We start from the raw sequence: 135,499 nt of genomic DNA, 5'->3' as shown, positions 1-135,499 counted from the left end.
ATTGCTGGTCGCCTGGATGCCAACGGCGTACTTCATCCCCAAGGTCAAGCCGATTGGAGCCAGAAAACGAACATTCCGATCGTCAAGCAAGAGCCAGAATAGCATTTCGGTTCCAACTAAGGCAATGAGCCTGGAGGTCTGAGAGAGGATGAGTGCGACGGGATTGGCTGAGATTTGATCACGAATGATAACATGATGACAGGTGGAATGCAATGAGCAGGAGGAAAAGTTTTGATTGCATGTTCGATAACGCTCATAGAGCATTGGGATGGGCGGAGCGGAATGCATGCTCTGGGTATATGGTAAATGGATGGACTACTTACAGGTGGCGGCGGGTGTCTGGCTACCCGGACGAGGAAACTCGCTAGAACACGTAAGAGGTCGACATGAATAAAAATTGGAACACGGACAGCACTCAGTCATGCATGTCACGAACCTTGTGTCTGTCGTAGATGAGTCGCGATCGGAATCGAGATGAGGGTGAATGTTCACGTCAGAGGCGCGTCCGAGCGAAGCCATTTCCGCGGCTAGCGCCGAACGCGTCTCGGGCATCCTCGATACCACACGCATACGAGCTGTGCAAGCATCCGCACCCACGCATGCCAATTGCCCTTCTGCCATACTCTTTATTTTAATCACGTCTTCTATTATTCGCCCCGCAAATGCAGAGCATACCATAAGCTTCACGCCGCCCCACCAGCCCCTCTCAAATCCTCCCGACGCGTCTCGCAGCGCGTTTTCTCGACACCCGCACGCAGGGCAAACCACTCTACCGCCGCCGCCATGTACCTTCCGCGAAACCTCATAGCCCACCTATACCAGAACCTCATTAAACGCACACATGCCGCTGCACCGCCCGTTTTACTCCTCGTCGCCCTCGAACCCGACGCGCTTTGTGCCTGCCGAATCCTTACCGCGTTATTGAAGCGTGACTACATACAACACAAGATCCAACCGATAGCTGGATATGGCGACCTATCACGAGCGGCAGAAGAACTGGTACGGCCCATGCGGACAACAGACGGTGGAAGTGGAGGCGTCGTAATATGTCTGGGCGTCGGAGGCATGGTGGACATGGAAGAGATACTAGGCCTCGATGTGGATGAGGATGGCGAGGGTGGCACTGGCGATGTCGAGGTCTGGCTTTTGGACGCGAGACGGCCGTGGAATTTGACGAACGTTTTTGCCGCCCCCATAAGTCAGGACCCCGCAACGGGAGAGTTCGTGCGGAGACAAGCGGGGGTGGACAAGGGCAAGATCACGCAGTCATATCAGTCGTCAAGAGGTGGAATCATAGTCTTTGATGATGGTGACATCGACGAAGAACTACAGGCAGAACGTGAAGCATACGCTGGCCTTGAGGAGATGCCCGAGGTGGGGGACGAAGACGACATCAGCGACGACTCGGACGAGCAGGATGACGAGGAGCCGCCATCCGGACAAGCACCGAAGAAAAGGAAGTCGTGGGGCGAGGAAGACGATTCTGAGGATGACATGACAGATGACGAGCGGCCAGCACAAAGACGGAGGAGCAATTCGGTATGTATAGTCAATGTCCACATGAAGGCCATGCTAACATTGCCCAGGGAGGCTCAATACCGTCGTCACCCGAACCGAGACGGCGAAGAGGCCTGCTAGCAGCGCAACAACTAGGCGGCTCCTCCGACTTTTCTCGTTCAGACTCCCGCAGCCGATCCGCATCCCCATCAGTAGCCGCACCGAAAGAGAAGTCGTTGAAGAGCCTACGAAGGCAGCTGATCAAGAAGCGGGACAAGTACGCATCTACACTCGACAAATACTACGGACTCGGCACTTCCTACTCAGACCCCGTCTCTTCTCTCGTGTACAATCTAGCATCGGAACTCGGCCGCGAAGACAATGACCTGCTATGGAATGCCATCGTTGGTGTCAGCAGTCTGGAACTATATGGGCGGACAGGGAGCGGTGTTGGTCTCAACCCCCTCTCAGCACAAGGTGGCTCAGCAGGCTGGAATGGCAATCGCGGAGAGAACATACGCTCTGTTCTGCGGGACGAAGTACGTCGACTGAATCCCGTCACAGACGCCTCGAGTGTGTCCCGCAATGCAACAATGGGCGAAGTGTGGGGTGTCATCCCAACAAGCGCTCTCTCAGCAACCGACAAGTCAATCCGCCTCTCGCCCGAACCGCGTTTCCTTCTCCTTCGGCACTGGTCTCTCTACGAAAGTATGCTCCACTCGCCCTACCTCTCCGCCAAACTACACATCTGGAGCGACGCAGGGCAAAAGCGACTTGCCAAACTCCTCGCCAAGATGGGTGTTTCACTCACTGAGTGCAAGCAAAGATACACGCACATGGATATGGAACTCAAGCGAGGCCTCCGAGAACGCCTTCTGAAGTTCGCTCCACAATACGGTCTCGATGGTCTCGTCCCACCAAAGTCAGGTACAGGCGACCCCAAAGACGGATGGGGTTTCGTACGCTGCTGGGGCTGGAAAGCATGTCTCTCCGCCATCGACGCCGGTGTAATCCTCGGAGCCATCCTCGAAGTCGGCGACGCAAAGAACCTCAACCAATCCGCCCTCGACAGCTCCAACTTCGTCGGAGCCAACGAACACACCGAGATGCCCTCCTCCACGCAAGAACAACAAGATCTCGCCCAAGAACACATCACCAGCCGCTTCTGGACCGCCTACGACGCCCTTGGTGACATCGACCGCCTCGTCGAACACATCAGCACAGCCCAACACCTCCACCGCGCCATCCTCCGTACCGGAACCGCCCTAATCGAGAAGAAACAAATCCGCCACCTCCGCGCCTTCCGCATGGCCGTCGTAAAAGAAGGCCCCGACGTCCAACTCTTCACCCACCCAGGCGCCCTCACCAAACTCGCCCTCTGGATCGCCGAAGCCATCGTCGAACTCAACGGCACAAAAGGCAAAAACAAAGGCAGCGAGCTCGTCATGGCCGGTCTCGACGACTCCCGCGGCCTCTACGTTGTCGTTGGTCTCGGCGGCGGCGGCGCAACCGAATCTGCTAAATCCCGTCTTCAGAAACGAGAAGCTAAACTTAAAGCTAAAGAGGCGCGTCAAGCGCAGAAAGCCGAAGCGCGAGAGTCCCGCCGTAAAGCGCGTGTCGCGCGGAATTTAGCCGCGGGGCTTGAAGAAGATGAGGTTGCTGATGAATCGGAGTCCGAAGCCGAAGAATCTGATTCCTCGGATAACGACTCTGAGGATAGCGAAGATGAGGATGAGGAGAGGGGCTCCGGCAGGAATCGCTTCGGTAATGCCTTCCAAGAGGTTGTCAGGGAGACAGGAGCCCGCGTACGAATGGACAGCTTCGAGGCGTGTGTGATTGAGATTAAGAAGGAGGATCTTAGTGGATTTTTGGAGAAACTGAGTCAGAAGGCTGTTGTTGGGTAGATGGATGGATACTGTACTCCAGGTATGGGGGTTTTTCTATGTGTCACGTACTGGTTTGGGGGTGAGATAGCGATGATTTGGATTCGGTAAGAAAGGAAAGGCAAGATACCACTTTTGCAGGAGGAAAGGTTGGATTTTAGGTACAGCGCTTTTGCATGATTTGGCATTTTTGGATATGGGGATATCCGTAACTTCTTTCTTCTATTGATTCAAGCATATTTGTAGGCAGGGCGAACGATGTACAAGCGATGATATTACAAGAGTACTTAGCATAGCACAACACAACCACAACACAGCATAGCATTACAAGTAAGCATAGCAAGCAAATCGTATTTCATGCATAACATATCCAATTTTCAACCGCTGAGGAGAAGAAAGGAAAGTGGTATCTTTAGTACTAACGCACAAGCAAAACCGACACACCGCTCGTCCAAACCACCATCGCGACCAAAAACTACTTGGTATACGAGCGCTCTTTCCTTCCTCCCATTGTTAGGCCCTCACCATCTTCGCCGTCGTCCCAGCTTCCTTCTCCGCTACTCCTTCTTTTTCGCGTCCGCTGCTTGACACCGTCTGTCAATCTCCTCTTTACTTCATCCAGGTTGCCGTCGATAGTACTGAAGGGCTTGAGCTGGAAGCCGCCCAGATTCGCACTGCTGCTATTCCGGCTGCGGCTCTTCTTCGGCGTCTGCGGTCGACTAGAGAAGAAGTCTTGGTTGGCGAGGTCGTGGAACGACTCGTTGCGTGGTATCTCGTTGATGGACCCGGGTGACGCGGGGTAGTCGTAGGTTTCGATGTCCTGGCCTGCTTCTCTTTCCGCATCTTCGTCGGACTTTTGCGGTGGTGTGTTGGGACGCTCTTGCTTGATGAAGGGATCCTCGACGATGCGTTTGGAATGGAAGTCCTCGTACATCTCCGGACCGAGTTCGTTGATGATGTCGTTCACACGCTGGGCGAGGTTTTCACGGCGCTCTTGTAGTTTGACGAGTTCGTTGTTGGAGAAGGGGTTCATCATCTTCCAAAGGGGACCGAGGGACTTGAGGATATCCATAGCGACTTCGCCGAATCGGAGAGCGCCGTATGTGAGGGTGACGTAGACAACGAGTTGGGGGATGATAAGCCAGCGCTTCTGAATGCCAGCAGGAAGGTATCCGTTGCATTGGTTGTAGGAGTACCAGTAGAGTCCCAAGCAAACATACCAGGCGTAAGCTGTTGGGGCGGCGGCCATGGCAACGAGAAGCTTCCATGTAGCCATGACATCTCTGGCTTGAACCTTAACGTTCGATGCAGCGAGTGCCTCTCTGGCCTTCTTGATCGAGACAACCTTAGTGACAATGAAGACCAAGCTGAAGAGCAGAGTTCCGGGAAGGACGAGCATGCTCAGGAAGAGCAGCTTTCCAAGACGGTAGAAGAAAAGCCCAAATGCCGTAATAGGATGCATCTTGGCGTATTGCACCTGATGATCCCGGAGGCCGAGCGCCTTAAGCTTGCCATTGTAAGTGGTGACTTCCTTCTTGAGTTCGACGATGCGAGGGTCGTCTTTGTAGCGTTCGTAACCCTGGACGAGGCGGCGATTAAGCTCCACGATCCTGGGAAGAGGAAGCTTCGTGCCTTTGGAGTTGTAGAGGCGGCGCACAGCTTGGATGACCTAGAAGGGTCAGCAATGAGAAAGACTTTGCGTGTGTATTGCACATACCATGAGTGTGTCGTAGTCGGGTGTTGTGACCGTGACGGAGATAAGACCCTGACGAATGGTTTCCAGCATCTCACCGATGGCCTCACGTCTTCCAGGGCCGTCGAACTTCTGCGCTAACTCAGGTGGGACGTGGATGGGCGTGCCGAACTCGATGACTGCCCTTGATCGGAACTTGTGGGCGTGGAAGTAGTTCATGCCGACGGGGATAATGTTCAGATTGCAGTCAGGCTTCGTTTGCACCGTACCGAGCGCCATAATAGCAACACCAGCTGGAAGGTGTTAGTACATGAGAAGTTCAAGTTATGCGAAAACTCACCTTTCAGAGGAAGAAGATCAGTTCTGTCGTGGCTACCACCCTCAGGGAAAATACCGATGCTTCCACCGTGGTGGAGGACCGCGTGTACCGCATCGTAAACTTCTGTCTGATCGAGCTTGGGCGCTACCTGGAAGGGTGTTCCCTCGTAACCATCAGCGATACCCTTCTTCGCATTGGCTCCGTCCACGAATGTGCCGTCCTTGGTCATGTCGTTTCGCCCAGTCATCTGCTGCATGGCAACGCCCCCCTTGAAGCCACGCTTCAGCCTGATCTCTTCCGGGCCCTTGATCTCGAGTATCTCAGCGGTCGCCGCCTTGTTGTCCACTTTAGGCAGTACGAGGGAGCCGCCGACCTGAAATTTCTTATCTTCAAAGTTGGTGCCCACACCCCGAACAAGCGTCGGGTCGTTGATGGGATCGGGGAGGTATATCTTGCCCTCTGCAGGCTTCGTCATGTCCATGGCCCTTCCTACAGGCACGACACCCGTCAAGCCAGCCATTGCGCCTACGAATTTGCGCTTCATCGATTTATCGGCGATTAGGAATTGGATTCGGCGGTCGGATTCTTTCTTTACGACTCTCATCAACATGAGAGGGTCGACAAACTGGCATCTGTCAGTATGCATGCTGACGAGGTATTGTCGCAGCATGTCCTACCTGGTTCGCATGCGGGGCGCACACGAAGATGACTGGGCCTTCCTTTGGCACCTTCCAACTACTCCTAGGATGCACTTCTCGGAAGAAGAGCTCCACCAGGATCGAGAACGTCCACAAGAAGGCATCGTAGACGTATTTGTTCATGACAGCGAGCTTCTTGCCCTTCGCGTCTCTCTTCTGGGTCGCCATGGCGGCTACCTAAACCACGATTATGCTGCCGGCGGATGTAAAGAATAAAGTATGCGCCGCCAGGAGGGCGAGGTTGGTGTAGCCTCCTATGGCTGGTGGTGCGTATCCGTCCGCGGACGCGATGGCGAATGCGACAGGACACGAGGGGTGACGAGGCACGAAATGCGCGCACGGCGGAACAGGGTCGCTGACGATGAAGCTGCGTTGGAAGCTACAGTTATGTCCCTCGTTAGCATCAGAGCGCAGACTCAGACATGTTGTCACGCACCTTCACGTTCTAGCACTTTCTCTATGTAGGTCGCGTGCAGAAGAGAACATCAGGCCACAGTAAATGGAAGTTCCGAATCCGCGCGGACCTGGATAGCCGATACCCGACGGGCGCTGGCTCTGGTGAGGAAATCAAGCTTTCAGCAGCGCATATCCGCAGCGCTATTTTCGTTGTTGAGCTCGGATATGTGGAGGGTTGCAGATAGGGCCGGGGAAGTGGGATGGTTGCTATGTCATCGCACATTAATTGTTGGCGGCCCTTTTCTAGTGGGGTAGGAGCCAGCTGAGCCCGCTCCACTAAAGTCACAGCTGAGGATGCACCACACCGATGAAGGTATCTGACAGTAGTTTACCTACATTGTTAGCTATTGGAATCACACGTTAATGACTGAGTCATAATCATAATCACAGATGCGGATAGTTCAGATGGAAGGACCATTATACATTCCAATCTATCAGAGGGTGCCGTCAAGCGGCCCGGGAATATGGTGGTCTATAAAGCAAGAAGGGTATATATGTACAGTAAAGAAGATGAAGACAAGATGCAATGTGCAGATTGAGGCTTACACCATAGCAAAGACCACCGCTGCCACCAACACGGTGACAACAGAGGTGCTGACGGTGAGGGCGGAGCCAGCGCCGAGGAACTGCTCTGGAGATGTCGGGTTGGGCAAGCTGGTATTAGCAGCTGGCGCCGACATCAACGTGGTAGTAACAGGAGGTACGACCGGAGCTGGCGAAGAGTCTACCACGAGACCCGTAGTCGCCGATGCTGCCGGTACGTATACAGTCTCAGTCACGCTGGGCGTGCAGCTGGTGGTGGCAGAGGAGCGCGCGAGTGTCACCGTCCGAGTTACGCTGCGGGCACAGCTGCTGGATGAGCCTCCGCTGGGTTGACCAGCAGGCTTGCCTGATGCAGAGGCTTGAGAGCTTGAGACTGATGTGCTTGTTACGACGACGACTGATGAAACAACCTGTGTGGAGACAGGAGCTTCATCAGCCTCCGGGAACTTGGGAACGATGTTGTGGTTGTCGTTCGAAGGCGCCTCGGTGGATGGGGCCTTGCTGGGTGCAGGGGTCTCGCTGGTGACGCTTGATGAGAGAGTAGCTTCGCTGGCAGCTGGGACTTGGCTAGACACAGAGGTGGCTGAAGAAACGGCATCGCTTGTCGCAGGAGCAGATGATGGGGCTGGCGAAGAGCTAGGCTTGGGGGAAGGGCTGCTCGATGGCTTCGGCGCGCTGTTGCCCTTTGCAGGCAGGGTACCCTTTTCGATCATCAATAGTGCCTGGGTAACCTCCAAGGCCGACAGCTGCTGGCCGACGCCAGAGGTGCCGTCCCAGCTTCCAGTGTACCACTTGCTGCCGCATGTGACGCCGTCAGTACCTCCAGAGCAGGCCTTGGCGGCACCGACAGCGGAAGCCTTCAGCAACGGCACAATCTTGTCCTTGGTGAAAGGAGCGACCATGGCAGTCTTAGCAATGAAGCGGGAAAGGTATGCCTTGAACGATTGCTGATCGAGGTTGCAGTGTCGGCCAGATTCGCCCGTCTCGCAAGCCCACTCGTACATGATGTCTGTGGCGTTCTCGTAAGGGCTGAAGAACAGCACTTCAGCGTGATCCAGGAAGCCGGAAGTACGATCCTTCCAGGTGCTCTCGCCGTTGGTGTAGTCGTACATGAAGGCCGATCCATGGAGATACATGGCATTGTTGTAGCTCCACTGGGTCTTGTCGGCGACTGTGGCGCAGTTGGTCTTGTCGTCTGTACCATCGAACACCTCGTACTGGTCGCTGATGAGTCCAACCTTCTTGGTCCAGTCGTAGATCTTGACAGCCCAGTCCGCGTACTTCTGCTCGCCGGTGTAGCGAGCGAGGCGTGCACCGAGGGCGAAAGCGCAGCCGTTGGAGATGGAGTTCTTGTAGTTGTAGCCATAGGCGTTCTCAGGGTACACCTGCCACTTCAGTCCTCCACCGCAGCTTGTCTCGTCCCAGCGTCCGACAATATTCTCGAAAGCGTTGGTCACGACCTCGAGGTAGCTCGCAGGCGCATCTGCGGGATCGGGGAACTGGTATTCGACCGCGCTCATGACGGCAAGCGCCCAGAAAGCCTGATCATCATTGCCAGTCTCTCCTTTGCGGTAAGACAGGATGAAGTCGTTGTCGGGGCCGTAGTTGGCAGTCAATGCCTGTTGGAGCGTCTTGACATGTGAGTCGTCGCCGGTGAACTGGCTGTACTCGATCATGCCACCCCACGCGGCGCCACCCTCCCACCAGTAGTGGGGCTTGGGCCAGACTCCGACGCCCTCGATGGCCGTGCCTGTCGCGTTGCCCTGGTACATCGACATCAGTCCGTACGCATACTGTCGAGTGACGGCGAGGATTGACGCTTTTGAAGGTTAGCTTTGTAGCGCGGTTGCTGCGAATATCCTCACCTTCATCCTCGGGGTCGAACTTGATACCGCCGGCGGTCGCTGTAAGGGCACTGAGGAGCACTGCTCCAGTAGTGGTAAAGTACTTCATATTGGTTGAGAAACGAATGAGTAGAGTTCAAAAGAAGGTAACGACAAAAAGTCGGGAGAGAGAAAGGGAAGAAAAGAACGACTGTATAGCGCCGAGGCTGCAGAATGTGAAGGAGAGCAAAGCACGCATGGTGAATGCCGGGAGTAGGGCTTATCTAAGATCGAACTCGCGTGGACCCATATTTCTTCGGTGAGGGCAGTCGGGGAAGGAGCGCGCGGGTGCAGCAGGGATTGGGCAAGCGGGCGTTTCGAAACGCAGGAACGGATTTGGTGTCGGCCAATGGCTAACTAGCACGCATGTTTCAGGTCCGGCGGCTGCGCTGCTTTTGGGCCTCCATTTTGGCGCCACTGTACGGTCGTCCGGGCGGCTTGTCCTTCATTATTTGGCCTCCTCAAATCCCTTGTGTTCACTGGCCGTGCCGATGTGCTGTTACTTTGCTATTGTTTGGCTGCTAAGAAAAGATCGTCGCGTGTCGCAGTGCTCTCACGACCAACACCAGGACCGACTGCACGACCATCTCCTACGCTACGGATGATCAGCCAGAGGTACACTACCCGCACGAATGAGGGGCGATCGGGGCCGTCGTAGTGCTAAGAGCGCGGGGATCATCACAACCATAAGCAACAGGAAAGAATGTTGAATAATGAAAGTCAGCTTACGGACCCATGGCTCGTTCACGAGGCGGAGTTTAATCAAAATCCCCCAACTCATGCCTCGGTCCGTCTGCGATCATGCGCTGAGGCGTCTCGTCGCAGGTCTACCCAGAACGCCCCCATATATGTTTAGTACGCGAAAGTAACACAGCCACTCAGTTGACCCCCACAAGTCTCTTCTCCTTCTTCTCCTTCTCTGATTCGCGCAGTGCTGCGATCTCTTCTCTGGTCATGTTGTACGATGCGTTGACTTGGTTGAACGGGTTTTCGGGGTGCTTCTCGAACTCCTTGCGAATTTGGTCGATCTTCTGCTGTCGTCGCAGACCCTTCTCGTCCTTCATCTCGTCCAGTCTTCGCTCCTCAAACGCAGCGTATGCGGCCTTGAAGCGCCTCTCGGGATGGCGGTCCACCTTATCCTGGCTGTTGCCTGTGATATCCAGAGCGTCGAGCGCGTTGTCGATACCGGTGGCGTTGAGCGCGCCAGGCTTCGCGTCGAAGGAGCCGAGCGCTGAGTCGATGCCGCCCCCGCGGGGCTTCTTCTCGGCTTTGGGGTTCTTGCCCTTGGGCTTGGAGGGCAGGGAAGCCTCCTCTTCACGGAGCAGGGCTTCCTTCTCAGCCTTCTTACGGGCTGCCTCAGCGGCCTTTTCTGCTGCGGCCTCGCTATGATATATTAGCTACTGCGTAAGTAGGGGCGAAGATGCACGTACGCCTTTGCATTTGACTTTGCGCCCTTGTTCCATTCCTCTGCCTCTGCCTTCTCAGCTTGTTGGTTCTTTGCAGCCTGCTTCGATGCAGCGGCGTCTGCCTTGCGGGCTTGTCCTTGTGCCTTCTTCGAGCCCCCTCCATCGCCGCCGGCCGCGCCCTTTTTCGCCATTGTGTTGTGAGGTATGCGAGATCGTGTTTGTTTCCGAAGTGGATGGACGTGGTGCGCGAGTATTTCGATGTGTGGTGTGCAGTTGCGAGTGAGTCAAAGTTTGGTATGCGGCGCCTGACAGCGGCTTGCGGGCATCAGCGGGGCACAATGGCGTCAGACAACACCGACACGCGTGAATGACTAAGCAAGACTGAAGGCTCTTTCCACGCGTACTCGCAAACGTCTTCGCTCTTGTTGAATATATGAGATGCTATTCATTTCGGCTTACAACCGCCTGTATACATATATCAGGAACAAAGAATATCTCAACAAAGAGAAGTTGGCAGTTTCAGAGCTGCATTTCTTTCCGTTGAATCATCTATATCACGAAGCTTCCTGGCCGGATACAGAAAGGGAACCATCACACAATCCCCTCTTCTTTCTCTCTCCTTATGTGCTCTCTCCTCGCTCGCATCGCGTTACCTGGAGTCAGCTGCTTCAACCCGAGCCATGGCGAGTTAATGGGACTGGGACCCGTGTAAATGAAGATGTCGTAGAGGAAGCCTCCAAACGCGCAACCAAGGAATGGTGCCACCATCGGGATCTAGACATGGTCAGCAAGAGCTATCAGCGCCATCAGAAGACATACCCAGAAGTAGTAGCCCCCAGCCGACCACACCTCATGGCCATATCCAACAGCATACGACATCAATCTTGGGCTGAAGTCACGAGCGATGTTGATCGCATAACCAGTCTGCCAGCCGAAGCAAGACCCCAAGCCGAAGATGAGGAAGAACAGGCAAAGTGGGAACCATTTGTCGGACTATAGCAAAGTCAGTACTATCCCTCAATGATGCCTATAGGCCATACCTTCGGAACTCCGTTATTGCTCGGGTCCTTCAACGCGAAGATGACGAACATCAATAGTGTACTTGCGATGAACTCCGAGAAGAATTGGTTCGTCTTGGTAAGGAATGGCTGCGGATAGGTGCAGAAGATGTTTGCAGTAGCTTTCTCGGCAGGGGGCACTGTTCGCATCTTCCCACCCTCGAACCAGTCGATGGAGCTGATGTAGTTCGCGTATACGATCCCGGACCCGACGAAACCACCAAGCATCTGTGCAGCGAAGTACATCGGAAATCGCCGCCACGGCAACTGACGGAAGATGCAATTGCTGAGAGTAATCGCCGGGTTTAGGTATGCACCAGAGTCGCCCGCTACGTACAAACCGAGCATGACACCCAGGCCCCAACTTCTCGGTGTTAGCATATCTTGCGATATTCCAATACTTCGATGTTCGACTCACCCCCAATTGATCGACTGATACTGTCCGGACCCGTTACCGCCTGGCGCAGTCGTCTGTCCAGTCGAAAGCAATACCTGCGCAACCGCCCCATCACCGAACATCACCATTATAGCGGTGCCCCAGAACTCCGCAAACGGCTCCCTCATTACCGTCCGTATACGCGACCAAAGCAACTCCGACGCCGCACCGTGGTCATGCTCTTCGTCGATGGGTGCTTGAGGATGCAAGCCAAGTACCGATCGCTTCCGTTGAGCGCTCGACGACGTTCGATGGGCCGAGAGTTCAGAATTGGTAGAATGCGCCGAATGCTGTGTTTGCGCTTGGGTCAGAGGTGTAGTACTCGTACCAGAAGTAACGCTGTGCAGACGATCATCAGAGCGGTCGTCTGCCCAGTCCCGTGTAATCGACGGCCCTGGGGCCATAGGCCCTTGAGATGTCATGCCGTACGCACGTCGAAACAACACTAAACGAAGAAGAGGGACAGTCTAATCCAAAGCCTGTTGAGCCTCAACACCAGTGCCAGAGCGAGAAGGGTACTAGCAAATGCACAACAAACAGCCTACTCAGCGGACCTCGACTGCTTAAGCATGTCTCGTCCTATGCCCTCGGCTCCGTATACCCCGTATACTTGAAGACGTCACAGCATGATCTCCCATCACGATGCCAACGCCATTGGAAGCCGATCTCGTACTTCCCCTCATTTCTACTAGTCAGATCTCCCGGATTAGGGGGAGGGTGCCCGCGCCATAAGCTTGGGACGTGACTGTTGCGCGCTAGGCATGACGTCTGTCAAGGCTGGGGGCGTTATTTCCGTGGGATGGGCTGGAGGATGGGGATCTTCTTGAGAACGTAGGAAAGTGTGGTTAGCCCATGGCCGAATCAATAAATTTTTGGGCATGTAGCATTGTGGTAGGTAAAATCGAATGGAGATGATGCCCCGTTATTCCCGAAGAAAGAAGTGGGCTCTGAATCTGGGGTGCAGATGCGTCCGGCGATCGCGATACCCTTTAGCGCGAAGTTTGTCAACCACCACCTAGTCACTGTTCGCCCATTAACCGCCAGTGTCACACTCCTACTCTAACGTCTTCTACATAGTTCTTTTAAAAAGTCACTCACTTAGAATGCATCTTCCGTTTCGTTGATTGGTCCACCCATAAGCCTAAAAATTCAGATAAGCACGCATGATGTCATCAGGCTGCGCATGAGGTGGCAGCTGCCTTGTCACACTCCGCACCCACCTTCATCCTGCTCACCAAACCCTCAATCTTTCATTTGATCTACACTCTAGTTACATCTATTATCATGGCCTCGCGACCCATACTCTTCCAAGCCAGCATCGTCTACATGTCTGGGGATTCCTAAACCCGTGTCAGTATATACGCGTGGTCACACATAGAATCATTTCCATCTGTTACGCCATCGAAGAGATGGTGCAGTGCGCACTTTGCAAATCAGTCGCGGACGCGATGGAGAAGAAGAAAAAGTACCCCGGAGAGTACGTGTGGAAATGTCGCGATGTCCAGCAAAACGCTGGGTGCGTTATATGCCAAAACATAGCGCTGAAGATTGAAAAGCATATATGGGCCGATGATATAGGAGAATGTACCGGCTCTATCTTCTACTTGGAGTACAGTAACGATTGGCAGTTATGGATTAGCGGTGAAACTGTCACGGGCATGGGAATATCTTCTCAATTATTGTTGGTGATTAAGACCGACTCAAATGCGCTCGCGTCTTCTCTTTTCGACCAAGAAATCAACATCGAGGCTGTTAAGACGTGGATCAGTAGATGCGAAAAGGACCACGTGGGCAGATGTCATACCATTACGAACCCAACGACTAAGATGCCGGATGCCACAAACTTACGGTTTATTGACGTTGAAAAACTCTGTCTCGTGAGGCAATTCGAGCATGGTGGCAACGATCGATATATCGCCTTGAGTTATGTCTGGGGGCTGTCTGCCGATCCTTTCCAGACGATGAAGGCCAACGTTGAGGCTTTGAGTCAGGAGTATGCGTTCGGCCTGCCCTGCAACCGCATTCGACTTCCCAATACCATCGTTGACAGCATGACCTTCACACGCGCTCTAGGTCTTCGCTATCTGTGGGTGGACAGATTCTCCATTGTACAGGATGATCAAGTCACGAAACCTCATCAACTGGCGTCCATGGCATCTATTTACTCCAACGCGTACGTCACTATAGCTGCTACGGAAGGAGGAGACAGTAGCTATGGGATACCTGGAGTCAACAAATCGCGACCAAGGAAACCACCCGCTGAAGTTTATCATCTTAGTCCCACCTGCCGCGTCCAGGTGCAGGTGCCCGTATACCAAGCACAAGATACGATTTATCATACCCGCGGCTGGACCTTTCAAGAATGGACGTTCTCGCGTCGGACAATCGTCTTTCACGATCAATCAGTGTCTTGGATTTGCGAAGAAGCCAACGAAACGGAAAATCCTCAGTACAGGCTTATGGTTCCCAAAAAGTTGTCGCGCGGGACTTGGGATACGTACCCTAATTTCAGGGGATATTGTAATGCTGTTCAAGTCTACACCAAACGAAACTTGAGATATTCCGAAGATATTCTAGCTGCATTCAACGCGTTTATGACTGTACAAGGACGTGCTATGAAAAGCGGCTTCATATCTGGTGTACCAGAACTCTTTCTCCCCAATATGCTTGGTTGGCATCATGGTGAAGGCCGTCTCAGTCAGGGTAAAGGATGTCTTCAGCAGAGACGAACAGATCGTCATGGCGACATATTGAAAGCTTTCCCCTCCTGGTCGTGGGTGGGCTGGATTGGGCCTATCAGCATGCGTTCTGTCGCCCAAGAGTGCCAACTGGCAATAAGAGGACATCAAAGCTCCACTCTTGACTATCCTCACCTTATTGACTTTTTCAAGGTTACAAGCCAACCGCACGGCGAGCGCAGGGAACACGTCAAAGACCTACACTACTGTGACACTCATGGGCTAACTAATGTGGTGGAGGTAGAATATTGTACTACGGGCTTACCTATCAAATCATTTGATAAATATCCCGTGGCCCGAGAAGATGATATACAAAGCTTGGTAGCCGACTGCGTTCTGTCTTCTGTCTTAGAATTCAGGACTCGGCGACTTATTGCCTCTCTTTCCGAACACGATCGCGACGACCTGAACAAAGAAACGCCTTTGATAACGGGCCCTGGGGGTCAAATGATTGGTATATTGGACATCGACATCTCACTTAATGCTCTTCAGTTACCTCAACACGAGGTCGAGCTTATCTGCATTAGTATGGGTAGGCCTGCGTGCGCGTACCATGCTCAGCTGCGCCATATTAAGCAAGGAGATGTTTTTCAGCAAACATGTCCTGGGGAGTGTTTTCCAGACAATTACCATCGGGCCTTCGAGATTTATACGCCAGCGTCCAAATGGCAGTTCCTGGCTTACCATGTTCTCTGGATCGAGTGGGAAGACGGGATAGCATACCGCAAAGCTATAGGACATGTGTGGAAGGATGAATGGGATGCTGCAGACACGGAAGAGGTCGACATTCGACTAGGATAATCGACTCATGGTGATACTGTACTGTATTGGTATCTGCCTGGCTGCCCTTTCACAGCGCGAAGTCCAACGTCATCAGGATGCGAGACGACGACAACGACTCACCCCGCCGCAACTATCTACTCCATGCGCTCTCCAGGAGCCAACATCTCCTCCTCGGAGTCAGACTCGACCTTGTCAGGAAGCCTTGTCTTCCTCAACTTCTTCTCAACCCTCTCCATCGCCTCACCCCCAACCGGCATATCGGTGTCTACGGCCAGCTCGGTGGCCTTCATGTTCTTCCGCTCGGACTGGCGGCGGTCGTTGAAGCCGGCCTTCCGCTTCCTTGCCGGAAGGGCGCCTTCCTTGTACTCCTGGACATAATTAGCATAGTTCCTAATTCGTCAAAATGGCTTCAAAGAAAACTTACATCTTCATTGAGAGGATGCAGCAGATCCCGAATCACCCTCACCACATCCACCGCAATCACCACACCAAGATTCTTCTTCGTCCTCTTGTCAATGTTCCTCAATTCTACCGCCGAATTGATCTGGCCGCCCATGTAGTCGCCCTGGCCCTGCGTGAACTCCGACAGAACCGCCAGAGTCGCCAACAGGCGCAAGTCCCAAGTCGCCGCGTCGCCAGCGGGGCGGAAGGTGCGGCCGCCGTACATAGGCGGAGGAGGAGGGAAGGAGGTCATGTCGACGCCCCAGTTGTCGTCGATAAGCCCGAGGGACTCGGAGGCCGGGTGCGTAGTCGCCAACTTGTTGTTGGGGATGCTCGCGAGGGTGTCGACGAGGTCGCGAATGCTCTTGGGTGCCATGGTGACTTGTACACCGTCGAAGGGTTCGTCGCGAATGATATCGCGCTTCTCTTTGCGCGTGAGCTCGGAAAATGTAGACATGATGTAGGCAAAAAAGCTTTAAAGTGATGATAGCTTGATTGTACGTGGATAGTCAAAGGAAGCAGAATTAAGGCTACAAGAAAGTTTTATATGGGCCTACGCTCAGTGCTCAGTGAAGGAGCGAAGAGAACTTATATTCACCTTCTCATTCACTTTCAGTTCTCACTAATTTTCCGCACTCACTGCGACTACAAACGGCGTATACTCACGCACTAGTACTGAAACAAGCAGGAGCAAAAATGACGCAATCTGCCAGTCTGAGTGAAGGCGAGTGAAAGACCTTAGAGAGCGCAAAAAAGAGCAAAAATAAATAATCACAACACTGCGGTAGACTATGAGGATCGAACTCACTCACCGAAATGGCTGTTATCGACGGTATTACCAAGGTCAACCCAAGGTACACATCCAGGGATTATTAGGCCATTCGGAGTCGTGTTGTGATAGAATATCGCTCAATTAGATATAATATATAGACATATTGCAAGTCGTGGGCGGGTTTGTTGTGGGGAGATATGGGTCAAAGTGAGAGCAAACGCAGTGTTGTGGGATGTGAGTGAGGCCGCGAGAGTATGACGCACCGGCGAACACGGACCTCAGCCAGGAGGCTGTCGGTACATCATAGATTGACGGACAAGAAATGTCGATAGAGCGGGGAGTATCTCATCTCAGTCCCAGGCGGTGGAGGTGAGTAGACAACAGAGCGAGGAGGATGTCAGTGCGACCCCCAGCAGTGGAGAGTTAGGACATAAAGGACATTGAGAATGACATGGTGATGTAGCATACTCACTTGCCCATGCAGAATGTGTCGAAGGACACTAGGCTTCATCATGCGCGGCCCCCAGCAATGGAGACTCATGAAACACAGAGCGTTGAAGAGGACATGACAATGGGACATACTCACTTCGCTATGCAGAATCTGTTAAGAGACACCAGGCTACGTCACGCACCAGCTAATTTGATATTGTTGAGACGCGCCTTACAAATGAGGTACCTTGAGACTCGCCAGCAACAAGTTCACGATACTGAACAGTCCCTCGCCGAGAATTAACCCACTCGCAAGCACAATGATTGGCGTCTCGCTTCGACCTTTCCAGCGCCGCCACCATAGACTGAGCAGGCCGCCAATCGTACGCGCCAACGTGAAAGAAGGCGTGTTGTACATGCCTACGCGATGAGTTAGTTTATGGAATATGAGAAGTAGAAGGGCGACAAGCATACCGACAGCGACAGCGATACCACCAGGCACAAAGTCAATCCACCACCCACTAAGACCTCTCTGCTTTCTGTTGTTACCCCAGACTCTGACCATCGTACCCACGGCGAAGATGATAGCGGCCCCGCTAGCCCATTCCTTGACCATGGGCGGTAAGCCCTTCCCTGTCACTAACCGCGCAGTGAAGACCCATACGTATCCCGTAGGCACCTCGAACAGGCCACCAGGAATGGTGTATACGTTAGTGTAGAGCTTGTATACGACAGCAGACAACACTGCGCCAACCGCAGACCCAATCATCTGACCCCAGAATTGCGCATTCGGTGCAGCACCGAGAAGATGGCCGCACTTGAGATCCTGCAATAGATCGCCTGCTTGTAGCGCCGCAGACTCAGAGATAGCGCCCGCGACAAGGTTGATGATGACTGCGTTCTTGGCGCCAGGACCCGTAGTCGGAGTGACGAGCGCGAAGACGAGTTGTGTGAGCTTCGAGATGCCAGAGACGGGGTTGAGATCGGTTTCGCCAAGTGCGCGAACACCCATGACGGACAGGAGGAGCGCAAGTACCAGCGATAATAACGTAAGGCGGAAGGGGATGAGGTGGGGGAACGATACGTGGACTGCGATAACGCAAAGGACTAGTGACGCGATAAGACCGATGATGGTGGTGCGGTTCGAGACGAGATGCTCCGGCGGCGCGTCAGGCTCGTTGCCTTCAGCCAGGTGCTGCTTGATCGCTTCCAATGGATTGACGGATGTGCCATCGTTGAGCTGAGTATACTGTGGCCTGGACGTAATGTTGAGCGTGAAAATCTCCTTCCAGGTATGCGATTGGAAGTTCTCTTTCGCGGTCGGGTAGTAAGCTCTGGCAATCGTGACGACTGGGCGTAGAAGAAGCCATCCCAGACTGACGAGGGAGTCTGCTAACATGATGGCGAGAGAGATCCAGACAATCCAGCCTTTTGAACCATTCGTCCAGTCCGACACTGGCCCTGGAGCCCACTCCTTGTGCTTCGCGAGAGGCGAGAGGATGCCCCAGCCTATGATAGCACCAAGAAGCATGTGTAGTGTCGTAGCCGGTCCCATAATGATACCCTGGCCGACGTATGCAGGTGATGGATTCAGGGTCCAGAGCCAGTTCTGCGCCAAAGAAAGACCGAATACGGGTATGTCGTGAAGCTGCGGGAGGAAGTACGATACGACAGTATATAGCGCGGATCCTCCGAACGAGATCAGCAATAGCCTAATCTTCGATCTCCAGTCTCCGTCTTCTCCGAGCTCTTGATCTGGGTCCTTCATGCTGTCGTCCATGGATGGCCTGAGGTCACGCTCTTCTCGCTGTGCGCTTGAGCCTTGCAACAAGCCCTGTGTTTCTCCGTCGCCGGACCGATCGTCCGCGTCCTGGACTCCTTCACGGGCCATCATCGTCTTCGATTTCTCATCCCCGTGTAGCACTCTGATTAGAAGAGCAGTCGCAGTACCACTAGGGAACTTCAGCTTCTCTCTGATGATCATCTCTTTCCGCAGAGGCACTGCAAAAACTACTCCAAAGAAGCAGATGCCAACGGACCACACTATCAGTTTCCACAGACTAATGTCCAGTGGTCCATTCTCTTCTGGCGTCAACAGATAGTTCAGTGCAGGGATTACGCCAACAAATCCACATCCGAGAGGCATGGTGCCGACCGATCCAGCGACTGATTGAACCAAAACATTCTCCACCGGCGTGAACGGCAATTTGAGCGTCCTGGCAACGACCTTGAAGTAGGCGAATCCGATCAGAGCAGAGGGCATCGCCATGCCAGAAACCCAACCCGTCTGCAGCCCAAAATACATGTTGGAAAAACATATCACAACACCAATCGCCAAGCCCACCAAAACACCCCTCAGCGTGAAGTTTTGCGGCTGATCTGCCTGCTCAGCCAGGTACCTGCGGGCACCCGTCGTACTGCGGCCGAGCGCATGACCATCCACCTCTTCACCATGTCCTGCTCTTTCGTTTTCCAGCGATGCGGATCCCCGGTCTGGAGCCATCCTCGAGATATCCTGGAGCTGAATCGACTCAGCCAGCGTGAAGACGAGGAAGCAGCATGCGAGTAGAGAAGAAAGAGGTCAGAAGGCCCTGATAGGAAGATAACGGAGTCTTGACAGGGAATGGCGTGCTTGGGCATGTGCACGCGATGATGCAAGGCGATCTGCTAGCGTGCGCGGATCCACACGTGACAGCCGGCTGTTATTGGCGGAGTGAATTGCTTATCTCCGATTTGTCAGATTGCCCCAACACCCCAACGTGCATCGCGAACTGCTAGACAGGGGCGCGTCGCGGGTCCGCATACGACATCGAGGACCCTCCAAATCTGCCCTCAGATCTACAATCGATACCTTCTTCGCGATGAAGTTCTCCGCCGCCCTCCTGCCTTTACTGGCAGCACCCTTCGTCGCCAGCGAACACACATCCAACTGGGCGGTCCTCGTCTCAACATCACGCTTCTGGTTCAACTACCGCCACCTCGCCAATGTCCTCTCGCTATACCGCACCGTCAAGCGTCTCGGGATCCCCGATTCGCAAATCATCCTCATGCTGCCCGACGACATGGCATGCAACCCGCGCAACGCCTTCCCCGGAACCGTCTACAACAACGCCGACCGAGCCCTAGATCTCTACGGCGACAACATCGAGGTGGACTACCGGGGCTACGAAGTCACAGTCGAGAACTTCATCCGATTGATGACAGACAGAGTGGGCGAGGACATGCCACGAAGCAAGAGGTTGATGACGGACGAGCGGAGCAACATCCTCGTATACATGACCGGGCATGGCGGGAACGAATTCCTCAAGTTCCAAGACGCGGAGGAAATCAGTGCTTTCGACCTCGCCGATGCGTTTGGCCAGATGTGGGAGAAGAAACGGTACGCCCACCCCTTCATCACCTCCACTCCTTCCACCCAAGACCATCTACTAACATGATCATTTCAGCTACCACGAAATCCTCTTCATGATAGACACCTGCCAAGCCAACACCATGTACTCCAAATTCTACACCCCCAACATCCTCGCGACCGGCTCCTCAGAAATCGACCAATCCTCCTACTCCCACCACGCCGACAACGACGTCGGCGTCGCCGTCATCGACCGCTACACATACTACAACCTCGAGTTTCTGGAAAACCAGGTCAAAGACCCCACTTCCAAACTTACCATGGGTGACCTCTTTGATAGCTATGACGAGGAGAAGATACATAGCCACCCCGGTATACGGTATGATCTTTTTGAGGGAGGGGAGAGGGCGGCGAGGGAGAGGAGGGTGATGGATTTCTTTGGGAATGTGCAGAATGTGGAGGTGGAGGGGAGGAATGAGACGGGATGGGTTAGGGAGGCGGGGACGGCGGTCAAGCTGGCGAAGTCGCATGATCAGAGTGTGGGGAATGTGAGTGCGGAAGAGGTACCGCATAGAGCGCGTACGGAGGGGGCTTGGAAGGTGGATGAAGAGCAAGGGTGGACGAAGCAGGCGTATGGAGCTGCGGCTTTGGTGGGTTGTGCGAGTGTTTGGCTTGTGGGGAGTTGGATCGAGTCTATGTAGTGTCACAGAGACTTGTGGTCTTCCGTATTTTCTTTTTGACGTCAATGATACCCAACCTCACAAAAGCTTTCTGTTCTGAACTATACTACTGGGCGCTAGGGTTTATTCTGGATGGGATTGTTCGGTTTGGGCTCATGCTTACGTTGAGATGAACTACAGTGGATAACTCCGAAATGCGTGGCAAGGACAAGCCGTGAAGACGAATCCTCACGATCATTTCACGACGTTATATCACATCCTGTAAGAAACCGTGATGAAGCGTTCGATTGCTACTTTTCTACTATGCGTAGAGCCCGCGAAAAGGAAACCCCATAAGGTATCGTATGCCGTTCTCCGTGATCCATGCTATGCACCGAAACTCCTCTAAAGAACCTGAAATCATTCTCAATTCATTGCGATCTCGTAGCATCGTGTATCGCTTCGTGTCGCGTGAACTCCACATGTATTGCTCGACAATCAAACCCCTGCAGTCTGCATTGGCAGCGAAAACGAAAGTTAGCAGATCCTTGACACAGTACAGACTTCTGGATCGTTTTCGTCCGTTACCCGCTGAGTCGGTATTCGGTTCTCCCTCGCATAAATCGATCAACGGAGAGATGCGCTTAGCCCCATCTCCTAGTACATGGCAGACGCGTTCTCCGCACCACCATAAGCCGTCTCCTTGAAGCCAGCGGGAACAGTCCATCCATGTACCTGGCACGCACGTATGTACGCGTCGACCGCCTCCATGACACCGTAGTCTCCAGGAGGGCCTTGTTGTAGACGAGCAGGCTTGGGGTCTAAACTGGAGATGGCCATGCGTACTTGGAGGAGAATAGACTCGATGGAAGAAACGGCGCTCCAGCCATCGTTGGTGAGAAGCTCCATGCACATGGCACCACCACCGGTGACGTGACCTCCTCCACCCATAGTGAAGGGCAGGAATCGAGGCCGGATCACACGGACGAATGGTGGGCTCATGGGATAGTCCTTGCCAAATCGTAGCTCCAGTACGACGCTCTTGACCTTCTTTGACTTCATGTCTTTTGCAAGTGGCAGAGTGGGGTCGAATGAGTGCAATTCTACGATCCACTGGTAGATGTTCTCAGTCTTCTCCTCGTCAATGTGCCAACCTAGCTCATGCATCGGTTCCTTGTTCTGGATCTTGACAAGGTCCTTGAAGTCCTTCATAAGGCGCCTGGTAGCAGCAGTTGTCGCCCATGCAGGTTCTTGAAGTTTAGGAAGCTTATCGTAGTCAAGCTTGCCGGGCTCGTAGTCGGTCAGAGGTTCACTGGATGATGACTTGCCAAAGATCTTGGACGAAAACGACGCGATCGAGGCCGCCACCTTTGACTTACCCTTGTCGCTGATAGAGTTTGGCGTGGGAAGAGGGTCCGTCTCTTGGAAAGACTTGTGCTCATCTTCACCGTCAAAGATGATGCGATCTTCTTCAAGGGTTGCGACACTGGCGGCGTCGTCATCATCATCGTCAATCTCGATGGGATCGTACTGTGTCTTCCCAGAAGCCTTCTGCCGCTTGTGACCCTGTGCGTCTGTCAGCAAATGCGCAGTAGCATGTGGGGCACAACTCACTCCAGTAGACTTCGCCTTGGGACGCCGAGAAGCAGCAATAGCGTGGATAGGGATAACGAGGTCGCCTGTCACACCACGAGGCGTGCGGATCGGATCCTGATCAACGCAAAGAAGTGGCTTGCTACCCGGATCTATGGCTGTTACGTTATCCGCGCGTGTCTTTATAAAGAGGTAGCGGGTCTGGATCCAATCAAGCTGAGCGACGACGAGATGTGGAGTCTGGCTCACATATTCCTGTGGAGCGTTGACAATCTCGTTTAGAGCCAAGGTCTGTTGAACCTTCAGCTCGCTCATTGACCAAGCCGCGCCGTAGGACATCGAAGAATAGCCCAAGCTAGTATTGACATCAGGAGCGTGGTAAACGCCATTTCCGAAAGCGCGTCCGTGAGCGGTCTCCTTGAAGTGAAGACCCTCTCGGATGATGGTGTGCCAGTTGTGGATAGGGCTGCCATGCCACGCGAACAAAGTTGGGAATTTGAGGCTGAGGCGGTTAGTAGTGTCTCGTACTGCCTGGATAAACATTCGCTCCTTATCAGGAGCACCCATGGCGAACCGGAACTGCGCCCAGCCCGCCATGCCATACAGACGCTCCTCCGATTTGCGACCGTTGGACGCATCCTCTTCGTTATCAACCTGCAGAATGCAAGCTCGATTCGAAGCGATGACCCAGCGCAGTATTCCAAGAACGGCAGGGGATAGACGGTCAACCCAAGCGCTCAGAGAAGACTGCGATTTCCGCAAAAGGTACTTCCTCATTTCTTGCACAGGCGGTAGGAGATCGAGAAGTGATGCAATGACTCGCGGCTTCTCGACGTCGGCCAAATCGTCGAAGTTGGTGTTGTAGATGTAGAAGCTTGCGGACTTAAACTCGTTCTCTGGGACTGGTCGCGGGGCTGACACCTTCGGTTTTGTCGGAGCTGGCTGTGCCATGCCGTATGCATCCGTCGGTCCCTCGATGGACGGGACGACAGGATGTGAAACCTTGACTGATGGATATAGAGATGCATCGACTACGCGGCAATGCAGAGCTTTGGTCGGCTCATCATCTGTCCGCATAACGATCCATTGGCCCTTTGATATAGGACAAGCTTCCCTTGCGTTCTCAAACAGCATCTCAAGATTGGCCGCGTTGTATCGCACACTCAACGCAGCTACTGGAGGTGTACTGTCGGCTTGCGGAGGCTGTTGTGCAGGGTCTTGGGTGACATAACGATAGTGAGTACTGATAGGTATGTAATCCTTCTCATTCGTTATCGGAGGTGGAACTGCCAAACTGAGACCGGTTGGAAAGTCCCTCAGTCTACTGGCGCGCGCACTAGCGTAGCAGAAGCTGATTAGGAGGTCGACGACTTTGGGTTGTGAGACGATCTCATGCTCGATACTCGGACCGAAGCCTAGCGACATGTACTGGTACAAACAAAGCGGATTGTCACAGACATAGGGCTTGATAGCCTGTAGGTCATCAGGCATTCTACTGAAACAGATCAGGCAGAACTCAGTACAACGAACGAAATGCCGTAGCACGAATTGCATCCCTACAAGAGGTAGAGAGTGCTCTTGACCATTTGAAGATGTGATGTGGTCGTCGGTCACAATCTTCGGCCATGTGTTGCCGGCACGCTCGTCGTCGTAGTACCTGTCGTGCGAGGCATCGTGATCCGAGTGTGATGCATGAAGCACTTGATCGTTGTAGAATGATTCAGCACCATGCCATGGCATACCCCCGTAGCGGTACTTTAGGAGCATGTGAAAGCGCTGTTCCAATAGCTCGTTCAATGGCCTTGAGATGAACGAATTTCGGAATCCCTTGGATAACTCTGAAGAGACGTTTTGAGAATCGCCTTGTTGTGATGCTTCCCGCCGCTTCTCCTCCTCTTTGCTCAAGACTGTGAAGGCAGATATAGCCTCTTGCATGGTTGGCTTGTACGTCGTACAGACACCGATGCGGATCCCAAAGTTCCGTCGAGCTTGGTGGGCGTCGTAGGACCTCAGGTCGTCCATGCTCTTGTAGCCTGACGGGTAATGAAAGACCGCGACAAGGTATTCCGATGGCTCGACCTGCCAGGCTTGCATAGCCTCTTCTGAGATACCGAGTTTCGAAATGCGAATGGACAGGGAAACATAGCATCCTAGACCATCCATCAAACCTCCGAGATGTCCAACCTTGAACCCTTCGCTCTTGGCAATCAAGAGGTCATTTCGGACGCGCTGTCGGAAAGCAGATGTAGCTTCTGTGTAACCTCCACCCGACATAGCACCACCGTCGGTGGCAAGTCGCGGCTTCGGCATCATGTCATCGTCACCGGGAAAGTACTCTTCTTCATCCTCTTCATCGTCGAAGTCTTCAAACTCCTGAGAGTCGAGCATCTGCTGGTCCCCATCCCGGTCCGTGGACTCCAGTCGGGTAGAGACGAGCTCTAGAATCTGGGAAACGGTCTTTGCGTAGGTAGAGTCAGCGATGCTGTCGAGGGCAGTAGCGACGCCAGCAGAAAGGTTATCGGCGCCGAAGATCATGCACGTATGGCCAGTAGGGTAATCGGATACTTCTGTACAGTCTGTTAGCTGTGTTCCGTCAAGGTAAAGCAGACAGGCTGGGAGTGCCAGTTGGTAGGGGCCCCGCCAGCAGGGCGACTAGCATTCGTGGCGCCTGTGTCTGCACACACAATAGTAGACCTTGATAAGCAGACACGTCCTGAGCCAATGCAGGCTTGTAACTCAGAATAATTTTGCAAGATGCGACGCGAATTGTAGCCACCCCTAGTGTCGCGATCTATGCATATACCGGAAGTAGCTTACCTGGAACAAGCGCTGAGATCTCTAGCTGCTGGCCGTCTGCGAGGCACATGAAGGTGAATTCGCCATCATCACCGCCAGGGCGCACATTTGAGATGCCCGCAATCGAAAGTCCTTCTGCTGCCTTTTGCAGGTCGGCTTGGAATTGCCGCCGCGGCATTTTGGCGCGCGTGTTTGAAAAGGGTTGCTGGTGTCGCGAAGTGTTTGCGTACTGTAGTGGAGGTTGCTGTTTGCACGTGTAAAGCTGGCGCGGATTGCGATCGGTGGTTGAGCGAGTGGGCTGCGGCGTAGTGCAAATCCGTTGGAGAGGCCGACTTTTGAACTCTCCAGGGCTGGAGATCGTGAATCAGGCGGAAACTGCCTAGATAAGGGTCCACGGGTGACGTCGAACCGCGGTATTCGGCGTGAGGTAGCAAACGCTGGACGGCTTAACCTTGGAAACTAGGTAATCGCGCCCACGAACAGCTAACGACGGACGAGGAGGAGAAAGAGACGAAACAGAAGAGCGACTGGAAGAACAGCGACTGGCGACCCTACCTTAGAGGCTCTTGGCAGACTGGAATCCGTGAAACGCAGTCAGTCCATGGTGGTGGTGGTGGTGGAGGACGGGCCCTGTTGCCTGGGAAGAGTGGGTAGGGACGGAGTAGTGTGGCTCAGTCCAAGCTCCAGCCCGCATCTTGCAGGCGGGCAACCGCAGGGATGATAGCAATGCAATCCATTTCAGCAATTACCACTGATTTCATACATCTGATCTCAAACAAAGAGAAAGTGAATAGCAAACACAAAGACGTACGCGGCGCACCCAGGACGTGGAAGATGCCGGCCCCTCCCCCACAATTACCTAGTTTCCCTCTCCCGCATCTAAAGGTCCCGAGCGTTCGGCTTAACTGATTCAGGAACGGCCGCCGCCGCTCCAGTCTTCCTCAGCCCTGCTCTCGCCCTCCAAATGGCTGTGTCGGAACAAAAGACGACGCCAAAGTCTACCCACGTCGCCGACCCTGCGCTTGCCCCGTTTCTGGGGTCGCGCTTCGATGCCGCCGAATACCTCAACGCCACGCTCCCCTCGCTCTCGCTAGCTGCCAGGACGAAATCGAACAATGCCGCCTCGCTAGCCGACCTCTCCTCTCAGACCCAAGACCTCCTCTCACAGCTCAATGCGCATACGACGCGATTATCGGCGATATTGACACAGTTGACGGATGACATACTGCGGAGTGGCGGGCGCTTGGCATACGAGGTCGAGGTGCTGCGGGGAGAGGCTATTGGGCTCACGGAGACCTTGACAGATGGGTTGAAGGGCGATGTTCAGAAATTCTTACCAGGCGGCATAGCGATAAAGACAGAGTCGTCCGATGACGATGCTAAGAGCGCTGCTGCGATACAGGCAGATGCGCCAGATGAGCAACCGTCACAGCCAGCGCTGGAGGTGCCCGATGAAACCACCCCAGAGTACATCTCCGACCTCCGCACCCTCACCACAGTCCGCTCGCGCCTGGAGACCGTCATCAAAGTCTTTGGGGAAGCCATGCACTGGTCGATACCACCTTCTGAGGTCTCCCTAGGAGCCTCCCTTATCAGCGTCTCCGCCCCAGAACCCGGCACAGACAGCGCTTCGCGTGAACAAAAAGGCAAAGAATTCGCTGCCTCCCTGCGCACTGAGATCGCCGACCTCATCACCGGTGACCCGGACGGTGGCATGGAGAAGGCAGAGGTGCGCATACAAGCTCTGAGAGACCTAGCGCAGGTCTGGAGAGGCACAGCAGAAGAGAAGGCGAGGACCAAGTTCGTGGAGGGTCTTGTCAAGTTGGCAGAAGATAAGCAAAGAGAGCTCGATAGAGAGAAGGAGAGGAACAAGGAGCGTGGTCAGCAGAAACACGCTCGCAGTGGTAGCGTGCCGAAGCCGCAGCAGCAGCCACAACAGCAAAGAGGCGGCTTTCTGGAGAACCTGCAGAGGAGATTTGTGGAATGAAGAATACGCACCCGTCCACTGCATATCATTTCCTGAATTGCATCGTGACGTGAAAGCGCGTCAAGTCGCGATGGAAAGCATTTTCTCTCAGATTCAGTGTAACCTGCCATTGGCTGCGCGTGCGTGTTCATGCTGCAAAGACATATCCGCAGTACCATCCTCAAAGCACCGCCGACATCTCTACTCAGCACTCCTGCTGCATTCTCTCCTCCGTCCTTTGAATCACCCTTTCAGCAATCTTGTCAGTCACCGTTTCGGCGATCCTCTCGACCATTCTTTCAATGACACGTTTGACTACCCACTCAACTGTCTTTTCGATTACTTTCTCGAATAGCCTCTCTATCAACCTTTCGATTATCCGGTCGACAATGTCTGGGCTATCCGACCCACCGGGACGTATGAGACCCATGCCTCTGGTCGATTTCACTGAGGGGGAAGGACATGTATATATGCGGTTGTTAGATGTTACAATGTTGTGAGATGGCGTTGTAGCTGCACCGCGCGTTATTTAACTCGCATGATACCTATGCTCTTTTTCGTCACGTTATAGCATCTTCGCTCGAATCCAATGTACGCTGTGCCTGCTTCTCTTCTTACTCGAGTCACCCGTCGCGACTACTATATCCTGCGTGCCTCCTACTTAATCCTACTACGCTAGCAAGGGCCTCGGGCTAGAGCAAAGTCTGTTTACATACTTCAACCATAGCCTTCCATCCGTTCACGTCCACATGCGATCCAACCCCTTCAAGCCTCCACGGGTGACGTTCAGATATCATCACTCAATCGTTACACGCCTTCGTGCATCTTTATCTTACTTCTCTCATCACATTGCTGTCATCTTCGTCGTCGACGCACTCCTGCATGGCTTCAGTGTCCTGCCTTATTCATACGCAGATATTCTTCGCAGGCGGACCTTCGCTACACAGTGTGTTGCCAGCCCCATGCAGCAAGAGACCTCTGTCTCTCATACACTTGTCTTACCACCCTGGTACTGCGGTGACGCGACGCAGACGAGCGACTCACAACTTCCGAATTCCATATGTACCCATCCAATCAGATCCTTTCGAAAAAAGAGAAGTATCGTCAACACAAGAGCTTGTCTTACCACCCCAGTCCTCGGTCATGCCCTCGAAAACGACCTCAACACCAATCGCCCCGTCACTCGTATGAGCCGGAACGGAAGTTGAGCTGGCGAGCAAGAGCTCTTCCGATACACGTATACGGCCGACATCGACCTGTTGCGCTTCAAAGAGGCTTGGAAGGTTGTCATTGCCGGCGTCATCAAAGCTATCGCAATCATACCGTATACCAAAGTACAATCTCAAAGACCAAGCCCAACCCAGAACCAGACCGCAGTCTAAGTCAAAGGCGCACTCTATTCTTTCTGTCATTGCCAGCGAGACCACTTTGCGCGGAGCGTGGCGTGTCGCCGCACCCGTCAGACTCGTCGCGCTACTCGTCGCAACAACCGCAGCGGCAACTCGATCATCGATATCGTACTCCTGTAAGTTGATGCCATCACACCCCTGTATGCAGCTGGCTGATGTACGATGCAAAAGGGGTCCTAGCAGCAACTCGCATTCTTTCGACTATGTTTTCGCCTATCCCTTCAGCCATCTTTACCTCATCCTTCCGATCCTTCTCCCTGTCATCCCCTTGACAACGCCAATCTCCAATCTCCTTCCTGCGATCGTCACGGCCGCCGCCGTCGTCTACTTCCACACCTGCACCTGACGAGGCCGAGGATACCCAAGATGGGATTTCGAGTTTTGGTCAAGCGGAACACAAGCCTATGTTCCCCAACCGCGCGACAATCAGCTTAAATAGGTACTACCCTCCTCTTGCGCAACTACCGCCACTCTAAGCTCTCCTTCCTCCTTCTCCGTCGTCGTGGCAGCGGGAGCAAGGGAGCTAGCTCACCTCTTCGCAGCGAATATCCGACTGTCATGCTATGCAGCACCTGAATTATCTTAGTCCTTCGAATGTCGCCACTAAGACTAGGCAGACTCGCATGTGCAACACCAACACAACGATGACTCGGGCCATGGTCTTCTCGACGATTGAGCGGAGTATCCAGAATAATGTACGAGCTCTCTCAAACACTCCAGCTGTTTGCCATACAAAATAGCTGACATGAACACGCAGCCGTGATGGCTCCTTGGGGCTTTTTCCTAATATTTCTCCAGCATTCTTTCGGCATCCATTCACCATTCTTCTATCATTCTTCCGCCATCCTTCCACTATACTTTTGGGCAATCGTGTTGCTTGCGACATTTTTCTCATTTCGGATATCACTGGTCGTTTTAACGAAGTCATGGACTTAGATCGCGCACAAGCGACACCATGGATATTGTCCAAACTTCGGAGGCTGTACATCGACGACACGATAGATACCATTGAAGTTTCAGAGGTTGTTCAGCCCGCACCCAAACGCGGCAAGAAGCACATAGACGACACCACGATGGAGGACAGCGAAGTATCTGAGGTGGCACGACCGGCACTTAAAGCGCAGGAAGAAGCGCACTTTCTTTCAGAGATTGTATTGGATTATTTACTTTTGTATTTCCCTGTTTTGTACTGTACGAGATGATGATGAAGATAATGGACTTTTACATGATTGATCTGCGTTTCATGAATGTGCAGGCAACATGATGAGCTAACTGAGCATTGAGTGTTACGCTTGTTGATCATCGCGTGGATGGAAATGTCCCCGGTAGATTCAAGTCCGGTCTGTCGCGCAAAGTAGATATAAGACGAATCACCTTGACAGTATAAACACACCTCTTAATGCACCGCCATGACACAGCCACGAAGCACAACGAGCATGATAGCTAAACTATCTCGCATTGTTACAGAAGCAGACAACTATCATAAACACTCATACAAAAGTCCTCCACAACAAGAATGCCTCGCCTATCCCAGCCCCATCCCTAGGCTAACCAGATCCCCCCACAGGAGCCAGCCCTTGCGGGCGGCTACAACTGTGAGGTTCACCTTAAGCCCAAGGGAAAGGGAAGAGGGCGGATGCGGCTACCAGAAAAACACGCAACCAAGAAAGCAAGAAAGCAACAACAGAAACAACCTCGAAAACCAACAAAACCAAACGCCTGTCCATATGCCGGGGTATCATAAGCGACCGAACTCCGAAGTACTCCAACCCTCACCGAACGCGTGGGGAAATCAAATAGTAGGAATGGCTTCCAAGACCGTCATGGCGCGTTGACCCTCAGCCTCAAATGCCATGATTTGCCTTTCGCAGGCCATGCGCAACTTCTCCTCGCCCCGCTTGGCGTTGTAAAGGACCCATTGCTCGATGGTCATGGACTTTTCGTGGTCTGTGAGGTTTGCCATGACAGCGTCGAAGATTTGCTCGGGTGTCGAGCCAGCAGCCTCGATATTGTCAAGCCCGGCGTCGATGAGAATGTCTTGCATCAGGCCCTGAGCCTCTCCCTGGGACGCGAAGAGCATGTCCACATTGGCGGGCTCCCAGTCGTTGTTGTCATCTGCCTCGCTCATAGGAGGTGGGGTCCTCTTAGGTGTTCCCACCATCAGGTCGCCTGGCAGGCTGGACATGTCGAAGTCTGATGCGACGTGGTCTTGGGTATGAGTCGGAGTCTTCTTAGGTGTTCCGCCCGGCAAGTCGCTGGGGAAGCTTTCAATGCTTGATGATCGAACGCGCTTCGGTGCTGGCTGTGCGACCTCTGACATCTCGGTCATGTCCATCGCATCGCTCATGCGCTTCTTGCCACGCTTGGGTGCGGATACAGCCTCTGAGACTTCGGTAATGTCCATAGTGTCGCTCATGCGCTTCTTGCCGCGCTTTGGAGCGGGTTGTACGACCTCTGAGACTTGGGTAATGTCCATTGTGTCGCTTGTGCGTTTCTTGCCACGTTTAGGTGCTGGTTGTGGCATCTCCGACAGCTCGCTGTCCTCCATGGTAGTGTCATCGATATGCTTCTTGCCGCGTGTGGCCTTCTTGCTCGCGGTGGATGCAGTAGACGAGCGTGCTGAACGACCCTTGGCTTTTGAAGCGCGTTTGCCCTTCTTTGGTGCGGGGATGGGCGGGTTGTAGATATCGGACAAAGTGAAGAAGAGACAGTCGGGAGAGCGTTTGCGATGCTCTTGCATTGGGTCGTCGCCAATGTCCCAGGCGTCGAGTGCGCGAGCACAGTATGCACAGGTGACACCATCGGGAGTTTCGTCTGTGGGGTCGTAGAACCATCCCGCGGCGACCATCTGGTCGACTGAGGGGTAGCCAGCGTTGGGGTCGAGAGGCCACATGTCGCCGAACGTGTCGCGACGCGCCGCGACCATCGCGTCGGAGGTCGGGTCTTCTTCAGTTCTGCCTGGATCACCAGAACGCAGGCGAATGCACGCGATGACTGCGAAGCCGCAGCTCGGCGAATGTGTCGCGTGTTCATATGCGGGGACGTCTGATTCTTCCCAGCCGTCGAGCTGGCACTCGCAGGAGAAGCATTGTACGTTGTCAGGGCTGGCGGTAGTGGGCCTCCATACGAAACCCGCATACGCGAGATCTTGTGCCGCTGGTGATGACAATGGCCAGCCGGCTTTGGACTTTGTGCCTGCCTTTTTCGATCTGCTGCTCGTGCGTCGCGTCTTTGTGGTCGTCGCTGCTCCGCCAAAGGTCGCGAGACGCGCCTGGAATGAAGCCAGCGCGGCGTCCATGGTGTTGGCTGTTGTGGAGGTAGCCGAATTTCTTTTTGGGCGTTCTTGTGTGAGTTCTGTTCAATTGACAAGAGTAGCGCCTGATTTACACGCAGTATTGAGAGTTGCTGGTGTGGAGTGTGGTGGGATGGGTGGGTTGAGAGGAAGTCGCGTCTTTACGACGCGGCAGGCGGGACCAGACAACATCAAATCCACCAAGCTGGTTACGGAAGCAACCGCTTACGTCATCCACCCTCTCACTTTGCGAAACCTCAGGCATCGACTTCTGTACAAGATGTATCGACGCCAACCAGCATTCCGGATAGCGTGGTGCAGGAGGCCTCTGGTTAATGTCAATCGCCGCTTCATCTCCTCCGAAAAGACTGTACCCGCCGACAAGCCACATGCATTCCAATCGCTGCCCCCAGACTGGGAAGATGAGCCTCCCTCGCTGGACGACTTCACGCAGCTGCCACGCGACTTTGGGAAGAACCAGCTGATACAAACGAATGAAGAGTTCAAGCGATCGTTGAGGGGCATACTCCGGCAATTTCCACCGGTTACCTATGCGTTTGCCTATGGCTCCGGCGTCTTCCCTCAGTCAGCTGCGACAGCTTCACGCCCGTCGGAATCACCGCATCCGAACGCGCCCGAGGCAATTCTCAAATGGCAGAAGGGCGGTGGAAAGATGATAGACTTTATCTTGACACCTCGGTTCTCGCAGCACTTCCACTCGCTCAATCTGCGCGAGCACCGAGACCACTATTCTTTCCTGGGCTCGCTCGGCTCAGGCGTCGTCAGCCATGTGCAGGAGAAGTATGGTGCAGGCGCCTACTTTAATCCATATGTTGTAGTGAACGGAACGATGATCAAGTACGCTGTTGTCAACTACGAAACGCTCCTTCGCGACCTCACCGATTGGGACACCCTCTACTTCGCCGGCCGCTTACACAAGCCGGTCAAGATCCTCCACGAAGAGCCCAACCTCCGCGTCGCGAACCAACGTAACCTCCTCTCAGCCGTACGATGCGCGCTTCTCCTACTACCCCAGACGTTCACCGAGAAGGAACTATACTCTACAATCACTGGCTTGAGCTATCAGGGCGATCCGCGTATGCAATATGGCAGCGAGAACCCCAAGAAGATTGACAACATCGTCACGCACCAAATACGGAACTTCAGATACCTCTACCACGACCTCATACTGTCACTACCAAACATACTCTACGCCGACGATTCCGTGGTGCGCACAAGGGGTTGGATCGAGGACCAGACGCTCGACCAGAAGATGTCGCAAGATATGGATCCCGAGAGGCGCGCTACCATGATCAGGCGGTTGCCCAAGAAGTTCCGTGAGAAGGTGTACTTCCAATACCGCGGCAAATTCGGCATTTCAGGTCGCGAATACCAGGAGATGCTGGATGCAAACAAAGACGAGTCTTCCGGTGGTATCCTGAAGAAGCAGGTTGCTGGCGACTTTGACAAGCGGATAGCGGGCGAGAAGGACGTCCCGCAGATGGTCACCAAGGCAATCAATCAGACAGTCAAGTGGCCTTCCACTGTGCAGACTCTGAAGGGTCCTTTCACTGCGGGCTTCTCCAAGACAGTGCGGTATCTGCAGGAGAAGAGGCAGAAGGCGAAGATGAAGTAAACGAGACGTTATTAGATGTTGATGCTCGCTTTCTCAAGCATTGTTTCCTTTGTACCATCATCAAAAGCGAGTAGCAAGCAAATTAGCTTCTACGTGCCTCGAATGCAATCGCGTATAGCCGCCGTCGTAGCTCACGGGTCAGGCTCCCTGTATAAGCGGAAAAGCGAACATAGACTTCAATAAACTTCAAATCAACAGCACAACTTGTTATTTTTACATACTGTGGTGAATTCTGACCATCCAAAGAGGTTTTCTACATGCTGACGGATGCACGACAATGACTAGTCTGCGGTGGTCCACCATGTTGAGGCACTGCTGCATGTAAACGAGTCTTGTCTTGACCGCCCCTCTCCACAGTCTCCACCCACAACTAATTTTGAACCAACGCCCGCACCGTAATCCAAGATACTAAGTACGATCCAATGTAATTGCTGGCACTCCGGACTTGATTGCAACATTATATACATTCTAAATCCCCGATTAGTCATCAAACCCACCTATCCAACGGCTCAATGGTGTAAGTCCCCAACTTCACCCAGTCAAGTCAACACCCCGACTAATACCACTCTAGCTAGTCGCATGATTCCTGCTTTGGGAAAAGCTTTCACAAACTGCAGGAGGTCCCGGGTGTATGTTTGCCAGTGTGTTCGAATTACGGAAGTATCAACCACTAACATGTGTTAGTCAAATCCCGGTTGAGCCCTTTACGGATCTTTCTTTTTTGCTCCCTTTTTTTGGCTGATAGAGCGGGGGATAGGTAGGAGAAGATACATGTAGTGCCAGCGAGCTACTAACTTTGGCCTTTATGTTTGCTTAGTTGCGTGTGACTTGCGCAACCTTTTTTGGGTTACACGCTAAATAGGTAAACCTCACCCTCTAGATCTTTACAGTTCTTGTCCCGATAAAAAGAAACTGTAAAGTACTTTTTTTGTGCAAGACGTTCTTGTAACGAATCTTGTTCTATTTGTATAGTTCAATGCAGCAGATACAGGATGTTGCAGAGATATATGCGCATGAACGTAAATTAAATAGAAGGTGTCTGTATAATCGCGTCTTGTTGCTTTGCTCCGCACTCTTACCTGATAACAAGCATCTTAGCTTAAAGTAATAAATATGCTGTGTCGCATGAATACTGCTGATCAAAAGCAAAGATCACGCAGTCTTCCACCTTCCAGCAGCACGATCTTGAGAAAAGTTCAATCACATTCAAAAATACAAAGTAGAGGTATCTCAACATCCCCCAAACTCCATCCCCACCTATCCAAAGAGTAAGAAACAGGTATCATAACATTCATAAGCGCATCCAATCCAACCCTCAACGCCAACCCAACCAAAAAGAAAATCACCGCCTCCCCACCGGCCACTCAACCTCCAACCCCAAGCTCCTATCAATACTCCTCCCCTCCCTCTCATCCCTCCTCACACTCTCCCCCATAACAACAGTCGCGCACCTCCTAAGCACCTCCTGTCCCGTAATCCTCTCGCCAACCCTCCCCGGCGCACAATCTCCCACCTGCAACCTCCTTTGCGTAACCTCGAAATACTCCTCTTCATTCTCCAGCGTAAGCAATTGCATAAACACACTGCACATAACAACCAACTCCTCCGTCATCTCCATTTGGTAGCCCCAGGCGTGGAATATGGCGCCGACGTACGGTAGGTTTCCGTTTTGGGCGAGGAATTGGCGGAGGAGGGTGTGGTTTGTGGCTGAGAGACGGGTTGGGGGGATGGTGGAGGGGCAGAAGAGGGCGGGGTGTTTGAGGTGTGTTGTGTAGAGTTTGTCGAGGGCTTTGTAGTGGGTGCGTGTCCAGGGTTCGATTTTGGGGAGGGGGTGGAGGTGGGAGAGGATTGGGTGGGGGGATGGCGGTGGTGGTCGTGTGAGGGTAGATTTGACGCGGTCGAGGAGGTGTGGTTGCTGGGGTGGAGATGTGGCAGGTTGGCTGCTTGCTTCTGGGCTTGCTTGCGACTCCTCGCTGACGGAACTTTCGATTGACTCGTCGACGACCTGGGGACCTTTGTAACGCGCGGGCGATTGTTGCGGTGATGATGCGGGGTTCTCTTCGGGTTGATGCGAGGCCTGGGATAGCGGCGAAGGCTTGCGGGCAGATAATAAGTTCTGCTGGAACCGTTGCTGCATCTTTGGCGGACTTGAGGGAAGTCGACTGCGGTCAATCCTACTGGGTTCCTCAGTGACCTCAGTAAGGTCGTTCAAAGTCCGCTCTTGCGGCTCGTAGGCATCCAGATATTCATTCGCTTCCTCGCGCACGCGGACTATCGTGGAAGCTGTGTTACCCTCCATCTCTACACGGAATTGTCGTTGGTCGGATGCTGCAGAGATTTTGCTATCGCCATCAACGATGGTATGGAACGGAGAGCTTTGCGCGATTGGCAGCGTAGACTCCTCAAATTGCACCGAGCTTGTTGAGATGTCGGCGCTTTGAAGTTCTCGCCTCAAAGGACTGCTCTTCTTTGGTGAACTCATGAGCGCAGGGAAGCGAGGTGGTGTGTCAATGAAAGGATTCGTCTTTGTTATCGGAGATGGCTTCTTTGTTGCCATAGGCGGCGGCGAAGACTCTGGAACGAAGCTTTCACCTTGATCTAGAAGTTCAGACAGGCTGATTTTCTCCCTCTCTTGTCTTCGTTGCCGCCGTTGTTCGAAACGGGATGGTCGCTTTTGATTGAAGACGTTGGGCATGTTCGACTGGAAGAACATGCCGGTGTCATCACTGGCCTCGCTTGCCGGACTCGACTCATCGTCAATCTGGATCGGCTTGTCTTCCTCCAGTGGAGTTACGACATCCTCATCCTGCTCATCCTGTTCTTCCTCGTCTTCGTCTTCGTCATCTTCGGGTTGTTCTGTAACTGCAGGTTCCGCCTTGGCAGGGCTCGGTTCTCGCTGTAACTCAACTTGCTTATTGTAAAGAGCATCATTCGCCTTTCTACGACGCCAGGTCCTTGCAGCCGATTTGGTGGGAATGTCCTCAGTGAAGACATCACGGAGTGACTTCTCTTCCTCCACAGGGGCTTTCTTCTGTATAGTCGCTTCCTCTTCCTCAACTGAGACCACCGAACGACTGGCCTCTTCTTGCCAGATGTCAGCGAAGTCATCCCATTGGGCAGGTTTGTCTGCCTGTTCTGCAGCATGATCCTGTCGGGGTTCTTCCATCTCAACATCTCTTTGTGCCAAGCCAGTTCGTTTCGCAGGGGGTGTGTCGGCCCGCCAGCTCATCTGACCCTCACTCCTTGCAGGGCTCACCGGTGCGCTCTCCTCTTCAACATCCAGGACCGGGTATTGCACCTCCTCCGCTGCGACGGTTGGCTCCACCGGTGAGACGGCATGATCCTGGTCTTCGGGAGTAAGAAGACGTGACTGACGTTTTCGATGCGTTCGGAACACACCTTGTTTGGGAGCTATCGTAGGATTGCTTTTGATGGGACTTGATGGAGCGGGTGCACTCTCTTCATATGGCTGGCCCGCGAGCTGCTCACCGAGACGTAAGCCCGCTTGAAGCTCTTTCCGCGTGCCCTCGCTGAACCCCCGGAACAGATCATCAAGCTCGTCCCGCTTCTTGTCGAGTGCTTGTTGAGGAGGTTCGGGCGTAGACGAAAGACGAGTGGGATCCAACAAGCCTTGTAAAGCTACGCCAGCGGTAACTACACGGCCGAGCGTCGGTGTTTGAGCTTTGGGTGGACTAGGCTCTATAGCGGGCGGCGCTGATGGGACGTCGGCATCTATGACAGGTGTCACGAAACGCGATAGCTTTGGCCGTGTAGGGCCCGAGGGTGCTGTGAAGGTCTGGGATGGAGGTGATGGCTCTCCACTAGTCGATGGTCCAGCATTGTGCATTGTAGCTGTATTTAGCTCAGAATATTCGTTTCTCAGTGATGATCTGACGGCTGGCGCTGTGGTGTTCTGTGTATCTGCAGGCTTGCGCGTACTCCGTGGTCCGTTACTAAGCAGCGTATCAAGGGAAATCATGGTGAAGCTCTCGTTGCCAACTGTGTCGTCTCGCATCCTCATAGTCCCCTCGTCAAAAGCAGCATCTGCGGTATCTCGATCGTCGGATTCGAAGGCTTGAGCCTGATCATCTTCGGCATCGCTCGCATGGGCAGAGCTTTCGCTGGGTGTCGGGAGGCTGGCATGGCCGTCTTCCGAGAAATCGAGATCCTCGGGCTGTATAGGCTCTGCGTCGTCTCCACTGGTCGGCGTAAGCACATCGCTTCCCTCATCTTCGTGCTCGTCGGACTCCATCAGTACCACTTTATTCGCGTGTGGGGTACCCTTGCGTGTTCGCAAATCCTGCCTCATGCTCCTCTGTATCGGTGAGCTCAAGTTGGGCAATTCCTCAGCCTCCATCAGCGCATCGCTCATGGTCTCGGTAGTGGGGCCGGGGAGATCTGCGAAATGCGCGCTCTTTTTTGAGACTCCGGACTTTGAACTCGAAGGAAGCACAGGCGTAGTATCTTGCACCGACCCTTCTCGTGTCCCTGAATCCTCGGCCGCAGCGACGACCTTCCTGGGCCGGCCTCTCCGCTTCTTTGGCGGCACATCGGTGTCCACATCGGCTGCGCTTGACTCTCCACCCTTCATATTTAACTCGCGTGATCCGGATCGTGCGCGCCTCTTGACTGGTGTTCCCTTTCGCTTTGGTTTAGGAGTGGCTCCCACGTCAGACTTTCGGGGGCGTCCGCGGGGGCGTTTGACAGGCGAGGAGGTATCGTGATCCTTCAATGGCACCGTCGTCGTTTTCGTTCTCGTGGTTACTCGCTTCACGGATGGGGAAGCGTTGACGTCGTCGCTTCCGGGTTCAGCCTGGACGGTGACCTTGATGCGCCAGGGGCTCGCGCCGCCGCCGCGTGGTGTGCTCATGATCATCGACTTGGTGGGCGAGGAGAACATCATCTCCGAGGCCTCGAGTCTGCGGTTCTGCTTGGTCGGTGAGCTGCCCGCCATCGAGTCACGCGGCCTGGGCTTGCGGGCGGACGTGATGGTGTTGTCGAAGGAGAGGGCCAGCGGATCCGGGCTCGAGTCGTAGCTGCGATCGCTGTGGGCATCGTCGCCTGCCGTTGCGCTTCGGCCGCGGGGCGCCATGTCTTAGAAGGGTCGGAGGGGTGTCTTGGTTGTTAGTGCGAGAGGAATGCATGTGGGTGGGGAACAAACGTGCGGCATCCGTCAGAATGCGGGACGGGCCACGCGCTGTCGCCCTAGCAACTATCTTATCACGCGCTGCTACGCGCGACACCACCAACAGGGCAGCCGGCGAGACGACCGAGTGCAGACTATGGAGGCGCGATGGGTATTCATGGGTGAGTTGCGCCGTCTACTAGAAATCATTCCTTGCTGATTCGCGCAGTATCTACAAGGAGATCGGCCCTGGAAAGCGCGTAGCCCTGTCAAAGCTCGCCGTCGAAAAGTTCGAAGAGACCGGACGCCCGCTGCGCATTGCTATCGACACATCAATATGGCTTTTCCAGATACAAGCTAGCAAAGGTAGAGCTTTGGCATCACGCACATGCTTGCGCTATGCTGACTGTGACTAGGCGGCACCAACCCGGCGTTGCGCACCTTCTATTATCGCCTCCTTCGCCTCATCTCGCTCGCCATCCATCCCGTATTCGTCTTCGATGGGCCAAACAAGCCGCCCTTCAAGCGCAACAAACGCACCGGACCTAACGTCGCATCCATCCCGGAATTTCTCGCAAAGCAACTGTTGAAGCAATTTGGATATCCGATACATCTTGCGCCGGGTGAAGCTGAGGCAGAATGCGCGCTACTTCAGCGAGAGGGAATAGTGGACGCGGTTTTGAGTGAAGATGTCGACACACTCATGTTTGGAAGTGGCATCACGATACGCAACTGGTCACCAGAGAAGACAGGAAAGACGCCAACACACGTCAACGTATACGATGCGGTTGAAACAAAGAACGGGCCGTCAGGATTGGATCGCGAGGGCATGATACTCGTCGCGCTAATGAGCGGAGGAGATTACGTCCCTGAGGGTATACCTGGATGCGGTCCAAAGACAGCATGCGAGGCTGCAAAGGCAGGTTTCGGCGCCGATTTGTGCAAGATCCCAAGAAACGACGCCAGAGCCATGTCCCAATGGCGAGAGCGACTGCAGCATGAGCTGAAGACTAACGAGAGCAAGCACTTCAAGCGCAAGCACGGTGCACTGAAGATCCCTGACGACTTCCCGCGTTTGGACATCCTTGGATACTACACACACCCGGCCATTTCGAATCAAGCTGGGTTGGATAAACTGCGCCGATCGATCAAATGGGACCAAGAGCTGGATTTCTCGGGCTTGCGCGAGTTTACACACGATGCGTTCGACTGGGTCAAGCTTGAAGGCGCAAAGCACTTCGTCCGCAGTTTGGCGCCTTCGATGGTTGTGCGCCAGCTACGTATACGCGCTGGAAATCTCCATCGATTACCTACGAACAACATCCAGGCGGTACAAGAGGACGAAGCTCTTCTCATCAAAGGCCTGCATGGCAAGCGACAACATTCGGTCACGGACAACTGCACAGAACTGCGAGTAAGCTTCACGCCCATTGAGCTTGTCAAGATCGACCTTAGTAAGGAGGATCCGGACGATGATGTGGAAGTACCACCTAGTTCTCAGCAAGCCGGAGGTGATGCGGAACTCGATGATGAAGATCTGGAAGATGAAGGCCCTAAGAAGCGTGGACCTACCAAGTTCGACCCAGAGAAGGCTGCGAGAATCTGGGTGATGGAGACTTTCGTCAAGGTCGGTGTGCCGCTCACAGTTGAAGATTGGGAAGCTGGGCGACAGACGAAACTGAAGCCTAAGCGAGCAGCAACTGTGCAAGAGCCTGGCAAAGCTGCACCAAAGGCCAAGGCTGTTCCCAGGCGAACGAAGACAGCCGGCGATCAACCGCAGGCTCGCATCAATACCTTTGCCAAAGTAACGAAACCGGGCTCGAAGCTTTCGCGAGCTCTCGCAAAGACACAGGACAAGGTTGCTGAGGTCACTCCGCCTGTCTCACAGCCTGCGCTACAACAAGACGATGTGATCGATCTGCTATCTTCCTCTCCCGTAAAGACTTGGGATACTGTACAGCCGCACCCGCCTGAACGCGAGAAGTCAACGTCCCCTCTCCTCGCAGACCTGCCTCCAAGTGTGAGCAAACGGAGAAGACGAGCTCCGATTCAGCGATCCAAGACGCTTCCTGCGGACATCAATGCGGTTCCAGAACGACCGTCAACGCCACCTCTTCTGAGCACAATAGAAACATTGGACTTGGTAGATTCGCCTGCCCATCCCTCACCTTCGCAACTACCCGCGAAGAAGGCAAGAACACGAAGGACTAAGGACGGGCCAGCTAGGACAGCGTCTCGAGATACTTCTCTAGCCTTGTCTCCTAGCAAGTCAAAACAGTCAACGTTAGATGCATGGCGAGCATCAGTGACGCCCACCAAGCGACGAAGTGTCACACCAGCGCTCGATGCAGGGCCACCACCCCAACTTCGATCCTTATCAGAAGAAGTCGACTCGCTGGACTTGACGCTTTCCTCGCCGGTGTGGGAAACGCGACATCAACAGACTGCCAGTACTAGCGCACTACCAACTTCGAAGACACCTACGACACGCCCACCATTAACATCGATTTCATCGAACGCATCGCATACATCCACAATTTCGGCATCATCAACAGCCTCCACATCCAATAAGAAGAAGAGTATAAGAGACGTATTTGGCCCATCGCGACCTCGCCGTACTTCACCTCGTCTCAGCAAAACCATGTCCGCGCCTCCTGAAGCCGACTGCCTCGATCTCACATCGCCACAGCTTGCTCCAGCAAAACCAAGATCAGAATCCCCAGCGGCTGATACTCTCGACCTCACATCGCCAGAACCCATCGCAATGAGAGCACGATCCGCATCCCCAAATGTCGAAACACTCGACCTCACAGAACTCTCGTCCCCCGTCGTTGAGCGCGCCCCAACACCGACAGCACCTGTACCAGTATCCCCTCCACCGACCTCGATCTCACCCTCATCCCTCCGCCGCTCACCACACGATCACAAATCTACATCACCACAACACTCATCTCGCACCTCCCCGCCAGCAGCATGGAAAGCGCGAGAAAAGAAGAAACGCGCAATCGTCCTGCGAAAAAGCGTAGTCGGCGCATGGACTTATGTAGATGTCGATAGTCCAGAGAAGATAGTAGAGGGCGAAGCAGGTCTTGTGCTGAAGGGCAAGGAGAGACGGAAATGGCGCGAGAGTGCTGTTGAGATGTTGGATCTGACATAAACTCGGCTGGTTGTGTCTTAGGGTGGAAGGTCGTCGTTCGGTCCTTCTTGATGCAGGTTCTGGGGTGCGCGACTTGATGATGATGATGGATACGAAGCGCGGAGTTTATTGAATACACCACGTTGAATTTCTGCCTATCCTTTCTTTTCATATTCGTGCTGCTACTACACCATCACCATACAAAACACCCATATTACCGACGAGTGCGATGTTATTCCACGCACATGTCCTCCGTATCCTTAGAACGTTGAACCCCTGCAGTTATTCCTAGACCCTGCGCGCGTTCACACCAAAACCTGCTCCCGACCCCAGCCTCACTCCCAATCCAGCCCATGACGTCATACACCCAAACCTTCACCACCAAGGCACGCGGCCATGCATACAAAGCATGCGTACCACATTCATCCGCGGAGTCTGCTCCGCTACCAATTTTCTTCATTTCCGCGTATATCGATAAACTACCTACCCCAATTTCTGCATCGCGATACCCGTTGAGCCTATAACCCTTCACGCATCACACTACATACACCAAGAAGAAGGCCCCTAGAAGAAGTGGCTTGGTTGTTCAAGATGACACAAGCCGTATCCAAACAAGACACCTCGTCTCAACAAGTCCAACAGCAGCGTCAAGGTGCGGGCAACAGAGAAGTGCAGGAACATCATGCTAGTGCGAATGCTTCTGTACGTCAACATTCATCCCCATTCCCATTCGTTGCCATCTCAACCCATTACACAGTATTGTCTAGAGAACTCTTCAATGCCCTGCGATGTGCTGTAGTGGGTAGTAAGGGTAGTGTGTAAATGGGTAAACCTGTACTAACAAACCGTTACAGGCAGGTCTAAACCTCAACCTCTTCGGCGCCCTCTCCGGCGCCTTCTCCTCCAAGCAAAAGAAAACTACGCATCAGAATGCTGATGGGTCGAGTACTACGGAGGAGGATAAGCACGATAAAGGTAGCCAATTACCCATCCATCCCCTTACCCAATCCCATCCCCTCATCCAATCCCCCAATACACCCAGCGGATCCCTCACCTACCCCGTCTTTGACTCCCTTGTCATTTGACTACAGTCTTACTAATCGGATTATATAGGTACCGCGAGCGCAGCAGCCGGGGGCAGAGGAAGTGCATACGCAGCGGGGAACGCACAGCAGAGTAGTTTGAAAGCGAAGGAGAGTGGGGTGACGCAGGAACAGAAGCAGGGGAAGAAAGTGGAGAAGGTTGATCATTTGGGGATTGAGGGATAAAGCAATGGACGGAGGTGTTGTAATGTCTAGAGTACAAGACGATAGTTGAAACGGCATGATTATGACTACATTAAATCAACCAAATTGGGGTGATGCTAGACGTGACAACATGGCGGAAGTAAATACGTGATGATAACATCATCCCTTCATAAACAATACAGATCCCAGAAACCAAGAAACGCCATATATCAACCTAACATCCCAAAACTCATCCTAAACACCTTCCAAAAATCAAAACAGATTACCCAGCGGCCTACTAAACCGCCCCACCAATCCGACTCAACCCCTCAACCCCCCTCTTAGCAGCAACAACATGCCAAGGCACCGTCCCATTCCTTGTCCCCCTCATCCCCCTCAACTTCGCCAAAACGCCCAACGCCCTAAACTGCCCCAACACTTCCTTCAAAAGCCCCTCAGCCGTCGTCCTCGTCTGCGGCGTAGGCGTCCACATAAGACTCGTCGTACTCCTTTGAGCAGGATCCTGCCCCGGCCCCGGACTCTGCGGCGTACCCGGAGTACTAGCATATGGATTAGGCAGATGAGCTCCAGCACCACCTGGACTGGGAAGGTCCGAAGAAGCGGAACTACTACCACTGCTGGTGCTGGTGCTGGAAGAGGGTGGGAAGGGGGAGGAGGCAGCGCGGGTAGAGCCCACGGCGCCGATCCAGAGGAAGTTTACGGCTATGACGATGGGACCGGGTTCGGGGTCGGGGATGGGGTGTGAGATGCTGTTGGTAGTTTGGTGGGTTTCGCCGCGTTTGACGAGGAGACCCGAGATGAGGGCGGGGCTGAATTGCGTTGTTGAGTGGGTGTTGTGGAGGCGGTGGGCGAGGATCACGCCCCAGGTTTCGTCTGTCACGTCGACTAGGCGGGCTTCTGGGTCTGCTGTTGGGTCGGTAGCAGAAGGGTCCGCGGAGGGTGTTGCAGCGGGTGTCAGACCTGGTCCTGGATCGGAGGGGGAGACGCCAGCTTGGGAGGTGGAGTCTGGAGGGCTTGCACCGCCGCCAGTGGTTGTGCTTGGAGCAGCCATGGTGGGTATGAACTTGTACGGTGGATCTGCATCTACTGCTGTGAGCAACGTGACGAAAACGTTGATTTGTGTCGGACACGAGATGAGGTAGACCCATGTCTCCAATTCCTCTCTTTCCAGAACTCCGGCTTTGGCAATGCAAACACGCCAGTTGACTCTTCGTGACTGTAAGATCTCGATAGTCGTCTGCCATATCTCTTTTGCGACTTCTCTGAACACACGCGTACCTAGATGGTACGAGACGACGGCTTGTGACTTGCCACAGCTGTCGGTCCAAGCTGCTGTGACCCAAGTGCCATCGAGACTGATCGCGTAAGCAAGATGCATATAGGTATTCTCTCGAAGCAGGTCCTGCGCTGGCTCGGGTATCAGCTTGAATGGTATGTTTCGTGGAAGCGTCTCCTCGAGATGGAAAGCAGGTGCCGCATATATGCTGAGCGATGTTTTGTCGCTATTAGGTGCACTCGGTGGGCATCGATCGTAGACCTCTCGTGCAAGACTGAAGTAAGTAGCCGGATCCAGGATGACGGGGGCGTCGAACGAAGCGATGTACTTGATCGGTATAACCTGAAGCACCAGATCCGGCTTCTGGGGCTGATCTGGACGTCCTGGTGTCCCTTGACCATACGCTTGGAAGAGCGCCCAGAACGCCGAGCACAGTTCCCAAAGCGCAGACGGACCACCGAAAGGATCGATCATGTAAATGACGAATGCGTCGATTTTTGAATCTTGTTGCTCCCGTATCTTCCCATGCTGTATGGCGAGAAGCTTTCCGAGCTGGACGCAGGTCTCTCTGAGGAGCTTGAATGTCTCCGACGGTGTGATGGACGAGCTGGCCCTCACAGGCACAAGACCCCCTTCAAACTCGACAACCGTCTCGACGCGAGAGTGTGAACCGAGCTTGCAGCTGTCGTAAGCAAGCTGAAGGTTGAGCAGGAAGTTCTCAAGGCAGGGTCGTAGAGCATCGCTATGAGGGTATACACAGAATGTAACGACATTCTTGGGAGGACTGATGGGTGATAATCCCAAGGGCTCCCAGAACGCTACTGCTGGTGGAAGCAAATCCCAATGCGTCTCCGCACGGCGTACCCTCAAGAAGGGTGCGTTGATCTGGTACATGTGGCTCCCGGTAACTGCCGGGCCATCACTCTTCCGTGCAGGTGGCCTCTGCTGCGCTTTTGCCAGGGCGGCATAGTCCTGGAAGACCTCGTGCACGCCTGCAAGTGTAGGTAGGTCACAATCCTCGGCCGCTGGGAAGAGCTCTTTGATGACAGCCTGCCAGCGCGTCTCTGCCATCTCATCACTTCCGGATTCTTTTTCGAAGGGTACATCTTCTCCCAGCAGATCCAGAGTTGCAGACACAATCTGGTCTGTTACAATCTGCGTAATTGAGATGCTATCCTTGGCACTCAAAGGCTTCTCTTCTGATACTTCGTAACTCATCTCAGGCTGAGAGGTGGGAGTGTCGGGCATTTGCGCTGGGTTTGTCTGTAGGGTAGGTAGACTGTAGCGCGCGCCAGCTAAGTGTCGTTCCACCGGAGACGGGAAATGGACCAAAGACCAATCCCATAAGCTTGGCTCGAAATTGTTCAGGTTTGACTCATCAAGTTGAAGACCGTGTAAATCTTGCCAATCGCCTCCCATCGAGTCCGCGAACGACGTCACCGAGAGCGGCGTGGCGTTGCCCTCGCTCTGTAACTTCCTCTTCGCAGGCATGACTAGTCCGCCTATGGTAGCTGTGGGCGTCGCTTCCACTTCCTCATCTTCTTCAGAGTCTTCATCGGATTCGTCTGACGTCTCACTAGAATCCGAGTCTTCGCTAGCTGCTCGAGCCAGAGATGCTATTTCTGGTATCTGATGCGTAGACGCAGCCCCTACAGTGATACGAAGCTTCGAAAGTAGAGGTATGTCTCTCAGACTTTTCGTCTGGGTGACAGTGGCCCCAGCACCAGGACTAGGGCTGGAGATACTGCTACGGCCATGTTCCACAGAGTGATGTGTGCTGAATCGTCCATCCTGATACTTGGCGTCAGACATGCTCATTTTGCGACTGAAAGCCACCGGGCTGAAGTGTGTATCGTGTGGGGTATCCGTGGGTTGAGTTGATCGAGCACGCGATGTCTTCTTGTGCGGCGGAGATGGCTGTAGTGCCTTGGAAACAGCGCTCGGGCTTAGTGGTGGAGTTGGCTCCTTGGAGAAAGACACTTTTGCTCTTGGTGTTGGGACGGTAGTCTTCTCCTCAAACAGATCGACGCTTTCGCTTGGCGGTTCTTCCACGGCCATTGGCTGTTTGCCTTTGTCTTCTTTCTTCACGTCCACGGGAGGCTCAGAAGCCGTATCCAACGCACTTTCGAGTGCAGCGAAAGGGTCATTTGTGTCTTCTTCGGTCTTGGGTTCGACAGCCACTTGAGACTCAGGCTTTCGTGATGTGTTGGCAGGTGCTACGCTCGTATCTGGCAGCTGAGGTGCGTCCATCATGTCAATATCGTTATCGTCCGGTCCGTCAAAGAAGTCGAAATCCGTGTCGTTGATGCGATCCCCTCCGTATCCATCTTCGTCCATATCGTCGCCGAAAAGATCATCGTTTCCCCCGGAGGTGTTGAAGTTGTCTGGCGCAGATGCGACGGGTGACGTCAAAGGCATTTGTTGATCTTCCATCTTGGTGTCGTCTTGTGGAGCGGAGAGATTGATGGCAGGGTTGTTGCCTCCGGGTGCTAGGATGACGTTGGAGACCGTGCCGGACACGCTCGGTGTGTCGCTATGGGAGACTGCAGTTCCGGGAACAACCCCATCCGGAGGTGTGGGGTAGACACCACCTGCAGGATGCAGGTCCCCGTAGGCACCACGAGCGTTTACAGGTGATGACGCGATCATGGTCTGTTGTTCGTCCTTGAGACGGGCAGCGTCCTCTTCAGCCTTCTTCGCTTTTCGTCTCGCTTCAAGAATCTTGTCACGATCCGGCTTCCCTAGAAACCACTCCTGTGCGGCATCAAGTGGATCCTTGAAGCCTATTGATTCTGGCGTGTCGTACCATCTCAGCATACTGTGGCCTCCAGCTGCCGCCACACTAGCCGGCTCCGCAGACTTCATCTCGTGTTCTTCTGATCCGTGAAAGAAGCACAGTGCTCTGGGCCAGAGGACATCTCGATCCTGACCTGCTAAAGCCGGGCTCGAAACTAGAGGGTTATTAACTGAGGTCATGCGTATTCTAACCCATGAGCTTTTCTTCTCAAGGTCATGCAAAGTGAAGCCCTTCCAGCCCAGCCAACGCTTGACACTCGACTTCCAGTTCTCAATGCTCTGCTCTAAGGTGGTGAGTCTAGTGCGTTTCCTATGACGGAGGCCTATCTCCTCTACGAGGGATTCAAGCGGATCTTCAAGGCTCGTTATTGTTGCAAGCAGGCCATTCGGAGCCACTCGGATACATCTACCAACAAGAGACTGCTCTCCAGCTTGCGTGGACACGTCGCCGACGCAACGAATATCAGTCTTTTGGTCAGTGAAAGTCGAAACGAGGAGTGTGCCCGAGCTGGCCCAATGTACATTGATGCTTGTCATGCGATGTACGCAGTCTGGTGGTTCAATCTCATCTTCATCATCGTCTATCTGCTTGTAAGCCTTAGAAACAAAGGTGCGGAAGTTCAAGGCAGTCACATTGCAATCTTTGACGATGTTGAACGAGATGAGAGCAATGACGGATGATGTGAAGAGCTCATAGACTGTGAAGCAATCGGGCGGCGCAGGGGCATCAGATGCCGAGGCCTGGCTGTTGCCCTGTGACGACCTCGCACTGCCAGCAGGCAGGCCCCTTTGTGGTGCTGTTGCCGATGGGGAATTATTCGAGGCCGCGGTGGTGTTGGGGTTGCCCGGGCGCATGGGGGGTCGCGCTAGATCGATGGCTTTGGTGCATCCTGTCTGCTCGCCTAGCACGTGTCAGTCGTAATTTTGGGAAGGTGCGAGAGCGACATACTGTGCAGGCGATAGCCGTCGAGCTCTGGGAGGTCGACGTTCGGCTCTATCTTATCGACGGTCGTGGGCTTGAACAGCCATAGCCACGGTCGCGATGCATCCTGCGCAACAAGGTGCAGGTCCTGTCGCAGGTCGGCTTCGACTGCGCGTATGTCGTCGGAAGCATTCCAGTCTCGCGTTCTCGAGGAGGTGGGGGTGGTGGTGCGGGTGATTGAGAAGGCGTGGTATGCGACAGCCTTAAAGTCTCCCTGTATATTGTCAGCGTGCCATCGCGTACGAATATATTCCGACTTACTATAGCTTGCGCATTCGTAGTACAGGTTTTGAGAAATTCCATTAGAGAGATGGCTCCTTGTTAAGGGACATTCAGGTGGTATGCGCGGCGTATTTTCACTCCCAAGACTGCGCTGTACACTTTTTCCATCAACTCCGCTGCGGTCCGCCCAGCGCGTCACGCGCGACAGTGTCTATCAAAGCGATGGAGGTGTGGTGTGGGCGGGGCGTCGAGGGTCGAGGGTCAGTGTATCGGCATGATCTAGACGCGTAGGAGAAGTGATCATGGCTCCGAACACGGGGAGAGAGCCGGATGCAGCGTTCGGCGCCTCCCGATTGCAACGACGTGGTACAGGGTGGGCAGTACAAGCACTTGAGGGACAGAGCGACTGGACCCGGCAGCGAAAAAGCAAGTGCATGCGATGTCAGCTACGCGGAAGAGGCAGACCAGTCGACGGCGGCTGGCTCGCGGTCGCTAGCCCACACATCCATGTCGCCCGGGTGCACGCCCGGAGTTGCGCTTAGTACTAACGGCTCCACTCTTTTTTCATCGCGAACTTCCAAACGTTCTCTGCTGCCGCTCTGTCGCAACCCACTCCGCCACCATGAAGATTTCCTCAGGTGCTGTTCCGGTATACACAATCAGTGGCAGTGAGGCGCGCCCGCTGCCCGAGTGGCTTATTCGGAAAAGAAAGCGCAGCCTGAAGAACGACCCCGAATTCGCCAACCGTGTCGACCTGCTGCAAGATTTCGAGTTTGAGGAAGCCAGCCAGTGTGTTCGCGTGAGCGAGGATGGCGACTGGGTCATGAGCACGGGCACATACAAACCTCAAATACACGTCCACTACCTTCCCCATTTGTCGCTGTCCTTTGCAAGACACACCAATACTCTTGTACGGTCTTTCCCTTCTTACTATTCACCACAATGCATACTAATTTCCGCAGAACCAAACCTTCCACCTCCTCTCCTCCGACGCCAAAAAGAGCGTACATCTCCAGCAAGATCGATGCATAGAATTCCACACCGGTGGAGGCCTCCACTATGCGAGTCGCATACCACGTTACGGTCGCGATCTTATCTACGACCGGAGATCAGCAGAGTGCCTGGTACCCGCTGTCGGTGTAAATGCGGACGGCATGGGCGAGGCCTTCAGATTGAACCTGGAAGTCGGGCGCTTTATGCGGAGTTACGAGATTGACGTGGGTGGTGACGATGTGACGACAGTCGGCGGGGGCGCTCTCCAGGGTGGCATCGGCGCGGGCGCAGTGAACACCGGTGCTATTGCCGAACATTCGCATGGCCTCCTCGCCTTCGGTACCTCTATCGGCACAGTTGAGTACTGGGACTCGCGATCGAGAAACAGAGTGGGCATTCTGTCAGCGCCTCCAGATGCGTTTGAAGGAAAGTCGGAAATCACAGCGTTGACCTTCCCATCGTCAGGTCTGGAGGTTGCTGTGGGAGATTCCAACGGCATCGTACAACTTTACGATCTTCGATCACCCAAACCACTTCTGCGAAAGGACCAAGGATACGGCTATCCGATTAAAAACATAATCTACCTCGACGGCGCGCAAACTGCCGAGCCCAAGATCTTGACCGCAGACAAGAGGGTCATCAAGATCTGGGATCCAAAGGACGGCACACCATGGACTTCCGTGGAGCCATCAGTAGACCTCAACCACGTCGAATGGGTGCCAAAGACTGGTATGCTCCTGACGGCAAACGAGGGCAGGCAGCAACATTCCTTCTTCATACCACAGCTTGGTCCGGCGCCAAGATGGTGCTCCTTCCTCGACAACATTGTCGAAGAAATGGCCGAAGACCCCAACGACCCCAACGCTTTTGGCAAGGGCGCATCTGGAGACGTATACGACAACTTCAAATTCTTGACACACGAGCAGCTGAAGCAGCTTTCCCTGGACCATCTCGTTGGAACCACAAGCCTACTACGACCCTACATGCACGGATTCTTCGTCGCCCAGAAGCTGTACGAAGAAGCGCGCCTCATCTCTAACCCAGACCTCTGGCAAGAACAACGCGCCAAGAGCATCGCCGAGAAGATCAGCAAAGAGCGCGAGTCCCGAATCCGCGGCAACAAAAAGGTGGCCGTCAAAGTCAACCGAAAGCTCGCAGAAAAGATGCTGGAAAAGCAAGAAGAGCAAGCGCGCCGGCAGGCCAAGCGCGTCCTCAAGCAAGGCGGCGACGACGACATGCTCGACACCACCACCACCGCGCCCGCCGTCTCGGAACCCACCAAACCCGCCGACGGCGTCCTCAACGACCCTCGTTTCGCCAAAATGTTCGAAGACCCCGAATTCGAAATCGACGAGCAAACCCGCGAGTTCCAGCAGCTCAACCCCAGCACCAAGATCCCCAAGGGCCTTACCGCCGCCGAGCAAGAAGACCTCGAATCAAGAAAAGGCTCTTCCGATTCAGACTCTTCAGACTCTGAAAAGGACGCCGTGCGTCCGGCGAAGAAACCACAACAGCAGAAGGAAAAACAAGACAACTCCCGTATTTCCTCCAGCGCCTACCGCAAAGCAGGTCATCGCTCTCAACGCGCTGGCCCCGAAATGGTTGTTTCGTCGTCGAACCAACGGAAATCGGGGTCGTCTGCGATGGCAAAAGACAAGACCTTTGGTTCGCGTGTTAGTAAGCTTAAAGACAGGAAACCGGTCAAGTCGGCGAGTAACACGACGGTGGTGGGTGAGCGGGAGATTACGTTTGCGCCGGAGAAGAAGCAGAGGAAGAGGCCCGAGCAGGAGGGGCAGAGGCATGATCGGAGGAAAGAGGGCGGGAGGAGGAATGCTAGTAACAATGTTTTTAGGAATATGTAGGGTTTGGAAAAGTAAATGGATTGGGTGGGAGGCATGGAAGATGGAGATGGAGATGGAGATGCATACTTGGGAGTTGAATGATACCCTTATCAAAGTGTAACACATGTGTTGGAGACGTGATAAGAACGGTAAAATTGTTCATGTGCTCTCTTCGTTAACAAGAACACGCAAGAAGTAACTCTATCATCTGATAATTTCCATTTCAAGCTCATAAGTTACGCGGAGCGGGAAACGAGGAGCCCAGAGCAAAGAAATAATGCTAAATGTCTTCTTTTGCACATCTGTCAGGACACGTACGAAGTTTCGATTGAAGAAAGTTAAATCGATCTATTCCAATAGCTCGTCCGCAGCATGATGAAAGCTCGAAACGCAGCCTACGCCATATATAAAATATACGCCTCCATGCGATCAATACCACATGGCACCGCCTCTGTATAGATATACCCCAGTCCCATTGTCTTGTCCAAGCGGGACTTCCTCTCTCGCCCATTCAGGCCCAGAAACCTCGTCGATCGTGGGTTCAATTTGTGTTTTACTCCTTTCTTGGTGCAGAAGAACAGTCTTTACTCAGAAGACTGCTTGTTCATCATAGTGTAGGCAGCGAATGCGAGCGCACCGCCAAGTAGGATGATAGCGTAGAGACCGACACCAGTGGATGCGCCGTCGGTGGTGGTAGCGGTTGTACCGGGTTGCGCGTAGCTCTTGGGCTTTGGGTCGCCCTCCTGTTTCTCACTCGTCAGTATTGTTGTTCTGTTTTGTGGATACGGAGAACGGGTTGTTTCGTTTCCGTGCATGGTGGGCGGAATCGTTCCGAAGAAGTTCCTTGACCCTCGGACCGGCATCTGGGCGCGGCATCTGGGGGCGCGGGATGCAGATGCGATGTGTCGGGGGGATTTGTTGCGTGTACGTGAAGGGAGGAAGTGGGAATCGGGTTATATGTGCGGGATTGAGGAGTGGAGGGTGTCGTACCTGACGCTTCAAGTTTCCAACAAGCAGCCCATCGAGAATCTCACGGGCTTCATCCGAGTGACCAACGTCCTCAAAGGCTTCTGTTGAGTCCTGGCCTCCGACATCGAGAAGAACCTCTTCACCACCTCTGTACATGTGTTAGCAACCGTTGCTGCGACCATTGACCCGACACATGTGAAGGCGGGGCTTTTGGCCATAACAAGTATGAGTATGCGAGTGCCGAGGTGCGGTGCATTGCGCGGTGGGCAGGGCAGCGAACGTACGGGTGCTCGTCTACGAAGCTCGATGCGTTGTAGACCTTGTCGTGGACGACGATGTATAGGTCCTTCTTGGTGTTGTGCTCCGAGACGTCGGAGTAGGTGAATTCCTTGTCGGCAGACATTGTGGTGGTGTAGAGGAAATTCGGGGTACGTGGTCTTAAGGCGCGAAAAACCGAGGTCGTGTGCTTGCGTGCGTCGAGGCGGGGAGAGAATTGGACGGGAGACGGTTGCGTTGACGTGGAGGTGGTCAGATGGGAATGAACACGGCGGATAAGAAGTTGTGCACAGTTGTAGCGGGTTGATTAGCTAGCTTCTCCCGAGGTCGGTTTAGGCGTTGCAGAGGCGCTCGCGCTCAAAGTCAAATTGCTGTTCAACCATTGGCTCAGGCGCTCACCGACCCAAGGCTTCCGAGCTCCGGCCACAACGGGTAAGAAGACCCTGTCGGCGGGGCTTGCGGTCTTTTTGAGTAGTCAATTCCGCTGGCAATGGGGATAGCATCTCATGCAAAGAAAGAACTGAACAGCTGCTCTGCCGTCTACATTAGTATAAAACTTGGAACGTACATATTCTCTAAGGCAATGTATACTTCGAGAATGTAGGTGTTTAATTTTTCCCTCGTATGAAATGTTAATCAGGATGGTTGTCAGAAAAGTCGCTTGCTATGCTATAATGCTATGATACTGTCTACACCTGCTCCGCCTCCCTGATTCACCATCACGACCCCAAGACCTTGATCTTCATCCACTCGCTCGTTCCTATCCCAAGGTTTAACCCATTCAATGCCCACCATCTTCGCACGGCATCTCCCCGCGCTCCCTCAACACCATCCTCTAATGCTTCTTCGATGTCACACGTCTTGTACTCCACCTTCAGGCCGCTGCGCTTCCACCATTCTAGCACGCCGGCATGGCCCATTTTGGTCGGTCCTACGAGAACCTGGTTGTCAAAGAGAATTTTCTCGCCGCGAAGGGTACGCCAGTAGTCTAGAATATGTGTGTGGCCATGGGTCGAGGCGATTTTGGCTATTGTATCTTCATGCGAAAAGGGAATGCCGGATTCAACCCAAAAGTGAATCGCGGGTAGGCAGCCTGACTGTGTTGCGTAGGTGATGGACTTGCCCACCTTGAGAGGTAAGTCGTCTTGGCGGGGTCTGCTAGGAGCTTGCTCATCTACTGGTGATGAAGGTACCGAGGGGGCCGTCCTGTAACGGCTGTGCTCCTTCCACCACTTGAGTACGTGAATGTGGCCCTGCGAGCTAGCTTGCTCGAGCGCAGCTTCTGTGTACTTCAGTGAGAGGCCAGAGTTGTACCACCAGTCAAGGGCCTGGACCGAGTTGGTGCGGCTCGCGTTGTCAATGGCTTCCGCAGAGTACTCTTTGGTAAGGAAGGTGGGCGATGTACGCCAGTACTCGAGAATCTCCGTTTTTCCAAACACAGAAGCCTTGTGGGGTAGAAAGGTGTGCCCGAATGTGCCCCAGAAGAGCTCCTTGTGGAACTTTTCCAGGTGTGCAAGAACGGGTACCATGGCAAAGCGCATGATGAGTTCGATGCATACGCGGGAGATGCGTGTGGGGTTCTCGGAGTCAAACACAGCCTTGATCTCCGAATAGGGATAGGTAAGAAGCGCCCATTCTATCTTCTGCATCTGCGTCTTGGGGCCTTCATCGCTAGCCGATTGTCGCCACTCTTTCGGTATGGGCAGATTCGTGTGGACATTCAATGTAGTCGCCAGCTCCCAGTCCTTGGTAAATTCCAGGATGATGGACCAGAGCTCTGGCGGCAGCCGAGACCCCTTGCTTCGCGTAGGTGTCAGTGTTGGGAGATGGGCAATAGGTAGTGCGATAGTGCGATCACCGACTGCCATCAAATCGATCTGGGTTTGTATAGATTCATTGAAAGCCTTGTGCCCTTCTACCCATGGGTGGTACTTGCGCCCGGAATGGTCGAAAGACCACAAGAACGGAGGGAGTACGCGGATCCAGTTCCACTTCCGCCGTATCTTGCTGATCTGCTTCCTCGACATGGGGTTCTCCCACATCAGCGTGGACATGCCCGGTATAAGCATTATCTTCTTTGACACATTCCAGCTGCGCAAGATCTTCAGGTGCAGGTTTGTTGTGAATCCATGGAGCATGCGGGCGAGATTCTCGGCGTCAAGCGGTGCGAGGACGAGCAAGTCGGCCCATGAGCAGTAGTCTGCCACGTTGGTCTCCTGATAGTCGGCATGTTGCCACTCGGGCGTCGTGTCGCTCTCGGGGTCATACGTGTACCAGACGGGCTCGAGCTGGGGCGGGACAGTCGTGTGCGTCGTGGTCGGGAAGTCCTTGCACGCGATGATCTTCAGAGAAACATGCTGGAGGCGATGCAGGCGCGCAACGATGGAGCAGCCAAAGCGGAAGGCCGAGGGGTCAGTGAGGGCGACGAGGACGTTTAGCGTTCGCGCGGGTGTTTGCGAGGACATTGAGGGGTGGCGTGTGGGAGTCTGTAGGTTGCGGTGAGTGCCTACACAGACATCGATTCACCGTTACGTTAGACCGCGATTGGCCGCTGCCCCACGTTGCTGTCAGTAGCTGCCGCCAAGCCCAGGCAGTGTCAGGCACGAAGGGTGCATGGACGTTTGGGGGACATAAGCCATTGATGCCATACTGTCGCGAACGGTGGTGACGGCCGTATTCAAAGGCCCGACCTCGTTACATGTACGCGTCAAACATGAAGTGATTCCATGGTGCATCGTTGGTCCACGAATTCGTCAGAGCTTGGCGCGTTGATCGTCGAAACACTTTTACACGCCACGGGCCGGGATCACGTGAGATCGGCGCATCCTGCCCCCGGGGCCGTCTGTCGTGGGCAATCTGCAAAATTCTGGGGACAAGATAGTTCCGCGGGAGGCAGCGTACCACTCTTACTACGAGAGTGTCTGGAGCCCTCGGAGCCCGCTGACAGCTGTCATGGATATGTTTGTGAGACCCGGGTGTCATTAGCCGACGCCTCTTATGGTGTTGAGGGCAATAAACAAGCAGGTGACTGTCGCAATGATGCCGCCGCGTCTCACCAAACACACTCCACGTTCGGCGTCGAGCCAGCCGTGGTGCATCTCACCGATGACGTAGCGCTTGTCTGCCCTAATTCCCGCGCGCGAGTGGGTCCGAGGCCGCTGATGATGGAAAACTGTCGAATATCCATGCTCCGGTCGCTAAGAACTTTCATGGCCTAACCTGCATCTTGCCCCTAACCTACCTGCTCTGAGCTTAGATCGTCGATCGCAGAGATAGAGCGACTTAACCCAAGACGTTCGCGATCGACATCTGGAGGCGCATCAAGCCATTCAAGACGACGCATGGCAGTCATCTATCTCATCAACTAGACGGTGACGCGCTGCCCGTCGTTGTGTCTGCACAAGTGCAGCTAGGAGCCAGCCTGGTCGTTGCGCATCTCTGCCTGTGTCCATCCTTCTGTCGCTTTCCATCCACTCCAACGGTTGCATGCCTCGCACTTGACTGCCCTGGACGGTCCAGATTTCGTTCGCCCCTCCGCACGCCGCCACATCTCCCAGCAGCAGCAACTCTGCCAACTTCATGAGGCTGCTAGGCCCGCCCACCATCCCCCTCTGGCAAAAGAAACGAGACTCCTATTAGGGATTGTCCGTCTTTCGCCACCCTCACGCGGTCCCTGCATAACGCCAAGTGACCTTGCCTGCGGTTGAGAGCATCCTCGCAACTATCCACACCACACGTTAGCGACCACCAGACGCCCATGGACGCCTGAAGGCACAATCCCACCGTGTGCGGGTGCCTCTATTCCTACCAACAGCCAGGCCGTCGGCGCACTCTTAACCCTGCCGCCGGCGTGCTCGCCTGATCGACGAGACACAGCTCCATGTCTCAATCACCCCAGCAAACCCCCAACCTTGGTCCTAATACACCAAGCGATGGCCGCTTCAACTTCTCCACCGTGTCGCCCGTGCCCGAAGAGCCAGCTACGCCCGACGCTGCACCAAAGGCCGCCGACTTCGCTCTGCCACCGAACAGCGCTGCGTCTGGGGGCCCTAGTAACGAAGGCGCCATGAGCCCCTCCGCTACCGACCGTGTCTTTCCCATACGGAGCGCCATCAGCGTCGACCCTACTCCCACACCAAAGGGCGGTTACTCCCAAGGCGATTACTTCCACCCATATTCGCGAACAAACGACTCGCGCTTCACAAGCGACTCCCGCCGAGCTTCGCAGGGATCGACTACGTCACAGGCTTCACATGGCTCGCAGCGCGCTTGGGGGTTGCGTCCTGGGAGTACCAAGGCAGACACAGGCTCTGATACACAGCGCTCGTCCTTCCAATCCACTCAAAGAGCCGACGGCTCGAGAAGGGCCGCCCCTCAAATACCCCAACAGCTGTTCAATGATCTGTCGTCAACAAGGTCAGGTGGAAGCGCACAGGAAGGCAGTCGGTCACCGGGGTCAAGAGCCGAACGGGCGCCGTCAATTGGAGGTGCTTCCGCTAAAAGTGGTATCAGCAGCTTGGATATGGGCGGACTGGTGACACATCGGTTCAAGCACGTCACGACTGAGGGAGGACACATGGTCATAACAGGCCGTGAGGGCGATACCCTACAGCGCTGCGAGGATGAGCCCATTCATCTGCCGGGCGCCGTGCAAGGCTTCGGTCTGCTACTGGCACTGCAAGACGACCCGGAAGGAAGTCTGCTGGTGCGTGTCGTAAGTGAAAACTCTAAACGCATATTAGGACGCACCCCGAAGGAGCTATTCGCACTAGAGAGCTTTACGGACATTCTATCTGAAGAGCAAGCCGATAACCTCTTGGACCACATCGACTTCATCAAAGACGAGGACTCCGACGTCACGTCCAATGGGCCCGAAGTCTTCACCATGTCCATCAAAGTGGCAGGCTACAATCGAACGCGCAAGCTGTGGTGCGCCATCCACATCAACGATTCAAATCCTGGACTTGTTATTTGCGAGTTCGAGCTTGAAGAAGACCCTCTATACCCGCTGGTGCCCCCCAACGACCTTACTCCAGAGCTGCCGGAAGATACTTTGTCCAGTCAGCCCACGGCGCAGGAACTACTCGAAAGTACAGAAATCAAGAGCAAGCCCTTGCGAGTCCTGCGTAGCGCGCGGAAAAGGAAGGGTGAAGCTGCTGCGATGGAGGTCTTCAACATCATGTCCCAGGTGCAAGAACAGCTGGCTGCGGCACCATCATTGGAAAAGTTTCTCAAAGTTCTTGTGGGCGTTGTCAAGGAACTAACTGGTTTCCATCGCGTCATGATATATCAATTCGACCAAACTTTCAACGGCCGTGTCGTTACAGAACTTGTTGACCCGCGAGCGACAAAGGATCTATACAAGGGGCTGAATTTCCCTGCTTCCGATATTCCAAAGCAAGCTCGAGAACTATACAAGCTAAACAAGGTTCGCATGCTCTACGACCGGGACCTAACAACCGCAAGGCTCGTTTGCCGTACCGCTGAGGATTTGGAAAGCCCTCTCGATCTCACGCACTCGTATCTTCGCGCCATGTCCCCAATTCATCTCAAATATCTCGCGAACATGGCCGTAAGGTCGTCAATGTCCATCTCCATCAACGCGTTCAACGAGCTGTGGGGTCTTATTGCCTGCCATTCGTACGGGCCTCGCGGTATGCGCGTATCTTTTCCTATTCGAAAGATGTGTCGCATGGTTGGCGATGCAGCATCGAGAAACATCGAAAGATTATCGTATGCGTCAAGACTACAGGCCAGGAAACTCATCAATACTGTACCAACACAACATAACCCCTCCGGGTACATCATCGCCTCCTCTGATGATCTCTTGAAACTCTTCGATGCCGACTTTGGTTTACTCTCGATCCGTGACGAGACAAAGATCCTTGGTATTCTAGAGAACTCGCAAGAAGCACTGGCCATGTTAGAGTATCTCAGGATGAGGAAAATACAATCGGTCATGACTTCCATAGATATCATCTCGGACTTCCCCGATCTGCGATACCCGCCCGGTTTCCATGTCATATCAGGCATGCTAATCGTCCCCTTGTCGGTAGATGGCGAGGACTTTATCGTTTTCTTCAGGAAAGGACAACTGAAGGAGGTGAAATGGGCCGGTAACCCATACGAAAAGTTCATCAAAGAGGGCACCGAGGGTTACCTGGAGCCAAGAAAGAGTTTCAAAACGTGGTCCGAGACCGTCGTTGGAAAGTGCCGCGAATGGACGGAAGAAGAGATTGAGACCGCCTCAGTGCTATGTTTGGTATATGGAAAGTTCATCGAAGTCTGGAGGCAAAAAGAAGCTGCGCTGCAGAGTAGTCAGCTGACCCGATTATTGCTGGCAAACTCGGCGCACGAAGTTCGCACCCCACTGAATGCAATTATCAACTACCTCGAGATAGCACTGGAAGGAGCCCTAGACACGGAAACACGGGAAAACCTTTCGAGATCGCATTCGGCGTCGAAGTCACTCATCTACGTAATCAACGACCTACTTGACCTGACCAAGACGGAGGAAGGCGGACCACTCATTAAGGGCGAGTCGTTCGACTTCCGGGAAACAATCAAGGATGCCACCGACATGTTCAAGAACGACGCCAAACGGAAGAACATATCTTATGAAGTTATCGAACACCCGGGTTTGCCTACTTTGTGTATCGGAGATCAACGCCGAGTCCGTCAGGCCATCTCCAATATCACTGCGAACGCCATACAGAACACTACCCAAGGTAGCGTCACTGTGGAGGTTTATGTCGCAGCAAGGCCCAGCAGAGATCATGTCGAGGTTGAAGTGGCAGTGGCCGACACGGGTGTTGGTATGAGCCAGAAGAAGCTCGATCAGCTCTTCTATGACTTGGAGCAAGTTCAGTCTGAGCCTGCATCTATGCTGGAGGATGCGCTGGTACCTGACAAAAATCAAATTGCCGAGCAAGGTAAGAAGTCAACGTTGGGTCTCGGTCTGGCCGTCGTTGGCCGCATCATCAGGAATATGAACGGACAATTGAGGCTTCGATCCGAAGAGGGCAAAGGCACGAGGTTCGTCGTACAATTTCCGTTCGACCTTCCAGACGCCGAGGTAGAAGCCGTGACAACGGCAGAGGCTTCGCCAGCTGGTAGCATCACACCCCAACCGGACAGTACCTTATCGAGCATCCTGCCTGGCCCTGATGAAGGCGAACGGACTCTCATTGCCCCAAGTCTATCGCGCCACACCTCCGATAGCGAGAGGAAGAGTAGCTCGAGTGGTGGGACGAGTGGTGTGGTCATTCGAAGATCTAGTGCGGAGAGTCTGACGAGCAAGACTAGTCTACGCAGCTTCAAGAGCGGGTCGAGTCAGAGGAGTGATGTGGACAGACTTATCGACGCGATACAAGAGCCGCACATGATCGGCAGAGGCGATGCAAGCCCAAGCGCACACTCTCTGAGACCGACCTTAACGAAACGCAATAGTCTTGATCCCGGCGCCGCGCGCATGAGGTCTAGGAGCCTTGAATACATCAGCAGCCAGCCTATTGTACCTCCACACCAGAGAAGCATGCAGTCCGATCACGCAGGGGAAGTTACCGTACCTGGCTCCGGTGCCCCAATCACGGCCCTGAAGATGCCTGATGAAGGCGGCGATAGTCCGGTAGATCCTCGGCCCAAGCCTGGGAGTGTCCTCGGAGAGGTACAGGGCGACACACCAATACAACCGTCTGCGGAACCGGAGAAATTGACTTCGGACCACATGCGCGTACTCGTTGCGGAAGACGACCCGGTGAATAGTAGGATTGTCAAGAAACGATTAGAAAAGCTTGGACATGAGGTCCATCTCACCGTCAATGGCGAGGAATGTTCGTCGGCATACTGCGACAATTCACGAGACATCGATGTTGTCTTGATGGATATGCAGGTTAGTAGAGTGTTTTTGAAGACCTGCTCTGTTCACTGACATTATTGAAGATGCCAATCGTCGACGGACTTACCTCAACCAAGATGATAAGATCGTTCGAGAAACTACACACCGATATCTACTCAACCCGAGCCGCCCTCTGCGGCCGCGTCCCCATCATTGCCGTCTCAGCCTCTCTGATCGAGCGCGACCGCCAAAGCTACATCGACGCTGGATTTGATGCATGGATCCTGAAGCCCATCTCTTTCGATCGGCTCAACAGACTCATGGCTGCTATCGTCGACACGGACATTCGCCATGACTGCCTCTACCAACCCGGAGAATGGGAGAAGGGTGGCTGGTTCCACGGGGGCAAGCACAGTGCCGACGAGGCCAACACCAAGCCATCAGGCGAAGCGCCAATGCCCAACCCTTCGGAAGAGGTCGACGAAGCAGTCATGCGATCAGAAGAACCGATGGCTGGAGAGGAGAACGAACAGGGCGATATTCCCGACGAACAAGCACGGCTCTTGCAAAATCAGGAGGAGGGAAAGACGGAGCCACCACCGGATGACGCCTCCAAAGATCCAGCATGAAGCAATCGAGATGTGTGTTATTGATCATGTGGTCTGCCATTACCCTAGTCGACTCACCTTGCCCGCGGTACTGCTGATAGATGCCGCCTGTCGCGGCTGATCAGCTGTCCACGCCCACGCCGAACACCACCACAGCCTTACTTTCTTTCAGCGCCTCACGACCTCAACCCTGGTTCACCGGTCAGCGCATACCCTTTCACCGTATACATATAAATTTTTCTTCAAGTTTCACCACTCGATTCAGGCGGCATAGTTGGTTGGCAACAGGGCCCTTGCAAGCATTGGAAAGGGGTTTTGGGTTTTTATGTTCTTATCCCAGGTCGTTGGTCCAATATTAGACGTTAGAAAGTCTGCGTCGAGTTTCTTGGATGTCACGCACGTATTGATGATGAGAAAGAGGAGTTGTTGTTTTTTTGCTGCTGCTGTACGACAGCTGGAATGATACGGGATTTTGTCGTGTCCGGGAACGGGGAACGGGGAAAAGAAGGGTTGGAAGGGGCTAGAGTAGGATAGGTGCGAAGTTCAATTGAAGGACACAAAAACATGAGATGTTGCTGTGTCTGTATGTGTGTGTTTTGGTGCTTGTGATGCGGTGTGGGAACTGCGCGACTGTCAACCCCCTTTCGTACAATTGTTAACCCTACGTCCATGAGATCTGTGCGCATTGCGAAGAAGAGCAGAGCGATATTAGATGTTGCGGCATAAAACACAGGTTTTGCGCTTTGAAATTTTGCAGCTCATCATGTCATTCTGTGTATGAGATGAGATAATGTTTCGTTCCCATAATATTTGTTAGAATACATGTTCGTGTTATTTCTAGAATTCAGATCAGCACCAGAGACGACTGTAATTGCGGCGAACTTCGATCACGAGTTCTCGGTATCGAACCTACCAAATGTAGAATTCCCCCTTAGATTCCAGTTTTGCATATGATATCCATGTTTTAGTTGAATCACGCATCTCACTTTTATGTACCACGTCTCTTGTCGCTTGTTATTCTACCGAAAATATTCCTTCACTCCTATTACTCGTCTTCTTTCGATTGTTCCGCAGCAGAAACACCGTCGTTAGAACCTTAGCTAACAACTATTTTTCTTCCAGCTGCACACCTACTTCGTTCTCGAGATTCTATTGAAAGCTTTGAGAATGCAGAAGCGTGAAGTGATTACGGCGATGCAGATGGTTGCGTGAGCGCAGCTAGGCTTGATATGATGGAGATATAGATATACACTTGTATTATCCATTGCACGACTAATTGGTTCAGCGACTTGAGTTGTTCATCATGCGACTTCGGTGGGAAACATATGTTTCTCGTCGTACTACGAAAGATATCTGAAGTGATGCAGACCTTTGAGGCTCGCCGCTGAGTGTACCTACACTACTTTGCACGTGAAAGGGGCAACGCAAATCGTAGACGATGTCTCGCTTCCTAGACTAACGAGTTTACACGTGAAGCTTGACGAGTGATCTAAACAGAGACATGAAGATCTCGTGGAACTCGCATTTAGAGGAGCAGAAGAAGAAGAAGACGAAGAAGACAATACTACGATTTACGAAAAAGAGGATGACAGCGAAAAAGAGGATGACAGCGAAAAAGAGCACACAGAGGTAGTTATCGTTAATATGGCTGTTTTCAACAAGAATACAGGAGAAGTGCACGAGCACAGTTTGCGAAAGGAATGAGCGCAAAGTCGGTGGTGCAGTTCATGTGCGTGCCTATATCAAGTCGTTGAGGAAAGGAGTGGAGGATTGCTGTGCCACAGTTGCATTGACCGGCGTGATGAGGGCGGCACGGATAAGGAGCGCGTGGTAAACATGAAAACTGATGAGATAAGGAATGCGCGTTGTACGTATATCCCAGGCATACAAATGAATGACTAGTCTTATAATGCCTACGGTGGATTGTTGGTGATGGGTTCTTGACAGGTTTCGTATAGATCCTAATCTGAATATTGTACCTCATGCTTGCGAGGTCCGTAACCCCCACGAATTCATCTATTTGGAAGAGACAACAAGGAGTCGAGCAAGCCTCCTTTCTGTCGACATGCAGGATCTAGATGCTTATTCGAGAAGCAAAGTCTTCGCAGAATGCCAAGCCTGAGCGCGATGCGTGTTGAATGTGTAAAAGGCCTGTGTTTACTGTGTTGCTGTAATCCGTCTTAAACATACGCGCCGTTACATCGCGTCGACTACAGATACGTGTGGTGATGATGTAAAATCGTGCCGACAACCGAACATTGAAGCCATGACGTCGAAGAAGCAAAAATAGCACGACCAACTGCATGTTTGACGGTGATCGTCATAGCTCACGATGTGGCTGTTTCGGGCTTCCTCACAGATGAATCCAGACTCGAAGAGTGCCGGAGAGCTGACATAGATCGACAGACTCGTATCATTTCACGTGGAGTGTGTTAGCCTTGCGCAGTTTTGGGGCGGGCTGATCAAACCCCTAGATGCTCAGAGGAGCGTTGTTGTGCACGGGGCAAAGTGCCGTGGCCGGGTGCGTTAGAAGAACGGGAGATGGGCCGTTGCCGCGGCGCTCGGGGTATGCTGGCTCTTGTTGCATGACCATTACTCGTAGACTCGTAAAGCGGGAGTGAGTTGTTCGTGCAACGTTGGTTTTGGAGCGTCTAGGCGAGCCTGGTCGGAGTTGTTGAGCGATGCCGTGCTCCTTGCCTGGACATTTCATGTTCTTGCCCAGGTGGATTAGTATTAGTTGGCGCATGACTTCCTGCTGTCTCGCGTGCTTTGGGCTGGCAGGTTGGATGCTGTATCACGGCGACCTGCATGTGGGAGAGGAGACGTGCGTGGCGTGTTTCATGAGGGTGAAGGTTGAGGCTATCGTGACGCTGTGCTCTGCGGCCGGAGTCGTAGCGACAGATAGCGCGATGTGGGGGGAAAGAGGCTGTCTCGGAGCTCGGGCGCTGCCTTGCATGGCATTACCAGTCGATTTACAAAACGCGTCTGCCCTGCAGTGAAGCTTCCATGGTGAGGTAATGATCGCGCGTATTGCCCGGGAGACGCGATAGGATGGGTGGTGTTTTGGGCATCGGTGTTGGTAGCAGGTACCGAGCATGTGAAAGATGCGACGCCGGGAAGAGCCGCACGTCGACCAAGAGTGAGAGCGTCTACCAGGGAAGGCGCGATGGGATGGCAGGTATAAGAATAGACTTTACGGCGTGGCTATGGTGTTGGGTTAGCCGCGAATGGTCGCTGTCAATGGGTCCATCGGTCTTCGAAGCATACTGCGTTGCGAGGAATGCAGAATGCGAAGAGAATAGACAAGCAAATCGACTTGATAAGTACTATGTAAACGTCGACGTGACATGAGCTACTGCATATCGCCACACCTTCTTTGGGCGTCAAATGCGGGCGCGCATGAGTCGGCGGGCTGCGTCGCAACGGGCAGAGGGCGGGCTTCAGTCAGCGGCGGCAGGCCGTTGAGAAATTAGAGGAAACACGTCCTGAAACAGACGTATTCGGAGTCTAGTGGAGGTATAGCTGGCCTGGTGGAGATTAGGTGGTAGAGTCGCTAGCTAGGACTTGAGCACGGCAAAACCAGCCCTGGAGAGTCGGCCAGATCCATCTGTGCTTCTGCTGCGATCACTTCTGTCTGTACCTGTTTCTGCCGTGCATCCCCTCTTCACGTATCCAGCGACAGCGAGCTTCCCACGGCGCCGCCCATCCTCTCTCTTCTCCCCTTCCGGCCTGGCCCCCCTCGGCTGCGCAGGCTCGAGGTGTGACGTTGACTAGGACACTCTGCAGGCCCGCAATGGACGACAAGTCATCAACGCGGCCCACGAGGCTGACCAAGAGAGGGCCGTCGAAAGAGCGAGGCCCGCCAATAGCCTATTTGAACAAGGGCCCGACGACGCTGAAGCGTGCGCCCAGTGCGTGGTGTTCCTGTGTTCCTACCGTGCCTGCGATACTGACCTTACTCCATAGGCGCCGCCTCTTACTTCCAGCCGAATCTTGGCGTAGCACCTGCAGCATCCTCGTCGCAGTCACCAGCGCGAGGCCTCTCCCGCTCGCCCTCGCACACCCTGCGGCCAGTCTACGAGCCCCCCAACCCGCATGCCTATGACCTGCAACCCGTCCACGTCGGCCAGCCCTTCGACCGCATCGTCGAGGAAGCTCTGAACGCCTCGAGCCAGCCGCGGCCCGCCCTCCAGCACTCGTACACCGACCAGCCTGCCCAGAACCGCTACCTGCGCCAGTCGCGCTCCTTCACCTCCAAGATGGACACGACGACGACCCCGCCCTCGACCACCTCGAGCAAGACGAACCGCTACAGCGACGGCAGCGGCGATGCAGCCAAGAAGCGCCTCTCGGGCGGCGCAAAGAAGAAGGGCACCTTTTCCAACTTCATGAGCAGCATGCTGGGCTCGCCGCGCCGCCCGACCATCTCGACGCCCACGAACCCCATGCACGTCACCCACGTCAGCATCGACAACCACACGGGCGAGTACACGGTGGGTAGCCCCTCATTGCTGATGTATGTGTGCTAACAGATCAGGGCCTCCCCAAGGAGTGGCAGCGCATGCTCCAGCAGAATGGCATCTCGCAGGAGGAGCAGAAGCAGCACCCCCAGGCCGTCATGGACGTGGTCAACTTCTACAAGGACAATGCCGAGAAGAACGAAGAGGACGCCATCTGGGACAAGATGGGCCCCACGCAGCCTCAGGGATACGCGTACCAGGCCAACATTGTGCCCCAGACCGCAAACTACGGCTCCAACCAGCCCCCGCTCAGTCCCCCGCAGAGCCCGCGATTCCCACGGAACGACCAGTCTAGCTTCGAAAACCCGCGTGCGCCTCCTCCCGTTCCGCGCAGCCTGACCTCCCCCGTCGTTAACTCTCCTCCAGTCAATGTTGCAGCCCTCGTGCCCAGTCGGCCAGCGCCCAAGCCTCCAGGTCCTCCTGCTGGTTCTGCCGCGCCCATGCCAAACAGGCCTGCCCCCGCGGCCCCAAGTCCGATCATCACCCAGCACCAGACCCCCCGCTACGAGAACGATTACCCCCAGGCTGCCTATGCGCACCCAACTCCCTCAGAGAGCCCCAATGGCTCTTCTGCAATGTCCCGCACCCGATCCAACACCACGGGAGGAACGCCGCCGCGATTTGATTCCCCAGCCAGTTCGACCCCGATCTCTCCCGCCCAGCAATACCAGCAGCAGCAGCAACAAGCCATGGCCATGGCAACCACGCAGCAGCCAAAGGCACCTCTAGGGAGGAGCGTCAGCCAAAGAGCCCCGCAACCAAACTACGCACCACCTGTAGTCCCTGCGCCGCAGCAGCAGCCGCAGATGCAGATGTCCCAGCCGACGCCCCAACAGGTCTTTGCCCAGCAATCGGATCCCCAAAACATTCCATTACCATCGCAACAGGCTCGTGTTGGCCCAGCGCCCCGGCCACGCCAAAGGCCGAGGCAGAGCCAGGGACCGGATATCGTGGCCAAGCTCAATGCCATCTGTACCAATGCCGATCCCCGGGAGAGATACCGCAACCTCAGCAAGATCGGTCAGGGTGCTTCTGGTGGTGTCTTCATGGCCTACGAAAACAGCACCAATAAGTGTGTAGCCATCAAGCAGATGAACCTCGAGCAGCAGCCTAAGAAAGACTTGATTATCAACGAGATTTTGGTCATGAAAGACAGCAAGCACAAGAACATTGTAAATTTCATGGACAGTTTCCTGCTCAGAGGCGATCTGTGGGTGGTTATGGAGTACATGGAGGGTGGAAGTTTGACGGATGTCGTTACTTTCAATATCATGTCCGAAGGCCAAATAGCTGCTGTGTGCAGAGAGGTGAGTCTTTAGTTCCCGCTCGGAGAACCCCGCTAATTTTCCAGACCCTCCACGGCTTGCAACATCTTCACTCCAAGGGCGTCATTCATCGAGACATCAAGTCGGACAATATCCTGCTTTCCCAAGAAGGCAACATCAAGCTCAGTATGTTGAATTCGAACCCGCCACCTCCTATCAAGTCTAATACACTTCACAGCCGACTTCGGTTTCTGCGCGCAAATCAACGAAAGCCACAACAAGCGCACGACCATGGTAGGTACCCCGTACTGGATGGCTCCCGAGGTTGTCACTCGCAAGGAGTACGGCCGAAAGGTTGACATCTGGTCGTTGGGTATCATGTCCATCGAGATGATCGAGGGAGAGCCGCCGTACCTGAATGAAAGTCCGCTCCGTGCACTGTGGCTCATCGCGACCAACGGCACACCGACGATCAAGGAGGAACATGCCTTGTCGCCAGTGTTCCGTGACTTCTTGGGCTTCTCGCTCAAGGTCGACCCCGACAAGCGGGCTAGTGCTCACGATCTTCTGGTGGTAAGTACATTGTAATTGCTTGCCGTTGATAGTCGCTAACAAGTTGCAGCACCCCTTCATCCAGACCGCTGAACCGCTAGGCACATTAGCGCCACTGGTACAATCGGCGAGGAAAGCGAGGGCAGAAGAGAGGCGGAAAAAGGGTGGTCTGTGAAGTTTCTTATTTCATTATAAATGTCTCTTAACACCGGAACTTAGGTACGGACAATGCGCAGACCAACGGCCGCGATTCGTCAAACACGAGCACGAATTCGTTCGCCGATTGGTATGGCAAGACGATGGAATTATAGGTGACGAAATGGCGCACAACGATGAACAGACGCACGTGGTGGAGGCTCACAAGTTCGCATATCCAGCCCCAGTGGCAGCTCGAAGCCACCCGCCCCTCATGGTCGTGTCGCGGTACCACCCCCTGCTCGGCAGTCAGTATGCAAAGGTCGAAGCCTCATACTGCTGTTCTACACAACGAGCATTGTCGAGCGAATTAGCAAGCGCGTCATATCCTGTTCAACTGCTCATATTCGCGAGCGCATTATTTATGTTGTTTCAAATACTCCGAGTGCCGATGTAGGCATACATCCCATCTCACGATCTGGCAGATTTCTTGGGTTACAGAAGGAAGCGCATCTCTTACGACTATCTCATACAATGTGTGCAATTTTAGTGTCTATACGATTTGGGGTTACAAACTTGGCCGGAGGTGGCAATCTCGGCATATAGAAAAGTGGAATATGAATATTCTTTCTGTGTACCTGCAATCGATGATGGATATTCAGGGGCGTATATTGTGATGGGCGTTGACATGTCTTGCTTGGTGAATTTGCGACCCGAGCATTGTGGCTGAGTAAGGGCCGCCACATCGTCGTCATTGGGCGGGGAGCTCTAAGCCCGGTTGCATACGACTGACTGCGACACGAACGACTTTCACTCTCCCTATAACACATAACACGGCCTTTCCCCGAAACTACCCCTACTACCTCGCGCGCATTTGCGACCTACCCGCTGACCCTCTGCCCCTCTCAACTTCACACCTTTACCTCAACTCGCGTATCGACTCCAGGCACCCGCGCCCCCGGAGAGCTTCCCCATACCGAGTCTCAAGACACTTGGAAGCAGGCAGACGTCATGTTTCGCGCGCAATCCAACATCTTCGACGATGTTGTCGTAAAAGCCACGGATGAAAATCTTACGAGCGAGAACTGGGAATACATTTTGGTACGGTCAGCAGTCGCGATGCCTTGGGCGGCGGGTTGGGCAGATGTCGCAACATCCGTCCAGCCACGACCATGCGCCTTCACATTCCAGTGTATGAAACAGATGCTAACTTACCACGCAGGATGTATGCGACAAGGTTGGATCGTCCGACACGGGCGCCAAAGATGCGGTTGCCGCCATGATCAGGCGGTTAGCACACCGAAATGCGAACGTACAACTATACACCCTCGAGCTGGCCAATGCCCTGAGCCAGAACTGTGGGATCCAAATGCACAAGGAGCTTGCCTCACGAAGCTTCACAGAAGCGCTGCTGAGGCTTGCCAACGACCGCAACACACATCAGCAGGTCAAGGCCAAGATACTGGAGCGCATGCAAGAGTGGAGCGACATGTTCGCCCGCGACCCCGACCTGGGAATCATGTCTAACGCCTATATGAAGCTGAAGTCACAAAGTAAGTTGGAGAGGTAACGGTGCCATGTGTAATACTGACAGGTCTTAGACCCCAACCTCCGAGCGCCTTCCAAGCCACAGAAGACGCAGATCTCCGACGTCGAACGCCAGAAAGAGGAAGAAGAGCTACAGATGGCGCTTGCAATGTCGATACGAGAGTCTAAGGGCGCAGCGCCGACGGCCGCCAAGTCCAACACGCCTCAGCAGGGCGGATCGACTCCCAGTGCCCAGCCTGAACAGCCTTCGCAACCCCTACCATCAGGCACAACCGCGGCGACCGTCTCACGTGTACGAGCCCTCTTCGATTTTCAACCATCCGAACCCGGTGAGCTACAGTTCCGTAAGGGTGACATTATCGCCGTACTCGAATCGGTATACAAGGACTGGTGGAAGGGATCGCTGCGCGGGCAGACAGGTATCTTCCCGCTTAACTACGTGGAGAAGCTGCAAGATCCGACGCGTGAGGAGCTTGAGAGGGAGGCACAGAACGAGGCTGAGGTCTTTGCACAAATAAGGAATGTGGAGAAGCTGCTTGCGCTGCTGAGCACAAGCTCACAGCCTGGCGCAGGCGATGCGCGGGACAACGAGGAGATTACCGAGCTCTATCACTCAACGCTTGCGATTAGGCCGAAGTTGATCGAGCTCATCGGAAAGTACTCTCAGAAGAAAGGTAAGTCAATTGTACGAAGTCTCGCGATCAGCGCTAACTCTACTAGATGACTTTACACAGTTGAACGAGAAGTTCATCAAGGCTCGTCGAGACTACGAGTCGATGTTGGAGGCATCCATGTCCCAGCCCCAACAACCTGCATACGGCGGCCGTCCTGGATACGGCGGCTACAATGCACCGCCCCCCTCAAACTACCAAGGATACCCACCTGTATCATCTACCCCACACCAAGATCCGGGCCGCTATGCCTATGGTGGAGGACCCCAGCAGCATGGACCTCCTTCCCAAGTACCACCTGTAGGCTCAAGCCCTGCTTTCTTCATGGTTCCCCCGAATGAACGGACACAGCAAACCCCGAAGCCAGGACCGCCATCAGACCCCTACACACTACCTCCAGGCAGAGTACCAGTAGGAGGCCGACCGCAGAGCTACGCACCCCAGGAGCTAGCGACCAGTCAATACGACTCACCAGTTGACAACCGCCACTCTTTCCACGCTCCGAGCCAGCCACCGCAAGGCTACGAAGCAGGCGGCTACCCACCACAGCAAGGCGCTCCCCAAGGCCCACCACAAGGACAGCAAAACCCATACGAGCAGCTCTCATCACCTCCGCCACAGCAAGCCCCACAAGAACAACAGCCTCCATCTGACCCTTACTCGCAACAGCCGCCTCAGCAAGGCTATGGATACCCACCAACACAGCCTGGATACGCACCACCTGCGCCACCTGGCGCTACCTCTAGCCCGGCACCGCCTGCTCAGGGATACTTGCCATATCGACCTGGAGGACAACAAGCACCCAGCGCGCCGCCGGTCGGTGGAGATGACGCAGCGGGATTTTACCGTTAGAATCGGTCGTGGGGTTTCATGGGCGGGTGATGGGGTGTGTAGTCGTAGTTGTGTAGTATAACAACAGGTTTATAAATGCGATACCACAAAGTCGCACTGGTTCTTCACATGGTTTACAGGTGACGAGGGGTCTTTTATACACATATTTCCCCAGTCCTCCCCCGGTTTCAGGATACGATGATATAGCGGAGGTAGTTGGCTGCGCCACGTTGACGGTCTTTGTTGATCTAAGGCTGTTTTTGGACGTGGGAAGGGGGGATGCGAGGTGAAAGATGCGAGATGCGTTTGTTGGATACGGAAGGCAGGTTTTTCGATCATGGCAGAACATGTTGTGTGATTGAGGGATTTGGTGGCACTTGTGAGAAGTTTGGATAGTGTGGACTTGGTAGAGATGGTAGAGAGGGTATCATGGATCTTTGCCACTATCGAGTATTGAGATTGTGTGGGTGTATTGAAGGACTAGTTACCTAGGTACTCTTTCTCTCTCATCGGTCTTGCGTCTTCGCGTCTTCGCGACTTTCCGTACTTTATCTCTGCATCTCGATATATTAGAACGAGAAGTGGAAGACCACGATCATGTTTGATTGCCGGACGGGTACTGCAATACCTCAATGGAGTGAATACATAGTCATGCAGGGATCCCATTGATATAGCCTGCTTTGAATATCCTGATCTCATGGCAGCGTTCACTTCGTCGACACGTGTTGCACCACGGCGATCATCTCTTTGTTCGGTTGAAGGGACGAGCCCACGGGTACGGGTCGTTTCTTTATGTTTGCGACGCCGCATCGTGAAACTGTCTCTCGATCATGCCGGATACAGGCATAGGGCTTTCCATGTGACATGGCATCGGCATCATTCCTTTATGATAACCGGAAGGACATCCGAGTCGTCTCTTTGTCCTTGCAACGCCTCCCTAGAACTTCTTGTCTATTGGTTGGCTGGAATATACAAGCAGGGTGTTGAAGGATATAACAAGACAAACTACACGTCTTTCACGTTATGCACCTTTGCTTGCCCACGTCCACGTCCACACCCGCGCCCACTGGAAAGGTAGAGTCAAATTACTCCACACCATGCATCTACCCATGGCATTCCTCCTCGCCGCCTTCGCAGCAACAGTCCTATCTTCACCATCCACCCCTCCCACCCCTCCACACGACACCAACACAACCACCCTCGTCCGCCGCGGCGACCAATGCAACACCGCCCAGCAACACTACCCCGACGTCCCCGAATGGGAAAAAGCCATGCGGCAATTCTGCTCCATCCACGGCAGTAACCCCATCTTCTCCGACAGCGCCACCGTCTTCACCTACACCATCACCGGCCACGACGGCAAGCCCATTGACTGGATCTTCAAAGTGAACATCGACAACGAATTCGCACACCATTTATGGAGCTGGATACCGCTCACGCAGGAGTGTCTAGACGGGTTTACGGCGCTGACGAAGGGGGAGGGGGGTGGCGTGGGCAGGAGTTGGTGTTATTGGAAGGCGAGGACGAGTCAGGATGATAGTGTGGGGTTTTTGGGCGGGAAGTGGACGCAGCATTTGCCCAAGGAGAATCAACCGGATGGGTATATTACTTGGGAGAGTCGGGCGAGGAAGGGGCAGAAGGGGATTTGAGAGAGGGGCGAATCTGAGGGAGAGGGTGTTCTTGTTATTACTTTGACATGACTGGTTATATGGGCGGCGGTATGGAAATTCTTCTTCTTGGTCATGCTGTTTTGAGATGCGAAGCTTACCAGAGTTGTGTGGTAGCTTCCGGTGGCTATAGTTCATCGGCTGTTTGTTTCTGTTCCTTTGTTGATGTCCAAAGAATTTACAGATTCATCGACACATATTCAGAAGCCAAGGGTCTGTCCATGCGTGGTTGAGAAGAGGATATTGGCGACCATGCCGAGGTCGTGGATATCTGTTCCGATGGCATCTAGTACGCGCTGGGATATTCGTTCCATCGAGAATCACATCGCAGGCGAATAGTATCCAGTCAGTTGCAATACAGATGAACGAATGCGAGGAGTGGATTGCAATTATCGAGGTGTGGAGGTTAGCGGCTCTCCAGGGCTAGGCTCAACGGGATGGATCCATTGGAATTAGTCGGGTGGGGCGGCTTCGCAGGGGTCCAACACCGACCAAAGGGAAGTTCGAGTACCTTCGAGTAGCTTTCTGGCCACCTGTGCTCTCTCTCCCATTGCACTATCGCCTACGACACCTGCAACCGTAGCAGCCGTCTCCACACCAATTGAACCCGCACCGCCCGTCCAGTCACGTTATGGCCTGCTGAGTAACGGCATCAAGACCCTGTAAGCTATTTCCTGGTAAGCTCCGAGTGACAACAGGCCCATCCCACGGTTGCATTACTTGGTACCCGCACTACCGGTAAAGCGCTGCAGCGAGAAAGCGAGGGCTTCTACACTTCGGCTCTTATTTCTCAACCACCCACTAACTCTCCACCCCCAGAACAAGAAGTACACCGCCCACCGAAATCTCAATCCCAACGTCAACGTCAAGCTGGCTCCACGCTGCTAAGCTGCCCACCCACCGTCCACGCGAACACCCTTTGGTCAACTCGAAACGGTTTATACTCAATCATGGCATCTGAGCAAGTTGCTACCTCTGACGACGGTCTGACCCCGGCGCAGAGGCTCATGCAGAATCATGGCGTCGAAGATCACCATGTCACTGTCGAGGACGTCCCCGACGAGGATGAGCTTGCCCACCCCTCTGCCGAGCTCAGCGAGAAGGCAGCTGGCAAGCAGCCTGCCTCCAAGAAGCCAGCCCTCAACACGTCGTCTGAGGAGGCCTTCCCGGCTCTCGGTCCCGCCAAGCGCACTCAGGCTCCTGTCGCGCCCACCTGGGGCAAGAAGCCTGCCTCGGTCACCTCCAACGGCGTCAATGGCAGCGCGCCTGCTCCGTCTGCTCCCAGCCGTGGCCCCGCCCTCCCGTCCATGAACATCCCCGGCAAACACACCGAGCGCATCTCCCTCGCTGCCCACCAAGTCGCCCCTCGCGGTGAGCTGAAGAAGCCCATCAACGAGATCGTCCGCGACATCAACAGGCGCTCCAAGGCCAAGCTCGACTACAAGCAGGGCCAGGGAGCTCTCATCTTCGAGGCCACCGGTCCGGTTGAAGCGGTCAGGCAGGCTCTCAAGGAAGTCGCCAATGAGGTCGGCTCCAAGGTATGTCACCCATCAATTCTACTCTGACCAAACTAACATCTGCCAGCAATCCGTCGATGTCCCCGTCCCCGCCTCCGTTCGCGCCCACATCATCGGCCGTCAAGGTTCCAAGATCCAGGAAATCAGCAAGCGCACCGGTGCCCGCATCCAGGTTCCCAAGGCCGAGCCGGGTGAGGATGAAGATACCGTGGTCAACGTTCACATTGAGGGCAATGCCTTGACTGCTGAGATGGCTCGTCGCGAGATTGATGCCATCGTCAACGAACGCACCTCGACTGTCAACCTGCGTCTGAAGGACATCCCTGCCGAGTTCTATCCTTTCCTCGCAGGTCCCAACAACGTTCACACCGACAGGCTTGTCCAGGGCCGCGACGTCAACATCCAGATCCCGCAGTACCACACTTGGCAGTCCCAGGCACCTCCCCAGGCTACTCGTGGCCAGCCCATCCAGTTTGCTCCCCAGGCCAACTTCCCCATCCAAGTCTCTGGTGACCGCGCCGCTGCACAGCAGATCCAAGCTGAGCTCGAACGTCGCGCTCAGCAACTTCGCCAACAGTTGGCCATCGAGCAGCGATCCATCGAACGCGGCAGGCATCAGTTCATCGTTGGTGACCGGGGCCACTCTCTCCATGACTTCTTGGAGGAGACTGGCTGCAGCATTGTCATGCCCCCGAGCTCCGACGACAGCGAAACAGTCTACATTGTCGGCCCGCCCAACAAGATCGAGCAGGGTATCAACAAGCTTGAGGATCTTGCTGCTAGCATGACCATGGCTACTGCGGATGCTGCTCGTGAGCACAAGGGTCCCAACGCACAGGCGCACGCACACAACCTGACTCGCTACCTGCGTCAGCGCAAGGCCCTTGCTGACCTTGAGCGCATGCACGAGGCCAGCATTGTCGTACCCACAGACCGTGATGCCCCAACCGGATGGGAGATCTACGCTCGCGACGGAAAGAACAGCATGAAGGCTCGTGGCGACATCATGAGCGTCTTCCAGTCGCACCCTCCTAGCCGTTTCGCGACTATGAACGTCGATCCTTTCTACCACCAGTTCTTGCGTCAGCAGAATGCACCAAAGGTCCGACAGGACCATGGCGTTCACATTGTCTTCCCTGACGAGACCGAGCAATCGCCAGAGCTGATTCTCGTCTACGAGGGTGACGCTCCTTACAACGAGTACGCCATTCCTCGTGGCCGACCCTCCCCAGCTGAGGTCAAGGCATACCAGCAAGGTCTGCAAGACGCTCAGCGATTCATCATGGGTCTGACTAAAAATCAACCACAAATCGACACTCGTGGCCTTGAGTCCAACCCCAAGTTCCATCGCAAGATCGAGCAGTTCGTTAATGAACAGCAAGAAGGTCTTACACCCGACCAGGTTCCCGTTCAGGCGCTGTTTGGTCAGCGACGACCGGAGCCTCACAGCCGCTCAAACAACAGCTTCGCGATCCGTGGACCGTCGAGCGCCGTTGATGAGCTCAACAAGAAGATTCTCGCTTTCATCGAGCAAGCTGAGAAGGACGAGCTTGAGCGCAACCACGTTACTACATTCGACTACCCCCAGAAGTACGCCAGTCATCTTGTTGGCAAGGGTGGAGAGAACATTCAGCGTCTGCGCCAGAAGTACGACGTTGATGTTCAGATCAACGACGGTAAGGTCGAGCTGAAGGGACCTTCCGCCAAGGCACAGCAATGCAAGAAGGACATTCTTGACATGGCCAAGAAGCTCGAAGACGAGGCTACACACACCTTGAAGGTTGCGCCTCAGTTCCACCGCGACCTGATCGGTGCTGGTGGCAAGCAGGTAGAGCGTCTGCAGGACCGCTACGGTGTACGCATCAACTTCCCCCGCCGAGCACAGAACGACGAGGAGGCAGCAGATGCGTCATCACAGAAGAACGTTCGTTCTGGTCAGAACCAGGATGAAGTCATCATCCGTGGACCCAGGAAGGGTGCCGATGAGGCCCGCGACGAGGTGCTTAGTCTGCTCCAGTACATTAAGGACAACTCCTTCAACGACACTGTCTCGGTCGCTCAGAGCAACATTCCTCGCCTGATTGGATCAGGCGGTCGCGAGATGGAGAACCTCCGCCTCGAGACTGGTTGTCAGATCGACGTCCCCGGCGCGCGTGATGCCGCTGATCCATCCGGCCGCGCGGAGATCAAGCTCAAGGGTACTAAGAAGGCTGTTGAAGAGGCCAAGAAGATCTTGCAGCAGCGTGCCCGCGAGTTTGATGATACCATCGTCGAGACTCTGGATGTTGACAGGAAGCACCACAGGAGCCTCATTGGTGGCAGCGGTGCCAACATCCGCTCCATTGTCACTTCGGCTGGCGGACCTGACAACTCGCGCGACTTGGCTCGTATGGTGCGCTTCCCCCGCCCCGAGTCTGATGAGTCCACTATCCGTGTTGAGGGTCCCAAGAGTGTGGTAGAGAAGATCATCGCTGCTTTGAAGGCACAGGCCTCATCGCTGGAGAACCAGACCACCGAGACCATCGAAGTCTCTCCTGACAAGCACCGTCTGCTTATCGGCCGTGGAGGTGAGACACGCCGCCAACTCGAGTCGCAGCTCAGCATCCAGCTCGACATCCCTAAACAGACTACCACTGGTGCCGCTCGTAGTCAGGTAAAGATCACCGGTGAGCCTGCTGCCGTTGAGAAGGCCAAGGAGCACATCCTCGAGCTCGTCAAGGGCCAGGAGGGCGAGACTATCCAGGTGCCCCGTCACCTCCACCACGCCATCTCAGACAATGGTCAGTTCTTTAGGCAACTCCGCAACCAACACAAGGTTACCGTGGACCACGGCGGTGAACAGGTGCCCGCGAAGCCTGCCCAGGCTGAGGCTGGTCGCGCTAGGAAGGGTGCTAACGGTGCTCTTCCTTTGATCACCGACGATGCGACTGCCGGTTCCAACGAGCACTCATGGGAGATCGTTGACAACAACGCTGTGGCAGAGGGCACTGATACCTCCGCCACTATCCCCTGGATCCTGCGTGGACCCACTGAGAGCCTTCCCAAGGCCCGTCAAAGGCTTGAGCAGGCTATCGAGGCTGCTTCCAAGCCTTCCGCCACTGGGTACCTGATCCTGCCCGACCCAAGAAGCTACAGGTAAGCACAATCGTTCAATACATTCAATACTGCAGTCATACTAACACCTCACAGGCTCGTTGTCGGACCCGGTGGTGCCACAATCAACGATCTCCGCAAGAAGACCGGTACAAAGATTCAGGTCCCCCGCGACCAAGCCAAGGATGAGGCTATCGAGATTGTCGGTACCAAGGATGGCTGCGAGGAGGCCCGCCAGATGATTCTGGACATTGTTTCCAAGGGTGGCAACGGTGGCCGTAGGGAGCGTGCTTAGGCATTTTTATGATCATGTTGGGCATGCGATGACATTTACTATCAAAAGCTTTGGGCATATTTCGGGGTTAAGGTGATCTTGTGGGAGCGATGTTCATTCAATATGGGAGAAGCATCTACTACTCATCTTGGACTACCTAAAAGGGGATATGCTTAGCTGTTGTATACAGAAATAAAGCTTCAAGTTCAAATGTTCTCATTTGCGTGACTACTGCTGAATTCCCTGTTTGCGAAGGATCTTCTTCCTTCGTCCTACTGGACCATGAGCTGAAGTATCCGCCTGATGTTTGATAACTCCGAAAGGGTATCTAGCCTCTATCATGACGCTGCCTTCTCTGCCCTCCCCTTCGTCTTCCCATACGCTCCACCAGCCAACTTCCGCATCTCCAACGCCCTCTTATACGGCGGCGCAGTAGGCGGCTGTACAGGATCCAGACTAACCCTATCCTTTGGCAAATGATACGTCGCATCCGAATCATACGCCGACAGATCGCCACAAGCCAGAAACGGGGCTATCCACCGCCGACCACCCTCCTCAACATCATCCTCATCGTCCGTCTCATCCCCTAAATCAATCTCAATCGCACCATCCTCCCTAACTCGACTTGTGACTTTCTTCTCCGACTTTGCATCATCTGACTTTGGCGGCTGCGGCAACACCGTCCCCGCCCCCAACGGCCTCTCCAAACTCGCCATAAACCCCTCGGGCGGACAAAACCCCTCACAAACCACAAACGCCTCAATACTACTCGCCCGACTACTCCTCGGCTTTGCCACTCTCACACGCTCAAACACGATTTTGAGCTGCGCAAACAGCAGATCTACGTCTTTGCCTCTGAAGATCTTGGCTACGAATTTGCCGCCGGGCTTGAGGACGCATAGGGCGAGGTTGAGGGCCGCCCAGAGGAGTTGCGATTGGACGTAGATGTCGAGGTCGTGCAGGCCGGTTACGTCGGGGGCGCCGTCGGAGATTACGAGGTCGACGGGGGAGGAGCGTGTGGGATGCGTGGGGTCGTAGGTGTCTGGGTCGAGGGCTTTGAGCATGAGGGGGATGGTGGAGGGGTGTGTTATGTCTGCGCGCATGGTTGTTACGCCTTCGAGGGGGGACATGGGTTGGAGGTCGATGGCTACGATGCGGACTCCTTCCCTTGGTTTTGGCTTCTCATCTGGCTTCTCCTCTACCTTCTTTTCCACTTCTCCTTCTACACCCACCTCTTGCTTTCCCCCATCTTCCTTCTCCTTCTTCTCCCCACTACCGCCCAAAACATAATCCCGCATATTCTTCTGCTTATCCTGCCACCCCGCTCTCCCAAACTTCTCCCCCTTTATCAGCACGCGCGAGAGAACCTGACTCCAACTTCCTGGTGCGGCGCAGAGGTCCACGACGCGCGTTACGCCTTCGAAGAGGTTGAATTCTTCGTCTAGTTGGAGCAGTTTGTAGGCGGAGCGGGCGCGCCAGCCTTCTTCTTTGGCGAGGCGGTAGTAGGCGTCTCGTTTGTCTTTTGAGGATTTGCCCATTTTGGATGGATGTTATTGACGTCGATTGACGTCAAACTTCTGATCTTGAGATGTAGGTTTGGTGGGCTGTGTAGTTCTCGCACTGCAGGTAGGGCGATGGGAGAGTGCGAGGCTTCTGTGAAGATGTGCCAACCACGTCTGAATAGAATTTTCTCGTCAGCGTGTTCCTGCTCTTTCTATGTCTTATGCGTATCTCTTGTCATTGCCGATCAAGAAAACGTCAATCGATGAGTGCGAGTCATTCGCACGTGAAGTGTGGGAAAGCGCAAGTGGGCTAGAACAAAAGTGGGGCGAGCGGACTCCCGAAGGCCGACAAGTTTTCCAAAAAGTTCACGGCGCGCGCATCCAACCCACGACAAACCTCAATCGCACCACAGCCCACCATGAAGCGCCCCAATCCCGCCCCGAAACAAGCGTCGCATAAGGGTCACAAACCCAAACGTCAAAAACTCGACGACTTCCCCAAACCTCTTCCGCCGTCCACGAGACCCAAGCGCCGAGTCCAACTCAACGAGCTGGGATGGAAGACTGTGGAGATGCCCGATCGGTTGGAGGATACAGAGGGTTTCTACGGACTTGAAGAGATTGAAGATGTTGAGATTGTGAAGGATCCGGTTACTGGCAATCTTACCTTTGAGACTACAAAGACGGAAGATGAGGTGGCACAGGATGTCGAGGAAGCGTGGCAACGGGAGGAGGACGAGCAAAAGCGCTTGGAGCAGATTACCTTTGACGAGGAGAAGGTGGTAGGACAAGACGAGAGTGTAGGCAAGAAACTGCAGGAAGCAGATGAGGAGGTCGCGTGGGAGGGTTTCAGCGACGAGGAAGATGCGCCGACTGGGATACTTAAGCAAACTGCGGGTGCAGACGCTAAGGATACGGCTGGCGCAACCGCTACCAACGGCGAGCCGGAGGTGAAGAAATTGACAAAGACTGAGAAGAAGAAGAGGGCCAAGGAAGCAAAGCTCAAGAGGGAAGAAGAGGAAAAGGCCAAGGCAGAACTGCCGACACCAGATGAGGTCGAAGAGGAGGAGGATGCCGAGGACAACGAACCCTCCGATATCGAAGACCGCGAAGACGGCGAAACCTTCGGACCTGGCGCTTGGGATATATTGGCGAACCACGCCGATGACGACGATGACGAGACAGATGTGCGCGCATGGGCTAAACTCGACCTCTCCGAAGAGATGCTGGGTGCGTTGGCGAAGCTGAAGTTCTCGAAACCTACCAGTATCCAAGCGTCTACTATACCCGAGATCATGTCTGGGCGGGATGTTATCGGTAAGGCTTCGACAGGTTCAGGAAAGACACTCGCTTTCGGTATCCCGATCGTCGAGACATACCTTGCTGCTCGGTCGACACCCAAAGAGCCCGAAGACAAGGCGCCCATCGCGTTGATCATTGCGCCAACACGTGAACTTGCGCATCAGATCAATGATCATTTGATCGCCCTTTGCGCGAAGGGTGATTTCGACTCCCCGTACATTGCATCCATCACAGGTGGTCTGTCCGTACAAAAGCAACGCAGGCAACTAGAAAAGGCCGATATCGTTGTCGGAACACCAGGACGACTGTGGGAAGTTATGAGCAGTGGCTCGGGAGTACTACCCAAATTCAAGCAAATCAAGTTCCTGGTCGTAGACGAGGCTGATCGTCTGTTGAGTCAAGGCCATTTCAAAGAAATGGGAGAGATTCTCAAGGTCCTAGAGCCTGATGATGAGCCTAATGAGAATGACAACACGGAAGACGCGCCAGAATCTCAACGCCAAACTCTTGTGTTCTCGGCAACCTTCGGAAAGGAACTGCAGCACAAGCTCGCTGGAAAGCAGAAGTATGGCGGTGGAGATCTCATGAACCAACAACAATCGATGGAGTATCTACTCAAGAAACTTCAGTTCCGCGAGGAGAAGCCAATGTTCATCGATGCCAACCCGACTTCGCAGATGGCGAGCAGGCTACAAGAAGGGCTTATCGAATGTGCTGGACCTGAGAAAGATCTCTATCTCTACTCACTACTGATGTTCTACACCAAAAAGCGCGCTCTCGTCTTCACCAACTCCATCTCGGCAGTACGTCGCATCACGCCATTCCTGACGAATCTGGCTCTCCCCGCTCTACCCCTACACTCCAACATGCCCCAGAAAGCCCGCTTACGGTCCATCGAACGTTTCAAAGAACGACCAGGATCAATACTAGTAGCCACAGACGTCGCCGCCAGAGGTCTCGATATCCCCAAGATAGACCTCGTCATCCACTACCATCTCCCCCGCGCCGCCGACACCTACGTCCACCGCTCGGGACGTACCGCCCGAGCCGACGCATCCGGAGCCAGCATTCTCATCTGCGCCCCCGAAGAAGTCGGCGGCGTACGGCGCCTCGTCGCAAAAGTGCACGCCCGCGCCAGCGATGCCCCCAAATCAAAGAAAACCGCCTTCTTCATCCGCACCCTAGACATCGACCGCCGCATCGTCTCTCGCCTCAAGCCCCGCGCCACCATCTCCAAACGCCTCGCCGACACCGTCATCGCGAAAGAAAAGAAACACAGCGAAGACGATGTACTACGCCGCGCAGCTGAGGACCTAGGCGTAGACTACGACAGTGAAGAGTTTGAGAAGGAAGCACCTGGAAAGAGGGGCCGCGGTAGTGGCCGTAAGAAGAAGGAGAAGGAGGCGAGTGAGATGACGAAGGGAGAGATGCAGGCGCTACGGGCGGAACTCAAGCATTTGCTTAGTCAGAGGATTAATACGGGGGTTAGTGCGAGGTATCTTACTAGTGGAGGCATTGATGTTGATGCGCTTATGGCTGGGGAGGGGAATATGGAGTTTTTGGGTAATTTGGATGGGCTGGGGTTTGATGAGGTTGTCGAATAGTCGTGTCGAAGAGGATGATCAATTGTACGCAAGTTTAGGCGAACGGTTTCACGAACCTTCTAGGCTTTGTTTGGCTTCCGAAATAATAGACTGCGAGATTGCGAGGCGCAAACCGGGCAGCGCTTTGTGCGTTACTTCTGCGCAAACAGTGCATTAGTATATTGTCTCCGTCGTTCCGCGACTGTTCGTAGCTCATCATACAGAACGGTCTAATTGGTTAGTCTTCTCGATTTCTTCAAGCGCAACTATGAACCCCGATCATCAAACTCAGCCAAGCGTCGGTCACACAGCGACAAGAGAAGAGTCCTCCGCCACGGATACCGACGTCCCAACCACCACGGAAGTGCCTCGAAAGTCCCAGTTTGCTGGCTACATTACGCTTGAGTATCTCCAAAGCATGTTTGTGCAGTTCACAATATGGGCACCCACCATATACGGCTTGCTCCACTTCCGCGCCGGCCTTTTCACGAGCGATGTCTTCATCTTGGCTGAGTTGGCTCCTGCATTCTTCCTGCCAAACATATTCATCTGTGTCCTCGCCATCACAATCGAGTGCCTGCAAAAAACCATCGACGCGCAGAAGAGAACTCTAAGAGAAAATGCGGATACAGTAAAGGGATTACAAGACGAGAAGAAGGCGTTATCGGAGGAGCTCTCTGGGTGCATCCAAGAAAGGGAAGAAGAACATAGCAGGCATCGACAACGCATCAACGAAGCCCGTCTCAGGCACTTTACATCCCTCCACAAGCACCAAAGCAGCACCATCAGTTTCCTAGAACATCTATCCAGAACCCACACCAAGACCCCCGACTCTCCAGCGCTAGATATCCCGTTCGATAAGGTCTACATGATGCGATCAAGAACACAAATGCGACTGAACATAGCTGAGAGTATTGAGAAGATCCTGTACTCGAAAACGACACGCGCATTGAAAGATGAGGGAGCTGATGGCTTTATCCGCGAGGCAGAAGGCGATCTGGAGAAGGCGGCGGTGGTAGATGGATATTTGATGCACTTGGAAGATCTGGTGAAGAATTCTGCTGCTCCTGCTAGGGTCGATTCTGGGTTGGAAGTGAGGTTGAATGGGCATAGGGAGAGGCTGGAGAGGTATTGTGAGGGGGATTGGAGGGTTAGGAATTATTTGAGGAAGGTGGATAGGGCTGAGGAGCAGGAACAGGTGTAGGACGGGGACCAGATTAGACGTGGCGCATACATAAGTAGGGGAGCGGTGAAATGTTATATGTGTGCGAGCGTTTCGTACACTTCACTTATCATAGCAACTGTTTCTCATGAAGTCGCGCATCCAGTAGCGGATGTTTTCCTACAAGCGCTTGACAGTTGACACCCAGTCGCAGTTTCCCGAGATACGATGGCGTTTTCTTTCTCGCAAGGCCCCCTGGGCAAACTACGTGGGGTCATGTAACGTGGTTGCCTGATTGATGGGTAGGATGTCAACAACAAACAGCAAATGACGTAGTATAATCCTGCCCACCCTATCGCCTATATGAAGAGGTATTCTGTCGTAGCCAGTGATCTTTCGCATAATGCTACCACACCACGAGTCATCCCAAGGAAAGATAGCGATGGCAACGAGCGCAATGTCTACACCTGCCCCATGTTCAACCCCGAAGACGCTTGCCATGGATCCCAACATCAACAAAGACACGCTCACCTCGGAAGATGATGAGACGCTTCAAAAGATCGAGAATGCGATGATGGACGAGCTCGATCAGGTCCTGCGCAGACTTGCTAACACATCGCCGCATAAACGACGCTACTTCTCGCCAGGCGCGTTGTTGCTTCTTGTTCTCTACACACTGATCCACGTTGTGTTCATCCAGCCCGCATCTTCGCTCCTAGGTCGCCAATTCCTCATTCCCATCATTTTTATGGTATTCATAGAAGTCACCTCCGAGGCCTATCTGGAACGGATAGTAGGATCGTACGAGAAGATCGTTGACAGAATGAGAGACTTGGCCCGGCTTTCACTCAACATGGCACATACCTGTGAGAAAGCGCTGCAAGAGGCCGAGGAAGCGTCCGACCAAACCGCGGCGTACAGGACGACCTATTTCCGCGCCTTCCACCAAAAATTAAATGAAATGCGTCTGGAATACTATCAAGCATACCTGGATCACTACGGAACTCTCATCGGTTACGTCGAGCTCATTACCAAGAAAGCGAAGACCATGGCTGCGCCGCCTAAAGTCAAGGGTGCGAAGAGGAACTGCGGCAACCGCATCATGAACGATAACAACGGTCTTACGGAGTCTCTGGAGAACTTTGCTGTCACGCTCAAACAGCGGCAGTCCACGGCGAGGCTACAGATTGCAGTAGCGGAGAAGATCAAGGACATACTCGATCGCGAGGGCTTGTTACCGGAGGAGATCGATCAACTAGTGGATGCGGCGGAAGAGGATCTAGAGCGTGCGCAGGACGCGTCGAACGTTCGGACTCTATCACCGGGTTCCAGTACCTCAGACTCCAACGCGTCGCCATCGCCAGTCGCGGAGAGCGTTGATAGCAAGCTGGAGAAGCATTTCGAGGACTTGAATAGGTGGTTCCAGAGTGTGCGGGATCAACCTGTTGTCGCAGAGGAGAACTGAAGAGAAAGATGTCACGGGAAGATCGTGGTTGCCATGGAATCGATCATGCTGCATGGAAAGTGGATGAGGATGATGAATTAGGAGTACACCGATCCTGAGTGTGTTCCCCAGCGGCTTATCCCAAACGTACTCCTAGTGAGGAAAATGTGGCATGTACGTCCCTTACCTGTTCCCAAAGCTGCGTGATAGAAGTTCGCGATTGACGTTGTGTGATGTATTCGTGACTGGCCGTGTCCCGAGACGATGTGTGGGCAGGCAGGTGCTTTTGACTTCTTAGTAATCAATGACGTAAGCAGGTGCGCTCCAAGCTATGGCAATCAAAACCGTACCACCCTGGTTATCGAACCTCTCTGATGGACCCGACCCATCTTCTACAGTGACATAACCCTCTTCCACGACATGATAACGCAAGTGCAAGGGGAGTAGCAATGACATTCTCTCGTTCCTACGCTACCAGGTTCGCGACCGCGACGCGTCTCGGAAGACCATGAGAAGATGTTGAAAAGCCGTCCTTCGATCACGCAATCCAGCCAGGCCTCTCAAGTATGGCTACGATGACACCTGGCGTCGTTCCGCCGCCTGAATGATATTATTGACTGCATATCGACTGCCACCCTTTAGCCGGAGTCAGCCTTGGGGGTCAAGGCGCGCCACGGGGATCATCTCACTCTTGCGCAGCCATGCTCTACATTCCATTAATAGGGAGCAGAACTTGTATCCCTGGCTCTTTGCAACATCTTGCGCTGCCGATAGGCGGCGTTCAGATCACATGGCTTCTATTTGTCATGTAATCAAGAGCTGGGCACGTACCAGGGGTCTCCAGCATTCGTGTCGCATCTTCAAAATATCATCAATATAGAGGTACACACCGTTTCAGCAACTGGTTACTCTTTGGATGTCTGAATATATGTATGCAACACATTCCTAGCCACTACTAGTGACCATCACAACTTTGTTCAGCCTTGTGTGCTCGCTACGCGAAGCTGGGTTGGTAGCCTTTCTATTCGTCGAAACTTTACCGATCACCCTGCGATGGCTTGCACTCGCCTCTATCCGGCATAAGCTGAATGCTTGTATCTCGGGTCTGGTCTACGCTTACCTCGCGTACTTAACACACCCTTTCCGCTCTTTTGTCGAAGCGTTCACAGCTTGCATACCTGATCCCATCGGCCGGCAAAACTGCGATGGCTGCAGCAGATCCTCTTCCATGGAGGTATGGGCACTGGAAGAGACATCCAGAAGACTTGATTCCGCAGGACAAACATCTCATAGTCTCAATGTGTGAGACCAGCGTAAGTGCACGTACAGTCAAAAGATCTTGACACAGCTGAGGATATATAGGAAGGCATCAAATACAGCGAAAAGTCAGTACGCGACAGTAACATACCAGCGCTGTGTGCGGAAACGGCCGGATCGAGTCCGGGTACGAAATGGTCTCTGGAACTGTTAGCATTACAAACTTCCAATATGTAGTTTTCGCTGAACCCTTAGAAGCCTCATGACTGTCGTTCCAAACGTCGATGCTGGGCCGAGCGTTGTCCCGTATTCAATGGATGCTATTCAAGCTCTGCGCGCATGCTGGCAACTCCCATACAGCTACGTTCCTACATTGGGAAGTGGTCCAAACGTGTCGATGGCCTTCTCTCCTCTTCTGGATGATGAGCATTGGAGAGGTGAGTTGGCTCTGATGGGTTGTCAAGCGCAACGTGTTGAACCTGCCGACCAATCGTTTCACTTGCTGCTTATCTATGCTTACCGAAATTCTCAGGGGTTGCCCATAATTTCATCACCACCAGGACTACAATCATGTACAATAGCCCAATGCGACGGACCTTCGGGGTGTGCCTCGTAGAAGAGGATTACATTGCTCGTTTCATGGGACAACTTCAACACGCCCAGAGCTTTGGGTCCAACCCGCTTTTCTTCCCGATCATTCTACTCTCAACGAGCTTAAGTGCCTTGCAGTCAATGCAAGAAGAAACCTCCGAGGAGTGTTCAGAGCTAGAAGAGACCATGGGCTTTGACGATGAGAATCACGAGGTTGCATTCAATCAAATGGCAAACTTCACACGGATACCTCAACGCCTAAACGTATTGTCGGCTCATATAGCAAATATCCAGTACTACTGCTCCAATTATGTCGAGGCACTCAACTGCATAGAGGATCAGCTCCAGGCCCTACCTGATGGATATCGCACTAGTGTCTCCACCGAACTACAGGAGCAAATGGTGTACTTCCGAGCGTGCTCGGAAGGTATCGGCTTCGATACAAAACGAGGCAATACACTTGTCCAGTCTATGACACAAACGGTACATATTTCTCTTGCAACATCTATTAGAACCCTAGGCTTATGATTACAGGTTCATGCACAACTTCAGCAGAGAGACAACCAACTCAACCACCGGTACGGCGCCGATATGCGACTCATCACGGCGATCACTCTCATTTTTCTGCCCGGAACATTTGTCGCAACCTTTTTCAGTACTACATTCTGGGACTTTTCTCCCGACAATAACGGCACGAAGGTGACACATTGGGTGTATCTGTACTTCGTGGTTACGATAGGTCTGACCCTGGTGGTGCTTGTTGTATGGAGGAGATTCATTGCGCTTAAGCGACTGACGACGAAGATAGTAAAATCGGGGCGCCGACTCCCTTTATTAGGAAGGCTGATACGAGAGAAAAAGGTTGATGATGAGGAGTCGGGAAAGAAAGGTGACTGAGGCATATCTCATATGAATTTTGGTTAGATTCTTCTAGCCCATATAGCCGAATAAGCATGTGTTGAGCGTTGATGACCATGTTGTTCTGATAGAGCGGATGAGGCAAATCCCAACCATGGTACAGTCATCTCGCTAGTTCAGCGTTGTTTGCCCAAGCAAAAGTCGTCTCGCTCAATTTCTCACTGCACTCAACACATAACGAAACAAAATATCGAGAATCTACCGCTATCAGCGCAACACAATGGTCACCGTATGCCCAGAAAAGGTCAAGTTGGATTTGCTGCTACATACTGCCGTGGACCACGTGAAAGCGCAGGGTGTTGGTATCGGCATCTTACAGCAGGCTAGATGCGCAAAAACGGGCGACTTGATGCCAGGACTACTGCCTACCGAAGAGCGTAGATACGGCATTACACGCGCAAACTTTCCGACCGAAAACGTCAAGACACGCGAAAGAGCTGAGCTACTTGCTATATTACACGCTCTCGGTCTGGCTTCCAGCACGATCAAGAAACGATGTCCGCCAGATGTCAAACTGCGGACTATACAGATCTTTTGCGAACATCCGTCGGTTATATATACTGTCAAGCATCACCTTCTGTATTCTCCAGCGAGCCTCGAAGACGAAGTGAGTGGAAACGACCGCGCCATGATCAAGAGAGTTGTCCAAGCCATTCAAAAACTCGAGAGAAGATCTTTTGAGGTCTTCTTAACAATTGCAAACATGGAAGACGACGCGCAAAAGAAGGTAGGCTTGGCAGCAAGGCAACGAGGCAGTTTCGCGTGTAAACAACGCCGCCGGTTGCAGCACGCTGGGGAAAGAGCATCAACAGTAGTGCGCCGCACCTTGGAGAACGAAAACTCTACAGAAGCGCCCGTAGAGGGGATTCGGAAGCTCACATCACAGATGCAGGCATGTACAATAGAATAGAATGGATCATGAGTTGTATGGTAATATCTCTGCCAACACCGCACCGACGTGTAGCCCAAGACCAGCCAACAGATCAAGGAATACCATAGAGACGTGCATCCCAAGAGAAGATTGCATCCGGAATGAGGAATGTTGCAGGCTTTGGACGAGGACGGGGCCCAAAGGTGGCTGTAAATCGAAAAGACCGTGTGAAGATGATCGAAAGCGATGGCGGTACCGTACAAGGGACTTCACACTGCGATATGTGCGCGAAGGGGTGGAGATCGAGGTATGAGAAAATCGGGCTACCCATGGAGCGAAGTAGCATCGGAACGGAATCGAAATGATCTGTAACAAAACACATCCTCTTGTCAGCCGTCGCTGAGTGAGGTGCGGTGAGGACTGCGCGAAGCAGTAAAAACCCCGACCAATCCGGTATCCAATGAGACGGCTAATAGGTTAGTGAGCCTCTGCTCGCGAGAAGTGCTGTGTTGGTAGAAGGCAGAAGGTGGCGTGGGCAGGTGCCTGAAGGTCATGTTGGTGACACGAGCGCAGCCGGCGCCGACTGGCCTTAAGCCCTCGCGGCGCGAAGAGGTCGCAAGCTGCCTCTGGGGCATTCTAAGAGTTTCCGTAGGTTCTTCAGTATGCAAGGGCGAGTAATCTACTGGCTCGTTCCTCGTGATGAATGCAGAGTGCGCATTCGAGATAGTGGCGAGGAGGTCGTTTGGTAGGGCATATGTGGCACCCATGGAAAGCGGCGCTGGTCGGTGGTACCGCATCAGGCAGCCGCTGCATGCAAGAATCGCGCCATAGCTTTCCCACGGTCTACAAACGGCAAGACTCAACTTCACAACAGAGATCTCGATTCTCTCTCTTTACACTCCCCTGCAGCCGACTTAAAACCTACCTCTAAAATGACCACGACCGCACGCGCGAACGATGTGTCGACGATGGGGCCTCAGGAGCGTCTACGCGCTTTGTCAGCAGCACACTACCCCTCCAAAAGGGCGAACATCGACATTACGAAGGTTGCCATTCGCGAGAGGACAAATCTGCGCCCGAGAGGGCCCATGTCGTATTCATCAGAGGAGCAGCAAGCGCTTGAGGAGTGGCGCAGGTGTGCTTTGCTCCACATCGATCGGCGCATCGCAAACTATCAACGTCGCCCCGCGCGCAGCAACATTCCCAGTGTACCTACCCGTATGGACGCCTCGCGTGGACATCGGGTCCTCGAGATACCTGAGTTGCTCGACATGATCCTCCAGTTTGCGGGTTCTGAGGCACAGGTGTCGGCGTGGAACGTGTCGCGAGTCTGGCGGCGCTCGTCGAAGTCGGTCATCAGCAGCCGCCACAGGCATTCATATTGGCAGGCTTATCCATTCAATAATCCAGTGGAGTACGCTTCACTCGTCACTACACCTTACACGGCGTGGTGTGAACCAACCCAGGACGAGCTCGACAATTTTGCTCAGATACTTAGTCATCTTACTCAACGCGTCGAAAATGGGCGCACCAACTACATCCCAACCACAGTTTCCGTTCGGTTGCGAGGGAAACTTTTGTACCTTCCGGCGCGATACACACAGTATCCCTGTCTTCCATCGGCTATCGTAAGCGCCTTGGTTGATTTGCACGAGGACCAGAAAGTTACTTTCAATTCAGTCTTCTTGCATCAGCACAGTGAGCCTGTGTCTGCGCTTGGGAGGACCTATGGCTCGACTTTAGTCAGTTCAACATCAATCCCTATTTCAGTGCCTTATTTGGACAGCGGTCCAAGGTCAAAATGGGTAGGATTGAGATTGCTCTTCGAGCTGGTAGCAGCTCAGTGAACTCTTTGTTTGAGCTGTGTGTCACCCAAGGCTTGCTCGACCTTCTAGGGCCTATGTTCATATCTCAACCGCCTTGTCGAGTAATCGGGTTATATCAAACCCGTAAGACTAAGCGCGGTTTCAACGACGATTTGGACGATTTCGAGTTCTCTAACAAGCATCTTCTCGTGCGCGTGCGCAATGACAATGGTGTCAAGGTTGGGGACGTTGTTGAAGCGCTCCGAAAGCATACTCCGGAAGTGATATCCTCGTGGTTTGACAGCGCGTCGGAGTTGCGCAGTCTGGTTTCGAGCGGGCATTGGGTTGATGACATATGGCATACACCGGGCACTCCACGGTTCTTGTTACTTCTAGACAATACGGTAATGTCGCAGGAGTGGATGGATGAAGGGGGACTACATGATCAAATCGCTCGTCGCATGAGCGAGTCGCTCGGTAGATACGATCCAGCGATGGTGCAAATACCCATCGCGTTTCGTGGCCACGACACTCGACCAGTGTATCTCACTGCTACTGGTTTCCGAGAAGAAAGACAGGGGGAGTGGATGCCCAGAGACGCGATGGAGCCAGCGCAATCGATCAGCAGTATTCGTTTCCCCATCAACTGGAACCGATAGTTCCCTCCGAAATCCAACAACCTAACCAGCCGCACATCGACACTAAGTCAGTGTATCTATTACCTTGTAGCTACCAGGGTAGCCCGCAGGGTCATTAATGGAAGCGGTGCCATTGCTCGGCCCGCCAAACAAGTCAAGGGACATGAGTGTGTCGTTTGACAGGGCTAAATAAAATCGGTTTCTATCTACAAAACGGGTCTGAGTTATCAAAAGGAAGACACTTTCATACGATACCACTCTGGTGGTCGTTAAATTCCAGTGCATTGATCAGTCACAATGGAGTGTGGAGCCTCGATTGATGTGAAACTCATGAAGTCCGCTCAGACGGCATAGCACGTCGTCAGATAATCGAAGATCACATGGCATGGTCACAAGATCTTGACAGCATGTGGAGAAGGTTAAACTATTGGAATCAAGATTAGAGCTAGTTATAATACAATAGTGAGGAAGAGCGTAGTGCGCTGTCGAGTTACTCTTAGAACCCGCCCAAACGGATACCGGTGCTGGAATAGCATTTTTGGTCAGAGTTCGTGCAAAGTTGTTGATTTGGAAATCGCGTTTGCGTCGTCCTTGTCGCTAACCGATGTATGTGAGCTTAAGTAATATTGATGAAGGTTAATGGAAAGACTACATGTTGCGCAACTTCAAGCGCGAGGGTGACCACGCGTAAACTCATCAAAGATACTGAGGTTTACGTGCATTTCAGTCAAACCCTGGGATAAGACACGCTGTCGTGAGTACCTAGGTGCCTCGAATTGGGGCCATCTCACGTACATCCGTTCGATATTGCCACCACGCCACAGTCAACATCATTGCAACATTGCACACAGTTTGCCACAGACCAAAAGCGACCCACCATCTCCAACCGCATCCCTGTTTCCTCGCCGTCTCAAGTCCAGTCCACCATCTCCAATTGAATCCCTGACTTTTCGCCAGCTCAACTCCCCTATCTTTATCTCTCCGTACCGCATAAAAGTCCACCTTTCCGTCCGATAAGTCGCTCCTCTTCATCAACCCAATGTCTGCCTCGTCATCCCCAATCGTTCTGCTCACTCTCCACTTGTCTTTCGCCAGTTTCTTCCATAGCAAGTCTATGATAGTCCCCCCGATTGCAAATAGAAATGGAGGATAGAGACGACGGACTCCTTGGTGAATTAGGAGGCAACGGAAAACTTGCAGCCAAATGTATTTGAGGAACGTGTCGTAGGTAATAAACCCGAACGTGCGGAAGGACAGTGGCTGATCTTCGTAGCGAAAGTGATCAAGTTCGTCCCACCATTGTCGAAAACCTGAAAGAGTTGGTCGAGGGTTGGATCGTGGTAGATGATCATCTGGCTGTTTCTCGCTGTAAACCGAGGGCTGTGGCAAGGAGTGTTCTTTTTGCGAAAACATGTTGTTGTAATAGTGATCCAATGCCGACGAGAAGTGAGGAGATGGTTTCGTACAGGAAACGCAGCAAGGGAAGTTGTGTTTGGAATATATGAGTAGAGGGAGGCGGTGTTCCTGCGCCACGGTACTGCGGTGACGCACCAGACACTCCAGCGAACAACATCAAAGCTATCGCAATCATACCGTATACCAAAGCACAATCTTAAAGACCAAGCCCAACCTAGGACCAGACCGCAGTCTGAGTCAAAGGCGCACTCTATTCTTTCGGTGTTCCTGCGCGATGCGGCACAGTAGCGTACAAGGTGCGCGCTAGGGAATCTGCCTTGCTGCGCCACTTGATGTCTCATCTTGGCGAAATATTCTTGGCAGCATATGCAACCCGAACCAAAAACGATTTCCTAGTTTAAGTGGCGTCAAGATATATGAAGGCGTTAGTACCACCTGACACAAGGGAAACGTTGAACACCGTAGAGCCTATGATACTATTAGGCTGCCTACGTTGCATGCTTTCATCTTAATATAGGCTCCAAAGTGTTTAGTTTTTCTCTTGTATGAGGTGGTACATAAAGCAAACATATGATCGATGAGCGTGTACCGCCGCAAGCGATACTGTCTCAACACCCTCTCATTTTCTCATCCCAAATTCATCCTTATCTTTATACCCGACAGCATGCAGATCCAACCCATCCTCTAGAGTCTCGTCAGCATCCAACAATCCAATGACAGCCTCGTCATCTGTAATCGTCCTATTCATTCTATAACGCCTGTACCTTTTCCAAAGAGTAGCAGCCGTGTACACCCACCACGGGAGAAAGAAAAAGGCGAGGACGGGGCTCCAGTGTACGGAGGGAATGACCCAGGGGAGTGTGAAGAAGTAGGTAATCCAAGCGAATGGGATGCCAATGAGGCACGTGAGCATGGCTGTTGTGTTGCGTATGTTCCAGAAAGTGCGTGGTCTGTTGCGACGAACCCGAGGATGCCGTGGTTTATTGGTTGTTTTGCTAGGAGACGGAGGACGCGGTAGAGTGCATGATGAGTGTAACGGTGGATGTGATTCTGAGTTTGGCGTTCGTGCTGGTGGTGCTTCCCGTGTCAGCGTTTTGAGAGGCTCCTTCTCGTAACTCTCAGCTGGAGCCATTGAGATGAACTCAGAATGGACTCCCGTGCTGGACTTTGTGGAGAATAAGCGCAGAAAGGAGATTCATAACCGTTTAGTACCTGAAGATGTGGCTGTCACCTTGCCGGGTCGCATGCGGCACAGCGGATGAAGAGTCTGCCTCGCTGCGCCGCAAGAGTTGGGGGCCGGAACTCACTCTGTAACACAAATACAGGCTAGCTGTTCGCATCTCCTGCCATATGCACTTCCTTTAACTTCTCGTACACTTGCGTGCTATCTATACTCACGGAATCCAAGTCTACGGCGGTGTGTCATGTGGTGTCAAAAGAGCTGATGTAGCCGTGAAGGCGGCATGTGGTTGGAAAGGTCCGTCGAGTGTGATCAAGAGGTGACGCCGATGCGAACGTGTGAGGGAAGCTCGTGGCGGAATGTCACATGTAAGAGATCCTGCATAGCTGTGTAATTGGCAGTAAGTCTTCGAGGTCGGTGCCGGCTTCTTAGCGAGACTGTGTTGTTTCTTGAGGAAGACGATCGATCCTCCAATGACTAGTAAAGCGAGAGGTTTGCCATGAGAAACTTGGTGCATATAGGAATACCATAATTTCATAACAGCACGTAACGCTAAGATGCGCAATAAATAGCAAGCAATGCGATGCGTGATTCGTGCCTCGTCACGTTCCTCCTCTTATCCAGCTCTTTCCCAAGCGCATGCTCAAACGATATATCCAAACGAAGTAACTCCTGCAGCGCCCTGGTATATATGTTCATCGTCCCTCTATCCATCATCGAATTCTACATGACAGTGCATGGGATGACGCAGCACTGGCAATCATCACCGCACCAGCATGGCGCTTTGACGGGACCAGGCTTGACGATAGACGTCGTGCTCGAAGTTGTAGACGCGGGCATATTTGCTGGATACGGCGAAGACTGCGCGGCGGATAAATGCGATGCGATGCGCGACGAGGCGATACCGAATGGAGTTGTAAGGGCGGAGACGAAGGATTCGATGTGCGCAAGGGGGGATGACGTCTCAAGCACTATCAGACCCATTAGCGAACGTATGCATCAAACCATGGCAATCTGACTTACGAATAGAACGCGATATGTACAACAAGAAAAGATATGATCTGGATAAGTTTGCGACGGTGAGAATGGGGTTAAGATGTCAGAAATGAGGTTTACAAGGCAATAGGCTTCGGGCGTACTTGGGTGACGCCATGTCATCGCGCCAGCGCGCCACAACTGCCATGCTTCAGCCCTGCTTGCCTGGCTGCCGGACTAGCTTCAGATGGGGCCGCTTGGCGCTGGTGTATCTTGACAATTCAGAGTAGGCATGTCTACGATGTTGACTGCGAGGCAATTTACAAGGAACGCGTTTACATAACACATTTATAATTGCTAGGCAGATCAAGATTTTGTGTATGAACGTAGTTTGTAATTCGAAATTCAGGTATTGGTATAAAGCCATCGATCCAATGCAACACTCCAAAAGATTCCAAGCCCCAAATCAGAGCTCTCAAAGCCTCAGTGCCTTAAGCGCGTGTTATCGCTTTCGCTATACCTGATGAGGTCGCTCAAAATATCCCAAAAACACCTATGCCAGCCATCCTCCCCTTATCGTGCCCATCGGCTCGCGCGTGCCGTCTGTCACCGCTCCCGCACGCGCACATGCTATCATCGGTCGAAGCCTTACGAGGCTCTTCATGTTGTCTTCGCGTTCTCTTCATATTGTCGTCGCGTCTACATGACGGTGCAAGGAATGCAGCAGCAACTGCAGTCATCGGTGCTGATGCAGCTGCACTTTCCGCCCTGAGGCTTAACGATCGAACCGGCGGCCGAGGAGACAGAGTTGGTAGAGGCAGGCATTGCGAGATATGAATATGCGACGATCAAGTGGGTTGACGACGTGTTATGACTCGGAGGTTGACGGTCGCGGGTTCGTGACTGTTGGTTCAGAGAGATGACGGAGTTGCGCTGCGATAACGTTAGCGGTGTTCGCAGCCACGAGATCAGGGCTGGACTCACAGTTTATGCGATGAAGGTGCGTGAAAGGTGAGGGTTGTAGCGGGATAGTAGACAGTGGTATCGAGGAGGCAAAGGGGAGATTAATACGGTCGCAGAGGGCATCCAGCCCTGCTTCAATGCTGCGCGTGGCGCTAGGCCAATGACAGGCCGACGCTAGGGGCTGCATGACGTCGCCCGCGTGGCAGTGAACGTGGCTAATGCCGCGCGTTCGGTCAGAGGCGCGCGCGGGGCATGCAGAAGATGGAAATGCATGGCAGATGGTGTGGAAATGTTGTATTGAGATCTATCTGGATGGTGGAGCGGTAGGAAAGGGTATTGCTAAACATGAGATGAGGAAAGCCCAACACCGTGTCTCGCCATGAACTTGCAGATATCGTTCGCGTTATGTGTTCAATGTCTAGACGTCTCTCCACGTCGGTTGGCCCTTCTCTGCGAATGGTGTTTTAACAGCTGTGACGCATTAGCTGGGCCAAAGAGAATGTTTGCAGTAGTCTTACCATTACTGTCTCCGAACGGGTCATCCTCATCCTCCTCTGGCTCACTGTCTGGCTCGACGCGCTGCGGAGGCATGGGGATGCTCGTGGGCCTAGGCGGCTTCGGAGGGGCGGAGTCATTGATACCCATATTCGCCATAGCTGCTTCAGCGGCAGACACGTTACCATCTTCGTTATCACTATCGCTGTCGTCGTCAATGCTCTTGTCCATGAGCTCGAAGGCCATAAGGCCCTTGACTAGCTCGTCGTTGGCGTTGAGAAGACCACCGATGTACTGCTCGGACTCGACCAAGTGGATGTAGCGCAGGATCTGGCGACGCAGTTGCTTGCACGTCTCAAATCGTCGCATGACTTCCGCGTTCTCGCTGACACGCTGTTGCTCTCGGTTGATAAGTTGCAGGCCGTTCAGTAGGTTCGTACTGGCGACATTTGCCGATGCCATTGTCTCAAGCATCTGGCCCTTCTCCTTCTCGAGGTTGAACGGCTGCCCCTTGGTCTTCTTCTTGTCCTTCTTATCCCTTTTGAACAGTGAGGTTGTTGGAAGAGAGGTACCGGCACCGAGGACAACGGGCGTGGTGGTTCGTGAAGAAGACGTGTGGGGTGGCTCCGGTCGCCTGCTTCTAGGAGGGGACTGCGAATGCTCCTCACGCTCGCGCGCAGCTTCCGCATCTTGCTGTCGCACAATCCGAGATTGTTGTGGCTGAGGACGTTTGGTACGAGGAAGTTCTTTGTGTAGTGCAGCTATCCGCTCAAGGCCAGGCGTTCCCTTGTATGCGACAGCCCAACTTCGGAACAGAACGTTGGCCTTCTGCCGTACTTCAGCATCGACTGTGTCATCCCTAGCCAGGATGCGGAGTCGCTCAAGAAGTGGCTCGTCCGCGAACGCTTTCTGGAATCTAGTTCCAGCATTCTGAATCAGAGCATCCATTATGACAAGGGCGCGTATCTGGCGATGTACATTGCCATACTTGCTGCGGACCTGTTAGTGCATATTGTGGTTTTGCGGAAATTTGACTTACAGCTTCTTTCGCAGAGCTCGTGCTGCTTCCGTAGGACCAGATGCCTGGATGCGGATGACCTCGATGAGATCAACGACACCACCGACATCCTGTATTGATCAGCATGAAATATGCGATTCGATGAGGTGACTTACATTCTCCTCGTATTGCTCACTCGTCAATCGATCGATTTGGACCGTGACAGCCGAGAAAGCGTGCTTCTACGTTTGATCCATGTTCTTAGTACCATGTGACAGTGTTCAAAGAAGCATAGCGGGCAGGGATTTTCGAATATCGGAAGTTCCGCGTATGCTTTGGGATCCTTGTGGTGATGAAGTGTTTTGCGAGGGGGTTCGATTGACGCCTCGACTGACGACTCGCTTGACAATGACAGACTTTTGCGGTACAAAGGAAGTGCTTGCAATTCAGAAGATGCACTGCTATACGAAGAAGATGTTCTACGAAGCGTCTCTCCGTAAAGAAGCGGTTGTCCGTCGTACCAAGAAGCGTGGGAAATCATGACTATGGTAGGAATGGTAATTTGAAGGATGAATGAAACGGGGCTGCTGCGGAAGAGAACATGGTATTTGAACGCTCTTAAGGAGAAACGATTCTGAAGAAGAACTTACAGGCATCGTACGTTTGTCGCTTTGTTTGACCCTTCAGGGTAAGACCTGCTATATTTGGGAGGCGAGAAAAAGAAAACACCCCGAACAGGATGTTTGCTTGGCTGTCAGAACGAATCTGGACAGAATCAGGGTCTGGTGTTTGCACCACGGTCTGAGAAAGGTCGGAGGGTCGGTCTGGAAGGAGAGAGCCGGTGTTACAGATAAGAATAGAACACTCGGGGTTCAACGGAACATGTGTTGACGAGAGGTGCAAGGTTTGCAGGAAGAGATGTCAGAGCTGGTGGCAGAGCTTCGTAGCGGAAGTCTAAGTAGTAATGGTTGCCTATGCGCACGCGATAAGATGAAGCTATGGTTGCTTGGTCGGGCGCAAGCCCCCCGCAGTGGGGTGGCTTTGGGCTGAGTAAGGGACCATGGAAGTCGCGACCCACCACACCAACCCTCTTCACCTCATCTCTCACTCCGCTTCCATATCGTGTCGCTTCACGCATAGAGTCAGCATGGATGCATCGAACGCGCTGCATCACGATGGGGACACGGGGACAACGAGAGAACGAACTGGTGATGACGCGTGAGAGACCTGACGCGCGCTCACTCACCCTCTCTCACCACACGTTGCTTTTATCTCATATCGCTTGAACTAACCTGAAGTATGCAGATGCACTCACATTCGCTCGTCAACTTCTAGTTTCACGGCCATCAATCAGCCCTCGACGCAGTTTTCGACGCCTCCCTCGTCAACCGCGGCACCCGTGCAGCAGAACCAGGCGCGCCGGAGAGCTGCCGTGCACGAGCGACGGCGACACAATTCTACTGTTGCGCGCTATCTTGGTCTTGGTGGCGCGGACGAGCCAACGCATCTCGAAATACGTGCTCCTTCGCCGGCAGTACCGAGTAGCCCGCCTCCGAAACCTCGACGCAAGCGACCTCGGTTGGCCGCTCAAGGGAACAAACCAGATGACAGACGCGTGAATCTGGAAGGAAACGGACTTCCCGAACAACATCGAGTATCGGAGAGCTTTCGGGTAACAAAATCTACACGCAATTCCGCGACCTCTAGATCTAAGGCTCGGCTGTCGACGAGAACGCAGTCCATATTTGTTGACGATGCGCAAACCCAACGATCGACAACAACCGGCAACGGAACGGCGGTTTCACACCAGGACGGTATCAGTCAAGCCTGCAATGTGACAGATCATGGTTTCGCGAGTCCTGAAACCATACGAAATGTTAGCCAGGATACAGTAGCTACATTGCCTGTGCAGCATCCGACCGCACTCTGCGAATTTGATTTCGACGATAACGACTTTGATACCAGTGAACCTGAACAAGTTGATGCGTCCCTGGTACCACATCAGATTGAGAACTCGATGCTTACGCAAGACGACTTCGACTTTGACATCAACGATGACGACCTGCTCACATTGACATCCGAGATTGACGACACATGTCCTGACCTTGCAAATCCTGCTTTGAACCGCTCTGTGCAGCCCAGGGACAAGGGCGATGACAGACTGCATCACCCTCCCGGCACCTCTGCGGATGCCCCTATCATACTTGATGAAAGAAGTCCTAACAAGAAGACCTATCAGCCCGTGTCAAAGCAGTTCACTTCCCCGGTCACTCTCACGACGCGCCTGCAAGCCGCAACTGGCGATCTAGGTTCATCGAAAATACGCAAACCATTTGTCAGGCCACCATTTCCAGAGGCTGTCCGTGATCGCTCACCCATCATCGGGCTCTCGTCAAACCTACTGCTCAGAACATGTTTCCGTATCGGTGAAGTGATCAACCAAAGCTGTCAGGCATCCAAATCAGGGAAGCACATCATGATTGAGATGTATGCCAGAGTGCTCGCGTCGGACCGGACTGAAACAGAGCAGCAGTTCACTTTCTGCGACCTCTTCCACGCCAAACCACCCTATATCAAGGCAGTGTACAATGCTGCTATCTGGAAGTCCGTGCAGCTCTTCGAGTACGACAGCAGAAGACTGTTACAGCAAGGGCGGATCTGCCGCTGCATTGGCACCATGAAGCGCGAGGATAAAGAATGGACAATGACAGTCCTCAACATCTGGGAAGCAACTTGGGAGGACATTGAGTGGGTGCAAGGAATTGTGGACTCTTAGCAATAGCATGAAAAGAGTGTTCAGGGGTACGAAGGCACGGGTGATCTATGGGTGACCTACGCGTCATGATCAACATCATACCGAAGGCGTATGGAAGTTGTTAATACGTTTCGTATAATACTACAGTTGGCGCAAACAGCTTGTGCTACAAAAGTTACAATTTCAGAGATGTTCAAAGGGCGTGGTTGTAGGTAAAGCCTCACAGCATGGTTCACCCATGACGGTGGCTTGCACGTGACGAGAGGCCCCGCTTCGTGACATTGACGTTCAACGGACGGGCCATTCACCAGTCCCGACAAATTGACTCTGATCACAGCGCGCTGCTGAGAGAATGCGTTTCAGGTCGCTTCCTGTGATATCAACCTTCCACCTCAATGTTGACGATGACGCCAGACATCGGTAGCGAGCGCAGTACCGCCGAACAGGGCGAGGGAGCCATGATGGAGTCGCAACCTCAACTGGCGACAACGCCGTCAAAGACGAATTCGCCCAAAGCACGGTCGCTCTCGGACAGCACGCCCCGTCTTGAGCCCTCTCCGAAGTTCCGCGAACCCGCTCGCATGTCCAAAGATGATCAGACCATCGTCGCCAGCCCCAGCACACCGCGTCGACCCGACTTCCTCTCGCGAGGCCTGTCGCTGCAAATGCCTGCGCGAGAGTCGCCCATGCCCAGTCCCGCCCACTTCGCTGCCCGTGTGCCCCTCTCGCCCCAGCTAGATTCGCGCAACACGTACGCGTCGCCTGCCTCTGTGCTGCCCCGACGGTCGCGCGGTGCCGAGTTCTCGAGAGCCTGCACCAACCTCCACCACTCGACCCTCCCCGACCAATCCTCGCCGGATTCCTCGCCGACCATCACGCAGAAGGGCATCAAGATACCGCCGCGGAAGCCTCGCTCCAACTCGATGCTGCTCGACTCGCCCAATGTGAGCATGCAAGGGGGCTGGAGCCATGGCGATAGAACAGCTCCGTCCAGCTCCGTCGGTAGCATCAACATGATGGGCTCAGAGGACTCTAGTAGCTCTTCGGACGAGGTGGATCCACTAGACCCTGAGGACAACGACGACCCCATGATCATGACCCCGCAGGCGAAGACCAACACTCTCTTCCCAGGACTCAATACCGGTAACGCGTGGTCGAACTTGTTCTCGCCTGGTGGACAGCCCAACTTTGCGAGCATGCATAGGGCAAGGTTGCGCAAGGGTCGCAGCCGGAAGAGCTCCAGCTCAGCCAGCGGACACAGCTCCATGGCAAGCCCTGGGCCAGCATCGCCGCCAAACGGCAAAGACACGGGTTACTTTGCGCGAGAAGCGGCTATGCGAAAAGCGGGATCACGACGAGAGAGCCTGTCGCTCTTTGCCAACGACCTTCACATCTCGTCTGGTAATGACAGCGGAGATGAGGGCGGGAATCTGCCACAGACTCCAGGTGTGGTGAGGCGGGTTGTCACACGGAGAGGCAATCTACTGGTGTGTACTTCCCTTGTCACGCAGACATCAGATGCTAACTTTACTAGCCCAAATCGAGGCAATTCGGTCGCATCCGAGCGGAGCTATTCGAAGAAGCTGCACCTGTTGATAGCGAGTTCCGCCGCGAAGCCGAGATCATCCGACAAGTGAGAGAGAGCGACACGGATCTGGAGCGGCCCTCTAATACAGCGCAATCATCGCCCAATCTACTACCCACAGTACCAGGACTGGACGGTCCGCTCGAGGGTGTGCCAGAAGAGGGCAGCGAGAGTAACATGAGTCTGGACGGATCAACGTCTAAGGGACTTTTCGGTGCATTTGGTAGTCTTCACAGTGGTCGCAACTCGATAAGCAACGGCTTCTGGAACCAACGCGCCGCACACACTCCACCGCCATCCTTCCCTCGCGCAGAATCATCCGCAATGAGCGAGGACATGAACATGGACTCGCCTTCAATGAATGGTGGAGCATCCCGAGCATCTACACCAGGTCCCATGCAGCCCCCCACAGCAGCTGAGGCCTTGAAAAAGTCGAACAAACGCCGACGAGACGATGACTTTGACGAAGCCTCAATCAAACGACGTGCAGTCTCGCCAGGACTCAGTGTTCACAACAGCCCGGTCATCTCGCAGTCGCCCGCACAGAGAGACAGCAGTCTTTGGGGCACGAATGCTAAAGCCAGTCGAGAGACATCGATCAGCGGTCAGTCACACGGTGAGCGATCAAACAGTGGAGGCAGCATGAGCATGACGCCGACACTGGGCCCAAAGCGGATAGGTCTGCAGGGCATGACAGATACCAACGACGGCTTGATGAAGATGAGCATCGAGTGATGGCCATGTGACTTCTTGTAAGATAATATTAGCATTGATCAAGGCTTAGCGCGGCGTTCCAGGATTAATGAGGCCAACGATGGTTGCTCGATATATATAGATACCCATTGTCAATTTCCCAATTCAAATATGAAACAAGAACTACGCATATCGTCTGCGTGTACTGCAATGTTGATGTAGCTTCCTCCGCAATCGACTATGGGCACATGGATGTTTGACCCCTGTTCGCCCTGCTGGCCCTTGCCCCACTAAGCGGCTGCGCGCCTCGACGTCCGCCCGCAACTCCACGACGCGCCAAACAATTGAGACAACCACAGAAGCATACCCGCCCTCTGCTACATAGCCAAATCGCAGCTATGTCACGCACAGCAGCTCTCTCCTCCTTCATCGACAGCGCGCCGCCTGGCGAGGTACTTCCCCCACCAAAACAGAGCTCCCCTCCCACCGGTACACCTGCTAACAGCACCACAGCTCGCCGATGTCACCAAGGCAATCAAGTCAATCCTCGGCGACGACGCCGTCCAGAACGAGCTCTCGCCCGCCTTCCAAAAGTACAACGAGGAGCAATTCACCACAACCAAGCTCCCCGGCGGCAGCACCGAGGTCCTAGTCAGCCAGTACAACTCATTAGGCGACGGCCGCTACTACGACATCGACACACAAAGCTCCTTTGACTTTGACCACGCCACAGGCAAAGCCAGCGCAGTGCAGAGCTACGTTGTAGAAAGCGCACAAGAAGAGCTCCTGTACGTTCCGCCCCGCCCCTCCCTCGCCAAGCCAATCCCGCGCGCATCCCTCGTGCACACCCATTGGCTACCACCACACCCATGCCGCATAAAAGCCTAACCTAACCTCACCCCAACAGCAAGAGCCTAAACAAGTCCCTCAGCACCCACGCCTCAGAACACTACCCCAAGTCTTCTCACGGCGTATACCCCGTGCCCTCCTCCCCTTCCTCCCTCGCCATCATCACGGTCGCAAACAAGTACTCCCCCACAAACTACTGGAACGGCCGCTGGCGCAGCTCCTACATCTACGACACGTCCTCCGGCTCCATCACCGGCAGCATAAAAGTCGACGTGCACTACTACGAAGACGGCAACGTGCGTCTGCTTACGACCAAGGAGGTTAGTCTCAGTGCAGGCGCCAGTGCGAATGGAAGCGAGGTTGTGAGGAAGATTGCGGCCGAGGAGAAGAAGTATCAGGAGGATCTGAACAGGGCGTTTGGTAGTCTGAGTGAGGGCGCATTCAAGGCGCTCAGGAGGCAGTTGCCGATTACGAGGCAGAAGATTGAGTGGGAGAAGATTAGTGGGTATAGGTTGGGCCAGGATATTGGTGGTGGGAGGAGGTGAGGGCATGTTGCCTCCGGGTGTGGTTTCGAGATGGAGGGGGTCAGGGCATGAGACGTGTGGGGGTGTAGCTTGGTGTATTGAGGGATCGCTGAATGTGATGGCTGTAGCACTTGGTATGATATTTGTGGCTGCTCACTCCGATAACCTCGCTCGCGTGCTTGCTAGGTGAGACATGGTGTCTTGGAACGTTTCTGGTATATGTGGGCGGCGAGACCAGCTTCGCCGACCACATCATATTGTCATGCTGAAGGCATGCCGCTTCTGCACTGAGGTCGTGGAAGGGCGGGCCCCACCATCTTCAGTACACATGAGGCGATAGTGACTTTCCAGTTACGTCGGGTAGTCACAGTGTGGAGCGCACCTTGTTGGGCCGTCCATTCAGATGGTGTCAGTCATGGTCCCGCTTCCTCTATTGTCACTATTCGCTTGTCTTTTAAGCATCACTTTGTCTCACGAGAGCGTTGAAGTTGCGGGAGTTGCGCACAGTTCGATCTTCTCCGTGCTGTTTGCTTTGCTTGTCCTGTTCTGTGCTCCCTTGTCTGCCTATGTGGCTCTGCGGTGTCGCTCGCTGGCTGATGCAGTGCTTGCGGAGTACGGGGGCGCTGCATTTCATGAGATCTTGGGGTCCTATCATGATGGTCTAGGTGTGGGTTTTACACTGCGTGTCGTTGGGTGTGGCAATACATGAGGAAGGAGAGGATGAGAAAGAAGAAGGTAGGATGATACACTCAAAAGTGGTATTGTTAATGAGGTGGCTAGTGACGGTAGCGTCGGCAAACATGTGATATAGTTTGGAACACATTTCATAGTCCATGTACAGGTATAAATAGTTTTAGATACGATCTACATTTCAACGAAAGGCGTTCATGTAGGCGACTGCTTGTCAAGTACAAAACTAACACAGGACTATCATGACTACCAGGCATACCAGATGGCCAGAGACGCGCTCAAAGCGGCGCCTAAAATGACACGAGAAGACGAGTAAATACTCGAGGCAGCACCCCATTTCGCAGACAATAAACATCGGCCTGACTGATCCCTTTCCCTTGTGCCTGGTAGGAGGTAGAAGCTGCGGACATCATACTCGATCGTGCCGCAGTTTCCATCTCTGTCACTGACGCAGTCGTAGCCATACCAGGGAAGTAGTGGTGGCATGGTGGCGTCGCTGTTCGGGTCCGCGTTGTAACAGTCTTTAGCAGGGTAAATGTTCACGCGGCGATCTGCGTACTGTTCGGCTGCTTCGGCTCCTGGCACGTGTAGGTGGTAGAGAACATTGGTGTAGTTCGCTTGGGCGTTGTATAATGCGGCGTTCTCTACGGACCAGTTGATGCCTGCCGTGGCTGAGAAGGGTGGGTAGGCGCTTTGGTTGACGAAACCTTGGGTGGTGTTTCCGCCGAAGATATCTTCTAGGTTGAAGCAATGATCCATGGTGGGAATGCTCGATGAGGTAAACGTCAGGGCTTCACTGCTGTTGCGGAAAGAGCAGGTGTCATCTTGGCTCTCCGTGAAGAAGCGCAAGGTCAAATTGGCGGCACTGCGGAGAATAAGTCGACGAGTTCAATAGATGCGGACGGTAGGTGACACGTACCTTTGTACTTTGAAAGGAAACAACAGTAGAGCGACTGATGCCAGTCTACAGGTATTTAGGAACTGCATCGCGAAGGGATGCCCAGGCGATGTATGTCCAGGTAGTCTTGTGCGCGTGATGATTTCGGGGCGTTGTTATCAGTAAACGATAGCCTGCAAACAAGCTGAACGTTTGTGCAACAGAGAGTAGAGAAGCTCCGAAGCCCTCATCCAGATGCCATGTTTCTTTGGGGAGGCCTAGCATAATAGGGTTGCAGTCTGCCAAGTCGACTGCGTCCACGGGTAAAATCGTCCTCATCCACCAGATACTCCGCTCATTAGATTGCAACCACACCTGGGCATCATGCATGAGCCGATATCCGTAGGACGGTGCCCGGTTAAGTTGGAATGCCCGTTTCAGCAATGCTCTAGTGCCGTCCACTATGATGTGGCGTGGTGCCAAGCTACGGAATGCATCCCGAGGTCGCCAAGCTCCCGCTCGCCCCGCGGGCCAAGATGCTTATGTGGCACAGTTCGCTAGGCGCTGTGTCACGAGGCTTGGCAGCTCCAATCACACCTTCCAATTAATCACGCCCGACGGCTCTATCCCCAGCTGCATAAAACTGAAGGCACCTGCCGACTTATCCATCTTGGTAAAGGGCCAAGATAAGCCCAAGAGAAAGTGCCAATAGGTGTAATAGCCACTAATATCGCGCGCTGCATAACCGGGCCGGCACGCCCACAAGCGTTGCCGTTGGCTCGGATCGTATGTACAGCCTTCGGCTTCAGCCGAAGGCCGACGTCATCTTGTAACGTTCATCACGAAGAGTATCTAAGTATCTGTCTCTTAACTGCGGACTCTTCGAATTGGTACCCAACCAGATACGTACCTACCTAGGTAGGTACTCGTGCTGTAGAGTGCCCCGGCGAAGTCGTACCTGCCTGGGTATGCAATAGAAGTTAAGTAGTAATAGACACCTCGGCACTCAACATATTCCTTTCACTGTAGAGTGGCTCCGTGTAACTATTATTTCGGCTGTAGACCATAGGAAGGATAATGCCCTTGTTAATATAAGGGCAGGATCTTCAACTATAAATCATGCCGCTCTTTCCATCTTGGCTTACTTCGTACTCCAGTAACAACTTTGTGTCCGTTTGTGGCAGATGCAACGTTACCAACTCTAGTCAAACTACCCAGGCTGTAGCCGCATTGCATGCATTAAGCTTCTCAGGCATAATATAAAGAAGTTATCGCATCTATTCTAGCTCGAGAAGATAACATCTGGCGGAGGACGATCTTGGCGGAAGACGATCTTGGTGACACAATGTTTCTTGGTGACAGACCCATCGGCAATATGACGATATCTTGTGACTTTATCAACACACCAAGTAAGGATCGCTGTATATCCTTGACTACACTGCATCGGCGATGCTGCATGGCATGCCGGTGATGCTTCTTGGCTAGGTAGCGTGTCCAGATGGATACTTTGGAAGCAGATGCCGAGACGTTTGCTAGCCCGATGTACTGTATGAGCGGGTACAAGGTACCGTAAGAGTGTCACACACGAATTATGAAAGCGGAGTCAAGATAATGGGTTGATTCAAGGTCTGGAATCCTTCATACACGCAATTACGTCGAAACTGATCTGCCGCTCGACACAGTTGAAGATGCTACTACGTACGCTTCTCCAAGCTCGAACACTCATCCAAATAACCTCACTGTGAGCCCATGCAGTTCCACACCAGTGGCCCAGTGGCTACTGGGAACGTGGTGCAATAGCCTCGGCAGATCTGCTCGACCCCATCCCCAGACTGCTCAGGCATGAAACACTCGTCCTCGCAGTCAGGCTCTATGCGTACATGTCAGATCATATCACTGAATAGTAAAGATCCACGCTAGGCTGCTTGAACTCACTGGATCCAAATGAATCGCCCACTCCGGATCTATCGCCGTCGATACAGTCGGGGACTCCGTTCTGTCGTTTGACCGAAAGTGCGAAAGCACTTGTGAGGAAGATGCCAACCAGGCTGATAGAGAGTTTCATGTTGATTGAAAGTGAAGGTTGTGGAATTGACTTCTGGAATTGGCTGAGATGTTGCGGAACTGATGCTCTGCACCAGCCGCTTCGAAGACGATATCCTTATACACCTTCGTGTACACCACAACAGCACGCGTCCCATGACTTGACCCCGCCACAACCAATATTTCCAAGGTCTTGGATTCATTGAGATACGTTTCTGTTGAGCTGTAACCGAGCTATTCATCCGTTGGAAGCGAACACGTGGAGTTCTGTTATGCACTTAGGCGCCAGGAATACATTTCACTCAACAGTTACCTGGGTAATCGCCCAATCCATGTGTGATTATACACCGAGCTTGCCGGAGGCACAGTCAACCTCGTACCACTTCAATCAATATGCTTACAGGTATACGCTTGGCTGCGTGCGATTACGTGCACCATGATACCATCATGGCAGCATGCGGACACACGTGGGTTGTCGACAAAATCCGTCGTCAGATACTGCTCGCTTCTGGAAATAATCCTATATATTGATATGCCTCCGACCCCATCACTGCTTGCAAGTCTCATTCAATACTCATCAATATCATATTCACACGCGCAAAACATCATCAAGCTCAAGATGTCTGGCTTCTTCAACGCAATTGGCCTTGTCAGCGGTGCTTTGACAATCGTATCCTTTACCGAATCCCAACTACCCGACAATAAGCCCCAAGGCCCAAGCATCAGGATCAAAGGTAGGATACAGTTCAAAGTAGTATCGAAGACTCCACCGCTAATCGGGTATACTTTCTAGCCGGCCTTCACGGAGTGGGCGAAGAGTCTGAAAGTCTGGTAAGTTGCGCCCACAACATTCTCTCCAAAAGACTGGTGAAGACTAAGAAGACTCTAGGGTGGGTCGATCGCCGCAGTGTACGCGTGGGGCGAAGGCAATCGCTTCAGCGGGCAGGCAGGCGGTTGTGGGATTGATCCTGGCAGCTTCTGCGATGTGACCGTAGACCAAGGCTCGGGTCGGCGAGCGGAGTACATTGGCGTGTCCAACAACGATGATGCCACTTGCATCGCCTGGATCAGCGTCAACCAAGCTGACGATACGGATGGAGGGGCTTGGACTGGCGACATTGGCCGCCACTGTGGCGAGAGGTGGTACAACAGCAGGGAGTCTGCAGGCAATCTCAAAGACAGCTCAAAGCCATACGTCCCCGCGTGTACTTGGCTCGACAAAGGTGAGTTCTGACTACGGAGGCATGTGAGACATATACTGACTTCGGACGTCTACCTCTGCAGACGAAACAAACGATATCGTGAACGCAGCACTCAAGTTCACAACCAATGCGTATGCTAGCAGTGTCCAGGAGGTCGCTGACGAGGAGAAGACATGCGATTCGACCATCTATGGAGGAGACAGTGGACCAATTGCAGGTATGTGTGTCCATGCCCGCATATACAAGATGATTAAACTAACCCTCTCCTGCAGCGCAACCCGCCAAACGAAGCATCCCTGAACGCCCTACATGGATGCACGAGTACCTCATCGTCTCCAACTGGACCAGCCAAACTGCCGCGGACCTCTGCAACTCTGCCACATCCTGGGGCCCCGACTTCATTGGATCCGACGATCAGTTCTGCGACATGAGCACCAAGACCCTTACTCCACTTTGTTCACCCGAGACCGTCGGCAGCTCGGGCTGCGTTGATGTTGACGAGGACGCTGTCAGTGTGGTGAAGCGCACCAGCGTTGCAAGGCGGGCCGCGACGGTTTTGCACAAGTCTTACAAGAAGATTGAGAAGTGGGGAGTCTAAGGCTTCGGCCTCACACAATGGGGACAGGAAGATTGAAGGCTTTCCACTCGGATTGCTGCTAGGATTTCTTTTGGTTGGTCGGTGGGCCACATTGGAACTTACATACGTCGTGTGCGTACAAACATACATGCTGTCGCTACCATCCTACTGCCTTGATGCCACGTGATGTCATTGTTTGTATCTGCATTTCCAAGGGCGCTGCTGAGTTGGGAACACGTCCTGGAAGAACATTAGAGATGAAGTCTGAGGTCGGGAGCTCGGCGATAGGGGCTTGAGCCCCACATTTTCATGCGACCAATCTGCGTAGGCCGAGGTACCACATACCTGCGCTAATCTCTTGAGCGCAGGCGCCTGGACCCTGTTTCACCCGAGCCTTGTATACACTATTTCACATCGCTATTGCGACAGAGCTTGCGTTGCTGCAGATCTCAGCGCGGCTCAGACACGCTGAGGGTCTAGCGTGGACATTGGGCCAGCGACTGGCTATGTCGTTACTGAATAGCTGAAACCGAATCACTGCAAGAGGCTTTGTAAACTCGGCCATCGAGCCCAGGTAGCCATATAGGATCTTTTGTTCAGTCAAAAGCCCAGAGGTCGTCCCCATTACCTGTTCCCACGATACATACTCATTGTGCAATCACTCCTGCGTTGCACGCAGATGCGATGCAAAAGATGCAGTATCCATCCCTTTTTGCAGCCTTCACGCTTCTGCACGAGACTCCCAAGACGAGATAAGATTTAGGGTGTGCGGCTAGCTACATGCAGTGGAACAAGGTCTGTAGAGAAGACACCCGCGTTGTGATTGCCGAATATGAGGCCTCTAGGTAGTGAATGCGCAAGACGTAGCACTGTCACATTGGATAAAGCGGTAAGTGGTAGCAGATCAAGACTTGTAGTATCTGCATGTGCACGAGCACCACGAAACGTGATGACATTATTTGCTGCCCACACAGGCGATTGGGAACCAGAAGGAACAGCGCGTACAGCGCTCAGGACCCAAATGAAAGAAGACAATGCCGAGACAACATCAATGGCGATAGCAGCCACGTGTAAACGCCATGAAACCCTCACTCCCAACGCCTCAACCCCATCAAAAGCAAGAATTCATCTTGTCACTCTCATTTCGTGATGAAGCCCAAGTAATCAGCAACAATAAGCGTCACCATCCTATCACACTCGTTAGCACACACCCTCACATCAAGCCAAAGGACAAAAACTTACGCATGCGGCGCAATACGGACATAGTACGTCCCAAAGCCACGGTAAAACCTCAAAAGCCCCTCCTCCTTCGCAACCTTCCTGAAGCAATCAAACATGCCTTTATAAGGCATGGTGCCATCCGGCCCCTTCGTCTGCTTCTGCAGCCTCGTCTTCATAAAGTCAAACGGCAGCGACAGGAACGACGCAAAGAAGCCCGCAACCGCCGACGCAGTCAGAGTCTGTGTGCGCGACGACAAGGACGTGTTCTTGAGTTGCTGTTTAGCTTCAGAGAAGAAGGCTAATTGGCCGAAGTTGAGGGCCATGGCGCGGACGACAGTCGGGTAGCTGCCGGCCCATAACCGTGTGACGCCTTCTTGCTTGCTGATGCGGACGAGGGCGTCGATGACGGAGGTGTAGTTTGCGCGTTGGGCGACGGGTTTCAGGCCGTCGGATTGCATGCGGATGAGGGCGAGGTCGGCCGGGTTGCCAACGATGGCGGCGAGACCTCCTGCAGCTAGACCCGCGCCTGCGCGCTCTTTGAAGCCGATGGCTGTGCCGTTTTCCTTGGCGCGCGCACTTAGTTTCTTCATGAATGTGTCGAAGAAGCCTAGGCGCGCGGTTGTGTAGACGGCTTGGCGCAGGATTCCCGCGCTGAGGCCGGTGTAGAGGTCTAGCACTTTGCCTTGGGCGATGATGTCGCGGAAAACTGTGACGGGGGTTGGTTTGGGGCCGGTCTTCACTCCTTCTCCGGCGAGTTGTAGGCGCACTTTGACCATGTCTACGGGTTGAATTACAGTTGTTGCTGTCATGCCTGCGATGCCGCCGTTTACGAAGGGCAGTGCCGCGCGCATGAAGGGTGTGTGTAGGAAGTCGGCGGTGGCCTTCTTGGGGTTCTCGGCGGCTTTGGACATGGCGGAGGATGCGTCGCTTAGAACAGCTTCTGAAGATTGCTTTGCGTTCTCGAGAGCGCGTGCGGCGGGCATCTTAAGGGTTTGCGAAGTGGCGGCTGCTGTTGTCGACATTGCGATGTCAGTGACAGCTTGCGCAGTCTTGATATGTGAATAGATAATGCAGGAAAGGAAGATCTGTGGGGTATATCGCTGTCGCTATGCTGTACTGGAAATAGACCAAATGTGAAGAAAGACTGTAACTAAGAAGGTAAGAAAGCCCACAAAAGAGACTCCATGGCCGGGTCTATATCCCAGCAGCATAGCACTACGACGTGCGTCCGTGAGGTGTTGGCAGAGCCTCAGCCTGAGACGCAGTTCCCATGCGCCTTACACCGCGGCCGTGGACGTCGCAAGCTAGCCGGCTACGATCTAGATGTACAGCTTCGCTCGGCGCACAGGAAAGAATGTCATCGGACATGTGTGCATTTCCGAAGGCGTGCGCACGTGCGATGCCCCTTCTCTTTCCGATTGCACCCGCGGCGATCGCATTGTGGATGCTCAAAGACGGTGAAGAGGAAGATGGGACGTTGGGTGCGTACCTCGTGCGCTGACGTCTGTGCGGAGGATCCAGTCCGCGTCGGAGAAGTGGGGTGTGGGTCGCGGGTTTAGTGGGTAGGGTGGTATGCGCTCGACTACCCGCTTCCTAGCATCAAACGACTATGCGACGATGCAACTTGGATTGAAGTAGCAGAGGAGATAGATTTATGGACGAGGCTGTGAGTGAAGAGGCTCGGAGGACAAAAGCAGCACGATGATCTGTTGTTCTTAGTTGTCAACAGGCCCAGCCAGTCGACCGGTGCCATGAACTGAGGGGTGGGCTGCGTTTCCCCGCATCGCAGAGCTGCCCCAGCGAGCCACTGATATGAACTGCTGCTCGTCCTACCTGATGCCAATTGCTGTTGGGCCAATCGGGTTACGCTGATTTCTGGAACTCTGATGCCATTCTTACTTCACAGGCTCCCATGTTGAAGTTTAACGTGCACGGCGGAGCGGGACGAGCTGGGCGCATTGATGTCGCGTGTCCATGCCATCCGGTCTTCCTTGCACCGTCGAGGCTCTCATACCATTGCGCAATGTCTTGCTCGAGTAACACACGATCTTCAGGCACAGAGTATCCCGTTTCCAGTGCGCCACATGCGGAACCGCTTGCACGTGAGCGATGACGTTTGTTGTAACGGCAGCCTTCGGCCAATCGAACGATCGCAACTTCAACGCAGCGCATCCTGTCACATGTCATGGACAATGCTGTAAGAGGGCCTGCTGCAGTACACCACGTTGTGGTTGCGGCACCCTGTTACTAGGCGCAGTGACCTCACTGTGCTTTTCCGGATGAGACTGCGGTTTCCGCGCGCACAACGTGCATCCGTGCGTCGTTCCAACCCGACGTGCGTGTGTGCACATTGCTTTTCATTCGTTGGGTATTGATATACCGCCGTGTCGCAGATCGGAATGAACTGGCGAGATCGCTTTCTTTTGGGCGAGATCCAGGGTCCTCAGTGCTGGACGGGGCGGTGCTGAGGCCTTTCGCCCAGGTGCGCGGTTGAAGTTGCAACCACCAGTGACCCGAAGGTATCCGCGGCCGAAGACATTCTGAGTGACGACAGGCTGTGAACTACTTTGTGAGCGGAAGAATGTTGTAGCGAAATGTCATGCAGGGCACCAGATCTAGGCCGACACAATGTCCGTGGGTGAATGGTAGGTCAACTAGTCTTCGGCACAGGGTCGGGAATGTGGAGGTGCCCGGCCGGCCTGAACGCTTGCAGAAGAAACGAAAGGGTTGCGCAGGTACTGTTGAGAAGATTGATGCCTGACTACGGGATAAGTACTATGCCGCACAGATTGCGCGGCCTGTCTGTTGTCTCAACACGTTCCGCTGAAATGCAACTACGTGTTTGCACCTTTGGGTATCATTGAGCCCATCCGAAACCGAAACGCCATTTCCATCGTGCATGGGCTAAACAGACATCTCGCTATCGCTCGGAGATCCGAGGTCCTCGATAATGCTTGACTCTGGCGGCTGTTGAGTCCCCGGAACCTGCAGTCTCGAAGTCGATCCAGACAGATCGTCGCTCCCATCGACTTGTTGAGCCTCACGAGGAGCTTGCACCTCTTCGTCGGAGTCGTCACCTTCAAGTTCAGCTGCTAGCATGCGCTTGATTCTGCGAGCGATAATAGTGTCCTTGCGCACGTCGTCTTTGGTCAGCAACTAAGAAGCGATGTCAGCATAGGTCTCTGAGAGTATTGAAATGCGGGGGATGGACTTACCTGTGAGCAACCATTGACTGGGCACTCAATGGCTCTCTGACCGTCCACCCTGTGACCGCCCGATCGGATCATATCGAGAACGGCATTCTTCTCAAAGGTATGAGGACACTTTGTGCTTGTGTAGGGGTCCTTGAACTGCTGGTATGTGATGGGGCACCTCGTGCTGATGGTCGCTTTGTCTACTACGATGTCATCGTCGTCGTCGAGGTCGCCTCGGCGTGTGTCCGTAATGCCAGGCGCTGGCGACCCGGACTCATTGAACCATGTGTCTTCATGACCAAGTGTGGGACCCTCGTCGCCATATTTGGCATCGTGTACCGTACGCTTGAACTCGCGGTAATCGTTGTTGCGTGCATAGCGCGCTGTGTAGGAAAGTGACGTGTAGGCATCCTTGTCGCGCTGCATACGATCCGCAAACAGCTCACTTGCGCCTGTGAGAGCTACGCGAGAGCCATCGAGGGGTGTAGGACCGGGGGTAGGTCTGTCGTCCATCTCCTCGTCGTCACCCTCGTTCTGTGCCCGCTGGCTCGCTGCCTGAGTCTGGGTTTGCCTTTGTGTCTCCCGCTGTGTCATCTGCGTTCGGTATTCGTCTGCCGACCGCCCGGGCGCAGTGTTCCTTAACCACTCCAGCGCTTCCTCGATGCGCTGCGCGGCGACACCCGAGTCGATGACAGCGCGCATGCTTTCTTCCAGCTTGGTGGTAGCCCCATCCACATTAGTCTGGAGCTCTGCCATGATACTTTCTTCCTCGTCTTTGTCGTCCAAACTCTTGCCCACGTCCCACTTCTTCTGCCGTCGCTCGATGTACCCAGCATGGTCGCGCAGCATGTCGTTAATGTTGGCCGCTGTACTGGTGACATGCTCGGTAGCCTGCTTATTGTGCCTCTTGATGTCATTAATATTGCGACCTTGTAGTTCCCTCAGGGCTCGCGTCGCTTCGGTATCGAGGGGATGCGATGGCTTCTTGTACGGTGGAAGGACGTCTGCGCTGCGGTTGCTACCGGCAGTTCGCGCTGGAGTGGAAACTCCAGACGGGCGACTAGCAGATGGCCTGGTAGTTCGGTGTCGAGAGGCCATGTTGTTCTGTTCAGTGCGATTTTGCTATGTGAATGCGATGTGGTGCTGCCCAGGTGTCGCGTTGGGCAGAAACGGCGCCAGACACGATGATGCGGGGAACGCGTCGGGACAAATGCTTTAGGACTAGCGTGCTCGCCAGGTCACGTGCTACAAATCGAGGGTTACCCAGGTATGGCCGCCCTCTTGTCGCAAGGCCTCAAATCGAGTGTCAGTCTCGTGAACATCAAGTCATCAATGTCACAGGAAGCAGTTTGTAGTCACGGTGTTCAAGTCGCGATCTGCCTGCTGCCCAGTCTTCGAACAAAAGTCCGAACACCATGAAACTTACATCAAGATGAAAAGATGCCTAGCGTCAATGACGGCTCTACACCTGTTTAGTTGTCCCCTTGTATATGGTGCTTCCGCGATGTAGCTTTACGGCACAGCGAACTATTCTCGGAAATTAACTGCACGAAGCGATCTCGTCACATACCCTGCACCATTACCGTTCTTCTAATCCTGGGTCAGACCTACGGCAGTCATGCAAAGCCGGCAGATAAAACTGGATGCCCAGCCGGGAGCACACCACAGCACCGGGATAGTAGGATCAGGGTCAGATCATCTCTGCATATACCATGCCTTTCCCAAGCCTTTCCCAAGCTTTCTCCAAGCTATTCCTGGGCATTTGCCCAAGCTTTCTCCAAGAAACTCCCAAGAAACATCCAAGCGATGGCCAAGTAACGGGCTATTCCTGGACGTTTGGCCAAGCGCCTGTGGTCAGATGGGCGGTCGCTGACTTGGCGTGGTCTCATGATAGGCCTTGGTATTGCCGGGCTCGAGACTCTCATTTCAGTATTCCCGGACTCGAAGCTCTTACCTTGAGTATGTCGAAGGGTAGAGAAAAATATTGAGATCTTTGAAAAGGTGGTTATAGTTGTATTTGGGTACTATCAAAATCTACGGTCTACGTCTTGACTCCATCGACGCTGACCGATGCGTCCATTATCCATACGTCCGAAAAAGCGTGGTATCATAATATGTTGACAAGAAAATAATGACACCCAAAGTGCAAATACTCCGGCGTCCTAAGCAGCCATCAACCGCTTCCCAAGTGCTGTCGTTACCGTAATGTTCATGTACGCCCGAAAGATGCATGCCCTGCGTGCTATGGTAAGCCGCATTAAGAATGCGGTATGCGTGCGCACGTTCCGACGGACAAGAGTTGTGAGGCGTCCTTTTCCAACCTCCGTTATCGTCTTTCGCGTCGACGGGTGCCTCGACCCGCGTGGCGGCGCTGGTGTTGCTTCCAGATATTCCATGATATGATTTCGGAGCTTCACCTCATCACGCTCGTGATGGTAGTTGTAGTTTGTGGCGCCTTGTTGGACAGAGGGAGGCCCTTCTCGATATCGCGCATTTTGTTGGCGTTCTTGCCCGGGGGCGGCGAGTTGAGTCTGATGCCTGTCCTTCGGTTTTCGCGGTTCTGCTTGCCGGCGTCGTTGTTCGCGCGGCCGGTAAAGCGACGAGACGCACGGCGAATGGATGCGCGAACGTCCCACTGGCGCTTCTTCGCAAGCCACCAGAGTACACCCGATGCGACTGTGTTGATGTTAGCTCGAGTATGCTGGGACGTGATGTGCAGAACGTACTGGATCCGAGCACGACTAAGACGGCGACCACAATGATCGCTGCGATAGCACCTCCCGAGAGCGAGAAAGCACCCTTCTGTGTACCCGCAGCGCCAGCATCGCTGGGGTCTTGCGGGTTGTCGCTACCGCCATTGTAGCCGGGAGGAGGAAGCTCGCTGCCCGAGGAGGAGTCCTGAGCAAGGGCGAGCAGAGGGAGGAGGAACGAGAGGAGGAGAGGCCTGCTCATGATGTCGATGTGCCGTGGAATGCGGCGTGGACGGGAGGATGGATCGGATATGAGGTGACACGAGGCTGGCGTGAAGGACGTTCGATCAACTGGAGGAATACCAACAACTCGCTACCAGAACGGAGGGCATGTCTCTATATTTGCGTGGCCACCTGCGAACATCTTTTATCCAAGCCAATACCTTCGCCATCACTCGTCCAATACCCCGCCAGTCTCAGGGCTTCTCGGCGGTTAGCATCGTGCGCTTGGACGGCAGACCAGGTTGGCTGCCGGAGAGTACATCAGGCCATTCTCTTAATATAGCGGCATTGGCGTCGAGTTTTGTCGGCTTGGAAGGATAAGCCGAAAGGATTGGTAGGGCGTACTGGGTAGTGGGCGCGTAGCTGTGTAGACGAAGATCACCGTGCAGCCGAGCTAGCAAGGGGTAAAATGTGATTGGACGCACCCCGGTCTGAAGCGCCCGGCTAGCTATGTCGCCGCACACTTTCGTTTCAGGGGAGCCTGCAAGGCGACGACTCCCGTCGTCCACCTCACGGCGTACATGTAGCAGCTGCCGCTTATTGTAGTCGGTGAGCCCGTGGTATCGAGGTATTTCTGGCTCCTCATCTCCGGTGCAGTCCACGTTAGCCACCTACGTTTCGGCGCAGAGTGGACCAGACGACGTAAAAACAGTAATCACATGGCAGGCGACATGACCTTCTCTAATCTGGGGACAATTATCGTACGATGTTACCTGGGTATTCTGGTGGATGCGCGCTATCGGAGGGGTGCACCGCGATGATCAGTGTGGTGCGCTGCATGAGGCGACTTTGGAGTAAGTACTCACCCCTCCAGGGCTCAAAGGTTTGCCTTCCAATGTTCTTTGTCTACCGTCACGTGCCTGTGGCCGCGCGGGGTACAGAGCAGGAACATGCCGGATAGTTGTAATGGCAGCTGCAGAGCTTCATGGTAAGCTCAGCAAACTGCATGCAGGCATCCATTGATCGAGCGGCTGTGGGCAGACATGGATCCGACGTATGATCTGGAAGATGCGTCCAAAGCATACTGCGGAGTGAAATATGTCCGCCGTGAGGAGGTGCTTCACTGTTTCTATGTAGGTATGTCATGTGGGTGTTCTTCCTCTTTCCATCGCGCCTTCCACGATGTCTTTCTCAGTTGTCATGACCGAACGTGTGGCGTCATTCTGTCCAGCCGTGACTCCCTCGCGCCGATGAAGGAAAGAACGAAGGCAGGACGCCGCTGCAAACCTCGTCGCCCCTCACTCTTGTCTCATGACACTTCATCTTTGTCTACTGGTGCAGTCGTCTAGCACGTCGCTTCTCATCTTCTGCCTGCGTTGTTTCTACTACGGTTTCCTTGCGTCCGAACGCGCCTGGCAGTGCTGTCACTCACCATGGCCGAGTTGCCTCGACAAGGCAAGCAGGTGCCAAAGCGGCAGAAGCCTTCACGACTCAGACATGAAGTACGCCCCGAGTCAACCGATGACGAGCGAGATCGCAAGAAGCCTGTCCCCCAAGAACCTGACAGCGATGCAATTATTCCTGAGACTCAGCCGAATCAGGACGGATACTACGTTCGTAATGACTTCACTCCCGAGCGTGAGCCGGACCTCAGCGACCTGCCTACTAGTCCCGGTACTGCAGAATTGTTGCAGCGCACTGCAGTAACGAAAAAGGCGGACATTCATACATCAACCTGGGTTCCATTCGCTCTCAGCACTCGCACCAAAGAAACACCCGGATTGAACAATAACTCTGGACCAGCAGATGTTCCCACGTTCGCTTTCACACGTTCGCAACCGAGCCAAGTCCCCAAGAAGGCATCCCCCAAGGACAAGGCCTTTACCGCCAGGTCTGTTCCTAATACTGAGTCGACAATATCTGGTGTTCACAAGCAGGTTGTGCATGCATCTCAGGGTAAGCAATCACGCCATTTCAACCGATCTGACTAACATGCGAGTAGATGCCAGTGTAGCAACAGAGCCTGCGTACGTCTCACCACCAATCTTCCTGGGCAACGACGATCGCCACAAGACAAATCCTGCTACCGATCAGGAAGTACCTCTCTTCCAACAGCCGGCCGCCAAAGAGTCACAGAACGAGTCTGCATATCCTTTGTAAGAGCTCATAGCAAGCGCCCAGAACTCCACTGACTCACGTAGACCTACCCAACCGGACACGCCATCTAAAATGCCTCCTTCCGCACAGCCCGACACAAGGCCGGCTCCTGGAGCTAGTAAGGCCCGTGTTGTCAAGAAGAGCAAGAAAGGGAGAAAAGGACAGCTCTCTCAGCAGCGTGAAGGCCAACGACCTCCTCGGTCAAACGTTCTGGCACGGCACGCTCAACAGGCCATGACGACGGGCAAACCAGTTGCCGAGACATCCAACAACCCCCTTGCTACCGACGACGCAACAGTCCATACGTCGCAATTTCATGCAGTGCAAGCACCTGCCCCTATCAATGAACTCAATGGGCATGCATACGTTGAGCAGTCTCCACTGGTGAAAGAGTATGAGTGTGTCGCCCACGTTGAGGAGTCCTGCAACACCACTCAGACCATTCCGGACACGACTTTCCAAGAATTTCCAGAGTCTTCCGCTCAGCGCGAGTTCCCCACGTCCTCTATGTTTGTGACATCGACTTTGCCTCCGAAAGTGGACGATACGGAGCGCGAGCAACAGCCGCTCGCAGATGTTCACTATCAGGATCGCGGGCTGGTATCCGCCGAAGAACGTACTCCATTGCCGGCTCAAGACTCTGGCCTCCATATCCCAGACAATGACGAATCGGTTGCTGTGGCCATCCAGTCCAATCAGCTGCAGCAGCCCGAAATATGTGCAAGAAGTCAACAGTCTGCCCCACTGCCAAAGGATTCTGAAGCTGTTCTACATCGAATCTCCCACCAGGACGCATCTCACCGTGTGGCTAAACCTCGAAGAAAGCTACGACCCAGTGGCTCGGTACCAAACAGCCCCCAGGAGCAGGCCATGTCTCTCAGTGTTGATCAAGCAATGGAGAGCGTGAGAGTGGCGATGTTGGCTGACAAATTCCGCGCCAAGCATGAAAGCATGATCGTCGCTAAGCAGCGCGAAGCGGAAATTGCAGGACTTCAGGGCACGATCAACGATCATGTCCAGACTATCGCAGAGCGTGATGCGAGCATTCGAAGCCTGAAAGAAGCTTTCAGTCAACTCACCGACAAGGCCAAAACCAACCAGAAGTTCGTGCATGGCCTTCAGCAGGACTACGAGAAGCTGCAGAAGTCTGCTGCGAGCTTCCAAAAGCACAGCCAGATGACACTGACAGAGAAGATCACCGAGCTTGAGGATGAAAAGAAGACGTTGTACCGCGAATGCGAGACTGCAATTGACAAGCTTGCTGCAACTCAAAAGAAGATGAAGTCCGCGCTCGACGATGTCTACGGGCGGTTCATCATATCGGAGTCAAAGAGGATAGATCTTATCGAAAATCTGGGCAAGCGGGACGCCGAAATCGGAGAAGAGCGGAGAAAACGCGAACACATGGAAAATCAGCTCCTGTCAAGCGTTCAGAGTATTCCCGGTAAGATTGTCGATGCTTCTGATACTCTGGCCAAGAAGTTGGAATCACTCCAGACTTCGATTGAACAGGCGCCTGCCCATGACGATCGAAATGACCCGATCGAAGAATGTCTGGACGCTTTGCGAACCCTGCAGATGTCGCCAGCCTTGACAGCTAAGGACATCGAGAAGATGGAAAGCACCTTGCGTCTTGTGCACGAACGGCAAGTCATGATCCTTTTTTATTGTGCATCTTTGATGTGCTGACTAGTTGCACAGATTGGACTCAGGTCTTGATACCCTTTCCAGGACCATAAGGAGCGAACCAACTCCTGACACGGAACTCCGGACTTTTATTGGAGAGCGACTGAACAGCCTTCAGGAAGCGATGCTGAGATACGATGAGGCTACTACCGAGAACCGCAAAACGCAGGAGCTAAACGTTTCTCTTAAGGTGAAGCTCGAGGAGCAGCAGCAACATTCCCATCAACTCAACGAGCAAATCAAGGAGCTCCAGCAGTCCGAGGCCAATCTTCGGGCCCAATCCGATCAGCTGGAACGGGATCTGAATGAACTGAGAGTTTCTCCCCCCGTCCCACACGTCGACACGGAGAAGCTCGAGCGAGAAGCTGTTGACCTTCGCCAACAGTTGAAGAAGATTGAAGGTGACCTGGAAGCTGCAAATAACAAGGTCGAGACGATTGAGCAGGAAAGAGATACGTACAAGGTGAGCGGCGTCAATCTCCTGCCTACTGCGTCTTTTTTTGACGAATGACAGAGCCACTCCGATAATCTCAAGACGCAGCTACAGGAACTGCAGCAGAAGCATAGGGTAGGAACCACCATCCCGTCTCATGGCCTCACTAATTCTGTTGATAGGTTGAAGACGACGTCGCCATACGAGAGGAGATCGTCAAAGACTGCGAGAGTAGATTCATGGAGAAAGAACGCAGCTTGAAGAGCGAAATCGATCGACTCACAACTGAACGCGACGAGAAAGAAAACGCACATGAGGAAGTGAGCTTCAATTTGGACGCCGCGGATACCCAGATCGATGAGCTAGAGGACAAGATCCGCACACTTGAATCGAAGGCGTTGGAAACGACAAACATCCAAGAGCAGCTACGACAGACGACCGAAGAGCTTCACACCAAGGGTAGGGGCCATGCTGAGTTGAGTCGCCGTTGCGAGGAGAACGTCGAGAAGATCTCTGAGCTGCAAGGTCTGCTCGATAAATCACATGCCCAAGCAGTCGAACAACGTACGACGATGCAAACTATGCGCAAAGAGGCTGATACTACACTTGGCAAAGTACAACAAGATGCAAGCAATACGCTCCAACTTTTACACAATCAGATCTCTAAACTTCAGGAGGAAAAGAAGGATGTGTCGTCCAAAGTTCAGCAAGCCCGGACTAATGAGGGCAAACTGCGACAAGACGTAGCCGAACTACGCGCTGCAAAGGAAGCAGACGAATCTCGATGCCAAAAAGATGCCGATCAAGAGCGCGAGAAGCTGAATGAGCAACATCGCACCGTGATTGATGACTGGAACCGTCGTCTGACCGAGAAAGACGCTGCATTGGAAAAAGCAGAAGCGGATTTACGGCTCGCGGCAGACCAGTTCAAAGCCAAGCTAGCAGCTGATCGCGAACAGGCAGAGTTAAATATGCAGAGACTCGAACGACAATATCAGGATGTGATCAAGGCTGAACGCGAAAAGGTTTGCCGCAATCAACAAGACGGCTCCCAAGTACAGGGTGGCAAGAGTGTCTTACAGGATCCACGCGATGCTGTACAGGCAGCGAAGCCCCGGAAGAAACTTCAACGACAAAACCACTCGGTGCTCGACGGTCTTCATGGTCAGAGTCCTCACTTTGAGAAGCCATCATGGGCCTTGGACGCCGAGTTCTCACAGACTCAGCTTGACGATGACGACTTGTTTGCAACACAACATCACACTCATGAAACCCCCAACAACGCAGACAGCATTGATCACGAACCTGGGACGGCTACAGAAACTCAGGATCTTGGAAGTGCATCTATCTCGCAGGATATATTCAGCATGTTCCGACCGTCACAGCAAGATCCCAATCGCCAAGTCTCAAGCTCGTTGAATTTGAGTAGCATATCTCTCGACGACTTAGCAGCGCTGGATGAGACCCAGTCTGCTTCAGGTGCTATGCTTCGTGGTTACGTTCGTGGTTCTTCCAATCATGCCTCAGCCCACGCAAATGCAAAAGCAACGCCGGCAGCCGACAACTTATCTGTTGCTGGCTCTCACTCATCTCGATCATCCGGACGACCACGATCGCAAGCCAACACAGCGTCGCGAATGATGCCACCTCCTGGTAATAGCTTCAGATACTCTCAGTCTGGTACTGGTATGCTTACGGAAGAGCGCGGAGGCTTCACCCGACATACTACGTACGGAAAACCACTGGAGGCGCTCGGCGGTAGCGGCACAAGTGCCTTAGATCCTAGAGATCAAACTAGACCTTCGTCACAGCAGACCAGCAACCAGTACGACCCTCGACGCTCTGCCCAACCCGGATCACAGCACGGCGTGACGCATCCCACAAAGCAGGGTTACACCGAAAAGCGCAAGAGTAGCAGTGACTTGACGGAGAAGGAATCGGATTCAAAAAAGCAGCGGACCAGATCTCAGTCGCGCCCGTTGAACTCCTCTACTGATCTCCCTGGAAAACCCCCGTATGCTTCTGGGAAGTCGGCCTCGACTTCGCGCCCGAAGGCACAAAAGACCTTGTTGTATGGGCAGGCAAGTGCTTCAACTTCGTCCCGATCAAAGACTCCTGTCGCTTCCTCCCGTGTGCGTGGTCGTGTCACCCGTCAGGCTCCGTCTTCTAGTGGTGCGTACTCCCCGCGTGGCCAGCCTTCATCGCAGATATCCACTGGTGGTCCGACCCGTCGATCCTCAACCCGCCTTACTAGGAGCCAGAGTAAGGACGCTCGCTATGAACTTGTATCGAACTGAGCTAACTCGGTGGTGTAGGCAGGAACGGCACCGCATTCGGCGATGGCTATAACGATCGCTTCCGCCAGGAGCTAGACTAGCTGCATTGTCGAGTTGAAGCGTAGTAGGGTTTGTAGACGAAGCGCTTGTGTGAGGAGATCGTGTACTCTTGAAGATTGTTGCGGTCCTCGACATCGGGTCCCGCTCGAGTCGTTCGTGTGTGTGTTGTGTGTCTCGAGGTGCGCGGAGGGAAGACAGCGTCGTGCGCAGGTCCTTTTCGCGAGTAGTCTTTACGAAGGAAACGATAGAAAAGGAGAAAAGTTCAACATGGCGAGGATCCTGTAGATCTAAGTAGCAGACCTAATGCGAGTACAATATAGCCTGTATTATGTCAAGCTTGGCCTGCTCGCACAAGTGCAGACGCTCTCTGGGGAGCCATTAACGCCTGGAACGTGCTTCACCAAGTGATGGAGGGTGGTCGGTGCTGCTGCTGGAGGCTTTTGGCGCTAAGGTTTGTTATGTTGTCAGGCCTTTTCAAGCTCCCCTTTGCCACCCACACCACCAAATCACGGCCACCCACAACCTTCTTTTGCAAGGCTGGTGCGCATCTCAAAGGTCTCTTTGCACCTTGCCCATACTTTCTCTCTCGTTCCATGCCCGCCTTGAGCCTTTGCGGCGCCTTGACGATGGCGGCGATGCGGGAGTCCCAAATCGCTCCAGGCCTTGCCCACGACCACGCCGCTCTCGAACACCACTAGAGTTGGCGAGAAGCTGACCAAAGGTACAAAGAGCCAGCTCCAGCTTACTGTACTGTCGTACGAAGTGGTGCTGTCGAGATCGACGCCCTGTTGTTGACCTCGTAGCCGGCAAACTCTACCCCGCCTCAGGCGGCGGCAGCCACAACAGCCTCACCAGAAGGCGACAAGGCCTTGACCAGTAAGTGAGCTCCCTTCCCATCCAGCACCCAGCGGCAAGAGAGCCAGGTGAGATGTCGCTGCTCAGCTCCTGGCTGTTGACCTCCGCTGCTTGCCTCCGCGGCAACAGCGGCGGCGGTCATGTCCCCCGATGACACACTCTGGCATCTTCTTATTGACTACCATGGGCTCCATGATCCGCGCACCGAGACTGACAAGCGTTCGTAGCGATGATGCCGCCAAACTCACCGGCGATGCTGGCAGGTCTTGCTCGGACATGCGCGACCTCCGCCATGACCGCCGCATCAAGCGAGTACATGGTGATCTAGTCGATCTCCCCTCAGGTATGCTCTAGTCAGAGCGGCGTGAGTAACGTCCACCTCATCGACGCTGAGCGATTCGGCTGTCACCGAGTCGCAACTCCCCTTTCCTACCTCATGCGCACAAGACCCATGTGACCTTAGGCCTTAGGCAAGTCTTTGCCAAGTCTTTACCTCTTGTACTGGGTCCTTCTCTTTCTCTTCCAACAACTCGAGTACATCAACTGACGGATGTGCTCGCAGGTACCTTCTACCTTCCGAGTCTGCTCTCCCTGGCCGGGCCGTTCGATGGTCATCCACAACCGAATCGCCTATCATACATTGACGCGCCGCCCACCCGGACAGCAAGAACATGTCACAGCCCTAGGTAAGTCTGTCTTCCTTCTTCCTCAGATCATACCGACCGACACGCTGGGTGAGCATCTGGCCCCGCATCCTGGGTTGTGGTTCTTCATACCGCATCCTTCTTCCCGGGGCCTATATTGAAGCCATGACGCGGTGAGTGGGTTTGTTGGTCCTTGTTGGGTGCTGCTGCAGCAGCGCGTCTCGAGCCCAGAGACAAACTGGAATGACGATCAGATACCGTCGCCAATCTCTGATGGCAGAGAGGTCATAGCGATCCATGATCGCGGAGGGGGGCAAATGACCGCATCGACCCTTGACTGTTCCCCTCGCCGTGGTAGCCATCTACCGGTACGGCCTGGATGGTTGTCAAGCTCGTACATTTCGTCGCTTTCGCACTGTTGTCGTTGTCCTGCTGTCGAAAGGCTACCGACCTTGAGTAAACTGACACCTTTTCTAGATTCGGCATCGGCATCGACCTTCGCAACCCGTCTTACTCCTTTGACGCCACCGCTAGACCACCAGATTCCTCAGCTTAGCTGCATCAGGTAAGTTCGACCCCTCTCTCCTACTCCCCGTTTCCATATCAGACCCAGGCGCCGGGTGTGCGAGGATGGGTCTTCCATACCCTTCTCTCGCATGACCCTCCGGTGATTCGGAGATCCAGCGCGCCGAGAGCAAGATCACACACGTCAGTCTTGAACGCTGGGAAAACCTTTGAAACGATACGGAAGATCAGCATGGTAATCAGTACCCTGGCGAGGGAGTACACACCCACACAAACAAAGAGAAGCTACCCGTTCAAGCATTGTGTAGCGACGCATGACTGTTCCATTCGCGCTGCCCTCGTCGGCAAATGTGCCTATAGGTTGTCATGCTCGTACATTCCGACAATCTGTCTCCGATTTGAGTACGAGCGAGGACGTTGGCTGACTCAATCGTAGTGTTCCGGGAGCGCACCAGCCGCAGCCATCATGATCTCATCAGACTTAGGTAAGTCCACCACACCGTCTTCTTTCTTCCCATCTCTTCATACCCCCCTGCAGGCGCAGGGTGTAGGAGGATCGATCTTCCATATCCTTACTCGTACACCCACGCGCCGAGATCAACAAAAGACCTGCAAAACCTCCCGCTCTCGGATATCTGTTCTTAAACTACAACTACCAGTCGACTGGGTCGATTTGCTCTTGGGCAAGGAAGGAGCAGTATCTTCAAAATCTGCAGGTCGATGCGTGACTGGTCCATGGCGAGCTAGCTCCTCCCCGCGAATGCCGCGTGTGGTTTGTCGCTCTCATACATCTTTTCAGACGATGACAGCCTCTTCAAGAACTTTGATGAGCATGTCCGTTAACACTTTAGTAGGTTTTTCGCGACGAGTTCGCAGACAATAACGACCTGTCGGAGTTGCCGACCTTGCAGTAGGTTGGTAGGTCGCATCGTCATGTCATCCTCGGTACGCATCCCTCATCCATTCCAACTCTTGCGCATATACCAAGTACCCGATGATGATACATCAACACTCATTCCAATCACCGAACATTCGCTGTCGAAACCTATCGCTGAAGGTTATCATTGGCTTTTCTTGACCGAGGTTTGAGCTTCGTTTTGCTGACATTGAGGCGCAGGCAGCTCTAGTCGAGACTATCTCCAACAAAGGTAAGTGCGCAGTCGTTCATGTCACTTGCCCACCTCCACTCATGATCATCAAAGAGTAAGGTTCAGATTGGACGACGCACGCTCGTCAGTTCCGATGGCGACATTCAACTGTTCTGAAGATCACACTTCCACTCTGTACCTCCTACTGTGTTGGTAGACTCCGCTGACCACGCATGTAGACGTTGGCATGACTGGATGCTCGACGAATTCGCGACCCAATTCCGCGACGGTTGAGTAAGTCTTTCTACCTCTTCCCACTTTGTTCATCTTCGTGATGATACTTTCTAAGCACGTCTCGCTCGTTTCGAATGTCCATGAGAACAACGAAAGTTCTGATCTTTCCTTCTTTTTCCCTGATCTTTCAGACTCTGGTATTGTTTCTGTGTTGACAAGCAACAGGCTCCTGAAGCACCGGCCTTGATAGCAAGGCTATTGGCGACAATGCTAGTAAGTTTGTCCAAGGCCTTGCCACCCACACGCCTCCACTGCAAGGGCCGTCTTCTCCGAGGTAAGCGTGCGACATTTCATCCAAGACTTGGCCAATGATGAGCAACCGACTAAGCATCTCTTCCGACAACCCATGAGGTCATTATCATGTATCATACTCTGAGGCTTCCCACTCTTCTGTTTGCTACCTGTCGTACATGTCTTGGCTGTGACTGACAATGCAGGAGGCTGGCTCGGTTTTGACCGCGATGCGAAACATCGACCAATGTACTGCACTCCACTCGTCTCCGTATGGAGGCAGCACATCGACATGATGACGACCAAAAGCAGAAATTGCCTCCGCCAGCAGTATTTCAGGATCGCGAACGTGTATCCGCTGACTCGCACGTTACCGAAGTAAGTCCTTCGCTTTCTCTCGCGTTTTGTTGTTGCAATGATGATTTACTCTGCCGAATACGCACATTTAACACTTACTGTAAATGACGGCTTGAGTGGCAACGTCGACAACCATATGCATGGCCCCTGTGGCAGATGCATCTAGGTAGTTGACATGTCAAAAACGGATCTGAGCAATTTGAACCTCATTCTCATCGCTTTTGTTTGTAGGATCGAGCTTGGCTAACGAGGTACGAGAGCAGGACATCGGCCCCATGGTGTGGCTTCCAGGTAAGCGCCGCTTCGCAAAGTCGGCGTTTGCAGTCGTTAAGCATCCTCACACGCCTCCAGGTCCGGTTTGGCGCGAGTTCCAGTCAAAGGTATGTACTGCCATCTCCTCCTCTTCCTGTTGTGTTATGATGAACCTGTTTCCCGATATACTTTAACCCTTACCCTTATGAGGGCATGACCTTACGAGGTCATGAACACGGGTGCGATCAGCCAGTGTACCTTGTTTATCGACTGCACTGCCTTTACCAGCAGCGATTTCTTGTGCCCCCTTCTGTACATTTCGGTTTTGAGTACCCGCCTTTACTGAACACGCGATGCTATCTCCGAATTTTGAAGCCTCTTCTTTGTCGAACTCCGCTAACAAGGCATGAGGCCAGATCGAGCGGTGCGGTTGGGCTTGCGCAGCATTATAGGTATCGACATCGTCGTAGTCGCTTTGGCATGCATCGCCGGGAACGTATGATCGAAGAGCCATCGCTCTCGTGCGAGGTCCGAGAAGCAGCGCGGAATGAACGACGGTAAGAATGACACCTCTGCACTCTTTGCTATGATTAGAAATTCTTTCTTCCGATTCCTGAAGACCTTCACATCTGTTTTCTTCTGTAACATCTCTGTAAAACTGAGCAACACATCTCCACTTCGTCTTGAGCATCCGATGATTGGCTGTCGCTGACAAAGTAGTTGCCAGGGCACAGAAGATCCTGCTGGCTTTTCGGTGGCGGTCTTCAGACGTGGCTATCTTCCTCGCGTGTAGCGGGAGACTTGGCGTTACCGATACGCGTCCGTGTCTGCTCTGCTCGGCGGTTCTTCCATCTGCAGCGCGATGGCATCGCAAGCTGCATCATCGGGCGATCTTTTCCGTCGAATTTGCTATTGTCGTTGTGCGCATCTTTGTAGATAGCACAAATGGTCGATGTCCAAACGTCGTGAGGAAAGTATGGGAGCGCGTCGACGCGTCGACGAGGGACTGAGCGGGGCCTTAAGACGAAAATGGTTTAGCTGAAGTTTGCCAGAAGCACACCTCGCCCCATCAAACTTCTTCCATCCTGCATCACGCCCGCCGCCATCATGGACGCCAGCGAAGTCGCAGACCCAGGAAACTGTGCGCAGCCTCGTCGCTCGGCCGGCATGGATTTGCAAAGGCTTGCTCCTGGCATCACGTTGCCGTGCGATGCACTCCCTCCGGCAGGGGTACATCGCAGCTTGCGGTGCGACGACTGGGCTTCCGCATGCTCGAGGTATGTTTGGCAGCATCTCCTTGTCTCTCTGCATTTGTTCGCGACGTCTGTTCTCTTTCCATCTCTTCTTTCTCCATGTTTGTCCGTTTCTCTCGTGTTGTTGTACCACAGGCGTCGGCTGTGATTGGCGAGACGTTTGCGCGTTGGGAAGAGGAGGTTCGTTCGACGGTGTCGTTTAATGGAGGGCGTACTGCAGCTGCCGTCTCGCTCTGCGGCGTTCGTTTTGAGCTGGGTCGAATTGCTCAATAGTCAGTTCTTGTCATCATGCTACAGTAAACTCTTACCATGTCTTCGCCGGCTCCTCGCGTCTCCCGCAACCCATGCCCCCCCCCCCATTGTGGTTGGGCACCAACATCTTGCTGCTTGTGCGGACCAAATTTGGGCAAGTTCAGGAAGTGGCCGAGCATGACCACTGGCCGTCGCGTCATGTCCACACCGTTAAGGAGGCATGCCGAATGCTTGATGCTGCGTCTAGCCCTTGCCCGAAAGCCAAAGCTGCCGCGTCCCCTCTGCTGCATATAGGTCTATCGGCCAGTTCCCGCATCGATGTTGCTTTCGCGGCTTCGCTCAATTCGATGGCAGCGGCCGTGGGCAGTCGGTCTAGAGGGACGCGATTTGCGGCGGGAGAAAACGCAAGCCGCGGAAGCACCAATGTGCGCTGCGTCGCCTGGACCATGCAGCTGGTGGTCAAGCCGGCGGGGACGCTGCCGCTGGATTTCGCTAAGCCTTTGGAAGTGTCCGCCGGTACATCCATCAGCTCCAGCTTCCAGCGTGTGAGGCCATCGCGAGCTCGATGTCTCGTACCGCCGCTTGTATCGCTCGAACCCCTCCGTGTCCTTTATATTCCTCCGCGGGGTTCTTGGCGCGCAGGTGCGTAAGGCGGGCGGATGCTGGGAGGCTTGGTACCGGCGGATAAAGCTGTACATACGGCGCAGCTCTGGGCACTATGATCAGGAGATTAGCCTAAGTTCCTGCAGGTCTTGGAGACTGCCGGCCATCCGGCTGATGATGCTCGGAAGGCTCGTCACAGGAAGAAGGACGCCTCCGCATGCATGATCGGACCGTAGCTCGGTCGGTCGATGCCTCGCCTAGCCAAGGGGTGCCCTCTGGGGCTTGCTTACCTTCGTGTGCATGGTATGAACCCTTCGCATGGCCGCGTCGCCTCCGTATCCTAGCTGCGCTATCGGTGTCCTGGTCTTCGTCGCTCGACTCAAGTGTCGCCGCGATGTCGTTGAGGCTTCGGCACCAGTGCGTGCTGTGAAGGAAGCGTCTGCCATCGCGGGAGAGCTGTGGAGGTTCGATGCGGGAAACTTTTGCGGGGTATGCTCAGGACGATGGCGCAGGTCCGGCGGAGTCGCGCTGCGAAAGGTAGGTCGTTGAAGACTTCATTCACGCCCATCGCCGTGATGAAGATTTTGAGAGTTTCGGTCTCTCCCCGTGGACCTCCCAGGCGCTCAGTAAGCTGGAAACCTGAGACGCCGTTGTTGATGAGGGTTGTTCTGCCGGCGCCGTTCCCGCCCTTTGTCGAGCTGTTGCTCATCGCCAGCAGAGCCCCTGTTGTGCCTTCGCCGATGAGTCGCGCTGTTCGATGAGAAGAGAGGAGAGGCCGTTCGTGTCGGCGCGCCGGTGTACGAGGAGGTGATGGTTGTCGTGTGGCTCGTCTAGCCCCGATGTGCAGAGGGTCGTCGGACGTGATCGTGCCGCCGTCAAGGAAGTCTTGCGGAGTCGAGACGCGAGGAGAGGACAAGCCTTTGGTATTCCGGAGGCGACGTTGTGCCAACTGGAAGCTCTATCTCATACAGTATCTCCGCGCCCTTGTGCTGCCCTTGGGTCGTGTTCGACTGTACTTGTTCGTGCGCCGTTCAATATCCCGCCGTCGCCGTCGCCGTTCTCGTCGCCGCTTAGATGCCACGGAGGCAGTGGTGGAGGGGAGTCTTTCGTCGAGCTCGTCGGCCTGGTTGAGATGTGGTGCTGGTGGATGTCTCCGCGCTGGTGGTAGTCGGAAGACGCGTTTTGGTGCCCGCTCTGGGCGACGTAAGTCACAACCCTTGTTCATATACTCACAAGTAAGCAGAGACTACGCTGCTCTTGCTCTTAATGGAGGTCTCTTCGCATGCTCGTCGTCCTCGACCGGGGTAAGGTCGTCGCCGCCGACTGCGATCCCTGAGCTCATAGCTGCCTCGACGCCGCCCCTGTTCTGGCAGAGTTCCTGAGCCTCTTGCCGATGCATGCAGCAGCTTCAGGGGCTTCGTCCGCCTTTGATCAGCTTGTGCTCAAGCTTTTGTGAGTCTCTGGGCCATCTCAAGTCGGTGCAGGCTTGGCAGTGGTGATGGTGTTGAAGGGGCCGCGGAGATTATCACTAGCGTCAAAGGCAAAGCAAGGTCAGGATCACCAACACAACACAGTAGGATAGGACTTCAAGGCCTTGCGAGGAGGAAGCAATACTATATAGCTGTCTAAAATCATCATCGTCGTCCTCCCAGCTCTTCTCTTGGTGTTGCAGTGTCTCAGTGGCAGATGCATCCAGCTGCCGCCGTCTGCCCACCCCTGTCTCATTGCTCGCAGTGATATTGATACTATTGAACAACTCGCCGTCACCGCCGCTCTCTCACGTAGCTGCCTTAGCATAAATTAAAGCTTTTTGTCTCACTCCCTCCCTCTCTCCTTCTCCCACAACCACCACCCAAAATTGCCTCGCAATCGCCCTTTTCCTGCTCCTTGAAGCTTCATTTCCTCTCTCGACACCTCTACTCTACTTGGCAATTGCCTCAAGGTATCCCCCCACTGCTTTCTTACAGCCCGCTGATTTTGATAGCAGTAGCGCTGACTTTGGCTCTCCCCGCCACCTCTTGCCTCGCCTGGAGTCGGTCGACCATGCCTTGCATGGGGATAAGTATAACTCTGCCATAAGTATCTTCCCCTCCTTGCCTTGAACTTTGCTGACGACGACCTCGCCGGCGCTGCTGTCGCGCGTCTGGTCTAGTACCCCGCTCCAAGAGCCAGCTTCAACCACCTCTACAAGTATCCCCTCCCCTCCACTAGCATTGCGACGTCGTCATTGATACGGCGTCGCCCTCGTCATGCTAATCCGCAACTTGTAGTCGCTGGGTCACATCATGGCCCATCTTGCCGTCGCCAGCTATGACCACATCCTCAGGTATCTCCTCTCCTCCTCTAACATTACGACGTCGCCATCAGCGCGGCGTCGCCCCGACCTGCTAATATTCAACTTGTAGTCGCAGCGCCTTCATTACGACACTTGCTGTCGTCGCCAGCAGTATCTTCTTCGGATCACCCAGCGTCACTACCCCGCAATGTTTACTCACAAAACGACTATGTCCACTCATTGGTATGTTACCTCTTCTGTCTTACATCATTAGTACCTTGACTGACCTTTGTCTAGTGGTGCTTGCCCTTCCACCTCCATCCCCTTATCTCCTCCACCCTCCTTCATCTAGGTTTGTCATCCCCCTTCTTACTGACCTTGCCTCAGACAATGGCGGCCAGTTATCAGCACACGATCGACTGCCCCGGCTTGACACAACGCGCTGATTGTCGATCTCATACATGCGGACCCCTCATGACCATCGCGACAAGTCTTGGTCCACTTTGAAGTTTATTCCTTTCCCTCATCGAGCTCATTTACTAACAAGACCAGGACATGGCGCCTCAAACTATTCTCATACCCCTACCGAGTACCCCAGATACCCAACCAAGATGAGCACTCTGGCTGACTACATCCAGGACACTGCTGTCGCCTTTGATCGAGCTCACCACCACGAACCGAGACGCCTTCCACAACCGGCTTTCAGCTTTCCAACAAGCTCGACGAGGCTTGCGCACGCAAGGCCCCATCGACTCCCGTTGTCTTTCCGATACTTCCCTCCTTTGCTTCTCTCGCCTTCGCCCAAGAGAAGAAGTACCATATCGGATGCCACTGCTATACAACATAACAAGACACCCTCTACGTACGTATCCCCCTCCCAGTCGTCGGCTAACCAGTGTTACAGGGTGGGATGGCAAAAATCTGACTCTGGCTCCCCGTCGCCGCCTCCTGGTAACGTCCTTCTCTTCGGAGAAGGGCGGCTAACTGAGCTCCAGTACTCGTGCTTGACCGCATTGAACCTTCTTCCAATCATTTCGCTTATTCAAGCATCCTCACCATCTTCTCTTCTCTTTCCTTCCTTCCCTCCTCCGAGCTCGCCATCCATGCCGACCTACGCGCTGGCCAGCACATCATCGAGCAGTATACCTTTCATCAGCGTCGATGAGACGCTGAGTATCTCCTACCCTTACCGGCGACATTCACTTACTGACATGTATTCAGGCTGTCTCTCACTTATACGTCAGCGTCTCGAGATGCCATGTGGTCGAGACAGATGATCCATACGCCCATCGTGAGCGGCAATCGTATTCGACCCCCAGGCTTCGACAGCCTATCGCATGTACGTCGTCCTCAACCTTTGCCTTTTGCTAACGTGTCGCAGTATAGAAAGCGATGTAAGTGCTCACTCCCCTTTGGTTGTTGCTAACGTGTCTCAGTGTGGGAAGTGAATCTGTCTCTGTGCGTCCCCGCCGCGCTTCCTGGAAACATCTCACCTAGTCTGAGGGAGATGGCTGAACAGGGCAGTCCCAGCAGGAAAGGTCATTGCCTGCTGGTGTCTTCGTTTGTTTAGGCGACCGCGCCGCGAGTGGTCAATCCAATTCCTCGCCGAGAACGCCTTCCGCCCCTGAAAGTTCAAGCAGTACTTGGAAGCAAGCAAGATGTGTCACTGGGACACTGAGCAAAAACAAGCTACAACGAAGAGGCGAGCTGGCGCCAGACGAGGTGAGTATCATCTTTCCCCTTCAATCAATTCGTCTTCATTGACTAATGCTTGCCAGATACCAGCACCCCGACAAGCCCTGCCATCCACCCAGGGCATGGGAGGCAAAATCTGACTCAGGGTCCGCGCCGCGTCGCACCCGCCTCCCGGGCAATGCCCTCTCTCACGACGAGAGGGTAGCCAAGTGAGCTCCAGTCGCCAGCAAGACCTCATCACCACTTGCTGGTGTCGCCCCGATACCACCAGCTCGACCGAGCGAAATCGACGCCCTCTGAGAATCCGCCTCGAATACCAGCCTTGTCAAACTTCCAAGGTCATTTGCAATCGCGATGCGACGTCGCTGTCTTTCCTACTTTTGCAAGCGTTGCAGCGTTCTTCATTAGAAGATGGAAGGTACACGATGTTCACGCCTTTCGCTTCTGCCAGGACATACTCGCTGGTACAAGCAGCGACCCATTGGCAAGTGAAGTACAAGACCGGTGAGTAGCTTCTTGCATCCTACTTGAAACCCATACTAACTCGTCCACAGGAAATGCTTGCAGACGTCGCTTGTGGTGGTCTCGATAACATCTGCTCCATCTACAACCTGTCGGCTCGGGAAGACCCAACACGTGTGGGACGCAAGATTTTCTGCTACTCGTCAACAAGCGCATCCTCACAGCGCTTGTTGGCATGACCTGTGTTGTCAAGGACAGTCCAAACAAGCTGAGCATCGTCAACATCCCCACATACATCGAGGAGGAGCAGATTCGAGAGCTTGTTGGGTCTTGGGACACAAGCTTTTCTGCTACTCGTCAACAAGCGCATCCTCACATTGCTTGTTGGCATGACCTGTGTTGTCAAGGACAGTCCCAACAAGCTGAGCATCGTCAATATTCCCACATACATCGAGGAGGACTGCAGATTCGAGAGCTCGTCGAGACCCGGCAAGCTGATCTTTCTTCTCTCTTCTCCTTCTTGGATCTCGAGACCGGCTCCAAGGTGCACGATTTCGCCGACCAGTCGTCATCGTGACTGAGACAATCTTCATGACCGTCACGCTTGAGTCAACCTCAAGCTCTGCTTCTTCCGATTGCTCCATCACTACTGCCTCTACTGCGCTGCTCGAGCAGTTCATCACCGTCGAGGTCCCGCAGAAGGGCGTTCCTGACGTCGCGTCCACGCCTTGGTTTCGCTTCAACCTCCTTGGCTCCTTGGTTCCTCCATGCATATACTACGCTCACACGTCGCCTCCTTCCACGGCCGATATGAACCAAGAAACGATCCAGAGTGAGAGCAATGTTGTTCTCATCGTTGTTGACGGATGTGTTCCAGAAGGTCATTATCATGGTACATGAGTACGTTCAAGGAGAGGACTTTGAGGAGGACGATGCTGGCCCTCAGGCCGGCTTCGAGGAGGAGGATTCGACAGCGACAAGTCGCCTTCCCTAGTGATGGGTCGGTGCCCATGATAAGCCGCCTTCTCCTGCGATGGGGGTTGGCGTTCATGGTAAGTCGTCTTCCCCACCGTGGGGTTGACGCCCGTCTTCGGACGGCCCAGGATTATTCGGTGGCCACGGCGAGGAGAGGTCTAATGCAGCAAGTCCGCTTCTACCTCCTACGCACCATCGAGACATCCCATCTCCCGAATCAGAATCCAGAATCGCGAGGAGTCGAAGAGCAGTACGTTCTGCCCAGGGCCAATGTCACCGTTGCCAAGCGTGGCAGCCAGAACAACGACGTAGCGTCGGCAGTCAAGATGCCCAGCGCCCCAGATACTCCCCGTGGTGAGCAGAGAAGAACTCACACCTCTTCTCATATCGCACAAGACAAATGTTTGGATCTTGGAGTTGGTGGTAAATGCAGAGCATCTCTTCAACAACTACAACATCGACCTGTTGATCGAGTACGTGGAATTCGTTGCGCTTGGTCTTCCGCAAACTTCTCCGGCAGACCTCTCGCCCAAATGCCTACAACGTTACGCCACAACATCAACAGCTTTCACGCCCCATGCTCAACGACGACAAGTTCGAAATGCATCCCGCACGATCACGTACTCCTGTCCTTCACGTCCAAGGACAGAGTCTTGAGGATCGATACGGTACCCACAGACATTCCCGGGAATCACGAAAGTAAACCTGCATACCAAGATGGCGGAGATGAGCCAACAGCTGCTACCACTTGGTTTCAGCGCTTCCTCTGGCCACCCTCATCGGCAAGAAGTACTTTGTACTTCACGACACCAACGCGATGGCATCGCAACGCATACTTCATCTCCTCCGATAGCTCGTACCAACGGCAACCACGTCAAGACCTGCTCTGATGTTCGGCGAGATTGGCCACCATCTCAGCGTCCACCGCCTTCGGGTATGTCGAATATTTCATTTTCAAGCTGTAAGCCGCCTTCCCCATCCTAGGGTTGGCGCTTGTCTTGGGGCGACAGTTCAGAAGCAGTCGATATCTCTTCACCCAACCAGTAGTACGAGCATATCGTCGACAGACGAAGCCCATACATCGCAGTATCCTGTGACGCCCTGGAATACTTCATGCCCGGACGGCGGTCTCCATCCGATACGGCTTAGACTGCTACCTCGCTACTGCTGTATGCTCGTAGCCCGTGCCCAGAGTGCCACGACTTCTCCTCTCCATCGCCGCTGCTTCCAGCTCCTGCGCACGGAGTTTACCATACTGAATCAGCTGAGAGACTTGCAGCACCCATCGCCTCTTTCGGGGATGAACACCACTCCGGATCTGCTACTCGTCAACAAGCGCACGCCTCTTTCGGAGAGGAACACGACTCCGGATCAGGGCGGCGGCGGTGACGAGGATGCCGCTAAGGGCAAGCTCTCCAACCCGATCCTCGCGCGTGTCGTCGTTGGTCGCAAACTTTCGAAACCTCGCCAGAAGCCCGTCTCGGAGCGGTCCGTCCTCAGGATGCGCGGCGACAGGGAGGCCAGGTACCGAAGCCAATCTACTGGACACTATCAGACGGATTCGCTAGCTTCTGTGCTATCTACCTCGCCATTTCGTGCTACTCGTCAACAAGCGCAAAGAGAAGTTCAATGATATTAGCCCTCAGGCGGGCTTCGAGGAGGATCTGTACGCTGCTATGGCGCTGTCTGGCACCAAGGCTCAGGTCCTTGAGATGCACAAGGAGTTGGTCTGATTTGAGATGGATATGGATGATACTGGTAACTGGTGTGTAATGGTTTGAGATGATAT

The 135,499-nt window shown here is 53.8% G+C and overlaps 38 protein-coding genes across 38 annotated transcripts in view; 21 read left to right on the top strand and 17 right to left on the bottom strand.

The window, feature by feature from the left end:
- Positions 1-102, top strand: part of J4E87_006505 (uncharacterized protein) — a gene marked incomplete at both ends in the record, with an annotated part of 1,509 nt that extends 1,407 nt beyond the window's left edge. Inside the window, one exon of the mRNA XM_049378110.1 lies at positions 1-102. This exon is cut by the window's left edge and continues 1,407 nt beyond it. Within this exon, the coding sequence (XP_049232302.1) occupies positions 1-102 (102 nt within the window).
- Positions 103-783: 681 nt separating this feature from the next.
- On the top strand, positions 784-3,401 carry J4E87_006504 (uncharacterized protein; the record flags this gene model as incomplete). The annotated part of the gene is made up of 2 exons (XM_049378109.1): positions 784-1,539; positions 1,587-3,401. 2 exons carry the CDS (start codon positions 784-786, stop codon positions 3,399-3,401), a joined length of 2,571 nt encoding a protein of 856 aa, XP_049232301.1.
- Positions 3,402-3,855: 454 nt separating this feature from the next.
- J4E87_006503 (uncharacterized protein) lies at positions 3,856-6,514 on the bottom strand (the record flags this gene model as incomplete). The annotated part of the gene is made up of 6 exons (XM_049378108.1): positions 3,856-5,049; positions 5,098-5,366; positions 5,414-6,017; positions 6,070-6,267; positions 6,439-6,469; positions 6,507-6,514. The coding sequence occupies 6 exons, from the start codon at positions 6,512-6,514 to the stop codon at positions 3,856-3,858; spliced, it is 2,304 nt and encodes a 767-aa protein (XP_049232300.1).
- A 574-nt stretch (positions 6,515-7,088) lies between these two features.
- On the bottom strand, positions 7,089-9,042 carry J4E87_006502 (uncharacterized protein; the record flags this gene model as incomplete). Its single annotated transcript, XM_049378107.1, has 2 exons — positions 7,089-8,908; positions 8,955-9,042. 2 exons carry the CDS (start codon positions 9,040-9,042, stop codon positions 7,089-7,091), a joined length of 1,908 nt encoding a protein of 635 aa, XP_049232299.1.
- Positions 9,043-9,850: 808 nt separating this feature from the next.
- Positions 9,851-10,569, bottom strand: J4E87_006501 (uncharacterized protein; the record flags this gene model as incomplete). Its single annotated transcript, XM_049378106.1, has 2 exons — positions 9,851-10,355; positions 10,403-10,569. 2 exons carry the CDS (start codon positions 10,567-10,569, stop codon positions 9,851-9,853), a joined length of 672 nt encoding a protein of 223 aa, XP_049232298.1.
- A 400-nt stretch (positions 10,570-10,969) lies between these two features.
- On the bottom strand, positions 10,970-12,000 carry J4E87_006500 (uncharacterized protein; the record flags this gene model as incomplete). The annotated part of the gene is made up of 4 exons (XM_049378105.1): positions 10,970-11,152; positions 11,198-11,371; positions 11,419-11,800; positions 11,855-12,000. 4 exons carry the CDS (start codon positions 11,998-12,000, stop codon positions 10,970-10,972), a joined length of 885 nt encoding a protein of 294 aa, XP_049232297.1.
- Positions 12,001-15,527: 3,527 nt separating this feature from the next.
- J4E87_006499 (uncharacterized protein) lies at positions 15,528-16,291 on the bottom strand (the record flags this gene model as incomplete). The annotated part of the gene is made up of 2 exons (XM_049378104.1): positions 15,528-15,761; positions 15,818-16,291. The coding sequence occupies 2 exons, from the start codon at positions 16,289-16,291 to the stop codon at positions 15,528-15,530; spliced, it is 708 nt and encodes a 235-aa protein (XP_049232296.1).
- Positions 16,292-17,267: 976 nt separating this feature from the next.
- Positions 17,268-19,538, bottom strand: J4E87_006498 (uncharacterized protein; the record flags this gene model as incomplete). The annotated part of the gene is made up of 1 exon (XM_049378103.1): positions 17,268-19,538. One exon carries the CDS (start codon positions 19,536-19,538, stop codon positions 17,268-17,270), a length of 2,271 nt encoding a protein of 756 aa, XP_049232295.1.
- A 358-nt stretch (positions 19,539-19,896) lies between these two features.
- Positions 19,897-21,085, top strand: GPI8 (glycosylphosphatidylinositol anchor biosynthesis; the record flags this gene model as incomplete). Its single annotated transcript, XM_049378102.1, has 2 exons — positions 19,897-20,414; positions 20,482-21,085. 2 exons carry the CDS (start codon positions 19,897-19,899, stop codon positions 21,083-21,085), a joined length of 1,122 nt encoding a protein of 373 aa, XP_049232294.1.
- Positions 21,086-26,396: 5,311 nt separating this feature from the next.
- J4E87_006496 (uncharacterized protein) lies at positions 26,397-27,419 on the top strand (the record flags this gene model as incomplete). The annotated part of the gene is made up of 1 exon (XM_049378101.1): positions 26,397-27,419. One exon carries the CDS (start codon positions 26,397-26,399, stop codon positions 27,417-27,419), a length of 1,023 nt encoding a protein of 340 aa, XP_049232293.1.
- A 3,180-nt stretch (positions 27,420-30,599) lies between these two features.
- On the bottom strand, positions 30,600-32,105 carry J4E87_006495 (uncharacterized protein; the record flags this gene model as incomplete). The annotated part of the gene is made up of 1 exon (XM_049378100.1): positions 30,600-32,105. One exon carries the CDS (start codon positions 32,103-32,105, stop codon positions 30,600-30,602), a length of 1,506 nt encoding a protein of 501 aa, XP_049232292.1.
- A 274-nt stretch (positions 32,106-32,379) lies between these two features.
- Positions 32,380-33,735, top strand: J4E87_006494 (uncharacterized protein; the record flags this gene model as incomplete). Its single annotated transcript, XM_049378099.1, has 1 exon — positions 32,380-33,735. The coding sequence occupies one exon, from the start codon at positions 32,380-32,382 to the stop codon at positions 33,733-33,735; it is 1,356 nt and encodes a 451-aa protein (XP_049232291.1).
- A 1,342-nt stretch (positions 33,736-35,077) lies between these two features.
- Positions 35,078-38,827, bottom strand: J4E87_006493 (uncharacterized protein; the record flags this gene model as incomplete). Its single annotated transcript, XM_049378098.1, has 1 exon — positions 35,078-38,827. The coding sequence occupies one exon, from the start codon at positions 38,825-38,827 to the stop codon at positions 35,078-35,080; it is 3,750 nt and encodes a 1,249-aa protein (XP_049232290.1).
- Positions 38,828-39,028: 201 nt separating this feature from the next.
- On the top strand, positions 39,029-42,017 carry J4E87_006492 (uncharacterized protein; the record flags this gene model as incomplete). The annotated part of the gene is made up of 3 exons (XM_049378097.1): positions 39,029-39,042; positions 39,090-39,226; positions 39,277-42,017. 3 exons carry the CDS (start codon positions 39,029-39,031, stop codon positions 42,015-42,017), a joined length of 2,892 nt encoding a protein of 963 aa, XP_049232289.1.
- A 661-nt stretch (positions 42,018-42,678) lies between these two features.
- On the top strand, positions 42,679-43,264 carry J4E87_006491 (uncharacterized protein; the record flags this gene model as incomplete). Its single annotated transcript, XM_049378096.1, has 3 exons — positions 42,679-42,684; positions 42,851-42,971; positions 43,110-43,264. The coding sequence occupies 3 exons, from the start codon at positions 42,679-42,681 to the stop codon at positions 43,262-43,264; spliced, it is 282 nt and encodes a 93-aa protein (XP_049232288.1).
- A 413-nt stretch (positions 43,265-43,677) lies between these two features.
- On the bottom strand, positions 43,678-48,600 carry J4E87_006490 (uncharacterized protein; the record flags this gene model as incomplete). Its single annotated transcript, XM_049378095.1, is given in 4 exon segments — positions 43,678-43,763; positions 43,775-48,217; positions 48,265-48,511; positions 48,559-48,600. The coding sequence occupies 4 exon segments, from the start codon at positions 48,598-48,600 to the stop codon at positions 43,678-43,680; spliced, it is 4,818 nt and encodes a 1,605-aa protein (XP_049232287.1).
- A 541-nt stretch (positions 48,601-49,141) lies between these two features.
- J4E87_006489 (uncharacterized protein) lies at positions 49,142-51,374 on the top strand (the record flags this gene model as incomplete). Its single annotated transcript, XM_049378094.1, has 2 exons — positions 49,142-49,429; positions 49,482-51,374. 2 exons carry the CDS (start codon positions 49,142-49,144, stop codon positions 51,372-51,374), a joined length of 2,181 nt encoding a protein of 726 aa, XP_049232286.1.
- Positions 51,375-51,937: 563 nt separating this feature from the next.
- On the bottom strand, positions 51,938-52,725 carry J4E87_006488 (uncharacterized protein; the record flags this gene model as incomplete). Its single annotated transcript, XM_049378093.1, has 3 exons — positions 51,938-52,096; positions 52,344-52,470; positions 52,607-52,725. The coding sequence occupies 3 exons, from the start codon at positions 52,723-52,725 to the stop codon at positions 51,938-51,940; spliced, it is 405 nt and encodes a 134-aa protein (XP_049232285.1).
- A 592-nt stretch (positions 52,726-53,317) lies between these two features.
- Positions 53,318-55,063, bottom strand: J4E87_006487 (uncharacterized protein; the record flags this gene model as incomplete). The annotated part of the gene is made up of 1 exon (XM_049378092.1): positions 53,318-55,063. One exon carries the CDS (start codon positions 55,061-55,063, stop codon positions 53,318-53,320), a length of 1,746 nt encoding a protein of 581 aa, XP_049232284.1.
- A 1,415-nt stretch (positions 55,064-56,478) lies between these two features.
- J4E87_006486 (uncharacterized protein) lies at positions 56,479-61,064 on the top strand (the record flags this gene model as incomplete). Its single annotated transcript, XM_049378091.1, has 2 exons — positions 56,479-60,489; positions 60,540-61,064. The coding sequence occupies 2 exons, from the start codon at positions 56,479-56,481 to the stop codon at positions 61,062-61,064; spliced, it is 4,536 nt and encodes a 1,511-aa protein (XP_049232283.1).
- A 3,772-nt stretch (positions 61,065-64,836) lies between these two features.
- J4E87_006485 (uncharacterized protein) lies at positions 64,837-67,555 on the top strand (the record flags this gene model as incomplete). The annotated part of the gene is made up of 6 exons (XM_049378090.1): positions 64,837-64,954; positions 65,010-65,536; positions 65,581-66,870; positions 66,915-67,014; positions 67,067-67,401; positions 67,451-67,555. The coding sequence occupies 6 exons, from the start codon at positions 64,837-64,839 to the stop codon at positions 67,553-67,555; spliced, it is 2,475 nt and encodes an 824-aa protein (XP_049232282.1).
- A 494-nt stretch (positions 67,556-68,049) lies between these two features.
- HSE1 (ESCRT-0 subunit protein hse1) lies at positions 68,050-70,586 on the top strand (the record flags this gene model as incomplete). The annotated part of the gene is made up of 5 exons (XM_049378089.1): positions 68,050-68,053; positions 68,462-68,616; positions 68,738-69,068; positions 69,117-69,737; positions 69,784-70,586. The coding sequence occupies 5 exons, from the start codon at positions 68,050-68,052 to the stop codon at positions 70,584-70,586; spliced, it is 1,914 nt and encodes a 637-aa protein (XP_049232281.1).
- Positions 70,587-73,182: 2,596 nt separating this feature from the next.
- Positions 73,183-77,137, top strand: J4E87_006483 (uncharacterized protein; the record flags this gene model as incomplete). The annotated part of the gene is made up of 3 exons (XM_049378088.1): positions 73,183-73,770; positions 73,817-76,884; positions 76,939-77,137. 3 exons carry the CDS (start codon positions 73,183-73,185, stop codon positions 77,135-77,137), a joined length of 3,855 nt encoding a protein of 1,284 aa, XP_049232280.1.
- Positions 77,138-77,454: 317 nt separating this feature from the next.
- J4E87_006482 (uncharacterized protein) lies at positions 77,455-78,654 on the bottom strand (the record flags this gene model as incomplete). The annotated part of the gene is made up of 1 exon (XM_049378087.1): positions 77,455-78,654. The coding sequence occupies one exon, from the start codon at positions 78,652-78,654 to the stop codon at positions 77,455-77,457; it is 1,200 nt and encodes a 399-aa protein (XP_049232279.1).
- Positions 78,655-79,037: 383 nt separating this feature from the next.
- Positions 79,038-81,524, top strand: MAK5 (ATP-dependent RNA helicase; the record flags this gene model as incomplete). The annotated part of the gene is made up of 1 exon (XM_049378086.1): positions 79,038-81,524. The coding sequence occupies one exon, from the start codon at positions 79,038-79,040 to the stop codon at positions 81,522-81,524; it is 2,487 nt and encodes an 828-aa protein (XP_049232278.1).
- A 247-nt stretch (positions 81,525-81,771) lies between these two features.
- On the top strand, positions 81,772-82,707 carry J4E87_006480 (uncharacterized protein; the record flags this gene model as incomplete). The annotated part of the gene is made up of 1 exon (XM_049378085.1): positions 81,772-82,707. The coding sequence occupies one exon, from the start codon at positions 81,772-81,774 to the stop codon at positions 82,705-82,707; it is 936 nt and encodes a 311-aa protein (XP_049232277.1).
- Positions 82,708-83,122: 415 nt separating this feature from the next.
- Positions 83,123-84,130, top strand: J4E87_006479 (uncharacterized protein; the record flags this gene model as incomplete). Its single annotated transcript, XM_049378084.1, has 1 exon — positions 83,123-84,130. The coding sequence occupies one exon, from the start codon at positions 83,123-83,125 to the stop codon at positions 84,128-84,130; it is 1,008 nt and encodes a 335-aa protein (XP_049232276.1).
- An 11,011-nt stretch (positions 84,131-95,141) lies between these two features.
- On the bottom strand, positions 95,142-96,871 carry J4E87_006478 (uncharacterized protein; the record flags this gene model as incomplete). Its single annotated transcript, XM_049378083.1, has 5 exons — positions 95,142-95,194; positions 95,242-96,209; positions 96,258-96,346; positions 96,392-96,457; positions 96,866-96,871. 5 exons carry the CDS (start codon positions 96,869-96,871, stop codon positions 95,142-95,144), a joined length of 1,182 nt encoding a protein of 393 aa, XP_049232275.1.
- Positions 96,872-98,232: 1,361 nt separating this feature from the next.
- J4E87_006477 (uncharacterized protein) lies at positions 98,233-98,991 on the top strand (the record flags this gene model as incomplete). The annotated part of the gene is made up of 1 exon (XM_049378082.1): positions 98,233-98,991. The coding sequence occupies one exon, from the start codon at positions 98,233-98,235 to the stop codon at positions 98,989-98,991; it is 759 nt and encodes a 252-aa protein (XP_049232274.1).
- Positions 98,992-99,365: 374 nt separating this feature from the next.
- Positions 99,366-101,290, top strand: J4E87_006476 (uncharacterized protein; the record flags this gene model as incomplete). Its single annotated transcript, XM_049378081.1, has 2 exons — positions 99,366-100,457; positions 100,505-101,290. 2 exons carry the CDS (start codon positions 99,366-99,368, stop codon positions 101,288-101,290), a joined length of 1,878 nt encoding a protein of 625 aa, XP_049232273.1.
- A 356-nt stretch (positions 101,291-101,646) lies between these two features.
- Positions 101,647-102,642, top strand: J4E87_006475 (uncharacterized protein; the record flags this gene model as incomplete). The annotated part of the gene is made up of 3 exons (XM_049378080.1): positions 101,647-101,700; positions 101,762-102,036; positions 102,156-102,642. 3 exons carry the CDS (start codon positions 101,647-101,649, stop codon positions 102,640-102,642), a joined length of 816 nt encoding a protein of 271 aa, XP_049232272.1.
- A 915-nt stretch (positions 102,643-103,557) lies between these two features.
- J4E87_006474 (uncharacterized protein) lies at positions 103,558-104,298 on the bottom strand (the record flags this gene model as incomplete). Its single annotated transcript, XM_049378079.1, has 2 exons — positions 103,558-104,176; positions 104,294-104,298. The coding sequence occupies 2 exons, from the start codon at positions 104,296-104,298 to the stop codon at positions 103,558-103,560; spliced, it is 624 nt and encodes a 207-aa protein (XP_049232271.1).
- A 2,465-nt stretch (positions 104,299-106,763) lies between these two features.
- Positions 106,764-108,031, top strand: J4E87_006473 (uncharacterized protein; the record flags this gene model as incomplete). The annotated part of the gene is made up of 5 exons (XM_049378078.1): positions 106,764-106,965; positions 107,025-107,062; positions 107,121-107,454; positions 107,516-107,650; positions 107,706-108,031. The coding sequence occupies 5 exons, from the start codon at positions 106,764-106,766 to the stop codon at positions 108,029-108,031; spliced, it is 1,035 nt and encodes a 344-aa protein (XP_049232270.1).
- Positions 108,032-109,149: 1,118 nt separating this feature from the next.
- On the bottom strand, positions 109,150-110,253 carry MIC33 (putative mitochondrial 2-oxoglutarate/malate carrier protein; the record flags this gene model as incomplete). Its single annotated transcript, XM_049378077.1, has 2 exons — positions 109,150-109,198; positions 109,253-110,253. The coding sequence occupies 2 exons, from the start codon at positions 110,251-110,253 to the stop codon at positions 109,150-109,152; spliced, it is 1,050 nt and encodes a 349-aa protein (XP_049232269.1).
- A 1,882-nt stretch (positions 110,254-112,135) lies between these two features.
- On the bottom strand, positions 112,136-113,523 carry J4E87_006471 (uncharacterized protein; the record flags this gene model as incomplete). Its single annotated transcript, XM_049378076.1, has 2 exons — positions 112,136-112,387; positions 112,447-113,523. 2 exons carry the CDS (start codon positions 113,521-113,523, stop codon positions 112,136-112,138), a joined length of 1,329 nt encoding a protein of 442 aa, XP_049232268.1.
- Positions 113,524-114,838: 1,315 nt separating this feature from the next.
- J4E87_006470 (uncharacterized protein) lies at positions 114,839-115,377 on the bottom strand (the record flags this gene model as incomplete). Its single annotated transcript, XM_049378075.1, has 2 exons — positions 114,839-115,101; positions 115,152-115,377. The coding sequence occupies 2 exons, from the start codon at positions 115,375-115,377 to the stop codon at positions 114,839-114,841; spliced, it is 489 nt and encodes a 162-aa protein (XP_049232267.1).
- A 1,393-nt stretch (positions 115,378-116,770) lies between these two features.
- J4E87_006469 (uncharacterized protein) lies at positions 116,771-121,910 on the top strand (the record flags this gene model as incomplete). Its single annotated transcript, XM_049378074.1, has 6 exons — positions 116,771-117,293; positions 117,340-117,493; positions 117,539-119,163; positions 119,207-119,643; positions 119,695-119,748; positions 119,796-121,910. 6 exons carry the CDS (start codon positions 116,771-116,773, stop codon positions 121,908-121,910), a joined length of 4,908 nt encoding a protein of 1,635 aa, XP_049232266.1.
- Positions 121,911-135,010: 13,100 nt separating this feature from the next.
- On the top strand, positions 135,011-135,443 carry J4E87_006468 (uncharacterized protein; the record flags this gene model as incomplete). The annotated part of the gene is made up of 2 exons (XM_049378073.1): positions 135,011-135,283; positions 135,324-135,443. 2 exons carry the CDS (start codon positions 135,011-135,013, stop codon positions 135,441-135,443), a joined length of 393 nt encoding a protein of 130 aa, XP_049232265.1.
- Between the last annotated feature and the right edge of the window lie 56 nt (positions 135,444-135,499).

Source organism: Alternaria ethzedia (genome assembly GCF_023757985.1).
Source record: "Alternaria ethzedia strain BMP 0044 chromosome Unknown scaffold_15, whole genome shotgun sequence".
NCBI classification, from domain to species: Eukaryota; Fungi; Ascomycota; class Dothideomycetes; order Pleosporales; family Pleosporaceae; genus Alternaria; species Alternaria ethzedia.
Note: the sequence above shows the minus strand (reverse complement) of the source record. Positions and strands in the feature narration are given on the sequence as shown.